The sequence below is a fragment of the Dendrobates tinctorius genome, unplaced genomic scaffold, assembly GCF_039654945.1.
Source record: "Dendrobates tinctorius isolate UK_male_01 unplaced genomic scaffold, ASM3965494v1 ptg000430l, whole genome shotgun sequence".
In the NCBI taxonomy this organism is placed as follows: Eukaryota; Metazoa; Chordata; class Amphibia; order Anura; family Dendrobatidae; genus Dendrobates; species Dendrobates tinctorius.
Genome location: NW_027362093.1, coordinates 1,262,997 through 1,407,175, shown reverse-complemented (window position 1 = coordinate 1,407,175; position 144,179 = coordinate 1,262,997). Strand labels below are relative to the sequence as shown.

The 144,179-nt window shown below is 45.4% G+C and overlaps 3 pseudogenes; 2 read left to right on the top strand and 1 right to left on the bottom strand.

Moving 5' to 3' along the window:
* Positions 1 to 28,312: 28,312 nt before the first annotated feature.
* Positions 28,313 to 128,105, bottom strand: LOC141076813 (uncharacterized; annotated as a pseudogene).
* Positions 77,200 to 87,008, top strand: LOC141076828 (uncharacterized; annotated as a pseudogene).
* Positions 86,521 to 89,002, top strand: LOC141076829 (uncharacterized; annotated as a pseudogene).
* Positions 128,106 to 144,179: the final 16,074 nt, after the last annotated feature.

The window sequence follows — 144,179 nt, the reverse complement described above, 5'->3', positions numbered from 1 at the left end:
AATGTCCCTCATTCAGTATTTACATAAAGGGTAAGAATGGAGATGAGATTATTATAGCATTACTTGATTATTTAAACTATTTGCATAGTTTTTCCCTCTCTGCTTTAGAAGTCAACAAACTGGCTCCATAACACAATGTATAATTAGCATATCAGCAAACATCACTAGTGATCAAGAATAAGCACACAATAAAAGTCAATATTACTAGCTGACACAAACAAAAGTCTGTTTTCTTGACCAACTAGAAATCAACACTTAACTTTGAAAGTCAACATACAGATTACATAGTAACATAGTTATTAAAGTTGAAGGAAGACTTTAAGTCCATCTAGTTCACCCCATATCCTATCCTAACTTGCCCTAACATGTTGATCCAGAGGAAGACAAAAAAAAACCCATGTGGCAAACAGTAAGCTTCACATTGGGGAAAAAAATTCCTTCCCGACTCCACATACGGCAATCAGACTAGCTCCCTGGATCAACGCAATATTAAGGAAACTAGTGTATATACCCTGTAATATTATACTTTTCAAGAAAGGCATCCAGTCCCTTCTTAAATTTTAGTAGGGAATCACTCATTACAACATCATATGGCAGAGTTCCATAGTCTCACTGCTCTTACAGTAAAGAATCCGCGTCTGTGAGTGTGACGGGGTATTCGACAGAGCGACAAGGGACAACATGCCGAAGGACGATCCAACGAGATTTATTAAGACAGGAAGCATACAACATCCAAATATCCGTAATGTTCTTAGAGTCCATGAGAAGTCCACAATAAGTCCGCACAAGAAAAACAAATCCGGGCACCTCACGATAGTCCTTGTGCCGGATGCGATAACAATAATCCTTGCAATAGTCCACAGGATTCCACACAATCCCACGGATGTCACGAGCTGGCCTCAACTCCGTTCATGACTCCTTCCTTGTCCGCACTCAAATCACACTGATCTTAAAACAAGAATGTATTGTCAGGGCTCCTGGGATCAGCCCATCTGAAGGGGGGTAGAGGTCACACCTACTATTCAATGGTTTGGTCCATCAGAAGATTCTAGAAATGTAAAGGCTCCACTTAGTCTACAGGATGTGTATTGTAGGTTATCTTCTGCTTAGGAAAACAATAGCCAAAATCCCACTACCTGTTGACATAAGCCTAAATTAGATTATGGTCCAGGTACAATCCAAGACATTGCAAAGTATTGGGGGAAGGAGACATGGTTTACTTTTTCACAGTTAGAGTGATCAATGAGTGGAACAGGCTGCCACGAGAAGTTGTGAGTTCTCCTTCAATGGAAGTCTTCAAACAGAGGCTGGACAGACATCTGACTGGGATGATTTAGGGAATCCTGCTTTGAGCAGGGGGTTGGACCAGATGGCCCAGGAGGTCCCTTCCAACTCTACGATTCTATGATTCTATGGTTAATTTACAGCAAATACAACCAGAGAAAATTTAAATGACATATTATACAAAATACAGGACAAGGCAAAACTACAAATCATGACAATCCCTTCCCCTCCCAATTTGTGCACGTACTAGGGACCTCTACAGGTCGCTTGTTAAGTACACACAGGCATGGCTGACCAGACTCAGGGCTCCTCCTGCCTGGACAGTCCATCGGCATTCTGGTGTTGGCTGCCTCTTCTATACTGTATGGTAAAGTTATAGGGCTGCAGAGCCAGGCTCCATCGTAGTATGCGTCCATTGTCCCCAGAGACTCGGTTCAGCCAGGTGAGGGGATTGTGATCAGTAATGACAGTGAATTCTCGTCCATACAGATACGGCCTTAGTTTCCTAAGGGCCCACACTACAGCCAGACATTCTTTTTCAACAGTTGCATAGGCCACTTCTCGGTCCAGCAGTTTCTGGCTAATGTAGGCGATGGGGTGTTAGTCCCCAGCTGCATTCACCTGGCTGAGGACAGCTCCCAGTCCATAAGCAGAGGCATCCGTCTGCACGATGAATCTCCTCTTGTAATCTGGAGCAGCCAGAACAGGGTCGCAGACCAGGGCGTCTTTTAGCCAGTTAAAAGGCTCATCACAGGCTGGAGCCCAGATCACCAGCCGGGGCATCATTTTCTTGGTCAGGTCCGTAAGAGGCTTGGCCACAGTGCTGAAATGAGCAACAAATTTTCGGTAATAACTGGCAGTGCCGAAAAAAGCCATAACTTGTTTCTTAGTTTGGGATACAGGCCAGTCTCTAATAGCCTGGATTTTGGCAGGTTCGGGACGGAGCTTCCCTCCTCCTACTCTATGCCCTAGGTACTGGACTTCACCCATCCCCAATTGGCATTTATCTGGTCGAATGGTTAGGCCGGCTGCAAGAATCAGGTCAAGAATAATGGCTACTTGATTCAGATGTTCCTCCCATGTCTGGTTGAAGATGGCGATATCATCTAAGTAGGCACAAGCAAAGTCACCACATCCCCGGAGGATCTGGTCCACCATTCTCTGGAAGGTTGCCGGGGCATTCTTCATTCCAAAAGGCATGCTTAGAAATTCATACAGACCAAAGAGGGTTATAAAAGCGGACCGTTCTCTCCCTTCCTCCGTGAGAGGGATTTGCCAGTATCCCTTACTGAGATCAAAGGTAGTGACATATCGGGACCCAGCCTGTCGGTCTAGAAGTTTGTCAATACGAGGCATTGGGTAAGGATCGCTGACGGTATGGTCGTTTAGTCGTCGATAGTCCACACAAAATCGAGTACTCCCATCCTTCTTGGGTACTAACACCACAGCAGAGGCCCAAGGGCTATGGGAGGCCTGGATGACCCCAAGCTGTAACATCTCCTCCAGTTCGTGCAGTATGGTGTTTCGAACAGATTCAGGTACCCGGTAAGGAGCCTGTTGTATGGGACGATACCCTGAGTGTCCACATGATGTTGGGTGATGGTGGTTCGACCTGGTTGGGATGAGAAAGCAGCCCATCTCTGTTGAAGCACTCCCAGCATCTGGCTTTTCTGCAAGGAATCCAGGTGATCTCCCAGAGGAACCTGTTCCACAGTGGATGAGGCTCTCGCTGCTTCCACGAGATCAGTTAGGGAGTCCTCATCCTCTTGACCGTCCTCTGAAGCTAGCCGACAGCTTGCTATCATTGGAAGGTTCCGGTCATGGTACTCCTTAATCATATTCACATGGACAGTTCTTTGCCTTAGCCCCTGATCATCTAAAGCAAGCAGATAATTGGTATCATTTAGTTTTCTGAGAACCCGGAAGGGACCCTCCCATGTTGTCTGCAGATTATTCTGCCAGTGAGGAACAATCATTAAGACCTGTTGTCCTTCTACAAACTCCCGATAGCGTGCTTTACAGTCATACCAGGTCTTCTGTCTGGTTTGAGCCATACGCACATGACTCTGGGCTAAACTAGCGAGTTGAGCCAGGGTTTCTCGCAGCTTTAGGACATAAGGGACAACAGGGGCTCCTGTATCTTCAACTTGTCCCTCCAAATATTCTTTTAGCAGGGTTAAGGGTCCTCGGACCTTTCTTCCATAGAGTAGTTCAAAGGGGGAAAACCCGGTGGACTCCTGGGGAACTTCCCGATAGGCAAACAAGAGATGGGGTAGGTACCCCTCCCAGTCTGAATTTCTGTCAGTGAAGGCCCTCAGCATATTCTTCAGAGTGCCACTGAATCGTTCACAAAAGTCCATTTGTTTGGGGATGATACGGGGTCGTTCGGATCGCTCGTACTCCACAGGTGCGCCACAGACACTGGACCAGCTCTGACATAAACTGGGAGCCTTGGTCTGACAAGATCTCACTGGGGAATCCTACTCTGGTGAAAATGGTAACCAGGGCCTCGGCCACCTTGGCTGCAGAAATACTTGACAAGGCCACAGCTTCTGATTATCGAGTGGCATAGTCCACAACAGTGAGAATGTACTGCTTTCCTGATTTACTTGGTTTAACCAGAGGTCCAATGATATTGACAGCCACTCTTTGAAAGGGTTCTTCTATTATAGGGAGCGGTTGCAGGGGTGCCTTTGGGTGATCTCCGGGTCGCCCTCTATGCTGACATATGTCGCAAGTTCGGCAGAAATGCGCTACGGCTTGGGAAATCCCAGGCCAATAGAAAGATTCAGTCAATCGTCTCTCAGTGCGGGTTTTGCCTTGATGGCCAGCAGTAGGAATGTCATGAGCAAGGTGTAATAGGGGAATTATGTATTTCTGAAGAACAATCAGCTGTTGGTTATAAGTCCAGGGCTTATCTAGGGAGTCAGCATTGGTAACTCGATACAGAAGTCCATTTTCTCTGATAATTCTTTCCCCGTTCTCCCCCAACTGCCCTATCTCAGCTCGAGTTCTGAAACTAGCTAGGGTGGGGTCAGTATCTACCTCTTGTCTAAACTGAACTTTATCCCAAGTAACACTCACATTGTCCTCACACGAAGAATCACTCACCGGCTGTGACGGCAGTTCTGTTGGCCTCATTTCCATGGTTGGGTTGTACATGTCCACATTTGCTGCTCTCTCGGCTTGACTTCTGGTTAAAGCACCGACAAAGTGGCAATGAAGATTTCCCACATCATTTCCTAGAAGAACATCTGCAGGGACTGAATTCAGCCCTTCTCCTGGTGAGGGTGTCTGTAGATAATGAACAGGCAAAGGCGCCTGTAGCTGTCCTGCCTCCGAACACCGGGACATTGAAATTGCAGATGCCCAGGCTGCCCACATCTATAACATCTGCGCTCTGGGATTCTTCCTCCACGTCGTAGTCCCGAAGGTGGAGCGGGAGTAATGCGAGGCACAGTCACGCGAAGGTCACCATGAGTTGATGGTCTAGTGGGGTGGTGAATATTGGAGGCCGAAGGACCAGGGGCCGCCAACGTTGGGGGGCTGGTAGTTTTTTTCTCACTGAGTAGTTGCTTTTTCTACTGAGGCTTGATGGTGAGAGCCTCATCAGCTAGAGCTGCAGCTTCCTCCACAGTGGCTGGTCTCCTTTCACGCACCCATTCCCGGATCTCAGCGGGGCACTTGAAGTAAAACTGCTCTTTTAGGATGACTTGGAGGAAGGTCTCCCAAGTTAAGGCCTCCTCTCCCTCCAGCCAGCGATGACATACTTGTTTGAGTCTGTGGGCATACATCTTGAAGGACACTTCCTCATCACAGGCTAAAGTACGGAACTGGGTCCTGTAAGTGTCTGGGGTCACAGCATAATGTTCCAGAATGGTCTGTTTAATCTCCGCATACTCACAGTTCCACCGAGGGTCCATAGCTCTATAGGCTGCGGCAGCTCCACCCTCTAAGAGCCCCACCAGATGTCGGACTCGCTCCCTTTCCGGGACTTCCATTAATCGTCACTGATGCTCAAAGTCTTGGAAGAAGCCCTCAATGTCACCTGAAGCCTCATTAAACAGCTTGAAGTCTTTGTGGGACACACTGGGGAGTTCCCTCATGGTGGGTGCTGGGGTTACAGTCTGACTGGAGCTTCTAGCTGCTTCCACAGCGAGCTGCCTCTCCAGCAATGCCCTCTCTTGAGCTCTATGAATGGCCTCCCTCTTATCTTCTATGGTAGCCTCTTCTCCCAGCAATGCCAACTCCTCCTCGTACCACACAACCCACTGACTTTTTTGGGTATTTACCTCCGGCTGCAGTCTTTCCTCCGTTTGCTGTGGGGATCCTTTCTCAGTGTCATCTTGCAGGCGAACTCCTTCCAAAGCCTCAATCAGCTGCTCCTTGGAGAGTCCCTTGTAGCTGACTCCCAGTTCACAGGCCTTTGTTTGTAGGATCACCGCAGTCCAGTTCTTGCACTCTGCGGTGCTGTTTCCAGATTTTGATGGGCCGTTGTCCTCCATTCCTTCTGCTCTGATCACAGCGCTGCCAACCAGTTTGTGACTGGGTATACGACAGAGCGAGAAGGGACAACAGGCCGAGGGACGATCCAACGAGATTTATTAAGACAGGAAGCATACAACATCCAAATATCCGTAATGTTCTTAAGAGTCCATGAGAAGTCCACAATAAGTCCGCACAAGAAAAACAAATCCGGGCACCTCACGATAGTCCATGTGCCAGATACGATAACAATAATCCTTGCAATAGTCCACAGGATTCCACACAATCCCACGGACGTCACGCGCTGGCCTCAACTCAGTTCATGACTCCTTCCTCGTCCGCACTCAAATCACACTGATCTAAAAACAAGAATGTATTGTCAGGGCTCCTGGGATCAGCCCATCTGAAGGGGGGGTAGGGGTCACACCTACTATTCAATGGTTTGGTCCATCAGAAGATTCTAGAAATGTAAAGGCTCCACTTAGTCTATAGGATGTGTATTGTAGGTTATCATAGAATCATAGAATCATCATAGAATCGTAGAGTTGGAAGGGACCTCCTGTGCCATCTGGTCCAACCCCCTGCTCAAAGCAGGATTCGCTAAATCATCCCAGTCAGATGTCTGTCCAGCCTCTGTTTGAAGACTTCCATTGAAGGAGAACTCACCACTTCTCGTGGCAGCCTGTTCCACTCATTGATCACTCTAACTGTCAAAAAGTTTTTTCTAATATCTAATCTGTGTCTCCTCCCATTCAGTTTCATCCCATTGCTTCTAGTCTTTCCTTGTGCAAATGAGAATAAAGTTGATCCTTCTACAATGTGACAGCCCTTTAGATATTTGTAGACAGCTATTAAGTCTCCTCTCAGTCTTCTCTTTTGAAAACTAAACATTCCCAAATCCTGCAACCTTTCCTCATAAGACAGGGTTTGCAGACCGGTCACCATTCTGGTCGCTCTTTTCTGAACTTGCTCCAGTTTGTTGATGTCTTTTTTAAAATGTGGTGCCCAAAACTGGACACAATATTCCAGATGAGGTCTGACCAAAGAGGAGTAGAGGGAAATAATGACTTCACGTGATCTAGACTGTATGCTTCTGTTAATACATCCTAGAATTGCATTTGCCTTTTTTGCTGCTGCATCACACTGTTGACTCATATTCAGTCTGTGATCTATTAGTATACCCAAGTCTTTTTCACATGTGCTGTCACTTAGCCCTATTCCTCCCATTCTATATATGCTTTTTTCATTTTTATTGCCCAGATGTAGTACTTTGCATTTCTCCCTGTTAAAAACCATTCTGTTAGTTGCTGCCCACTTCTCCAGTTTATTTAAATCTTTTTGAATCCTCTCTCTCTCTTCTCTAGTATTAGCTATCCCTCCTAGCTTTGTGTCATCAGCAAATTTAATCAGTTTACCCTCAATTCCTTCATCTAAATCGTTGATAAAGATGTTGAACAATACAGGGCCCAGGACAGAGCCCTGTGGTCCCCCACTTGAGACATTCTTCCAACTGGATGTGCAGCCATTTACGACCACTCTTTGGGTCCGATCACTAAGCCAGTTATGAATCCACCTAACAGTTGCCTTGTCCATTCCATACTTAGTCATTTTTTCAATAAGGATTGTATGAGAGACTTTGTCAAATGCTTTGCTGAAGTCAAGATATACTATATCTACAGCATTTCCTTGATCCACCCAATCAGTGATACCGTCATAGAAGGAAATTAAGTTAGTCTGACATGACTTATTAGTTACAAACCCATGCTGACTCTGTTTAATCACTTCATTCTTATCCAGGTATTGACATACATGTTGTTTAATAATTTGTTCAAAGATCTTTCCTGGTATATAAGTCAGACTCACCGGCCTATAGTTGCCTGGGTCCACCTTCTTCCCCTTTTTGAAAATAGGAACAACATTTGCTCTTCTCCAGTCTTCTGGCACTTCTCCTGTTCTCCAAGAATTTTCAAAGATTATGGAGAGGAGTTCAAAAATTTCTTCTGCTATCTCCTTCAGTACTCTGGGGTGTAATTCATCTGGACCTGGAGACTTGAATTCATTTAGGTTAGCTAAGTGTTTCCTCACTATCTTTCTGTTTATAGATATCCTGTATTCTTCTATTCCCTTAATAGGTCAGTGAAGAACAGTTGATGTTACATTTCCTTTCTGAGAGAAAACAGATGCAAAATAGAAGTTCAGCCTTCTCAACATCCTGTCTTACCATTTCATCATTTTCATCCTGTAAAAATTCTATAGCATCTTTGACTTTTCTTTTACTTTTGACATATCCCCAAAATCCTTTATTATTGCTTTTGACATCTCTTGCAAGCCTCAATTCATTTTCAGCTTTAGCTAATCTGATTTGTGCCCTGCAGGTTCTGCAGACAGCATTATATTCTTCTTTAGATATGCCTCCCTCTTTCCATTTTATAAACATTTTTTTCTTCCTTTTTAGCATGTGCTTAAGTTCTGTGTTCATCCATCCTGGTTTCCTTAAATGCTTCCTATTCTTCCCTCTTTTCGGAATTGTTAACAACTGTGCTTTGAGAATTTCATTTTTCAAGATTTCCCATCCTTCCTGGACATTTTTGTCTTTAAGGATATCCAGCCATTGGATCCCTCCAATTCTCTTTCTGAATCCCTTAAAATCTGCCTTTCTGAAATCTAACCTTGACGTCTGAGTCTTCACAGGTCTTCCTCCTCTAGTTATCCAAAATTCTAAAATAGCATGGTCGCTACCTCCTAGGGTCCCAGCCACTTTTACCTCCTCAACCATTTCCTCCCTGTTTATAATGATTAGATCCAATGTAGCAGTTCCCCTTGTTTTCTCCCTTACCTTTTGGAAGATAAAGTTGTCAGCAAGAGAGGATAAGAATTTCCTTGACCTGTTAGTTTTGCCTGAGAGAGATTCCCAACAAATGTCTGGATAGTTGAAATCTCCCATGACAACTATGTCATATTTTTTGGAGAACTTGGCCATTTGATGCATAAAGAGTTCATCCATATCTTCAGCTTGCACAGGCGGCCTGTAGTAAATGCCTACAATGGTGTCCTTTCCATTGTTCTGTCCTTGTATTCTTACCCAAACAGTTTCCACAGAACTCCCAGTCTCTGAAGCTTGGATCTCTGTGCAGATATACGCGTTTCTAACATACAATGCGACACCCCCTCCTCGTTTATCAAGTCTGTTTCTTGCAAATAAGTTGTATCCTTCTAGTCTTGTATTCCAATCATGTGTATTATCCCACCAAGTTTCAGTGATTCCAATGACATCATATTTCTTTTCCGGTGTTAGTAGTTCCAATTCTCCTTGTTTGTTGCCCATGCTTTGTGCATTAGTATAGAAACATTTTAGTTTGTGATTGGTTTCTCTTTCTCCAATATTTTTATTAATTAGATTCTTTTGTCTTTGTTCTTCCTTTCCACTTCTAATAGCAGAGTTCTCAATAGCATTTGTCAGGTGTATGGCTTTTTCTGGTCTTTTGCTTCCCTTCCCATGTTGTTCTAGTTTAAAGCTCTCCTTACAAGTGTAGCAAGGCGACTTCCAAATACCTGCTTTCCAGTCTTCATAAGATGCACCCCATCTCTAGCAAGTAGTCCATCGTATAAGTAGTTCAATCCGTGATCCAGAAATCCAAATCATTGCTGACGGCACCATCGACGTAGCCAGTTGTTCACCTGCAGAATCTTATTCCACCTCCTTGTTCCATGGCCATCCACTGGGAGGATGGAAGAGAAGACCACCTGCGCTCCCAGTTCTTTCACTTTCTTGCCTAAGTCTTCAAAGTCTCTGCAGATGGTTTCCAGGTCGTTTCTTGCAGTGTCATTTGTCCCCACATGTAGTAGCAGGAATGGGTAGTCATCTGTAGGTCTGAAGAGTCCTGATATCCTGTCAGACACATCTTTAATTCTTGCACCTGGAAGACAGCACATTTCTCTTGAAGTTATATCTGGTCTGCAGATAGTGGCCTCTGTTCCTCTCAACAGGGAATCCCCCATGACCACCACTCTCCGTTTCTTCTTCACAACATTTTTCTTTCTCCATCCAGGAGGACTCTGAAGGCGTACAAGGTTGCTGTTTGTTGGCAAATTCTTATCCTGATGTATTTCTTCATCGTTTTCCTGCATCTTCTGCTTAGGAAAACAATAGCCAAAATCCCACTAGCTGTTGACATAAGCCTAAATTAGATTATGGTCCAGGTACATCACAAGACATTGCAAAGTATTGGGGGAAGGAGACATGGTTAATTTACAGCGAATACAACCAGAGAAAATTAAAATGACATATTATACAAAATACAGGACAGGACAAAACTACAAATCATGACAGTGAGTATGCTTAAACCTTCTTTCCTCCAGACGTAGAGCATGCCCCCTAGTCCCCGTCACAGGTCTAAGAGTAAAAAGATCAGTAGAAAGGTCTTTGTATTGTCCCTGCATATATTTATACATTGTAATAAGATCACCCCTAAGCCTATTTTCTATTATTCTTCGTCTGCTAAAAATAGTCATCTGGTTAATTAAGATACAATGTGGTAAAAAATAAAAAAATAAATATTTAAGTTCAAATTACCCCCTTTTCGCCCCATTGAAACTAAAACAAAACGCCACATAGGTTTTTTTGGTCACTGCAACATTGCATTAAAATGCAAGAACGGATGATCAAAAGATCGTATCTGCACCAAAATGGTATCATTAAAAACGTCAGCTCGGCACACAAAAAATAAGCCTTCACCCAACCCAAGATCATGAAAAATGGAGATGCGACGGGTATCGGAAAATGGTGCAATTCTTTCATACTTTACCTAATTAAGATGAGTTATTTTTACTGATAAATATTTGTTTTGGGTCATTTATTTTCTGTTTGTATTTGGTTTATTCTATAAAACTCCCATATAATATTCTCACCTAGAATTTATCCTATAAAACTCCCATATAATATTCTCACCTTGAATTTATTCTATAAATCTCCCATATAATATTCTCACCTTGAATTTATTCTACAAAACGCCCATTGTTATAATTTTATACTAAAGTTCTATGAAGCCCGATGATGTGGGTCAGAAATGAAGACAAACAAGGTATATCACAGTTCAAGATGTAAATATCTATTGATAGAGATATGAACTTCCGGATAACAGATGCAAACTGCAATGTTACAGATAAGCAGGCAATAAGACAGTCTTTAGAGTAGGCAGATATAGTAGTACAGACCGAGGGTGCGAGTATGAGTCCAGCAATGCAGGCTCCAGGGCCCTGGGCCTGGAAGGCTCCTAATGGAGGGCAGACCGTAGCCGAGGTGGGTGCAGAGCCGGAGTAAAGCAACAGAGTCCTTTCGTGGTACATAGATCAAAGCGGGTGGGGTATCCCGAAGATTAGAAGAAGCAAGCAGGTTGCAGGTCCTTCCAGCTTGGCAGCAAGGTACAAGATACACAAGCAAGGCATAGTGTGCAGAGTTCCCTTATATATACAGCAGACAGGAAAACAAGGAGTATCAGACAGGAAACAAGATGGCCCCGGAGAAGCCAGCAACTCCATTTTGGTTAAGGGCAGAATCCAACCGAACTAAGGGCAAGAGCAGACACAACAAGTGCACAGTCCCAGTCCTTACATTACTCGCCTCTTTAAAGATGTCCTGTGGATGATCTTATATCTGGTTTATTGGGGTATCTGCTGTGGAACTGTCTGATCAGACGAGAAGCGTGAATATTCTCCAGAGGTTCCCAGGAATTCTCTTCAGACGAATACCCTTGCCATTTTACCAGATACTGGAGTCGTCCCCTATGAATCCATGAATCGATGATCCTCTCCACGATGAATTCCTCCTGCCCGTCAACGAGAATTCGATCAGGAGGAGCAGATGTGCGCCCGGAGAAAGGATTTGCCACTACCGGTTTAAGCAGGGAAACGTGAAAGACGGGCTGTATCTTTAAAGAACTAGGCAACTTGAGTCGACAGGCTACAGAACTCACTATCTTGCTGATTTTGTACGGACCAACATATTTCTGCCCCAGTTTAGATGTTGGGACCTTGAGTTTCAAGTTCTTTGTTGAAAGCCAAACCATGTATCCTACCTTGCATGTGGGTACTGGCTTGCGGAATCTGTCTGCTGCCTTTTTGTATCTCTCCTGTGCTGTGGCCAGCATCTGCTTCAGAACTTCCAGATTCTCCGGTAGAGATGAAATGCGGTCGGCTACTGCAGGCACAGACATGTCCATTGGAAGCCGAGGAAGAATACTGGGATGATATCCCTTATTAGCAAATAATGGAGACATTTTGGTGGATGCACTCTGATTTATTATAGGTGAATTCAGTCAACGGGATCAAACTCACCCAGTCATCTTTCAGGTGACACACATAGCAACGCAGACACTGCTCCAAGGTCTGGTTGGTCCGTTGCGTTTGGCCATTAGACTGCGGGTGGAAAGCAGATGACAAATTTACCTTGATGTCGAGAGCAGAACAAAAATTTTGCCAAAATTTAGAAGAAAATTGAACCCCTTGTCAGATATTACTTCATCCGGGACTATATGTAATCGAAAAATATTTTGTACAATGAGGTCCGCTGTCTGTTTGGCCATCGGTAACCTGGTACTCGGAATGAAATGAGTAGCTTTGGTTTGTCGGTCAACCACTACTAGAATCATGTTCTTTCCTTGGGATGTTGGCAACTCTACAATAAAATCCATTGAGATAGACCCCCAGGGATGAGAAGGAATAGGAAGAGGTTGCAATAGTGCAGTAGGTGAGGAGGGAGGGCCTTTTGATCTGGCACATACCGCACATGATGACATGTACAGTTGAACGTCTTTCCGGAAAGTCAGTCACCAAAAGAAACGAGACACAAACTCCTGAGTTTTCTGGATTCCTCTATGACTGTTGATCTTAGAGTAATGCATTAGTTTTAATACTCTTAATTTTATTGTTTCCGGGACATATAGAAGTTGTCTCTGAAACCAAAGGCCATTCTTCAAGGTTAAATTTACCTGAGTAGGTGGTTGAATCAGCAGTGAATCTGTGGCGTAGGCCTCCTTAATATCCTTTAATAGGTCTTGATTGTGCAGCACACTTGTGAAGTTTCGTTCTCACAGTATGGTCCTTGGAGGTGAAGCCAAGGTTACATCATCCGAATGAATCCTGGACAGAGCGTCGGCTTTCCCATTGTGAGAACCTGGGAACCTGGTCTATAGGAAATAATGAAATCAAACTGATTAAGAAATAGATTCCCCCGAGCTTGTGTGGGTTTTAGACACCTTGCCGACCTCATGAATTCAAGATTTCGGTGATCTGTGAGCACAACAGTCTGTTGAAATGCCCCCTGTAGCAGGTGCCTTCATTCTTTAAGTGCAGTTATAATAGCCAACAAATCTATATTCCCAACATCGTAATTTTTTTCAACAGGTGACAACTTTTGGGAGAGAAAAGCACAGGGGTGTAGAAGATCTTTCTCACCTGTTCTTTGCTAGAGTATGTCCCCTATAGCACAGTCTGAGGCATCCACTTCCACTATGAAGGCCCAATCTGAGTCCGGATACACGAGGATAGGGGCCGAAGTAAATTTAGCCTTCAATTTAGAGAATGCCAGTTGTGCCTGTGGTGACCAAACAAACGGCGTCTTCTTCTCTTGTATCCGGACCAGGGGAAGAGTCTTGAGGAGATCATTTGCATATTCCCAGTGCTTTCTGGGATAAGTGAAGAGTCTCCGCGAGCTCAACGATCACTGGGTTTTGGCCGTTGCAGCTGAAAAGAGGAAATCGGAAAACCAGGGGAAGAGTCTTGAGGAGATCATTTGCATATTTCCAGTGCTTTCTGGGATAAGTGAAGAGTCTCCGCGAGCTCAACGATCACTGGGTTTTGGCCGTTGCAGCTGAAAAGAGGAAATCGGAAAACCAGGGGAAGAGTCTTGAGGAGATCATTTGCATATTCCCAGTGCTTTCTGGGATAAGTGAAGAGTCTCCGCGAGCTCAACGATCACTGGGCTTTGGCCGTTGCAGCTGAGAAGAGGAAATCGGAAAACCACGCGCCTATCGGCGCGCAAATTTTGGCTCATCTTTCATCCTTTTTAAGAAATCTCAATATGGAAGAGGCCAGGAGCTGCATTTCTTGCTACATGTTCACAGACTTACCAGTGGAAAAGCCAAACTTCACATGCCACAAATGCAAGCTTGTGTCCCTGTTGGATGAAAAGTTGCAAAATCTCGAAGAGAGGTTAGCTACATTGAAGATCATTAAGGAAGGTGAAGAGTTCTTGGACAGAGCAGAATTATCTCTTCATGTTACAGAAAGAGAAGAAATTCGAAGTGCACCTGAAGAAACAGGGGAATGGAGACATGTGACCCAGAGAAGCAGGAGGATCAGGAGGCAGTCAGCACCCATACTGCTCAGGAACCAGTACCAGGCTCTCACGCAGGAAAACAATGAAGAAATACACCAGGATAAGACTTTGCCAACAAACAGCAACCTTGTACGCCTTCAGAGTCCTCCTGGATGGAGAAAGAAAAATGTTGTGAAGACGAAGCGGAGAGTGGTGGTCATGGGGGATTCCCTGTTGAGAGGAACAGAGGCCACTATCTGCAGACCAGATATAACTTCAAGAGAAACGTGCTGTCTTCCAGGTGCAAAAATTAAAGATGTGTCTGACAGGATATCAGGACTCTTCAGACCTACAGATGACTACCCATTCCTGCTACTATATGTGGGAACAAATGACACCGCAAGAAATGACCTGGAAACCATCTGCAGAGACTTTGAAGACTTAGGCAAGAAAGTGAAAGAACTGGGAGCGCAGGTGGTCTTCTCTTCCATCCTCCCAGTGGATGGCCATGGAACAAGGAGGTGGAATAAGATTCTGCAGGTGAACAACTGGCTACGTCGATGGTGCCGTCAGCAACGATTTGGATTTCTGGATCACGGAGTGAACTACTTATACGATGGACTACTTGCTAGAGATGGGGTGCACCTTACGAAGACTGGAAAGCAGGTATTTGGAAGTCGCCTTGCTACACTTGTAAGGAGAGCTTTAAACTAGAACAACATGGGAAGGGAAGCAAAAGACCAGAAAAAGCCATACACCTGACAAATGCTATTGAGAACTCTGCTATTAGAAGTGGAAAGGAAGAACAAAGACAAAAGAATCTAATTAATAAAAATATTGGAGAAAGAGAAACCAATCACAAACTAAAATGTTTCTATACTAATGCACAAAGCATGGGCAACAAACAAGGAGAATTGGAACTACTAACACAGGAAAAGAAATATGATGTCATTGGAATCACTGAAACTTGGTGGGACAATACACATGATTGGAATACAAGACTAGAAGGATACAACTTATTTGCAAGAAACAGACTTGATAAACGAGGAGGAGGTGTCGCATTGTATGTTAGAAACGCGTATATCTGCACAGAGATTGAAGCTTCAGAGACTGGGAGTTCTGTAGAAACTGTTTGGGTAAGAATACAAGGACAGAACAATGGAAAGGACACCATTGTAGGCATTTACTACAGGCCGCCTGTGCAAGCTGAAGATATGGATGAACTCTTTATGCATCAAATGGCCAAGTTCTCCAAAAAATATGACATAGTTGTCATGGAAGATTTCAACTATCCAGACATTTGTTGGGAATCTCTCTCAGGCAAAACTAACAGGTCAAGGAAATTCTTATCCTCTCTTGCTGACAACTTTATCTTCCAAAAGGTAGGGGAGAAAACAAGGGGAACTGCTACCTTGGATCTAATCCTTATAAACAGGGAGGAAATGGTTGAGGAGGTAAAAGTGGCTGGGACCCTAGGAGGTAGCGACCATGCTATTTTAGAATTTTGGATAACTAGAGGAGGAAGACCTCTGAAGACTCAGACTTCAAGATTAGATTTCAGAAAGGCAGATTTTAAGGGATTCAGAAAGAGAATTGGAGGGATCCAATGGCTGGATATCCTTAAAGACAAAAATGTCCAGGAAGGATGGGAAATCTTGAAAAATGAAATTCTCAAAGCACAGTTGTTAACAATTCCGAAAAGAGGGAAGAATAGGAAGCATTTAAAGAAACCAGGATGGATGAACACAGAACTTAAGCACATGCTAAAAAGGAAGAAAAAAATGTTTATAAAATGGAAAGAGGGAGGCATATCTAAAGAAGAATATAATGCTGTCTGCAGAACTTGCAGGGCACAAATCAGATTAGCTAAAGCTGAAAATGAATTGAGGCTTGCAAGAGATGTCAAAAGCAATAATAAAGGATTTTGGGGATATGTCAAAAGTAAAAGAAAAGTCAAAGATGCTATAGGATTTTTACAGGATGAAAATGATGAAATGGTAAGACAGGATGTTGAGAAGGCTGAACTTTTAACTTCCTATTTTGCATCTGTTTTCTCTCAGAAAGGAAATGTAACATCAACTGTTCTTCACTGTCCTATTAAGGGAATAGAAGAATCCAGGATATCTATAAACAGAAAGATAGTGAGGAAACACTTAGCTAACCTAAATGAATTCAAGTCTCCAGGTCCAGATGAATTACACCCCAGAGTACTGAAGGAGATAGCAGAAGAAATTTTTGAACCCCTCTCCATAATCTTTGAAAATTCTTGGAGAACAGGAGAAGTGCCAGAAGACCGGAGAAGAGCAAATGTTGTTCCTATCTTCAAAAAGGGGAAGCAGGTGGACCCAGGCAACTATAGGCCGGTGAGTCTGACTTCTATACCAGGAAAGATCTTTGAACAAATTATTAAACAACATGTATGTCAGTACCTGGATAAGAATGGAGTGATTAAGCAGAGTCAACATGGGTTTGTTACTAATAAGTCATGTCAGACTAACTTAATTTCCTTCTATGACGGAATCACTGATTGGGTGGATCAAGGAAATGCTGTAGATATAGTATATCTTGACTTCAGCAAAGCATTTGACAAAGTCTCTCATACAATCCTTATTGAAAAAATGACTAAGTATGGAATGGACAAGGCAACTGCTAGGTGGATTCATAACTGGCTTAGTGATCGGACCCAAAGAGTGGTCGCAAATGGCTGCACATTCAGTTGGAAGAATGTCTCAAGTGGGGTACCACAGGGCTCTGTCCTGGGCCCTGTATTGTTCAACATCTTTATCAACGATTTAGATGAAGGAATTGAGGGTAAACTGATTAAATTTGCTGATGACACAAAGCTAGGAGGGATAGCTAATACTAGAGAAGAGAGAGAGAGGATTCAAAAAGATATAAATAAACTGGAGAAGTGGGCAGCAACTAACAAAATGGTTTTTAACAGGGAGAAATGCAAAGTTCTACATCTGGGCAATAAAAATGAAAAAAGCATATACAGAATGGGAGGAATAGGGCTAAGTGACAGCACATGTGAAAAAGACTTGGGTATACTAATAGATCACAGACTGAATATGAGTCAACAGTGTGATGCAGCAGCAAAAAAGGCAAATTCAATTCTAGGATGTATTAACAGAAGCATACAGTCTAGATCACGTGAAGTCATTATTTCCCTCTACTCCTCTTTGGTCAGACCTCATCTGGAATATTGTGTCCAGTTTTGGGCACCTGTTGTGAGTTCATTTTCCCCTTCATTACTGAGGCCCAAGGAACTCCCTCTTCTGGTAAAGAAAGGTAGTGAGCCTGATTATCAAACACCTGAGGCTGATGATGATGACTGGCTGAGTGGAGTTACTGACTGGATATAAGGCTGCCGACGCACTTCTGCCCTGCGGGTGATTTCTCTGTGGGATCCTTGGAGACCAGTCTGAATTCCTGCTCCTCTAAAGCTAAGTTTGCTGCTCGGCCTTTTGCTTTGGTGCTTTGACTTTGTTTTGCTTTGTTTTTCTGGATTTCTGCCATTCCCTGCTGGGGTGTGCTGAATTCATTTAGCTCTGTCTTCTGAAAATACCTGAGTGCTGATTTAGTTTTGAAGCCTAGCTGCTTCAGGGCCTTTTTCATATCAGCTTGTTGGCTTATGTCTTTGATAGGGTTTTGGCAGATTGCAGACAGCAGCCTTCCTGTCCTTTCCTATCTAGGTAGTTTTGGGCCCCGTCTTTGCTCAGTCTATCTTTCTGTCTGTGTTAGTATTTTCATCTTGCGTCACCGTCATTATATGTTGGGGGCTGCCTATTGCTTTGGGGTCTGCTTTGGGGCAGTTTAGATTTCCCCTTTCTTTCTTTAGGCCTATGTAATTCTCCGGCTGTGATCGAGGGGTCTAGGGCATCGTAGGAACCCCCCACGGCTACTGCTAGTTGTATGGATAGGTTCAGGGGTCTGCAATCTGATAGTTGCCAACTTCTCTGGTTTTCTGGACTTAGCTTGTATTTCTGCTTTTGCCTCCTACGGTGACTCATTCATAACAGGCACCACATTTTAAAAAAGACATCAACAAACTGGAGCAAGTTCAGAAAAGAGCGACCAGAATGGTGACCGGTCTGCAAACCCTGTCTTATGAGGAAAGGTTGCAGGATTTGGGAATGTTTAGTTTGCAAAAGAGAAGACTGAGAGGAGACTTAATAGCTGTCTACAAATATCTCAAGGGCTGTCACATTGTAGAAGGATCAACTTTATTCTCATTTGCACAAGGAAAGACTAGAAGCAATGGGATGAAACTGAATGGGAGGAGACACAGATTAGATATTAGAAAAAACTTTTTGACGGTTAGAGTGATCAATGAGTGGAACAGGCTGCCACGCGAAGTGGTGAGTTCTCCTTCAATGGAAGTCTTCAAACAGAGGCTGGACAGACACCTGACTGGGATGATTTAGTGAATCCTGCTTTGAGCAGGGGGTTGGACCAGATGGCCCAGGAGGTCCCTTCCAACTCTACGATTCTATGATTCTGGGTCAATTGAGTAATGGGTGCGATGATGTCTGAAAAGGTTTTAATGAACTGCCTGTAAAAATTGGCGAATCCAATGAATCGTTGAACCTCCTTCACAGACCTGGGAATTGGCCATTCTTAAATGGCTTGCGTCTTGCTCGCATCCATGCTGAGACCCTGAGAAATAACATACCCCAAAAATTGCATTTCCGTTTTGTGAAACTCACATTTCTCCAGTTTGATGTATAACTGATTTTGCCGTAAACGATCCAGAACCACGTGCTGCTGGTGCTCTTCTATATTGCTGGAAAAAATCAAAATGTCATCCAGATAAATCACAACAAAAATATTGAGTATATCCCTAAAAATATCCTTTGCCAGATGTTGGAATGTAGCTGGTGCATTGCGCAGGCCAAAAGACATAACAAGATACTCATAATGTCCATATCATGACCAAAAGGCTGTTTCCCACTCATTCCCGAGATGAATCCATACTAAATTGTAAGCACCACGGAGATCTAATTTTGTGAAGATCTTGGCGTGTCGCACCCTCTCGAGTATTTCAGGAATTAGCGGAAGCGGATAAGAGTTCCTGATCGTAACTTTGTTAAGTTCACGGTAATCGATACATGGTCGAAGAGAACCGTCCTTCTTTTTGACAAAGAAGACTGGAGCACCTGCTGGGGAGGAAGATGGTTGTATAAATCCCTTCGCTAAATTTTCGTCAATATACTCTTTGAGAGCTTTCAATTCTGGCCCAGACAAGGGATAAATATTCCCAAATGGAATCACAGCACCGGGAAGTAGTTCCACAGGGCAATCGCATGGCCGATGTGGTGGCAATTTGTCTGCTTTCTTTTTATCGCGTACATCCGCAAAATCTTGATATTCAATTAGTAATTCTAACTCACCTGTGATGGCTGACCTCAGAAGTTAATTCTCCAGATGGTGTCTGTTTACTTGGAAACTGCAATTCTTTCATCCTCCAATCGATAGTTGGATTTTGCTGTTGTAACCATGGTAACCCTAGAATTATAGGAAAGTGAGGGGAGGAAATTAGCAAAAATGATATTTTTTCAGAATGACCCTCCCCCATACGAATCTTCAGAGGTGTTGTTTGAAAGTCTATTGGTCCGGACACCAACGGGGACCCGTCCATGGTTTCCATTAACACCGGTGAACGTCTCTTCTGCGAGTGTATACCATGTTTTTTAGCGAATGCAATGTCCATGCAATTGCCGCTAGCCCCAGAATCAATCATGGCCTTACTAGTAATCCAACAAGATTGCACCCAGATCTCAATGGGAATAGTATAAAGTGTGTCCTTTCTGACCTCGCCTGAGATCGCCGTAGCAGTACTTATTGGAAATACTACCCCACCCACAGGTGATGATGCTTCTGAACAAGAATCAGAGAAATCTGGGGTCTCGTCCAGCATCATTTCTCTGCAAGTATTTGACTGAGAGCAAACAGAAGATCGGAAAAGTCACATTCGATTACCGCAGCTGCGGACTTGCGATTTTTTTCCGGGACAGACCGAGATGTAGTGACCCGATCTTCTGCAGTAGAAACACAAATTTTCTCTGAAGCGATGTTCCTTGCGTGCGTCGATGTTACTCCTCCGAACCGCATCACTCATAGGTTCAGACTAAGCCGGAGAAGACGGCTTGTTTTAGGTTTCCCTGGAGGAAGATGGGAGGAATATGGGGTTATTATGATTGGCCTCCGCCCACCTCTCTTGCCGACGCTCCGTGAGACAAATATCTATCCGGATACAATGATTTATAAAGTCAGTTAAATTAGGAGGTGATTCACCCCGAGCCAGTTCATCTTTAAGGGTATGTGCACATATAGTTTTTTGTCTCTGCGGATTTTGTAGAGAAAAATCGCAGGAATTCCGCAGGACAAAGTGCTGCGGTTTTTCTGCGGTATATCTGCGGTTTATCTGCGGTTTTACACCTCATAATGGATGAGGTGTAAAACTGCAGCGTTTCTGCACCAAACAATTGACATGCTGCGTTTTGAAAACCGCAGCAAAACCGCGCGGAAAAAAACGCAGCATGTGCACAGCTTTTTTTTATTTCCACAGGAAATAAAGGTACTGTACAACGCAGCAGAATCTGCTGCATTTCTGCAGAGCCAAAAACGCTGCGGAAACGCAGCAGAAACCGCAAAGTGTGCACATACCCTAATAGTAGCAGACAAACCCCTCCTGAACACTGCATATTTTGCTGAGTCACACCATGTAGTGTCCAGCACCCACCTCCGAAATTCCATAGCATATTCCACCACAGGACGCTTTCCTTGACGAAGTGTTAATAATGCAGCTTCTGCCGTGACATTACGGTTGGGATCATCGAACATCTGACACATGGCAGCAATAAAGTCATTTAGAGAATTCAAACATGCATCATTGGTTTCAATCAGCGGATTTGCCCAGGCTAAAGCTTTGCTTGTCAGCAGCATTATCATGGTTAACACCTTGTCCCGTTCAGTTGCGAACTGAGCCGTATGTGCAGAAAAATACAATTGACACTGGTTCAGAAACCCACGGAATTTCTCTCTTTCTCTACCAAACCTGAATGGTGGGAGTTTGGGAAAAACCGGACCTGGAGCTGGAACAGGGGCTGGAACCGCAGCTGCGGCTGTAGTCTCCACATTTGAGAGGCTATAGCCTGGATAGAAGTATCAGCCACATTTACATTGTGATTAGTTTGGGACTAATGCCCCCAGCATGGTCTTAATCGCCTGAAGCTCTCCATGCAGTCCTGTGACAAATGAGCACAGCTTTTTCACCCGTCTCCATTGTATCTGACCCAGTGAGCTCCATCTTTGAGGCTTGTGTATTCTGTTATAATTTTATACTAAAGTTCTATGAAGCCCAACGACGTGGGTCAGAAATGAAGACAAACACGGTATATCACAGTTCAAGATGTAAATATCTATTGGTAGAGATATGAACTTCCGGATAACAGATGCAAACTGCAAAGTTACAGATAAGCAGGCAATAAGACAGTCTTTAGAGTGGGCAGATATAGCAGTACAGACCGAGGGTGCGAGTATGAGTACAGCAATGCAGGCTCCTAATGGAGGGCAGACCGTAGCCGGGGTGGGTGCAGAGCCGGAGTAAAGCAACAGAGCCCTTTCATGGTACGTAGATCAAAACAGGTGGGGTATCCTGAAGACTAGAAGAAGCAAGCAGGTTCCAGGTCCTTCCAGCTTGGCAGCAAGTAAGGTACAAGATACTCAAGCAAGGCATAGTGTGCAAAGTTCCCTTATATATACAGTAGACAGGAAAACAAGGAGTATCAGACAGGAAACAAGATGGCCCCTGTGAAGCCAGCAACTCCATTTTGGTTGAGGGCAGTATCCAACTGAACTAAGGGCAAGAGCAGACACAACAGGTACACAGTCCCAGTCCTTACACCCATATAATATTCTAACCTTGAATTTATCCTATAAAACTCCCATATAATATTCTCACCTTGAATTTATTCTATAAAACTCCCATATAATATTCTCACCTTGAATTTATTCTATAAAACTCCCATATAATATTCTCACCTTGAATTTATTCTATAAAACTCCCATATAATATTCTCACCTTGAATTTATCCTATAAAACTCCCATATAATATTCTCACCTTGAATTTATCCTATAAAACTCCCATATAATATTCTCACCTTGAATTTATCCTATAAAACTCCCATATAATATTCTCACCTTGAATTTATCCTATAAAACTCCCATATAATATTCTCACCTTGAATTTATCCTATAAAACTCCCATACAATATTCCATCCTTGAATTTATCCTATAAAACTCCCATATAATATTCTCACCTTGAATTTATCCTATAAAACTCCCATATAATATTCTCACCTTGAATTTATCCTATAAAACTCCCATATAATATTCTCACCTTGAATTTATCCTATAAATCTCCCATATAATATTCTCACCTTGAATTTATCCTATAAAACTCCCATATAATATTCTCACCTTGAATTTATCCTATAAAACTCCCATATAATATTCTCACCTTGAATTTATCCTATAAAACTCCCATATAATATTCTCACCTAGAATTTATCCTATAAATCTCCCATATAATATTCTCACCTTGAATTTATCCTATAAAACTCCCATATAATATTCTCACCTTGAATTTATCCTATAAAACTCCCATATAATATTCTCACCTTGAATTTATCCTATAAAACTCCCATATAATATTCTCACCTTGAATTTATCCTATAAAACTCCCATATAATATTCTCACCTTGAATTTATCCTATAAAACTCCCATATAATATTCTCACCTTGAATTTATCCTATAAAACTCCCATATAATATTCTCACCTTGAATTTATCCTATAAAACTCCCATATAATATTCTCACCTTGAATTTATCCTATAAAACTCCCATATAATATTCTCACCTTGAATTTATCCTATAAATCTCCCATATAATATTCTCACCTTGAATTTATCCTATAAAACTCCCATATAATATTCTCACCTTGAATTTATCCTATAAAACTCCCATATAATATTCTCACCTTGAATTTATCCTATAAAACTCCCATATAATATTCTCACCTAGAATTTATCCTATAAATCTCCCATATAATATTCTCACCTTGAATTTATCCTATAAAACTCCCATATAATATTCTCACCTTGAATTTATCCTATAAAACTCCCATATAATATTCTCACCTTGAATTTATCCTATAAAACTCCCATATAATATTCTCACCTTGAATTTATCCTATAAAACTCCCATATAATATTCTCACCTTGAATTTATCCTATAAAACTCACATATAATATTCTCACCTTGAATTTATCCTATAAAACTCCCATATAATATTCTCACCTTGAATTTATCCTATAAATCTCCCATATAATATTCTCACCTTGAATTTATCCTATAAAACTCCCATATAATATTCTCACCTTGAATTTATCCTATAAAACTCCCATATAATATTCTCACCTTGAATTTATCCTATAAAACTCCCATATAATATTCTCACCTAGAATTTATCCTATAAATCTCCCATATAATATTCTCACCTTGAATTTATCCTATAAAACTCCCATATAATATTCTCACCTTGAATTTATCCTATAAAACTCCCATATAATATTCTCACCTTGAATTTATCCTATAAAACTCCCATATAATATTCTCACCTTGAATTTATCCTATAAAACTCCCATATAATATTCTCACCTTGAATTTATCCTATAAAACTCCCATATAATATTCTCACCTTGAATTTATCCTATAAAACTCCCATATAATATTCTCACCTTGAATTTATCCTATAAAACTCCCATATAATATTCTCACCTTGAATTTATCCTATAAAACTCCCATATAATATTCTCACCTTGAATTTATCCTATAAATCTCCCATATAATATTCTCACCTTGAATTTATCCTATAAAACTCCCATATAATATTCTCACCTTGAATTTATCCTATAAAACTCCCATATAATATTCTCACCTTGAATTTATCCTATAAAACTCCCATATAATATTCTCACCTAGAATTTATCCTATAAATCTCCCATATAATATTCTCACCTTGAATTTATCCTATAAAACTCCCATATAATATTCTCACCTTGAATTTATCCTATAAAACTCCCATATAATATTCTCACCTTGAATTTATCCTATAAAACTCCCATATAATATTCTCACCTTGAATTTATCCTATAAAACTCCCATATAATATTCTCACCTTGAATTTATCCTATAAAACTCCCATATAATATTCTCACCTTGAATTTATCCTATAAAACTCCCATATAATATTCTCACCTTGAATTTATCCTATAAAACTCCCATATAATATTCTCACCTTGAATTTATCCTATAAAACTCCCATATAATATTCTCACCTTGAATTTATCCTATAAATCTCCCATATAATATTCTCACCTTGAATTTATCCTATAAAACTCCCATATAATATTCTCACCTTGAATTTATCCTATAAAACTCCCATATAATATTCTCACCTTGAATTTATCCTATAAAACTCCCATATAATATTCCATCCTTGAACGCACGCCGCGTGCATCATGCTTTTGTACAATTTGTGAATAATATATATAGGTTCTCCTCATCTGAGTTATTTTTCATTGTCAACAACATACGATTTTCCTGTCATTCATTTCTCACACTCTCGGTATAATAATGACTTTTCCCTGTGTGGGATTTTTGATAAAAAGGTTGACAACTAGTTGGACAACCCCTTCTCATTCCTCATGTTTGGTCCTGTTAAAATAAAAACACTTACACAAACCTCCCATGCTGGCTCCGTTTCAGTGGTGTCGGCACTTGTGTTCTTCTGTCTCTTTTGAGGTTGTTACATCATGTGAGCCCTGTGCCCAATCAGCGCTGACGTCACTGTCCCCACCTTTGGACAAATCAAGCATCATGAGGCCGTCAGAGAGCAGCCGCAGCCCTGGCTTCATGTTGATGTCCAATACATCCGAAGGCAGGAACAGTGAAGCTGCCGGTGATTGGGTTCAGGGATCGTGTGATGTGAGAACCTCACATAAGCCCCGGGACAGTGAGTCTCAACACCACTGAAGTGGAGCCGGCACGCCAGCGGAGTATGAGTGTTTTTATGTTAATGAGGCCAAACATGAGGAATGAGTTCACTGAGAAAAACAAATATATATATATATATACCGTATTTTTTGGACTATAAGACACACCTAGGCTTTAGAGCAAGAAATTAGGAAAAAAAATTGAAGCAAAAAATGTAGTCAATTCTGTACTTAATATCCCCTATCCTGGTATGCATGGCCCCCTCATCCCTACCCTGGTATGCATGGCCCCCTCATCACTACCCTGGTATGCATGGCCCCCTCATCCCTACCCTGGTATGCATGGCCCCCTCATCACTACCCTGGTATGCATGGCCCCCTCATCCCTACCCTGGTATGCATGGCCCCCTCATCCCTACCCTTGTATGCATGGCCCCCTCATCCCTACCCTGGTATGCATGAATCCCTCATCCCTCCCTGTTGTGAATTCACTTTCTGGCCTACCTCTGATTACTAGTGAAGGTAGTGGAGCTGGTTCTCTTTCCGGGCTCCCTCTGGTGGCTACTGGAAGTAATGGAGCTGTACTAATTAACAGAGGCCTGCCACCTGATGATGAGGAGGATGACTGGATATCTGTAATTTCTGACTGGATTTAAGACAGCTGACTCCCTCTATCCCTGCTGGTGACTTTTTCCTGCCTCCTGAGGTCTTAGTTTCCAGCTCAGTCCCTTCATGCTCAGCTAAGTGCTCTTTTGCTATTGTTCACATTTGATTTGGCTTTGTCTATTTTAGGTTTGTGTGGTCAGCCAGCCCCGGTGGGGGCTGTGCTGAATTTCCATCCTTATGTTACTGTTTGTGCCAGTTTGTTTTTGTCCCTTATTAGATTGTCCTCTTTTTGCTCTGCTTTCAGAATATACCAGAGTGCTGATATAGTGGGCGAAGTCTAGTGACTTCAGTATTTTTCTATCAGACGTGTTGTGCATTTTTTGCAGGGTTTTTTGCATGATTGCAGACAGAGTCCTTTCCTGTCCTGTCTAGTTAGTGTGGGCCCCATCGTTTGCTCAGTCTATTTTCCTACCTGCGTTTGTGTTTTCATCTTGTCTCACCGACAATATATGTTTGGGGGCTATCTATTCCTTTGGGGTCTGCTCTGGGACAGTTTAGATTTCCCCTTTCTTGCTTTAGGCTTATTTAGTTCTCCGGCTGTGTCAAGGCGTCTAGTATCATCGTAGGTACGCTCCACGGCTACTGCTAGTTGTGTGGATAGGATCAGGGGGGTCTGCAATCCGCTTAGTTACCAACCTCTCTGGTTTTCTGTGGCTTGGTCTTGCTTTCCTCCTCGGTGACCCAATCACAACACCTACCCTGGTATGCATGGCTCTCTCATCCTTATCCTGGCATGCATGGATCCCTCATCCCTACCCTGGTATGCATGGATCCCTCATCCCTATCCTGGTATGCATGGCCCCCTCATCCCTATCCTGGTATTCATGGATCCCTTATCCCTACCCTGGAATGCATGCCCCCTCATCCCTACCCGTTATGCATGGCTCCCTCATCCCTACCCTGGTATGCGTGACCCCCTAATCTCTATCCTGGTATGCATGGCCCCCTCATCCCTATCCTGGTATGCATGGCTCCTCATCCCTACCCTGGTATGCATGGCCCATCAACCCTATCCTGGTATGCATGGCCCTTGATCCTTATCCTGGTATGCATGGCCCTTCATCCCTATCCTGGCAGGAATTATCACTCTCATCCCTATACTAGTATGCATGGCCCCATCCCTACCTGGTATACAGGGCCCCCATCTTATCCTGGTATGCAGGGCCCCATCCCTATTCTGGTATGATTGACCCCCATCTCAGTCCTGATATGCATGGCGCAATCCTTATAATTGGCCACCACCCCCATCCTGGTATGCATGGCCCCATCAGAAAACATTAAAAAAAAAAAACACAAAATATTACACTTACCTACAGGCGCTCCCTCGCAGCGTCTGCTCCGGTGCCAGCAACTGCTTTATGCTTGTAAGCAGCACATGGCAGGGACGACATGCATTGCTCACAAGCAGAGCACAGCTGCCGGAGTACTCGCTGGGACTGTGCGCACAGAGAGCAGTGAGCATTCATTCCTCTTCAGTAGCGCGCAGTGTCAGCCACTGGCTTCCTGCTGCTACCGGTGGTCACGTGTGCCACTGCTTAAGAGAAATGAATATTCATTGGATTCATTCATTCATCAGAAGACTATTTATTATTGATCAATATTTAAGTGGGACTAGACGAAGAAAACCCTAAAATCATGTATCATGTTAACCGAAACAATCAGAAAACTAGCCACATATTGGCCGATCCCAGACCTCAAACTATATACTGTGTAAGTTTATAAGCCCCTCCAGTGTCAGGAATAGATAGTATGTGACAATACCGTATATACCGCTCAGGGAACACTTACCTTTCAGAGATAATTTCCATATTCATACTAAATAATGGCACAGATCTCCCAGACATTATGACTGCACATATCCCTAGTCTTTATAACGATATTGCACTCATTCCCTGACAGACCGCAGCATGGCCATTAGTTAGAAGCTGCTAATGATCTTTGGAGCAGGTAAGTTTTCCCTGAGTGGTACATATTGGGCCGTCTGAAGACTGAGTTTAGTCTAGGACAATTTGTCTGCACTACTAATTAACAGCTGTTACATTACCAAACTAGGGCAGTCCCTATAGGAGAAAAACACAAGAATTATACTGTATTGTCACATACTATCTATTCCTGACACTGGAGGGGCTTATATACTTATGAAGTATATAGTTTGAGGTCTGGGATCTGCCAATATGTGGCTAGTTTTCTGACTGCTTCGGATAACATGATTTTAGTTTTTTTTGACCAGATTCTCGCTTGAATATAGGTCAATATTAAAGAGTCTCCTGATGAGTCGCCTTTGGTGAGGACGGTGAAACCCGTAGAAATGAGAGGCTTGTAGAGTGAGTGTGTATACGTCACCTCACCCTATATACTGAACTGTGGGGCACATGATTTATTTATTAGTCACCTACTGTCTTACCTTCAGGGGGTGAATTATGGGTATAGTTTTACATTTGGAATTAATAAAGTTTAGTTTTATCCTTTTGTCAGCAAACATGAGGAATGACAAGAGACAACCCATTTAAGAAGATTCAATTTTGGTTTAAACTATTCGAACATTATAAATATAAAAAAAGGCTTCTCCCCTATGTGACATCTCTGATATTTATTAACACTTGATATCCAAGTAAAATATTTCCCACATTAAGAAAATAAAAAAGGCTTCTCCTCTGTGTGACTGCTCTGATGTCTAACAAGAAGCGCTTTCTGGTTAAAACATTTCCCACATTCTGAACAGGAAAAAGGCTTCTCCCCTGTGTGAGTTCTCTGATGTCTAACAAGAGGCGCTTTCTGGTTAAAACATTTCCCACATTCTGAACAGGAAAAAGGCTTCTCCCCTGTGTGAGTTCTCTGGTGATTAACCAAATTTGATTTATGGTTAAAACATTTCCCACATTCTGAACATGAAAAAGGTTTCTTCCCTGTGTGGGTTATTTGGTGTTGCTTAAGAGTCCCTTTACGGTTAAAACATTTCCCACATTCTGAACATGAAAAAGGCTTCTCCCCTGTGTGAGTTCTCTGATGTCTAACAAGAAGCACTTTCTGGTTAAAACATTTCCAACATTCTGAACATGAAAAAGGCTTCTCCCCTGTGTGAGTTCTCTGGTGATTAACCAAATATAATTTCTGGTTAAAACATTTCTCACATTCTGAACATGAAAAAGCCTTCTTCCCTATGTGGGTTATTTGATGTTGCTCAAGAGTCCCTTTATGGTTAAAACATTTCTCACATTCTGAACATGAAAAAGGCTTCTCCCCTGTGTGGGTTCTTTGGTGTTGCTCAAGATTCCCTTTACGGTTAAAACATTTCCCACATTCTGAACATGAAAAAGGCTTCTCCCCTGTGTGGGTTCTTTGGTGTAGCGTAAGATTCCCTTTATGGTAAAAACATTTCCCACATTCTGAACAGGAAAATTCCTCCATTGCTTTAGGAGCAGTTTGTAATTTAATGCCTCTTTTGTGAGTTTGATTTTCCTTAGTAGTCAGTAATGAATCAGAAGATGGGACCTGTTTCATAGGATCAGATGACAGATCTTTGCTGTGAATGGATGATGATATATCTGGAGTAATGGCATTCACTTCAGTTGTATCTTGTAGGATTTCAAGATCATCAGATTTAACAATTGAAGATGTCAGCTGTCCCTCTGATCTCCTGATACAGTCATCTGCTAAGATAAAAAACAATTATTATTTTTTATTAAAATATCCTTGAGTTTTATATTTTTGAACACTTCTACTTAAACTGTCCATAAAAATGGCAAGCTATGTAAAAACTTTAATCATTTACCAAGACAATGACAGTTCACAGTCTAATAGAAAACCTTGTTGGATGAGCCAGTAGTGTGCGGTGTTCAACTGTTTGTTCATTCTGCCTCCCAAATATCGAATAAAAAAGAAACCAATCAATGTTATGTAGGCGAAAATAATACCAATTCTCATCTCACAAAAAACAAGTCCCCACTCAGGTCCATCATCTGTCAATGGAAAAACAGAGGTTCCCACACTATTAGTGGCTCAAAGGCTGCTGAAAAGCAACAAGGTTTCTATAAACCAATCCAGCAAAATCCGCTCTCACTTCGGAGTCTTGCAGTGTGCGCAAACAACATTTAGGATCCCTGTATTTAGCAATATTATAGAGAGAAGAATCCACTTAATTTGCGGTGTCTCCTGGAGCACAATCTGGGCACTATGTGCTGGGTAATAAAATGGCAGATGTGTAATTTTCACTCTCCAACATCCACTGCATGTTAATTTCTGGAAAGTGAATGTGGAGTCAAAATATTCACTCCTCCTACACATGTGGTCTAAGTTGTTGGTACCCCTCGTTTAATGACAGAAAAACCCACAATGGTCACAGAAATAACTTGAATCTGATGAATGTAATAATAAATAAAAAATCTATGAAAATGAAGAAATGAAAGTCAGACATTGCTTTCCAACCAGGCTTCCACAGAATTAAAAAAATATAAACCTCATGAAATAGGCCTGGACAGAAATTATGGTACCCTTAACTTAACCGCTTCATGACTGCCAACGGTAGATAAACGTCGGCGCTAGCAGGGCTTTGTGCAATGCCGACGTTTGTCTATGGTCAGTGGTTTTGTGCTCATCAGGACCCCAACGTACCTTGTAACGAGGGGATTCCGCCGCACAATGCTTCCTGTGACCCCCGACCTCATTGAGACCTGATTGCTTCAGGACCTGATGACGTCAGCGTCACACCAGCCAATGAGACAAGTCACTAGGAAAGTTTGTTGTAGCAGTGAACTTTCCCGGGTGATCTGCCTCATAAAACCGCTGTTTCTCCTCAGATCTCCTGTCAGAGAGAGATTAGAGGAGAAACAGTGTTACAAGTGCTGCTGACAGGTAAGGCTGGTTAGGGTTAGTGCTATAGTTAGGGTCAGTGTAGGGGCTAAAGTTAGAGTTACTGCTAGGCTAAAGTTAGAGTTACTGTTATGCTAAAGTAAGGGTTACTATTAGGGTTAGGGTTGGGGTTAAAGTTAGGGTTACTGTTAGGGTTAATGTAGGGGCTAAAGTTAGGGTTACTGTTAGGCTAAAGTTAGGGTTGCTGTTAGGGTTACTGTTTGGCTAAAGTTAGGGTTACTGTTAGGGTTAGGGTTACTGTTAGGCTAAAGTTAGGGTTGCTGTTAGGGTTACTGTTAGGCTAAAGTTAGGGTTATGGTTACTGTTAGGCTGAAGTTAGGGTTACTGTTAAGCTAAAGTTAGGGTTTATTCTAAAGTTAGGGTTAGGCTAAAGAATTAGGCTTTTCTCAATTGTCTCCCCAATAATTTGGTCACGTCAGTCAGTCACTATACAGTTTTCTTTTTCCGGAAAAAAAATAAAAAGGAATAAAATGGCCCGTCAGTATTATAGTGCAGAGGAGGCTTATGCACTTTTATGTTCTGACAGCGAAGAAAGTGCAGTGTCAGATGGTGATGTGGATGTCGAGGGCTTTAGTAGCAGCGACAGTGATGACTCAGAAATAAGCAATTCATCAGCCAGAATCCACGATCTTATTATGCTAGGTCAAATTTATGGAACCAACTAATATCCTAGAAATGAAAAATTTTTTAGAACTTACATTCCCTATGGGGAAAGCAAGCATTCGGTCCTATCGCCCTGTTCAAGCCACCCCTATGTTTTCTGCTGTTCTTCCTAGGACCCGTTATGAAATGCTCATGAGATTTTGGCATTTTAATGACAATAGTCAATGCCTGCCCAGAGATGCCCCAGAACATGACAGACTATTCAAAATCAGACCCATCATCACAGACATGACAGAAAAGTTCTTGTTCTTAAAGCTCTACACCCCAACAGAAAACATTTCCATTGATGAGTCCCTTGTAAAATTCAAAGGAAGACTGCACCTCAAGCAATTTATTCCTTCTAAGAGGGCAAGGTTCAGAATAAAGCTCTATAAAATGTGCGAGAGTTCAACTGGATACACATCAGCTTTTCACATTTATGAGGGGAAAGAGAGCCAACTAAACCCACCAGGAGGCCCTACTTATCTGGGAACATCTAGAAAAATCATTTGGGAGCTAATAACTCCATTTTTACAAAAAGGCTACAATCTGTATGTTGACAACTACTACACCAGCATACCTCTATTTAAAAGTCTGGTTGAACATAACATAGGGGCTTGTGGGACCATTTGCAAAAACCGTCAGGGGTTTCCACAATCATTGGCCAACAAAAAGTTCCGAAAGGGGCAGTCAGGGACTTTACGTAATGGAGAGCTGCTTGTCCTTAAGTATAAGGATAAAAAAGATATTTTTATCCTGCGCTCGATCCACACAGATGCCACAAGGGCCACTGCAGACCAACAGGGATCCACTACTCCAAAACCTGTGTCTGTCATTGACTACAACAAATATATGGGGGTGTGGACCTTGCAGATCAGGTTCTACAGCCATACCAGGTGTAACGGGGTCTACCAAGCTGGAGTACCTCTTTCAGTACCACCCCGTGTTTTCAGAGGTCCGCTCTGCGTTGGCTGGAGTCTGAATGAATGGCGCTGGCTGGAATTCCTCTGAGTGCATGGGCGCATATAAAAGATCACTGCTTCTCCATATATTTCCAGTCTGACAACACTTTACTCACAGGACACAGAATATATCACACAGATACAGAGGGCCGGCCAATAGACAAGCGTCAGGCCAGACATGCATTACAAAAGCCGCAGGTGGCCGGAGCCTGCGGATATTTACTGTGTAAATTACAAAGGTGGGGGGAGGGCGGACACTGCTGATACATTAGGGACATGCATCTCACATGGAACCTATTATATATACATATAACTGCACAACATATTCTGGGTGCTGAGTGGTTCTGTAACACCAGTTATCAAGAAAATCATATATCTGGTATAAAAAGTTAGTAATTTAGTTGTTTCAGGTGGCCAAGTATAATTCTTTTGTCTTATACAAAAAAGCAGGAAATGCAGATACTTTCCTTGATTATCAGGAAAAGGTCACTGAAAATCTTCTTTGAAAATTTTGTCCCCGCCAATCCTTTAGAATCTGAAGTTGTCAGAAGACTCACTGAGCGACATTTTATTGCACTCATCCCAGTAACTGAAACAAGAAAGAACCCCCAGAGAAGATGTCGTGTATGTTCCTAGAGAGGAATGAGGCATGATCCCCGCTATTATTACCCACAATGCCCATCACTGCCAGCCTTATGCCTCCATGACGGCTTTACAATCTTCCACACAGAACCACGTTTTTGAACTGTTTTGACAATCAAGCATTTGGATTGTTTAGTGACAGACACATTTGAGTAGAGCTGACTTAACAATTTCCGGGGGTAGGTGGGGGGAGGTCTCCAGAGACACAAGCTGGGCACAATATATTGGGCACTACAATGACATTTTTGCAATTTTTGCTTGAAACTTCCACTACGAGTTTCTGGAAATCATCCATATAGTGAAAATGGTCACTATATCCATAGACGAATTCACAGAGTGGTGTCATTACGAAAATGGGGTCACTTGAGGGAGGATTCTGTTGTTCTGGCACTTAGCAGCTCTCCAAAGTGCCATAACGGCAGAATCCCTCCTGAAGTGACCCCAATTTTGGAAATGACACCCCTCTGCGAATTCATCTATGGGTGTAGTGACCATTTACCTATCTACCTATTTTCCAATGTAAAATCTGGAGATAAAACATTTTAGTGGTAAAAATATAATTGTTTTTTCTTCACTGCCCAATGGTATAATTTTCTATGGAACAGCAGTGGTGTCAGTATGCTCACTGCACTAGAGTTCGTTCAGGGAAGTATTTGGTAAAATGCAGTCACTTTTGGGGGCTTATGCTGTTCTGGCACCTCAGGGGCTCTGACAATGTAACATGTCACCCACAAACAATTCCAGCATTCCAGCAAAATCTGCACTTCAATATAGCGCTCCTTCTCTTCCGAGCTCTGCCATGCGCATAAACAGTGGTTTACCCCCACATATGGGGTGTCAGAATACTCAGGACAAATTGCACAACAACTTTTGGAGTCCAATTTCTCCTGTTACCCTTTGGAAAAAAAAAATGGAGGGCGAAAAGATCTTTTTTTTTTTTTTGGGAAAAAATATGATTTTTTGTTTTCACGTTTCTACGTAATTAACTTCTGTGAAGCACTTGGGGGTTCAAAAAGCCCACTACACATCTAGATAAGTTGGGGGTCTAGTCTCCAAAATGTGGTCACTTATTGGGGGTTTCCACTGTTTAGGCACATCAGGGGCTCTCCAAACGCAACATTGCATCTGCTAATTATTACAGCATATTTTACATTCAAAAAATCAAATGGCGCGCCTTCCCTTCCGAGCCCTGCCATGCACCCTAACAGTAGTTATCCCCACATATGGGGTATCGGCATGCTCAGGAGAAATTGCAAAACAAAATGTATAGTCCATTTTCTCCTGTTACCCTAGCGAAAGTAAAAAAAATTAGGTCTAAATGAAAATTTTTGTGAAAGAAACACCAAGGTTACTTACCGGTAGCCGGTTTTTCCGGAGCCCATGACGGCACACATGAGAGAGGGGATCCGCCCAGTCAGGACAGGAACCCTACTGAAGATAAAAGGGCGGTACCTCTCCCTCGCTTCAGTTGGTTTACAGAGCATGAGAGGCCCCCCGGGTTAGTACACATGGTAAAACTATCACCACATTATATCTAACTAAAAAAACACCCAAACTATAGTGCACACCAAAGGAGTGAAAAGGGGGGAATATACAGGTGCCGTCATGGGCTCCGGAAAAACCGGCTACCGGTAAGTAACCTTGGTGTTTTCCCGTCTCCCATGACGGCACACATGAGACTTTTGTAGAATAAGACACCTTAGGGAGGGACCACCGCTTGCAGCACCCTTCTACCAAAGGTTAGGTCAGTAGAGGAAGTCAGATCAAGTCGGTAGTGCTTAAAAAAGGTGGAAGGTGAGGACCAAGTAGCGGCTTTACAAATTTGTTCAATTGATACCTCAGCCTTCTCTGCCCAGGAGGTAGCCACGGCTCTGGTGGAGTGAGCCTTGATGCCTTCTGGAACCGGAGCGCCACTTGCGGAGTAGGATAACATAATGGCCTCCCTGATCCATCTGGCAATGGTACTCTTAGCTACCCCGTGCCCTTTTCTACTACCCTGAAAGGCTACAGAAAGGGACTGATCTTTCCTCCACTGACTAGTTACTGACATATATTGTAATATGGCTCTTCTTACATCTAATGTATGGAACTTTTGCTCCCCAGGGTTTCTAGGATTGTTACAGAACGCTGGCAAGGAGATCTCCTGAGTCCTATGAAACTTTTGGACTACCTTGGGGAGATAGGCCGGGTCTGGTCTTAGAACCACTCGGTCCTCCAAGATCTGTGTATATGGAGGACATATAGACAGAGCTTGAAGGTCGCTGACTCTTCGGGCTGATGTTAAGGCTACCAGTACCAGTACGTTCTATCGTAGATTTGGGATGTTATAGGTTTCCTACTTTTCAACAGGGTGGAGACTAACCCTGGAGAGAATCCCTGGCGACTCAGTAGCACCCTCTCAAATTCCAGGCTGCTAGATGGAAGCCCTTCACCTGAGAGTGGACCACTGGTCCCTGGGAGAGCAGGTCTGGAATCTCCGGTAGTATCCATGGATCTGTCACTGACATGAGCTTCAGAAGGGAGAACCAAGGCCTTCTCGGCCAAAACGGAGCTATAAGAATTATTCTCGCTCGATCCTCCCTGATTTTCCTGACCACTACTGGGATCATTGTTATCGGGGGAAATGCATAGGCCAGGATGAACTTCCAGGGTATTTGTAGGGCATCTACTGCAAAGGGGTTTTCCCTTGGGTTTAGTGAGAACTTCCTGACCTTCCGGTTGTGTGCGGTAGCGAACAGGTCTATTTCTGGTTTGCCCCAGGCCTGAACTATTTGTTGGAAGACTTGGGGGTTTAGGGACCATTCCCCTTGTCTTAGGTGCCTGCGACTCAGGAAGTCTGCCTGTATATTTTCCGCCCCCTTTATGTGCAGTGCTGTGATGGATAACAGATGTTGTTCTGCTAGCTGGAAGAGTAGATCTGATATTTGCATGAGGCCCCGAGATCTCATTCCCCCTGGTGATTGATGTAGGCTACTACTGCTTGATTGTCCGTCATGACCCGGGTGTGGCGGCCCCGAAGTAAGGGAAGGGAATGTTTCACGGCTTTTTCCACTGCCCATAGTTCTTTTACATTTGAACCATGATCCCTTTCTAGCGAGGACCAGGTCCCCTGTATTGAGTGGGATCTCAGGTGTGCTCCCCATCCTGTGGCACTCGCGTCTGTTGTAATGATGTCCTCGACTGTTTTTTGCCACAGGACACCGGCTGTTAGATTCTTTTCTACAGTCCACCAGAGCAGGGAATCTCTTACAGCCACTGAGAGACATAGTTTGCCTTCTAAATGCCCTTTTAATTGTTTCTGTGCTGACAGAACTTCCCACTGTAGTTGCCTTAAGTGGTACTGCGCCCATGCTACTGCGGGTATGCATGATGTCAACGAGCCTAAAAGGGACATTGCGTTCCTCAGTGTCATATTTGGCCTTTGTATTGCTGTGCGAACTAGGCCCTTTATCTTGGTCACTTTGCTCTCTGGTAGGAAGCAGCGTTGTTGCTCGGAGTCCAATATCAACCCTAGGAAGGATTGCTCTTTTACTGGGGTTATCCTTGACTTGGGGATGTTTACTATCCATCCTAATCCTACTAGAATTGCTATCACTTCCTTCACTTGATGTGTGCAGTGGGACTCCGACCTCCCTATTACCAGAAAGTTGTCTAGGTATGGGACGATCACTATGTCCCTGGAAGGCAGAAAAGACATTACTTCGGCCATTACTTTAGTGAATGTCCCTGGACATAGAGCACTTTAGTGAATGTCCCTGGACATAGGACATAGGTATGGGACGATCACTATGTCCCTGGAAGGCAGAAAAGACATTACTTCGGCCATTACTTTAGTGAATGTCCCTGGACATAGAGCACTTTAGTGAATGTCCCTGGACATAGAGCACTACGCTCAAATATTTTTGATACTCCCGAAGAATTGGGATGTGATAGTAGGCATCTTTTAAGTCTATCACTGCCATGAGGCAATGCTGGAACGGGATCTTTGTGGCCGTGTTGATTGACTCCATTTTGAAGGAGCAATTGTCTACCCACTGATTGAGTCTCCTCAGGTTGACAATGGTTCTCCAAGAGCCGTCTGTTTTTTGTATTAAGAAGAGGGGGGAGTAGAACCCCCTTCCTTCTTCTTGCACTGGGACTTCCTGTAGGACTTGTTTTTTCACTAGTCCCAAGACTTCAGTCTCCAGGGCCAGCTGTTGCTCTTGGGCTTTCCTTCTGCGTGTCATTATGAAGGTATGCCTGGGCGGACGGATGAATTTTATTTTTAAGCCATCCTTGATTATATTTAGGACCCATGTACTGGGGGAGATATTTGCCCAGGCGGAAAGAAAGAGAGAAAGCCTTCTCCCTACCTCCGGCCCAACGTCATTGGGTAGATTTTTTTGGAGGAAGTGGAGGGCCCTTTAAACATATAGCCTGATCCTCTTCTTTCTTTAAAGTCCCAGCTTTTTCTATCTCCCGGGGGACGACCCCTGTTAAATCTCCTCCTCCGAAAGGGCTGCTTTTTATGTTCTCCTGGAAATCGGGGAAAGCTTTTCTTCCTATCCCCCGCATGTTCCAAAATCTCTTCTAGTTTTTTCCCAAAGAGGAATTGGCCATCGCATGGAATGGAACATAACCTATGCTTTGATGGCAAATCTCCCGGACACCCTTTAAGCCACATGGCTCGTCTTGCCGCGTTTGACAGGCTTGCTGCTCTAGCTGTTAATCTTGTGGAGTCTGCAGAGGAATCTGCTAGGAAAGCCGCTGCTCCGTGCACCAGTGTCAAATTAGACAGAATTTCGTCCCTAGGAACTCTATCCTTGATCTGGTCCTCTATTTGTTGCAGCCAGACCATGAGGGCACGAGCGGTACAGGTACCAGCTATCGCTGGTTTCAATCCACCTGCTGAAGCTTCCCAGATGTGCTTCAGGAAACCGTCTGCTTTTTTGTCATGCGGGTCTTTCAACACGCCAGAGTCCTCTAATGGTAGGGATACCTTTTTTGAGGATCTGGCTATGGCCCCATCAATTTTTGGGACTTTTTCCCAGGCTTCTGAATCCTTCTGCTCAAAAGGATACCTCCTCTTTGATGCGGAAGGTAAGCCCCCTGACCTCTCCGTTTTTTTCCATTCCCTGTCAATTAGTGCTTTTATTTTATCATTTACAGGGAAGGTACGTTTTCGTTTTTTCTTCAGTCCTCCAAACATTACATCCTCTAATGATTTGGGAGCTTTTTCCTTTTTAAGTAGTAGCCCTAATCGCTCTGACCAGTTTTTCCACATCCTCTGTTGGGAAACATGGACGGCCGCCTAGATCGCTGTCCGAGGAGGATTCTGAGGACTGAGTAGAGGAAGAGGAGGTGGAGGGGGACAAGGATCTTTCCCGCCCCTTCTGCCTTGGCGAGGCCTCTGAATCGGAGCTTCTTCTACGATTTCTTTTATCTTTCTTTTTAAGGGCTGCCTTTAAGGAACCTTTCACCTCCTGTTGAATTAACTGTTTAAGGCTAGTCACCAAATCAGGGGTCTCCTCCTGTATAGTTTTATTTATACAGTCAGCGCAGAGGTCTTTCTGCCACTGATCTGCCAGCGGGTGTTTACATAGGGCGCATTCTCTATTTTTGGTTTTGCTGCTGGCCTTCCTCGACCCCTAGTGATCAAACAGAGAAAATGGAACCCCGTTACCATAAGGGTGACAATCACGTAGATCACTCACCACCGCTGTCAATTAGGGGTACCGATCTCGGAGGCTCCTCACATGCACTCGTGACGTTTCTCCTGGACGTCTGAGTCATGCCGATTGCGTTTATGACTGCCGCTCCCACCACTTGAGCGACTGCTCCTGGTATGTTGGCGGCTCGGCCTGGCATCTGGCGAGAGGTCTTGCTGCTGCTGACGCTGCTGCTGACGCTGCTCGTCTTGCCCCACTTCCATCATGAAGCCTTGGGCATGAGTGCGTCTTCTGTGGTCATCCCCCTTTTGTAAGGGGGATCCACTGCACTCTCCGCCTCCTCCGGTTATCCCACAGCCCCTCCCCCCGCCATGCCGCCGGGATCTCCTTTCGCCGGCCGGCGTTATTTTCTATGGGCGCCGCCATCTTGGATTGCCGGCGCCGCCTCCCGACGTCACGCAGGCACGCCCCCTCCCAGCGTGCCCTGCGTGTGACGTCAGGGGAGCGCGATCCCTGACGCTCCTGGATGCGGCAGAGGGGGAGAGGGTCGGCGCGGCTCCACGGCAGAGCCCCAGGACCCCAGGCCGTGCTGCTTCTGCACCCGCTCGGATGCTGAGCCCCCTGGGGACCCGCGGACTGTGCTTCCCTCCCCCGACGCATGGCGCCCAGGACCCTGCCTGTTCTTCCATGCCGGCACAAGAGAGGGGCAGGTACGTGTTCCTTCAGTACACGGGTCCCTGTCAGGACAGGAAACCCAACTGAAGCGAGGGAGAGGTACCGCCCTTTTATCTTCAGTAGGGTTCCTGTCCTGACTGGGCGGATCCCCTCTCTCATGTGTGCCGTCATGGGAGACAGGAAAAAGTAAATGTTTATTTTTTTCCTTCCACATTCCATTCATTCCTGTGAAACACCTGAAGGGTTAATAAACTTTTTGAATGTGGTTTTGAGCACCTTGAGGGGTGCAACTTTTAGAATGGTGTCACTTTTGGGTATTTTCTGTCATATTGACCCCTCAAATTCACTTCAAATGTGAAGTGGTCCATAAAAAATGGCTTTGTGAATTTTGTAAAAATGAGAAATCGCTGGTCAACTTTTAACCCTTATATCTTCCTACCAAAAAAAATTCTGTTTCCAAAACAATCTCAGAATCACCAAGATACGTTGAAACCTTTTAGAGTTATGATCTCATAAAGTGACACTGGTCAGAATTGAAAAAATTGGACCGGTCACGAAGGCAAAAACAGGCTCTGGCGCGAAATGTTTAATATTTTGTTGCACAACCTTTTGAGGCAATCACTGCAATCAAACAATTCCTGTAACTGTCAATGAGACTTCTGCACCTCTCGACAGGTATTTTGGCCCACTCCTCAAGAGCAACTGCTCCAGTTGTCTCGTGTTTGAAGGTTGCCTTTTCCAGACGACACGTTTCAGCTCTTTCCAAAGTTGCTCAATAGGATTTAGGTCAGGGCTCATAGAAGGCCACTTCAGAATAGTCCAATGTTTTCCTCTTATCCATTCTTGGGTGTTTTTAGCTGTGTGCTTTTTGTCTTTATCCTGTTACAAGACCCATGACCTGCGACTGAGACCAAGCTTTCTGACACTGGGCAGCACATTTCTCTCTAGAATCCCTTGAGAGTCTTCAGATTTCATTGTACCCTGCACAGATTCTAGAAACCCTGCGCCAGACGCAGCAAAGCAGCCCCAGAGCATAACAGTGCCTCCTGCATGTTTCACAGTAGGGACAGTGTTCTTTACTTGACATGCTGAGCTGATGTGCCTTGCCAAAAAGTTCCATTTTTGTCTCATCTGTCCATAGGACATTCTCCCAGAAGCTTTGTGGTTTGTCAACATGTAGTTTGGCATAATCCATAAATTGGCTTATGACATTTCGCTGACCCCTCATTGACCTGCCCCTATTATTACATAATGCATATAATAGCACTGATATTATTGTTGATAATGCCTATAATATTGTGGCTATAGTGAGGCTTAGAAAAAAAATTACATCCAGCAAATTGTCACCGGCGATGGCGGCGCCTGCGCAGTAGCATATATAAAAAAACAAAAAACAAATCTGAACTGAGAAAAGTAAGTTAATGTGTATGCACAATGTAAGTGCATATTAACACATGACCATTAACCAGAGAAAACGAAAAGCAAAAAACACAAATATCCTGCACTAAAAGTAAAAAATATACTGCAAATAATACATAAAGGTAATAATAATGAGGGTATTTAGTAAACATAATTTTGATCAAAATAATGTACAAGCCATCCCGCCACGTCACGGCAACCCTTGTGGGACAGTCCCTACTCTAGTATTCAGTATTTGTGCATTCAGTGCATATATGGGTGTGACCGCCCTCTTTCTGAGCTGGGAAAGCCATCCAGTCTGGCCTAAGCTGTTACTAGTGGTTCAGCCGCTCGACCCTTATTCACATTCACGTCACTTGGCAAGTGAAAAGGTTTTAAATACTAGAGTAGGGACTGTCCCACAAGGGTTGCCGTGACGTGGCGGGATGGCTTGTACATTATTTTGATCAAAATTATGTTTACTAAATACCCTCATTATTACCTTTATGTATTATTTGCAGTATATTTTTTACTTTTAGTTCAGGATATTTGTGTTTTTTGCTTTCAGTAGCGTCTATAAGTAAGAGATAGATGCTACTGGACAGACGCCGCCGGTGACATTTTGCTGGATGTAATTTTTTTTCTAAGCCTCACAATAGCCACAATATTATAGGCATTATCACCAATAATATCAATGCTATTATATGCATTATGTAATAATGGGGGCAGGTCAGTGAGGGGTCAGCGACCTGTCATAAGCCAATACAGATGAATATGTAATCAGAGCACCACATAAAGCCCCGCCCACAGCCCCGCCCCAGAGCACAAGAATCTCTTTAACTGAAAACTACAAATAAAGATTAACCCCTTAAGGACCAAGCCATTTTGTAGGTTGATGACAGGCCTTAATTTTGAAATCGGACCACTGTCACTTTATGTGGCTATAACTCTGGAACGCTTCAACAGATCCCACTGATTCTGACAATGTTTTTTTCGGGACATTTTGTACTTCATGTTAGTGGTAAAATTTATTCGATATAATGCGTTTATTTATGAAAATGTCACAAAGGAGGAAGAAAAAGACCGGGTTTTTTTCAATGTATCCACGCTGACCACACAAGGACAGAAAAATTCTTCATAGCTGTATTGTGCTGACGCGTTTCGTGGCAGATCTGCCACTTCCTCAGGGCCAAAGAATTACAGTATCTGGTTACAGCAGCAGTTTTAAACAAAATCTTCATGACATCACAATTACATGCAAAAAGACATCACTTCCTGTGGAAACGCCCTGAGGAAGTGGCAGATCTGCCACGAAACGCGTCAGCACAATAAAGCTATGAAGAATTTTTCTGTCCTTGTGTGGTCAGCGCGGATACATTGAAAAACTCGGTCTTTTTCTTCCTCCTTTGTGACATTGGTATCTACAGGAGTCTGCAGCGACCACTGGTTCCTTTCACATTCTGCAAGGGGTTGTGACTGTTCACAACCTGTAACGGTGAGTGCACTAACCATGTATTGTCACCCAAAAAATTACTTTTATCGCCCTATGGGCGCTTTCTTTCCTTAATTTTTTATTTATGAAATTAAAAATAATGGAGATTTGTCAAAAATTTTGAAAATTTTGCAATTCCTAAAACATTTCATTTTTATGCCCTTAAATCAGAGAGTGATGTCACACAAAATAGTTAATAAATAACATTTCCCACATGTCTACTTTACATCAGCACAATTTTGGAAACATAATTTCTTTTTGTTAGGAAGTTATAAGGGTTAAAAGTTGACCAGCGATTTCTCATTTTTCTAACAAAATTTACAAACCCATTTTTTTAGGGGCCACCTCAAATTTGAAGTGAGTTTGAGGGGTCTATATGGCAGAAAATACCCAAAAGTGACACCATTCTAAAATCTGCACCCCTCAACGTGCTCAAAACCACATTCAAGAAATTTATTAACCCTTCAGGTGTTTCACAATAATTGAAGCAACGTGGAAGGAAAAAATGAACATTTAACTCTTTTTCCCAAAGATTTTAATTCAAACACAATTTTTTTTTATTTTGTCAAGGGCATCAAGAGAAAATGAACCACAATATGTGTTGTGTAATTTCTCCTGAGTATATCAATATCCCATGTGTGGAGGAAGACCAATCTTTAGGCGCACGGCAGAAGGGAAGGAGCATCATTTGGGGTTTTGAATGTCAAATTGGCTGGAATCGAGAGGGGATGCCATGTCACGCGTGGAGAGCCCCTGATGTACCTCAACAGTGGAAACTCCCCTTAATTGACCCCATTTTGGAAACTAGACCCCCCAAAGAACTTATCTAGATGTGTGGTGAGCACTTTGAACCCCCAAGGGCTTCACAGAAGTTTATAACAAAGAGCCTTAAAATTAAAAAATCATATTTTTTCCAAAAGAAAAATCTTTTCACCCCCAATTTTTATTTTCCTAACTGTAACAGGACCCCAAAAGTTATTGAGCGATTTGTCCTGAGTACGCTGATACCTGATATGTGGGGGTAAACCACTGTTTGGGCGCATGACAGAGCTCAGAAGGGAAGGAGCACCATTTGACTTTTTCAATGCAAAATTGGCTGGAATTCAGATCGGACGCCATGTTGCGTTTGGAAAGCCCCTGATGTGCCCAAACAGTGGAAACCCCCCACAAGTGACCCCATTTTAGAAACTAGACCCCCCAAAGAGCTTATCTAGATGTGTGGTGACACTGGTGAGCACTTTGAACCCCCAAGGGCTTCACAGAAGTTTATAACGTAACATTAAAAATCATATTTTTTTTAACACAAAAATGATCTTTTTGCCCCTAAATTTTTATTTTCCCAAGGTTAACAGGGGAAATAGAATCCCAAAAGTTATTGTGCAATTAGTCCTGAGTACGCTGATACTCCATATGTGGGGTAAACCACTGTGATCGCCTTACTGCGATCTTTGGGAGGCAGAATGAACAAATCCACAAATGGTGAAGAATTGGCTGTATTTTCACGCCGTTCCTCATCCTTTTTCATGTTTAACTTCTGTCACTCACTAAGAGACGCTTTTTTGTAAATAGTTTTTGAATCACTGTATTTTGAGGGTTATAATTTTCCCATATTTTGGCCCACAGAGTTATGTGAGGGCTTGCTTTTTGCGGGGCGACGGTTTTATTGGTACCATTTTCGGGCACATGATGTTTTTTGATCGCTTTCTATTCTGATTTATGTATTAGGGGATTTTTTTTAAATTATTTTATTATTTTTTTTAAAAAATTTTTTTTACCTTGTCCCTTTATGGGACTTTCACTTTTTTTTTAATTTGGCTGCAGGTATAATACATTGTACTGCTCCAGCATTGCAATGTATTATACCTATGGAGAAAGCTTCTGAGACCATGCTGTGAGTCATCACGGCAGAGATCGGGCCCTGCGATTACATCGTGGGGCTGCCGACCTGAAGGCAGAGGGAGCCCCCGACACGGATGCTGCTCCTGGCAGTTAGTGCAGGAAGCTCAGCCACCGGCAGTGCTGAGCTCCTGCACTGACTGGGTGGTAGATGTTAAAATTTCAGCATCTTCTGCCTGATCAAGCTGTGATTGGTCAGTCAGACTGACTGACCAATCACAGCGTTCTGGGTGCGGGGACTTACGGCATGGTTCCCTGCACCTCTGCCCATGCTTGTCAGCTGTCTGTTTTTACATGCAGTGACAGTTTAAATGCAGGACGGACACAGTCTGCCATGGTGTGGGAACTGACATCCTGCCATGATGGACTGTGTGCATCCTTGGACGTTAAGGGGTTAAACAACAGTAAACCCGAGTGGCCCTCATTTATGGTGGACCATTGGAGCTACTATGGATCCTGACCAGAAGATTAGAGAAAATAATATTGCTCCCCATTTCTGGAGAGATTGTGCAGTAATCTGAATTCCTTAGGATTGAAGACAATGTAATTTATGACGTGGAGAGAATCCATGACACCAGGGCTGGAGCCAACACATCTCCTGCAGGCGGGAATAAATGTATATTACAGCCCTCAGCCACGCACAGCTTAGAGATCTATCATGGCACAGGTGGAATGTTTGTCCTGGAGATTATCACAATCCTCCTTGAAGTTAGTTGATTTTAATACAACTTTGAAAAGTCAGGATAAAGGGAAACTCTGCTGTTATTGGACAGAAATTCACACTTGGCCTCACAGCACATTTACTGTTGTCGATCATAAAAGGGAAGTTTGGCCAGAAAGACTGGACCTGGTCTTGTAGGGACCATGAGACATTCAGCAGCACAGAAGGGAGAGAAGATTCATCCGATAAGATCTCAGGGATCTAGGAAGCCACCAGCATCATTACCCTCCGCTTTCTCTTACAGGCCCAGCATAAGATTTTTCTACAAGTGATTTTCTATCTTGTCAGCACATTCTACGTACGCTGTCATTTGGCTTTATAGTTACAGATCTGGGCAGGTGACGGTCAGCGTCTCCTAATGTGAAGGAGAGAATGGCTAATGAAATCAATTATTAAACCTTATACAAGTCAGTTCAGATATGGTGTACCAAGATGGCGTCTGTGTCTTCAGACAACACCCTGGAAGGAATCCTTGGAATGCAGAAGCTGAGATACTGGATACCATATATGGAAGTGAAGCTGAAATGGACCTATCATAGACTGACACTGGCTACTCAGAAGATGGTGTGACACCCATTTCCTGTCTCTTTGTCTTGAGAATAAACTTTAGTTGTGTGCAAGCCTTTACTGAGAAAGGAGTAGACATCTAACTCTGTACTCAGTGTGACTCTTTAAGCGCGCACTCAGCCTATATTGGGTCAGGTACAAGCAATCATATAGATCTCGCTTTAAGGGATCAACCTCACACTAATCCCAGGAGGTAGGTGGATCCTCCAGGTCATAAGTTCTATTGAAAAGGGCTTTCAATCTTTCAATACGCAAAGTCATTTGAACAGTTTTGGGTGGAGGAGAATGTTGTGGTCTAGAGGCAAAATGGTGATCATGGTAATATGGCCCGACAGTTATGAATGAGTCACCGTAGGAGGCAAAAACAGAAATACTAGCTAAGTCCAGAAACCGAGAGAAGTTGGCAGCTATCGGATTGCAGACCCCTGAACCTATCAACAACAACTAGCAGTAGCCGTGGGGGGTTCCTACGGTGCCCTAGACCCCTCGATCACAGCCGGAGAACTAAATAGCCTAAAGACAGAAAGGGAAATCTAAACTGCCCCAGAGCAGACCCCCAAGCAATAGGCAGCCCCCAACATATAATGAAGGTGAAGCAAGATGAAAAAACACTAACACAGATAGAAAGATAGGCTGAGTAAATGATGGGGCCCAAGCTAACTAAATAGGACAGGATAGAAAAGCTGCTGTCTGCAATCCGCAAAAACCCTATAAAAACAAGAGCCAACAGACTGATAGGGAAAAAAGCCCTGAAGACGCTAGGCTTCAAAAAGACTATATCAGTACTCAGGTATTTTCTGAAGACAGAGCAAAAAGACAAAAAGGAATTCAGCTCACCCCAGCAGGGAATGGCAGAAATCCAGAAAAACAAGGCAAAACAAAACCAAAACACAAAAGCAAAAAGCAGAGCAGAAAACTTAGCTTTTGAGGAGCAGGAATCAGACTGGTCTCCTAGAATCCCTCAGAGAAATCACAGCAAGGCAGAAGGGAGTCGGCTGCCTTATATCCAGTCAGCAATTCCTGTCACCCAGTCATCATCTACCTGCTCAGGTGCTTGGTAATCAGCCTCACTACCTTCCTTCACCAGAAGAGGGAGTTCATCAGACCTCAATGGTGAAGGGGAAAATGAACTCACAACACCCGACTACACCACCGATAAAGCAGCCACAGCCGGTGACTGAGAGGAATCTGTGACGTCTCTGCATTTAGTGGTTACTACTCACCTGGGTAGTCATATGTGGGAATCTCCTCTTTACACCACTCATCACCCCTCACATATGTCTCTGTAGTATTAATATGGGTCAGATCTTCAACCTGAAACAAATATTGTAAAAGTCACCGACAGATGGAGAAGTCCCATCTATGATCAGCTCTAATCCTGCCATCTCCACCGTTCTCATTACACAAGAATAAAACATATAATACTGGTGGATAAAACAAGACTGAGCACAAGACCTTCACAGCCGTCTACACATCATAGGGGAGATCTCCTGACACCTTCTCTCCATCTACCTGATGATCCTGAGGAACACTGGGATCTTCTTGGTTACAGTCCTGTGGAAGAAGAGGACGGGGACATCTCTCTGGTGTTGTCCTCTTACTGGATAGATCTGGAGGAAACACATACAGGGACTGAATTCATTCTCTACATACAGATAATTATAGGCCGTGTGTATTTAGTCCTGTCTATTACCTGGAGATGTGAGGGGCTGGGGAACCTCCATTATGACGTTCTTGTACTGATCTCTGTGTCCTTCTAAATACTCCCACTCCTCCATGGAGAAATAGACAGCGACATCCTGACACCTTATAGGAACCTGACACATACAATGATACGTCATCCACTCGTTCTCTTCATAGTGTTACTGTATAATGTCCCAGCATTCCCAGCAGTGTCACCTCTCCAGCCAGCAGCTCAATCATCTTGTAGGTGAGTTTTAGGATCTTCTGGTCATTGATGTCCTCATGGATCAGGGGGTGAGGTGGAGCCCCCGTGATTGGGCTCAGGGGTCTTCCACATCCCTCAGACACAGGGTCCTGACAGCGATCACTAGAAGTCTTCTTCACCACTGTGTAATCCTGGTTATGGAGAGACACATTAATAAATCTCACTACAGACATTTCCAGAGTCCTCACCTCTCCAGTTCTGTCCATCTGTTATTCCCATAGATGAGAATGATGTAATTTGAGGTCATCAGAATCTCTCACCTCTCCAGTGAGACGGAAGAGGATCTCTAGAGTCAGATGTAATATCCTCTCCGCCATCTTGTCTCTGTCCATATCCATCCTTGATGGGTAAATCAGGAAAATTCTCTTCTGTAGAAGATCTTCACTGAGAGGAGCCGATATTGTAGAGACCTGAATGAGAAGAAGATGATCCGATGTAACATCATAAGAATCCGGTGTAATAATACAATTACTGGAGATAATAAGGGAAACATATGAGGAGATTTATTATCTTACAGGGTTTAGTTTTCTTCCCTGACATCTACTAATAAAACCTATATATTTAGGCCACAGACAACAAGCAGTTTCCTCCTCGGAGTCGGCAGCTGAACACGTTCCTCATAGACTCATCTTCCATAACGCTAATTCTCGTCTCATTACCGACACTGGAATCGGCATTAGCAATACTGCAGGAGATATTCATTACACGCGACATGAGAAATAACTCCTTCATGATGAGGACGACATCTTTATCCTCTACTGCGGCTCTAGAGACAGATTTGGCCAGAGTCGGTCACTGACTCCATCCCCACCGGCCGTCTATATGAAGGTTTCCCGTCTTCCCCGCACTGGAATCTTCTCTCACGTTAGATCTCAGCTCTGAGTCACACACAGAAGTTTGAGGCTTTTAGAAAAGATTTTTTGTTTCGACAAACACAACGGACAGAAATGATCTGATCCCAAAGTCTCCATGTACAGTGATTTATGGGGTTTATTTCTGGCCTTAGGCTTTCCTATATTACAAGAAAAACTCCAGAAAAAGCCGATATTAAAATGTTTCTAAAGAAAATTGGCTCCAACAATTCTTGTAAGAAGAAAAAAATATGTAAAAAGCAGAAGACACATTTTATAATTGTTAACATGTTAAACATTTATTAAAAAGAAATTAATCTTTTTGTACCCCAGAACATAGATGTACACCGCAGGGACGGCACAGATGAGGCTTCTCCACAAACCCTGACAGTTTAACCCCTTGCTGCTGTGGAAAGCAAGCATGACATCTAAGAAGGTGTGACAGAGTTCGGCTGAATGCCCCCCGCCTCCAAGTACTCGATAGTATGGGGCGGCCTAGTTACTACGATACTTACATGCCTAATAATAGGGTCTGGGCTGCAATGTATGAAGGTCTATTAGGCCGGGCCAGAGGCAGCGTCCAATAAACATAGTGTTTGACGAGTGTGACCAACTTTTTACTATTGAGGCTGCCTATGCTGCATCAATAGTAAAAGATAGAATGTAAAAAATAATAATAAAAAAAAATATTGTTATTCTCACCTTCCCGCCTCTCTTCACGCTCCCGGTTCCAGTAATCCTTTGCGACAATTACCGAGATGATGTCCGTTCTCGCGGGATCGCGACGTCTCACGGTCATTCGTGATGACTTCGCGCGAATGACCGCGAGACTTCGCGATCCCGCGAGAACGGACGTCATCGCTCGCAAAGTATTACTGGGAACGGGAGCGTGGAGAGAGGAGGGAAGGCTGCGCGGGACGTCGGAAGGTGAGAATAACAATATTTTTTATTTTAAATTCTATTTTTTACAGGGATATGGTACCCAGAGCCCGGAGGACAGTCTCCTCTCCTCCGGACCGTGGGTACCATCCCCAAATGTTCTGCTTACTTTTCGCATGGTGTGCACAGCCACATGTGGAAAGTAAGCAGAACAATGCATTCCTATGGGTGCGGGATCGCCGCGATTCCACAAAATTAATGAGCATGCTGCGGTTTTTACCGCGAAGCGATTCCGCCGCGATAAAAACCGCAGCATTAGCACAGCATTGCGGAATCCCATAGGAATGCATGGGATGCTTATTTTTCGTGGCAAAATCGTGCGGGTAAAACCGCCGCGGAAACACGAAAAAACCGCCACGTGTGAACTCAGCCTAAAAGTGGAAAAAATATCACAGTTTCAGCAATAAGAAATATCCATCACTAAAAGGAAAGCAGAGTCACTGCACAATGTTAGTTACGTCACGTCCATAACTACTTTATTATACGCTATTATCCTGTACACAGTGGAGTAGATAGAAATCACAGATCCCACAGCAATAGCTGGAATTGGACCCTCCAACGTAAAGAAAAAAAAAATCTATCTATATACACGGTTAAAAAAAATAAAGGGAACACTTAAACAACAGAATATAACTCCAAGTAAATCAAACTTCTGTGAAATCAAACTGTCCACTTATTTGAATGTTGTTTGTGCTTTCATACTCGTGGAAACATGAGACGGACTCTACAACCCACACAAGTGGCTCAGGTAGTGCAGCTCATCCAGGATGGCACATCAATGCGAGGTGTGGCAAGAAGGTTTGCTGTGTCTGTCAGCGTAGTGTCCAGAGGCTGGAGGCGCTACCAGGAGACAGGCCAGTACACCAGGAAATATGGAGGGGGCCTTATGAGGGCCAGTACACTAGGAGATGTGGAGGGGGTCGTATGAAGGCATCAGCCTAGCAGCAGGACCGCTACCTCCACCTTTATGCAAGGAGGAACAGGAGAAGCACTGCCAGAGACCTGCAAAATAACCTCCAGCAGGCCACAAATGTGCATGTGTCTGCACAAACGGTAAGAAACCGACTCCATGAGGATGGCCTGAGGTCACGACATCTACAGATGGGGTTGTGCTCACAGCCCAACACCGTACAGGACACTTGGCATTTGCCACAGAACACCAGGATTGGCAAATTCACCACTGGCGCCCTGTGCTCTTCACAGATGGAAGCAGGTTCACACTGAGCACATGTGACAGCCGTGACAGAGTCTGGAGACGCCGTGGAGAGCGATCTGCTGCCTGCAACATCCTTCAGCATGACCGGTTTGGCAGTGGGTCAGTAATGGTGTGGGGTGGCATTTCTTTGGAGGTCACACGATGTTGGGCTGTGAGCACAACCCCCATGGAGACACAATTGTGCCTTTACCTGGAGATAAATTCCCAGTGGGGGCAATTTCCAAAATGCAATAACTTAAGTGGGGAATTCAGCTCTTTTCGCACTTAACGGATCTGTATATGGAGTCTACAAACTACAGTGGGGAAATAAGGATTTATTACGCTGCCAATTTTGGGGTAAAGTCACATTTTTGTAAGGAAAAAAAGTAAAATTGTCATTTTTTCCTTCCACATTGCTTATATTCCCGTCACAGTATCCGAATTCAGATATTGTCCTGTCAGAAAGGAGAAAACAGGGAGCAAAAGGGTTAATAGGACTCACGGGAGGAACCGGCCCAGAAAGCAGAAGATCCAGGAGTGTCCGCCACATATATGACTGCTCTGTGTGCACAGGACCTGTGATGAGGTCACAGGAGGGGAGGAGTCAGGGGTCACATGATCAGGGGCCTCAGTGTGTGCAGGACTCAGTGTGCTGGAGCGCTCCCGATAATCAGCTGCGTGTGTCGCGCTGTGTGATAGTCACAGCACCTGCATGGAGGGCGACACATGCAGCTGATTATCGGGAGCGCTCCAGGGATCCGGGGTCCCGATGCAGCTATTCGGTAAGCGATATTAGCCAATAACAACTTCTCCGACGATATTCGCTCATCTCTAGTAATAACAGCTCAAAGAAATTCACCAAACTTTTCATTAAGCTTAATAGCGAGACCCTATTAAATATTGAGCACCAGCGGGATGAAGCATTGACAGCGGCATGTAAAAGTGTGGGCCCCCCGGGTCAAAATGACTGTTATTGTGAGCAGTAGTAAGATGAAGATGAAATGATCTCTAAAAGGCCGAACCTCTAAGATCACACATGGCCTTTGTATTTTCGGCAAAAATAATAATAAATAATAAAACATTATATATATATGACTTTTTTACAATTTCATAATTGCAAAAAGGAGAAAGGGCGATGCAAAACTTTGGGCACCTTTAGAGATTTGTGCACTGAGATAATTTTGATCAAGATTTCACACCTTAATTAGCTTTTTAGGGTTATGGTGAGATCACATGGTGACCAGGAGCTACAGTCTGAGGAAAGGGCTAAAAAGCCTTCACTAGTCCCCTGTACAGCTGTATAATGAGGCCCAGGCTTTATAGTGAAGGGACAGGAGTGAGGGCCTGTTCCCAGGAGCTACAGTCTGAGGAAAGGGCTAAAAAGCCTTCAATAGACCCCTGTACAGCTGTATAATGAGGTCCAGGCTTTATAGTGAAGGGACAGGAGTGAGGGCCTGTTCTCAGGAGCTACAGTCTGAGGAAAGGGCTAAAAAGCCTTCACTAGACCCCTGTACAGCTGTATAATGAGGCCCAGGCTTTATAGTGAAGGGACAGGAGTGAGGGTCTGTGCCCAGGAGCTACAGTCTGGGGAAAGGGCTAAAAAGCCTTCACTAGACCCCTGTACAGCTGTATAATGAGGCCCAGACTTTATAGTGAAGGGACTGGAGTGAGGGCCTGTGTCCAGGAGCTAAAGTCTGAGGAGAGGGCTAAAAAGCCTTCACTAGACCCCTGTACAGCTGTATAATGAGGCCCAGGCTTTATAGTGAAGGGACAGGAGGGAGAAAAGTGGGGAAAGGAGCCAGAAGAGTCGGACTGCCCATCACTAACCTGCAGAGCCGCACTCCACATATATGGCTGCTCTGTGCACAGGACCTGTGATGAGGTCACAGGAGGGGAGGAGTCAGGGGTCACATGATCTCCGGAGTGCAGACCTCCATGGAGGCTTCTCCTCAGTCAGTGACATTCCCGCCATTATTTGCCCCTCACTACTGGCACAATTACCCCGCGCCGCCTTCTCTACACAGTGTTATGTGTGGAATGTAACGTGTGGTTTCCCTGGAGGGAAATAGACCCCACACATGAGGGAATTCTCACCGGTTACCGGCCGTCTACTATATGGCGGCATATGATTGTGCTATCGACTCCACACCAGGAGCTAAAATGCCCAAATCTCTAATGTAACCGCTATAAGAGAAGATATAACAAATTTCCCCTAAACTCACACAGCGGAGGAGGCCTCACTTGGAGCAATGTGACTCGCGCACAGAAAATCTATTCCCGGTTCTGTGATAAGTTATCGGCCGACAGGAAGAAGAAAGGTCTGAATTACAGCCCAGACTGGAGGAGAAACTGCAGGAGTGAGAATTGGCCAATCAGCGCTCTTCACCCCTATACTTATCTACACAAATACAAGATAGGAAATGACAATTAGACGCCATTCTCACCACCAGAACGGAGAGGCGCTAACTTGGAGTAAAGCCGCGTTTTATCACCATGCCAATAAGCCTAATAAGATGCCGCTCGTAAGCTCAGAATGAGAGAGTCACTGCATATAATCTCCTCTATAAAAGACCCTAAGGGTCAGACCTCAGCCCACCCCGATGTCATGTATAGCACTTATAATGAATACTCCCAGAGTTTGTATTCGCCCCCACAATCACCCCCCTCACTACTGGAGTCATTCCTTCACACACTACATCTACCTAACCTGACTGAGTCCGCGGCACAACAACTCCATTTACACATCTCTGAGGAGGAAATAGTTTCAACAACCAAAAAACTAAAAAGAGGAAAGTCCCCGGGGCCGGATGGTCTTACAGCAATATATTATAAAAAATGCAGCGATGTGCTGACACCACCTATAAAAACCTCTGTAATTCACTACTAAATGGCTCACAGCTGCCCCCTGAGCTCTACGTGGCGCATGTAACCGTAATCCCTAATCCTAAGAAAGATCATCTCACCACAAATTATAGACCTATATCCCTCTTATACATTGACTTCAAAATCTTTACATCCATTGTGACTAACAGGACCAATAAAATCCTCCCTCACCTCATCCATCGGGGTCAGGTTGGTTTTATACCAGCGCGACAGGCCCCAGATAATATTAGGAGAGCGTTAAATATTATTCATACAACTAACCTACAGCGAAAGCGACTTCTCCTGCTTGCATTAGATACTGAGAGGGCTTTCGATTCGGTGTCCTGGACGTATCTTTTTACGGTTCTATCGGAAGTCGGATTCTCCCCTAAACTTATAAAGTGCCTCCAATTGTTATATGACAGCCCTATCGATTATGTAAAACTCCCGTCACCACATCCCCCTCCAATTAATATTCAGAGGGTACCAGGCAGGGCCATCCTCTATCTCCAGATCTTTTTGCACTTGCAATGGAACCCATTGTGGAAGCAATAAGGAGAGATCAGAATATCCTGGGCCCTGAGAATATGGGAGACCAATATAAAGTCAGCCTCTTTGCGGATGATCTCCTGCTAACATTAATAAGTCCCCACACTACACTCCCTCACGTGTTTTCCCTCCTTCACGAATTTGAGAAGATCTCAGGGTTAAAGATTAACATTGATAAATCCGAAGCATTATTTGTAAATTTTCCTAAGAGCAAACTAATATAGCCTCCCATTTTGGGTTTATAGACAAAGAACATTATCTAACATATCTGGGTTTTAACTTAACAGCCAACAGGTCACCTCTGCTTAGGTGTCACGCGGGGCTTAGGTCAACTAAGGCTGAAATACCCGGGGCTCCTGTGGTGTCCCTTTAACTAGGGGAAACCCTGTCTGACCCTCAACCCAGGGTTTTTGCTAATGGTGCAAATGCCTGAGCCTCCAACCTTTCCTTATCTCCTGCTCAGCCCTAAGCTTAACCCTCCACCCTCCACCCAGTGAGGAGACAAACCACCAAAGCCCCACACAATAATGACAGACAGGGAGAACTTAAACTGCACCGCGCCGCATACACACAGGACTATACAGTAATGTGAACAGGGCACAACAAAACACAAATATGGGAAGGCGAAAAGGTAACAACGGATCATACGCCACCAGATACGAATCTCTCTCTCTCCAACACCTCCATTCCAGACCGGAACCACTTGGTATGAAACACAAGCTATAATCGGCGACGCCCATAGGCCAGCATGACTATTTAAAGACCGTGGGCGTGACCAAACATCCAACCTGATCTCCAGCTAGATTAACCCCCGATAGCCTGAGAAAATCAAGCCGGCGCCACTGAGGCTATAGTGGACGGAGGTGGAACTACCTCTGCCTGCCGGACGCTGTGGTGTGAATAGCGTCCGACATGACAAGTGGACGGAGGTGAAACTACCTCTGCCTGCCGGATGCTGTGGTGTGAATAGTGTCCGACATGACAGTACCCCGTCTTCTACGAGGGACCCCAGGGCCCTCAAGACTCATAGGACCCGGCTTGTCCGGATGATGACGGTGAAAAGAACCGACCAGCCGATCCGCATGTATGTCCGAGGCTGGTACCCAAGACCTCTCCTCCGGACCATACCCCCGCCAGTGTACCAAATACTGAAGAGTATGGCGCACTACTCGAGAGTCCACTACCTTGGAGACCTCAAACTCTAAATCGCCATCCACCATGACCGGAGGTGGCATCGGCGTCGTGTCCACAGAGCCTACCACCTTTTTCAATAAAGCCCTGTGAAACACGCTGTGTATCTTGTATACCGCAGGAAGTTCCAACCGATAAGCAACTGGGTTAATGATGGCAGCAATCTTAAAAGGCCCAATAAACCTTGGACCCAATTTTAAAGATGGAATTTTGAGTTTTATGTTTTTAGTCGCTAACCACACCCATTCACCCACACACAGGTCCGGACCTGGCACGCGTCTACTGTCAGCCACCCGTTTGTACCTCGCACTCATGCTCAACAATCGCTGTTTCACCCTCCTCCAGACCGATGATAATTGAGCTCCTAGCTGGTCCTCCTCCGGGACGCCCCCCGAGTCACCCTGACGTAAGGTACAAAATTGAGGATGTTGACTGTAAACACAAAAGAACGGAGACTCTCCCGATGACTCTTGGCGGTGATTATTTAACGCGAACTCGGCCAGAGGAAGGAAAGTAGACCACTCCTCTTGGTTGTCGGACACAAAGCATCGTAAATACTACTCCAGATTTTGGTTCATGCCCTCAGTTTGACCATTTGACTGTGGATGAAACGCCGATGAATGTGACAACTTGATCCCCAAACTTGAGCAAAAAGCTTTCCAAAACCTCGCCACAAATTGAGTTCCCCTATCAGATACTATGTCCGACGGAACTCCGTGGAGTCTGACCACCTCCTGCACAAACACCTGAGCCAACGTCTTTGCATTGGGCAAGGAAGGCAACGACACAAAATGCGCCATCTTTGAAAATCGGTCAACCACCACCAGGATGACTGTGTTCCCCGCCGAGGCTGGCAAGTCAGTGATAAAATCCATGGAGATTTCTGTCCATGGCCTATTAGGTACCCCCAGAGGCTGTAGCGTGCCAGCAGGACGGGCTCGGGGCGACTTGGCCCTAGTGCTTGTGATGCAAGCTGCCACGTACGAGACCACGTCCTGCCGGATTTTGGGCCACCAGAAACGACGCGATACCAGATCTAAGGTGCCCTTAACCCCTGGATGACCAGCCAGTACTGAGTCATGGTGTTCCCTCAACACCTTAAGACGAAGATGAAGGGGTACAAATGATTTGTTGGCGGGAAGTCCTGGCGGTACCTCCTCTTGGGCCTCGGCAATCTCCGCCTCTACCTCAGTCGTGAGAGCCGAGACCACTACACCTTCCTGGAGGATGGGTACCGGCTCTTCCCGAGGTTCTCCCCCCGGAAAACACCTGGACAAGGCATCCGCCTTGGTGTTTTTAGCCCCGGGACGGTAAGTCACCAGAAAATTGAAACGTGTAAAAAACAATGCCCAGCGAGCCTACCTAGGAGACAGACGCTTGGCCGACTCCAGATAGAGCAGGTTCTTATGGTCGGTGATGACTGTGACCTGGTGAGCCGCCCCCTCCAAGAAGTGTCGCCATTCCTCAAAAGCCAATTTGATGGCCAACAACTCCCTGTTGCCGATATCATAATTCCGTTCGACCGGCGACAGCTTCTTGGAGAAGTAGGCGCATGGATGCATATCGCTCAAGGACAAGCCCTGTGACAGTACTGCCCCCACTCCCACCTCAGACGCATCAACCTCCACCACAAAAGGTTTAGACACGTCCGGTTGCACCAGAATGGGGGCTGAAGCAAAACTGTTCTTCAGACGCTCAAATGCACGTATCGCCACCTCAGACCAGCTAGCCAGATCGGTACCTTTTTTTGTCATGTCCGTGAGCGGTTTGGCTATAGTAGAAAAGTGTTTTATAAATTTCTTATAATAATTAGCAAACCCAAGGAACCGCTGGAGCGCTTTCAGATTATCAGGCCTTTCCCATTGCAGCACCGCTTGCACCTTCGCGGTGTCCATTTTAAACCCTGCGGCGGACACAATATATCCCAAAAAAGGCAACTCCTGAACAAAAAATAAGCATTTTTCCAGCTTAGCATAGAGCTTATTCTCCCGGAGCAACTGTAACACCTGCCTGACATGCTCTAAATGAGTGTCCCGGTCGCTTGAATAAATGAGGATATCATCCAGGTATACAATCACAAATCTCCCCAGGACATGAGCAAATACATCATCAATAAAATGTTGGAAAACAGCAGGCGCGGTTGTCAACCCAAATGGCATAACCAGGCTCTCAAAATGACCCTCAGGAGTGTTAAACGCCGTCTTCCACTCATCCCCCTGACGGACCCTTATGAGGTTATACTCCCCCCTGAGGTCAAGCTTGGAAAACCACTTCGCCCCCGCCACCTGGTTGAACAAATCAGGGTTCAAAGGCATCGGGTAGGGATCACGGATCGTAATCTGGTTTAACTCCCGGAAATCCAGACCCGGGCGTAACCCCCCATCTTTCTTCTTAATGAAGAAAAACCCCGCTGCTACAGGCGAGGACGAAGGCCGGATGTGTCCTTTGCTCAGACTCTCCGCGATGTAGTCTTTCAGAGCTTGTCTCTCTGGACCCGAAATATTAAACATCCTGGCCTTAGGTAATTTGGCCCCGGGTTTTAACCTAATCACACAGTCATAGGCTCGATGTGGAGGCAGTTCTGAGCAACTCTTCTCAGAGAATACATCCGCGAAATCCTGCAAAGCCTCCGGAAGGCTGGGCGTCACGGCGGACACACATGTGGCCAAGCAATTGTCCTGGCAGAAACCACTCCATTGGACTATGTCCTGAGTTTTCCAATCAATCACCGGGTTGTGCCTGGACAACCATGGAAAACCCAGGACCATTTGTGCTGGGAGATTACGGAGGACCCTACATGTAACCCACTCAGAATGTAGGACCCCAATGTGGAGTTTCACCTCAGCCACAAACTCCATAATCTCCCCTTGTGGGAGGAGAGCGGCATTAATGGTAACCACCTGAATGGGATGAGGGAGTTTTTCGGTCTTAAACCCGGCAGTGCGTGCAAACTCCTCATCTATGAGATTGGTGGCGGAACCGCTATCCACAAACACTGATATTGGTAGCTCTCTGCCCGCGATAATAATCTTGGCAGGGAGCATACATTGAGATACCATCATGGAGGATATGCATACGCTCAGTTGGGCCTCCTCCATACCCTCTGAGCCTAACAGTTTTCCGCCGGTGTGACCTTCTTCGGTAGCACAGGACAAGCGTTAACATAATGATTCCTTTTACCACAGTAAAAACATGCTCCGGGCTTCCTGAACCCAGGAACGCGACGCTTAACCTGTGACACCCCCACAATTTGCATAGGTTCAGTGGGCTCACCTGCAGCAACCACACTTGCACCTCTGCTTTCCCCCAGGGGTAGCGTCTCCTGTGCCCCCTGACGCAAACGGCGATCAATACGTATAACCAAACTCATGGCAGACTCTAACGATGCAGGAGTCTCATACATCAGGAGTGCCTGTTTAACGTTCCCTGATACCCCATGAATAAACTGACTCCGCAGCGCTGGGTCGTTCCACTGTGTGTCTACTGCCCAACGGCGAAATTCCGAACAGTAGTCCTCCGCCAAGCGCTCCCCCTGGCGGAGGGCGCGGATTTTAGATTCCGCTAGAACCAATCTGTCAGGATCATCATAAATGAGCCCGAGTGCAGAAAAAACATTATCGACAGAATGAAATGTAGCAGAGTCAGCTGGTAAGGAAAACGCCCATGCTTGGGGGTCCCCACTCAGTAATGATAACACCAGACCCACCCGCTGAGCCTCATTACCTGAGGAGATAGGGCGCATGCGGTAGTATAACTTGCAGGCCTCCCGAAATATGACAAATTTGCTGCGTTCCCCTGAGAATCGTTCTGGCAGCGGGATCTTCGGCTCTGCACCGATACCTGCAGATGCCGTTTGCACCTTCGATACTACCAGGCCCTGCTGCTGAACTGCCCCTTTCAACTCGGAGACCTGTAAGGACAGCGCCGCCAACTGGCGGGTTATGGAATCCATGGGATCCATGGACTCCTGAAAAATGTAGGCCGATTATAATGTCACGCGAGGCTTAGGTCAACTAAGGCTGAAATACCCGGGGCCTCTGTGGTGTCCCTTTAACTAGGGGAAACCCTGTCTGACCCTCAACCCAGGGTTTTTGCTAATGGTGCAAATGCCTGAGCCTCCAACCTTTCCTTATCTCCTGCTCAGCCCTAAGCTTAACCCTCCACCCTCCACCCAGTGAGGAGACAAACCACCAAAGCCCCACACAATGACAGACAGGGAGAACTTAAACTGCACCGCGCCACATACACACAGGACTATACAGTAATATGAACAGGGCACAACAAAACACAAATATGGGAAGGCGAAAAGGTAACAACGGATCATACGCCACCAGATACGAATCTCTCTCTCTCCAACACCTCCACTCCAGACCGGAACCACTTGGTATGAAACACAAGCTATAATCGGTGACGCCCATAGGCCAGCACGACTATTTAAAGACCATGGGCGTGACCAAACATCCAACCTGATCTCCAGCTAGATTAACCCCCGATAGCCTGAGAAAATCAAGCCGGCGCCACTGAGGCTATAGTGGACGGAGGTGGAACTACCTCTGCCTGCCGGACGCTGTGGTGTGAATAGCGTCCGACATGACAAGTGGACGGAGGTGAAACTACCTCTGCCTGCCGGACGCTGTGGTGTGAATAGCGTCCGATATGACATTAGGTGGAATTACACTCCACTGATCCAAAACTTCCAGAGGGACATGGATAGATGGGCTTCCTTAAAGTTATCCTGGCCCGGCAGAATATATGCATTAAAAATGGTGTCACTGCCTCGCTTCTTCTATTTAGGTCCCTCCCAATTATGGTATCAGCCAGAACGTTCACTCATTTACACTCTATGATGTCTAAGTTTCTTTGGCTCGGAAAACAACCCAAAAACTTATGTTCCGTCACAGAAAAAAAGGGGGTTTATCCCTCCCTAATTTTACACTTTATTACAAGTCGGCACAGATTGCTCCATTAATAAGTGCGTGTTCATATCCCAATAGTCCGAGATGGGTTATTCTGGAATCATTTCTCTCCAAACCATTCTCTTTATCAGGCCTAATGTGGACCACAGACTGACTTCCACGGGGGTTAATGAATGTGGCTCCTTTTACAGTCCACTCGTTGCTTCTTTGGAGGAAAGTTTAAATATAACTTACAATCAAGCCCTTCTCCCCTGACAGCTATATTACAAAACCCCATGTTCCCACCAGGCCTTGAGCCTCAAATTTTTTCTTGGTGGAAGCTGAAAGGTATTCATATACTTAAACATTTGTGATCCCCATTTAATATCTTACTTGACAGATATGAATTTGTTCAAAAATTTGAACCTCCAGTTAGGGAGGTAATGCGATTGAACCAGATCTTCCACTTTGCAAAGCAGATCCTCCCGAGCGGTACTACTCTCAGGGCAACGAGTTTTGAAAAATAATGTCTAAATGACCCTTTGGGCAGGGGAACGATCTCATTGATCTACTATGCTAGAAATTCTCCACAAAATGATAAAAAATTTGAAGTATATGTTACAGTGGGAGGAGGATTTGGAGTTTGAACAGTCAATTGATGAATGGTATCGTAACTGTGACACCATATCAAGAGGTAGTCACCAGACTTCCCTTGTTGAGACTTCCTTAAAACTATTGTACAGAGTCTATTATGTACCGGAAAAAATTCACAACATTTTTCCTAAAATCTCGGGAGACTATTTTAAGGGCTGTGGAATATCTGGTGACATGAAACATATTTGGTGGTCTTGTACGGTGGTTTCTGGGCTTTGGGAGAAGGTGAAGTGTCTGATAGCACAGATGTATGGTGGACCGGTTGATCTGGAACCTTTTACTCTTTTACTGGGAACCAGGACTTCCCGGCTTCCAGAAAGCTTTCAGAAGCTACTAAACTACTTATGTATGGCCACTAAAATCCACATTGCGGCAAAGTGGAAGTCGCCCTCACTGTCAATATCTATGGTGAAAGAGAAGATGAACGACATTATGTTATTCTCATTTGTGGCCCCAGCGTTTCTTGTAGAATAAATCCCTTTCTCACACAGTCCTGTAGTAATGACTTTGTTCTCACGTTTTGTAGGAGGGTTCGTCTGACTCCATCTTATGTTATTAGTATAAGTGTGAGAGATGAGAGACCGACGACCGCAGTTTTACCGTGTGTGTCCGGTGTCAATTCTACAGTGTGAGAGATGCGGGGTCTGTGACCGAAGCTGGGGGTATACGGGTGTATACAGCATACGCAGAGGGGTCTGTGACCGAAGCTGGGGGTATACGGGTGTATACAGCATACACAGGGATCTGCGACCAAAGCTGGGAGTATACGAGTGTATACAGCATACATAGGGGTCTGCGACCAAAGCTGGGGGTATACAGGTGTATACAGAGTACACAGGGATCTGCGACCGAAGCTGGGGGTATACGGGTGTATACAGCATACACAGAGGGGTCCGTGACCGAAGCTGGGGGTATACGGGTGTATACAGCATACATAGGGGTCTGCGACCAATGCTGGGGGTATACGGGTGTATACAGAGTACACAGGGGACTGCGACCAAACCTGGGGGTATACGGGTGTATACAGTGTACTGGCCTACTACCGCTTCATTGATGATATTTTAATCATCTGGACGGAGTCTGAGCAACAGCTAAAGACGTTCCACGAACAGTTTCCATCCAAAACACATAAAGAACTCTATTATCTATAGCCAAGCCATCAGATACAATCGTATATGTTCCAACCCCATGGATAGAGACAAACACCTTGGTCGCCTCAAAAAGACCTTTTTGAATCAGGGTTACCATCCAAGAACAATTGAAAACCAAATTACAAGAGCCACCAGAATGTCAAGGAATCACTTGCTACATTACAAAGCTAAAGAAGAAAATAACCGAGTGCCTCTAGTGGTCACCTACAACCCAAATCTGGAGGTGCTAAGGGGAGCTGCACGGAAATTGCAACCTTTACTACAAAAAGATGCCCGATTAAAATCCATTGTTCCAGACCCCCCACTGCTGTGTTTTAGGCAGCCCCCAAATTTAAGAAGCATCATTGTCAGAAGCTCCCTGTCCTCTCCAACAGCTGCAGGAACCTTTCCTTGCAACCAGAAAAAATGTAAAACCTGTCCATTTATAATGACCACGGACAAGATAAAGATCCCCACCTCACATCAGGACTACAAGATCCCAGGTACTCTCAACTGCATTACATCTAATGTGGTGTACTTAATTATTTGTCCTAAATGTCCAACTGGGGGTCTGTATGTGGGGAAGACAGAGCAAAAGCTTAGAACAAGGATGAATGCTCATCGTCACACAATAAGAGAAAAAAGAATGGATCTACCTGTGGCAAAACATTTCTGTATCCCTGATCACAGCAGCGTGGATATGAAATTACTGGTATTGAGAGGTAACTTCAATTCTCAGAGAGAGAGACGAGTTTGGGAGTACAAATTTATGACGACCTTTGACACTCTCAGTGCTGGAATGAATGTGTCGCATGGATTTATGTCTTTTTACATCAATTAAGGAATTTCCTTTTAAAACCTTGTGGGGGCATCACAACACAGAACTAGACCCCAATCAGAGGACCATAAAACATCCGGACTCCTTATCTATGAACTGGTCCAATGTTTATATTTATGTTTCTCCCTCTCCCATATTGATAGTTCTGCTTCACGTCACTTGTCTTATCTATTGCATTTTTTCTAGGCCGTACTGTGCATAAATATGTGACTTCAGATTTTGTATTAGTCTAGCCTGATGAAGAGACCTGAGTAGTCTCGAAAGCTTGCAACGTGTTACCATCATTTCGGTTAGCCATTAAAAGGTATCAACTACTGAGGACTCTCAATCCTGAATATTTTTCTACAATGTACACAGGGATCTGTTACCAAAGCTGGGGATATACGGGTGTATACAGCATACACAGGGGGGTCTGTGACCAAAGCTGGGGATATACAGGTGTATACAGTGTACACAGGGGTCTGCGACCAAACCTGGGGGTATACGGGTGTATACAGCATACACAGGGGTCTGCGACCAAAGCTGGGGATATAGGGGTGTATACAGTGAACACGGGGCTGTGACCAAATCTAGGGGTATACGGTGTATACAGCGTACACAGAGGGGTCTGTGACCGAAGCTGGGGGTATATGGGTGTGTACAGCGTACACAGAGTGGTCTGCGACCGAAGCTGGGGGTATACGGGTGTATACAGCATACACACAGGTTCTGAGACTGAAGCTGGTGGTATACAGGTGTATACAGTGTGAGAGACGCGGGGTCTGTGACTGAAGCTGGGGGTATACAGGTGAATACAGTATACACAGGGGTCTGCGACTGAAGCTGGGGGTATATGGGTGTATACAGTGTACACAGGGGTCTGCGACCAAAACTGGGGATAAACAGGTGTATACAGTGAACACGGGTCTGTGACCGAAGCTGGGGGTATACGGGTGTACACAGCATACACGGAGGGGTCTGTGACCGAAGCTGGGGGTATACGGGTGCACACAGTGTACACAGAATGGTCTGCGACCGAAGCTGGGGGTATACGGGTGTATACAGCATACACAGGGGTCTGCGACCAAAGCTGGGGGTATACAGGTGTATACAGAGCACACAGGGATCTGAGATTGAAGCTGGGGTATACAGGTGTATATAGTGTGAGAGACGCGGGGTCTGTGACTGAAGCTAGGTGTATACAGTATACACAGGGGTCTGCGACTGAAGCTGGGGGTATATGGGTGTATACAGTGTGCACAGGGGTCTGCAACCGAAGCTGGGGGTATACGGGTGTATAAAGAGCACACTGAGGGGTCTGCGACTGAAGCTGGGGGTATACGGGTGTATACAGCGTACACAGGGGTCTGCGCCCGAAGATGGGGGTAAACGGGTATATACAGCGTACACTGTGGGGTCTGAGACCGAAGCTGGGGGTATACAGCGTACACAGAGGGGTCTGTGACTGAAGATGGGGGTATACAGAGTACACAGAGGGGTCCACACAAACACGGCTTCGCTCCGTACACCTCATACACACACAGCTCCACTCCCTACACCTCGTACACACATGGCTCCACTCCGTACACCTCGTACACACACGGCTCCACTCTGTACAGCTCGTACACACACGGCTCTGCTCCGTACACCTCGTACACACACGGCTCTGCTCCGTACACCTCGTACACACACGGCTCCGCTCCGTACACCTCGTACACACGGCTCCACTCCGTACACCTCGTACACACACGGCTCCGCTCCGTACACCTCGTACACACACGGCTCCGCTCCGTACACATCGTACACACACGGCTCCGCTCCATACACCTCGTACACACAGGGCTCCCCTCCGTACACCTCGTACACACACGGCTCCGCTCCGTACACCTCGTACACACACGGCTCCGCTCCGTACACCTCGTACACACACGGCTCCGCTCCGTACACCTCGTACACACACGGCTCTGGTCCGTACACCTCGTACACACGGCTCCGCTCCGTACACCTCGTACACACACGGCTCCTCTCCGTACACCTCGTACACACACGGCTCCACTCCGTACACCTCATACACACACGGCTCCACTCCGTACACCTCATACACACACGGCTCCACTCCGTACACCTCATACACACGGCTCCGCTCCGTACACCTCGTACACACACGGCTCCGCTCCGTACACCTCGTACACACACGGCTCCGCTCCGTACACCTCGTACACACACAACCCTGCTCCGTACACATCGTACATGGGTCGCCCTCCAAGGGCTGTGGGGTTACTCGGTACCGGGCCGGTGTCAAGGCGGGAATGTGTCACAGCAGCGGTGACCCGGTCCGTGGCCCTGGGCGCCCAATGTCAATGGCGGTGGTGTAGTTAATGGGAGAATAGTTTGTGACGCCGCCCATGGTGTTTGGCAAGTATGGTGTTAGGCCAACGCTGCATACAGATCCGCTGGGACTGATGGTGTGGTGCAACAGAGATGGTATAGCTCCCCACAGGTGGAGCTGTAGTCCCAGGGCAGTGTAGGTGCAATGGATGAGGAGAGGCGCAGGATGGGGTAGATGTTGTTACCCAGGTGTAGCGGTGCTGGAATAACTGGAGGACACAGGGTGTGCGGTTCCAAGGCTTTACTCACTGTTTGCAGTTCACACACACGCCTGCCTCTGTACTGTGTTCTCCGGGTCAGGGCTCCAGCCAACCTCCAGGCCAGATAGGATTCTCCCTTCCACACTCCACCAATATGTACCTTCACTGAACGACTCCTCCAATGCGCCTTTAGGTGCGAAGCACTTCAGTACCTAGTTATCCTGGAATGCCTCTCACTAGGTGTTCCTAGTCTTTACTTGTATGACAGACAGCTGTAGCCTGCTTTGGGGACTCCTCACTGCGTCCCGGCTCTCTATTCAGTTGCTGTTGTGTCCCAAGTCTATGAGGGGAGCAAGGCGTTAGCGGCTCACTACTCCTCCGGTGTCTGTTGCCAGACATAAAGATCCAATCAACCTCGAGGACCGGGCCCCGGCCTTTACGCTCTTTGAACTGGAAGGGTTCTCTCTCTTTCTCAACCTGCTTCCCACCGTCCTTCTATTCTCCTTTGTTCCGATCTGTTCTATCTCTCTTATGGAAGGTTAGGTTATCAAACCCTGTCTTATGAGGAAAGGTTGCAGGATTTGGGAATGTTTAGTTTGCAAAAGAGAAGACTGAGAGGAGACTTAATAGCTGTCTACAAATATCTAAAGGGCTGTCACATTGTAGAAGGATCAACTTTATTCTCATTTGCACAAGGAAAGACTAGAAGCAATGGGATGAAACTGAATGGGAGGAGACACAGATTAGATATTAGAAAAAACTTTTTGACAGTTAGAGTGATCAATGAGTGGAACAGGCTGCCACGAGAAGTGGTGAGTTCTCCTTCAATGGAAGTCTTCAAACAGAGGCTGGACAGATATCTGACTGGGATGATTTAGCGAATCCTGCTTTGAGCAGGGGGTTGGACCAGATGGCCCAGGAGGTCCCTTCCAACTCTACGATTCTATGATTCTATGATCAATCTTATCAGTCTCTTTCTCTGGTCTTTCTCATGCCAGCAGCCCAGATCACTGGGACCTGCTGCAGCACGTCCCTCAGACACCCATCTTCTCTCTTCTCTCTCCGCTAACCAACTAACTGTCTCTCTGTCTGTTAACTTTCACTCTTCCCCTTCTTTTATAGCTAACTCCACCCGCCTCCCCAGCACCTCTCGTGTTACGAAGCCAGGGACCACAAAAGGCAACCTATGAACTTTCCAGCATAAAGCATGGATGGGTCCCTGCTGAACTATCCTGTGTGTGGGGTGCAGGTGTGGAGTGTGGTCAGGAGTTCCCACCATACGTGGATGGTGGGGCACTACACCTTAGGAGGTGCAGTACCTCTGTGGCGACTGAAGCCTCAGGGGCGCCACATACACACACGGCTCCACGCCGTACACCTCGTACACACGGCTCCGCTCCGTACACCTCGTACACACAGGGCTCCGCTCCGTACACCTCGTACACACACGGCTCCGCTCCGTACACCTCGTACACACGGCTCCGCTCCGTACACCTCGTACACACACGGCTCCGCTCCGTACACCTCGTACACACATGGCTCCGCTCCGTACACCTCGTACACACGGCTCCGCTCCGTACACCTCGTACACACATGGCTCCGCTCCGTACACCTCGTACACACATGGCTCCGCTCCGTACACCTTGTACACACACAGCTCCGCTACATCCACCCTGTAAACCCCTCCTGACCCCACACAGAAACTTCCCCTCATCCAGCACCATGACAACCAGCACAGCAGAGGCCTGCACACACTGAGGCCCCTGATCATGTGACCCCTGACTCCTCCCCTCCTGTGACCTCATGACAGGTCCTGTGCTCACAGAGCAGCTGTAGAAATCTCCGGCCTCGGGGGTCTCACCAGACTTCGCTCTTTTCTTGCAGGGGCCGCAGTGGATTTCATCCTGGACCCATAGAGCTGAATAGAGGAGCGATGTTCCTTCACTCTGATGGGAATTGATGGTGACGTTGATGAGTCTATGAGGAACGTGTTCAGCTGCCGACTCCGAGGAGGAAACTGCTTGTTGTCTGTGGCCTAAATATATAGGTTTTATTAGTAGATGTCAGGGAAGAAAACTAAACCCTGTAAGATAATAAATCTCCTCATATGTTTCCCTTATTATCTCCAGTAATTGTATTATTACACCGGATTCTTATGATGTTACATCGGATCATCTTCTTCTCATTCAGGTCTCTACAATATCGGAGCCTCTCAGTGAAGATCTTCTACAGAAGAGAATTTTCCTGATTTACCCATCAAGGATGGATATGGACAGAGACAAGATGGCGGAGAGGATGTTACACCTCACCCTAGAGATCCTCTTCCGTCTCACTGGAGAGGTGAGAGATTCTGATGATGTCACATTACATCATTCTTATCTATGGGAATAACAGATGGACAGAACTGGAGAGGTGAGGACTCTGGGAATGTCTGTAGTGAGATTTATTAATGTGTCTCTCCATTACCAGGATTTCACAGTGGTGAAGAAGACCTCTAGTGATCGCTGTCAGGACCCTGTGTCTGAGGGATGGGGAAGACCCCTGAGCCCAATTACGGGGCCTCCACCTCACCCCCTGATCCATGAGGACATCAATGACCAGAAGATCCTAGAACTCACCTACAAGATGATTGAGCTGCTGACTGGAGAGGTGACACTGCTGGGAATGCTGGGACATTATACAGTAACACTATGAAGGGATCGGGGGGATGACGGTATCATTGTATGTGTCAGGTTCCTATAAGGTGTCAGGATGTCGCTGTCTATTTCTCCATGGAGGAGTGGGAGTATTTAGAAGGACACAGAGATCTGTACAAGAACGTCATAATGGAGGTTCCCCTGCCCCTCACATCACCAGGTAATAGACAGGACTAAATACACACGGCCTATAATTATCTGTATGTAGAGAATGAATTCAGTCCCTGTATGTGTTTCCTCCAGATCTATCCAGTAAGAGGACAACACCAGAGAGATGTCCCCGTCCTCTTCTTCCACAGGTCTGTAACCAAGAAGATCCCAGTGCTCCTCAGGATCATCAGGTAGATGGAGAGAAGGTGTCAGGAGATCTCCCCTATGATGTGTAGACGGCTGTGAAGGTCTTGTGCTCAGTCTTGTTTTATCCCCCAGTATTATATGTTTTATACTTGTGTAATGAGAACGGTGGAGATGGCAGGATTAGAGCTGATCATAGATGGGACTTCTCCATCTGTCGGTGACTTTTACAATATTTGTTTCAGGGTGAAGATCTGACCCATATTAATACTACAGAGACATATGTGAGAGGTGATGAGCGGTGTAAAGAGGAGATTCCCACATATGACTACCCAGGTGAGTAGTAACCACTGAATGCAGAGAAGTCACAGATTCCTCTCAGTCACCGGCTGTGGCTGCTTTATCGGTGGTGTAGTCCGGCCGTATTACCATGATCACCATTTTGCCTCTAGACCACAACATTCTCCTCCACCCAAAACTGTTCAAATGACTTTGGGCATTGAAAGCCCTTTTCTATAGAACTTACAACCTGGTAGATCCACCTACTCCCTGGAAGTCAAATGACAGCGTACGTAGAATGTGCTGACAAGATAGAAAATCACTTGAAGAAAAATCTTATGCTGGGCCTGTAAGAGAAAGCGGAGGGTAATGGTGCTGTTGGCTTCCTAGATCCCTGAGATCTTATCGGATGAATCTTCTCTCCCTTCTGTGCTGCTGAATGTCTCATGGTCCCTACAAGACCAGGTCCAGTCTTTCTGGCCAATCTTCCCTTTTATGAGCGACACCAGTAAATGTGCAGTGAGGCCAAGTGTGAATTTCTGTCCAATAACAGCAGAGTTTCCCTTTATCCTGACTTTTCAATTTGTATTAAAACCAACTAACTTCAAGGAGGATTGTGATAATCTCCAGGACAAACATTCCACCTGTGCCATGATAGATCTCTAAGCTGTGCGTGGCTGATGGCTGTAATATACATTTATTCCTGCCTGCAGGAGATGTGTTGGCTCCAGCCCTGGTGTCATGGATTCACTCCATGTCATAAATTACATTGTTATTGATCCTAAGGAATTCAGATTACTGCACGGTCTCTCCTGAAATGGGGGCGCTAATACTTTCTCTACTTTTCTAGTCAGGACTCACAGTGACTCCAATGATCCACCATAAATCTTTATTTTTTTTTTATTTATTTTTTTTTTATATAGCGCTAACATATTCCGCAGCGCTTTACAGTTTGCACACATTATCATCACTGTCCCCAATGGGGCTCACAATCTAAATTCCCTATTAGTATGTCTTTAGAATGTGGGAGGAAACCGGAGTACCCGGAGGAAACCCACGCAAACACGGGGAAGAACATACAAACTCCTTGCAGATGTTGGGCCCTGGGATTTGAACCCAGGGCCCCAGCGCTGCAAGGCTGCAGCGCTAACCACTGAGCCACCGTGCCGCCACAATGAGGGCAACCCTGTTTTAGTGATGGAGTTCTCCCTTCATATTTACGTTGTTGTTGGGGATGTTACATAGAGTAATAAATTATGTCTTTTTTACCTGTTCATTCTGTATGATGACAGAGGTATAGTATTGAGGCGCACACAGTCTAATAGGGGAGGTGCTGGTGTAGCAGACTGATAAGTCCCAAATAAAAGAGAGTCAAGGGTTCACCGCTCATATAATTTATAATGCAGAATTTCATTTATTACTGTCCAAAAAAAGCTGCTCTTACAAATGAGCGGGTCTTACCTTTTATGTTACTTATTCTTTTGTACGTACTTACAGTTTTGTCTGTTTCGTTGTATTTACATTTCATTCTTTTCTTTTAGTGATTCAGTGAGTAAGACCCGGGAGGGGCGAAATGTCTGATGTAGCTGTTGTCCCTTTTTACAACCTTGGTTACTATGTTTATGACTACCGCTCATTTGTAAGACCAGTATTTTGGACTGTAATAAATGAAATTCTGCATTATACATCTTATGAGTGTGCACTGAACCCTTGACTCTCTATTCTGTATGATATGTTGATTGTGGCGGGATCGGCCGGCCTCACTTATGTGAGTCTGTAACTCCCTGATAGTCTTGAAAAAAATCTCTCCATTGCCGCTTCCAAATGTCTGAGATCTAAATTTAAGGTGAACCTGTCAGCAGGATTGTGCTCAGTAACCTCCAGACACTGTCAGGTCGGCGCCGTTATACTGATTACAGTGATACCTGGTGATGAAATCTGTCTTGTGGTTGTTGTTTAATCTTTATTTGTAATTAGCTGAAGACCCTGGTGCTGCCCGGGCACAGTAACTAACTGTGGTTAGTTATAGCAAATTATAATTATCCTCCATCCCATAGTCCCGTGCCCATATACCCATCATACATATCCTCCATCCCATAGTCGAGTGCCCATATACCCATCACACATCTTCCATCCCATAGTCCCGTGCCCATATACCCATCATACACATCCTTGATCCCATAGTCGAGTGCCCATATACCCATCACACATCCTCCATCCCATAGTCCCATGCCAATATACCCATCATACATATTCGCCATCCCATAGTCGAGTGCCCATATACCCATCATACATATCCTCCATCCCATAGTCCCATGCCCATATACCCATCATACATATTCTCCATCCCATAGTCCCATGCCCATATACTCATCACACATCCTCCATCGCATAGTCCCGTGCCCATATACCCATCATACACATCCTTCATCCCATAGTCGAGTGCCCATATACCCATCACACATCCTCCATCCCATAGTCCCATGCCAATATACCCATCATACATATTCGCCATCCCATAGTCGAGTGCCCATATACCCATCATACATATCCACCATCCCATAGTCCCATGCCCATATACCCATCACACATCCTCCATCCCATAGTTCCATGCCCATATACCCATCATACATATCCTCCATCCCATAGCCGAGTGCCCATATACCCATCACACATCCTCCATCCCATAGTCCCATGCCCGTATACGCATCATACATATCCTCCATCCCATAGTCGAATGCCCATATACCCATCACACATCCTCCATCCCATAGTCCCATGCCCATATACCCATCATACATATTCGCCATCCCATAGTCGAGTGCCCATATACCCATCATACATATCTGCCATCCCATAGGCCCGTGCCCATATACCCATCATACATATCCTCCATCCCATAGTCGAGTGCCCATATACCCATCACACATCCTCCATCCCATAGTCCCATGCCCATATACCCATCATACATATCCTCCATCCCATAGTCCCATGCCCATATACCCATCATACATATCCTCCATCCCATAGTCCCGTGCCCATATACCCATCATACATATTCGCCATGCCCTAGTCGAGTGCCCATATACCCATCACACATCCTTCATCTCATAGTCCCATGCCCATATACCCATCATACATATCCTCCATCCCATGCCCGTGCCCATATACCTGTCATACATATCCGCCATCTCATAGTCCCGTGCCATATATCCGTCATACATATCCTCCATCCCATAGTCCCGTGCCCATATACCCATCATACATATCCGCCATCTCAGTCCCGTGCCCATATACCCATCATACATATCTGCCATCCCATAGTCCAGTGCCCATATACCCATATTCCCAATCATACATATCCGCCATCCCATAGTCCCGCGCCCATATACCCATCACACATCCTCCATCCCATAGTCCCGTGCCCATATACCCATCACACATCCTTCATCTCATAGTCCCATGCCCATATACCCATCATACATATCCTCCATCCCATAGTCCCTTGCCCATATACCCGTCATACATATCCTCCATCCCATAGTTCAGTGCCCATATACCCATCACACATCCTCCATCCCATAGTCCCTTGCCCATATACCCGTCATACATATCCTCCATCCCATAGTCCAGTGCCCATATACCCATCACACATCCTCCATCCCATAGTCAACTATTATGACATCATAATGAGTGGCGGCGGGGCTTGCAACCTATGATGACATCAGCGTTGCCATGGCAACCATTGTGACATCATAATGAGGGGCGGGGCTTGATACGCACACACTGCTTTCCCAGTATGCAAATAGGGGCATTATGACATCATAATGAGGGGCGGGGCTTGACGCGCACACACTTTTTCCCCCAGTATGTAGATAGGGGCAAAATTGTTTGGTGAACTGGAACGCGCGGGATTAAAATTTCACCTCACAACATAGCCTAGGACGCTCTCGGGGTCCAGACGTGTGACTGTGCCAAATTTTGTGGCTGTAGCTGCGACGGTGCGGATGCCTATCCCGGACATACACACATACCACACACACACACACACTTTGAGCTTTATATATTAGATTAACAGTGAACGAGATTCTCATGCTCTGGCGAGGGGCTGTGGGCGGGGCTGTGGGCGGGGCTTTATGTGGTGCTCTGATTACATATTCCTCTGTATTGGCTTATGACAGGTCGCTGACCCCTCACTGACCTGCCCCCATTATTACATAATGCATATAATAGCATTGATATTATTGGTGATAATGCCTATAATATTGTGGCTATTGTGAGGCTTAGAGAAAAAATTACATCCAGCAAAATGTCACCAGTGGCCCCTGTCCAGTAGCCTCTATCTCTTACTTATTATACAGTGGGGAAAAAAAGTATTTAGTCAGTCAGCAATAGTGCAAGTTCCACCACTTAGGCCGGTTTCACACTAGCGCATTTTCAACGCGCGCACGGCCGGGGGTAGCTCCGCCCCCGATCCGGCTCTCTGCCCGGCGTGCCCGCCCCTTCCTTGTAGCGCCAAACTTTTCGGATTTTGGCGCGCACGGCGCACCGTCAAAAGTGCGCAGCGCAGGTCAAAGCGCAACTAGCGCACGGCCTGCGCACGATCGGCGCACCCTATGCTAAAGATAGGGTGCGCCGATCGCAGGCGCCGCTGTCCGCTAGGAGGCGGCGCTACAAGGAAGGGGCGGGCACGCCGGGCAGAGAGCCGGATCGGGGGCGGAGCTACCCCCGGCCGTGCGCGCGTTGAAAATGCGCTAGTGTGAAACCGGCCTTAAAAAGATGAGAGGCGTCTGTAATTTACATCATAGGTAGACCTCAATTATGGGAGACAAACTGAGAAAAAAAAATCCAGAAAATCACATTGTCTGTTTTTTTTCATTTTATTTGCATATTATTGTGGAAAATAAGTATTTGGTCAGAAACAAAATTTCATCTCAATACTTTGTGATATATCCTTTGTTGGCAATGACAGAGGTCAAACGTTTTCTGTAAGTCTTCACAAGGTTGCCACACACTGTTGTTGGTATGTTGGCCCATTCCTCCATGCAGATCTCCTCTAGAGCAGTGATGTTTTTGGCTTTTTGCTTGGCAACACGGACTTTCAACTCCCTCCAAAGGTTTTCTATAGGGTTGAGATCTGGAGACTGGCTAGGCCACTCCAGGACCTTGAAATGCTTCTTACGAAGCCACTCCTTCGTTGCCCTGGCGGTGTGCTTTGGATCATTGTCATGTTGAAAGACCCAGCCACGTTTCATCTTCAATGCCCTTGCTGATGGAAGGAGGTTTGCACTCAAAATCTCACGATACATGGCCCCATTCATTCTTTCATGTACCCGGATCAGTCGTCCTGGCCCCTTTGCAGAGAAACAGCCCCAAAGCATGATGTTTCCACCACCATGCTTTACAGTAGGTATGGTGTTTGATGGATGCAACTCAGTATTCTTTTTCCTCCAAACACGACAAGTTGTGTTTCTACCAAACAGTTCCAGTTTGGTTTCATCAGACCATAGGACATTCTCCCAAAACTCCTCTGGATCATCCAAATGCTCTCTAGCAAACTTCAGACGGGCCCGGACATGTACAGGCTTAAGCAGTGGGACACGTCTGGCACTGCAGGATCTGAGTCCATGGTGGCGTAGTGTGTTACTTATGGTAGGCCTTGTTACATTGGTCCCAGCTCTCTGCAGTTCATTCACTAGGTCCCCCCGCGTGGTTCTGGGATTTTTGCTCACCGTTCTTGTGATCATTCTGACCCCACGGGGTGGGATTTTGCGTGGAGCACCAGATCGAGGGAGATTATCAGTGGTCTTGTATGTCTTTCATTTTCTAATTATTGCTCCCACAGTTGATTTCTTCACTCCAAGCTGGTTGGCTATTGCAGATTCAGTCTTCCCAGCCTGGTGCAGGGCTACAATTTTGTTTCTGGTGTCCTTTGACAGCTCTTTGGTCTTCTCCATAGTGGAGTTTGGAGTCAGACTGTTTGAGGGTGTGCACAGGTGTCTTTTTATACTGATAACAAGTTTAAACAGGTGCCATTACTACAGGTAATGAGTGGAGGAAAGAGGAGACTCTTAAAGAAGAAGTTACAGGTCTGTGAGAGCCAGAAATCTTGATTGCTTGTTTCTGACCAAATACTTATTTTTCACCATAATATGCAAATAAAAGGAAAAAAAAACAGACAATGTGATTTTCTGGATTTTTTTTTCTCAGTTTGTCTCCCATAGTTGAGGTCTAACTATGATGTAAATTACAGATGCCTCTCAACTTTTTAAGTGGTGGAACTTGCACTATTGCTGACTGACTAAATACTTTTTTTCCCCACTGTAGGTGCTACTGCGCAGGCACCGCCACCACTGGTGACGTTTTGCTGGCTGTAATCTTTTTCTAACCCTCACAATAGTCATCTATAGATTATCAAAAATAAGGAAGCGAGAGCGAAACGTGCGTCGGGGCCTTGGCGTGGCGCACAGGCATCTTTGAACATGGGTAAGAGGGTTTGGTTCAATCTCATGTGAGCATTGGCTTTCATATTTTGTTACTTTTTTTCTCTCCACAATACATGTGTCTATGGTAATATAATACGGAACGATACTCTATCACTTTGGCAATATGTGGTGTGCATACGTATTCCTATATTTGCCAGTGTTTATCTGCTGAATGTACATTTGCGGTTTGATTGTCTTTCTAAATGCCTCTTTTCATGTTCATGTGTGATTAAGGGAGCTTCGCACATGTAATACTCCTCTTAGGTTACTATCACATCGTGTTGCTCTCTGTCTTAATTACCTCATGCCTGTGTGGCCGCACCATGGTTGTGTTGCTGTCCGCCTGATTTTATTAGTTTTTGTACATAAGGTGTGGAGCATTTTATATGTATATTTATATGCCCTGTTTTGGTGGATTTAAATAAAGGCTTTGTCATACTTTTTTTGATAAGCAGGGATAAGATGGAATTTATGACTTTACTTATACACACACCTTCTTTTGACTCTATTCTAGCGATCTAAGCTCCCAAAGGTTCATTATTGCTTTTCATGATTAATGGAGAGTATCTCTAATCAAGAAATATGATTGTTATATCTACCTTTGATTCTAGCTATGTTTTCATCACTATTATAATGGGGGGCAGGTCAGTGAGGGGTCAGCGACCTGTCATAAGCCAATACAGATGAATATGTAATCAGAGCACCACATAAAGCCCCGCCCACAGCCCCACCCCCAGCCCCGCCCCAGAGCACGAGAATCTCATTAACTGAAAACTACAAATACAGATTATACAACAACCACAAGACGGATTTCATCACCAGGTATCATTGTAATCAGTATACCTGACAGTGTCTGTAGGTTACTGAGCACAAGCCTGCTGACAGGTTCCCTTTAAGACATCTCAGCTCTGCACTATTATACACAGTTCTCTATAAATGTGTAATATTTCTTCATGAAACTCATCTGATAGAAAATATTGGAGCTTACGATAGTTTAAATTGTGAGGTCACCGAGCCCCATACTCTAATTACCCCAGAGAGGTTTCACCACTAGCTGCTCATTTATTACTGATGGAGACTGTGGAGTTTGATCATTTCAGTAGATGTTATTGTCTATAGTCACAGTGTTTGATTACAGTAGTGTCCAAAATCCTCTGATTTAACCTCTTCCTGCAGCCAGTTTTGTGGTCCTAATCAGACCCCATTATTAATATCTGACGTGTGTCACTTTATGTGGTGATAAATTATTCTCAGAGGATAATAGGAAACAAATGGATCTTACAAATTATTTTCCAGCTTCGCACTATACCCTACATACAATTGTACACTACTGTCTGGGCACATGGCAGTGTTCAGGAGGGAAGGAGCGCCATTTAGCTATTTGAATGCAGATCTAGCTGGAATAGTTTGCAGACACAATGTATTGGGAGCACTGTTCATGGTCACCTGGCAGCTCAAAAGATGTCCACCATGACCATGCTTGGCTCTATCTTCTCTGCTTTCCATATCCCAAGGATTGCCTTGCTCATCGCCCTATAACACCATTACATGGATCTGGACTTACACTGGGACCCCTAGGCTTGGACCATGGTGTTACCTGCTATTCTGTGGTGTTAGATGGCAAGAGGAATAGTCAGGTAGCTGGGTCAGAACCAGAAGGACAGAATACAGAATCAGAAGACACAAGAGTAGTCAGTAAACGGGCCACGGTCACAACAGGAAACAAATACACAAGCCGCAAGCTGAGCACAGAGGACTGAACCAGAGGAGACAGCGCTGTATCTGGCAGATTCCGGCCATGTGCTTTGCGCTTTAGTAGGGTGTGGTACTTTCCAATTGGCTGAAGTAGGGAGCAGATTACTCCAGCTGGACAGCAGGAACAGATCCCAGATGAGATTGGACACACCATATGCAGAATCCCTAATATAACTAAATGCCAGAAAACCAGAATAGTCGAAATCCTCATAAAGTGATTCCATTTTATAAATTAATTCACTGAGGGTTATAATCCTTAGGAGGAGTGAATATTTTGACTCCACCACCACTTTCAGGAAATTAACACGCAGTGGATGTTGGAGAGTGAAAATTACACATTTGCCATTTTCTTACCCAGCACATAGTGCCCAGATTGTGCTCCAGGAGACACACACCAAAAATTAAGTGGATTCTTCTCACTATAATATTGCTAAATACAGGGATCCTAAATGTTGTTTGCGCACACTGCAAGACTCCGAAGTGAGAGCGGATTTTGCTGGATCGGTTTATGGAAACCTTGTTGCTTTTCAACAGCCTTTGAGCCACTAATAGTGCGGGAACCTCTGTTTCTCCATTGACAGATGATGGCCCTGAGTGGGGACTTGTTTTTTGTGAGATAAGAATTGGTATTATTTTCGCCTACATAACATTGATTGGTTTCTTTTTATTCAATATTTGGGAGGCAGAATGAACAGACAGTTGAACACCGCACACTACTGGTTCATCCAACAAGGTTTTCTTTTAGACTGTGAACTGTCATTGTCTTGGTAAATAAAGATTTTTACATAGCTTGCCATTTTTATCTACAGTTTAAGTAGAAACATTCAAAAATATAAAACTCAAGGATATTTTATTAAAATAATTGTTTTTTATCTTAGCAGAGGACTGTATCAGGAGATCAGAGGGACAGATGACATCTTTAACTTTTAAATCTGATGATCTTGAGATCCTACAAGATACAACTGAAGTGAATGCCATTACTCCAGATATATCATCATCCATTCACAGCAAAGATCTGTCATCTGATCCTATGAAACAGGTCCCATCTTCTGATTCATTACCGACTACTAAGGAAAATCAAAGTCACAAAAGAGGCAATAAAAAACAAACTGCTCCTAAAGCAAAGAAGTCATTTTCAAGTTCAGAATGTGGGAAATATTTTACACGGAAATCATATTTTGTTAACCACCAGAGAATTCACACAGGGGAGAAGCGTTTTTCATGTTCAGAATGTGGGAAATGTTTTAATCTTAACTCAAAATTGGTTAGGCACCAGAGGAGTCACACTGGGGAGAAGCCTTTTTCCTGTTCAGAATGTGAGAAATGTTTTAATCAGAAATCAGACCTTGTTATACACCAGAGAATTCACACAGGGGAGAAGCCTTTTTCTTGTTCAGAATGTGGGAAATGTTTTAATATTAACAAACATTTGATAAGGCACCGGAGAATTCACACAGGGGAGAAGCCTTTTTCCTGTTCAGAATGTGGGAAATGTTTTAAACAAAAATCATATTTTGTTACTCACCAGAGAACTCACACCGGGGAGAAGCCTTTTTCCTGTTCAGAATGTGGGAAATATTTTAAACAAAAATCCTGTTTTGTTACTCACCAGAGAATTCACACAGGGGAGAAGCCTTTTTCCTGTTCAGAATGTGGGAAATGTTTTAAACAAAAATCACATTTTGTTACTCACCAGAGAACTCACACAGGGGAGAAGCCTTTTTCCTGTTCAGAATGTGGGAAATGTTTCAGCAAAAAATCAAATTGTGTTATGCACCAGAGAACTCACACAGGGGAGAAACCTTTTTCTTGTTCAGAATGTGGGAAATGTTTTAATCTTAACTCAAATTTGGTTAGGCACGAGAGATCTCACACAGGGGAGAAGCCTTTTTCCTGTTCAGAATGTGGGAAATGTTTTAATCTTAACTCAAGTTTGGTTAGGCATCAGAGAACTCACACAGGGAAGAAACCTTTTTCCTGTTCTGAATGTGGGAAATGTTTTAACCTTAACTCAAATTTGGTTAGGCACCAGAGAACCCACACAGAGAAGAAGCCTTTTTCCTGTTCAGAATGTGGGAAATAGGGAAAGAGCATCTTGTTAGACATCAGAGCAGTCACACAGAGGAGAAGCCTTTTTCATTTTCTTAATGTGGGAAATATTTTACTTGGAAATCATCTGTTAATAAACATTAGAGACTTCACATAGGGGAGAAGCCTTTTTTTGCTCAGAATGTTGGAATCATTTTAACCAAAATTGGATCTTCTTAAAGGGGTTGTCTCTTGTCATTCCTCATGTTTGCTGACAAAAGGATAAAGCTGAAGTTTATTACTTCCAAATGTAAATCTATACCCATAATTCACCCTCTGAAGGTTAGTCAGAAGGTGACTAATAGAAAAAACATATACCCCACAGTTCAGTATATAGGGTGAGGTGACGTATACACACTCACTCTCCAAGCCTCTAATTTCTACGGGTTTCATCATCCTCACCAATGATGGCTCATCAGGAGACCATTTAATATTGACTTATATTCAAGCGAGACTAGACAAAAAACTAAAATCATGTATCATGTTATCCGAAACAGTCAGAAAACTAGCCACATATTGGCAGATCCCAGACCTCAGACTATATACTGTGTAAGTTTATAAGCCCCTCCAGTGTCAGGAATAGATAGTATGTGAAAATACAGTTTTATTCTTGTGATTTTTCTCCTATAGGGACCGACCTAGTTTGGTATTGTAACAGCTGTTAATTAGTAATGCAGACAAATTGGAAATTATCTCTGAAGGTTAAGTGTTCCCTGAGCAGTATATACTGTATTTTCACATACTATCTATGTGATAGATACCTGGCCGACCTCTTCGTGAGGTCTAAGGTCCATTACCATTCTATAGGCCTGCTCAAATTTTACCAAAAAAGAGAATGGATCATCGGAAATATTTGTTTGTAAATTCCCTAAAATATCAACTGTAGGCATGTCTTTGGGTCGCCCTCGCACACCCAGGGCAGCGGTGTACTCGGTACCGGGCCGGTGTCAGGTGGGAATGTGTCACAGCAGCGGTGACCCGGTCCGTGGCCCTGGGCGCCCAATATCAATGGCGGTGATGTAGTTAATGGTAGAATAGTTCGTGACGCCACCCGTGGTGTTTGGCAAGTAAGGTGTTGAGCCAACGCTGCATACAGATCCGCTGGGACTGATGGTGTGGTGCAGCAGAGATGGTATAGCTCCCCACAGGTGGAGCTGTAGTCCCAGGGCAGTGTAGGTGCAATGGATGAGGAGAGGCACAGAATGGTATAGATGTTGTTACTCAGGTGTAGCGGTGCTGGAATAACTGGAGGACACCAGAGTATGCGGTTCCAAAGCTTTACTCACTGTTTGTAGTTCACACAACTGCCTGCCTCCGTACTGTGTTCTCCAGGTCAGGGCTCCAGCCAACCTCCAGGCAGGATAGGATTCTCCCTTCCACACTCCGCCAATATGTACCTTCACTGAACGACTCCTCCAATGCGCTTTTAGGTGCGAAGCACTTCAGTACTTAGTTACCCTGGAATACCTCTCTCTAGGTGTTCCTAGTCTTTACTTGTATGACATACAGCTGTAGCCTGCTTCGGGGACTCCTCACTGCGGCCCGGCTCTCTGTTGTGTCCCAAGTCTATGATGTGAGCAAGGCGTTAGCGGCTCACTACTCCTCCGGTGTCTGTTGCCGGACATAAAGTTCCAATCCACCTCGGGGACCGGGCCCCGGCCTTTGCGCTCTCTGGACTGGAAGGGTTCTCTGTCTTTCTTCAACCAGCTTCCCACCGTCCTTCTATTCTCCTTCGTTCCGATCTGTTCTATCTCTCTTATGGAAGGTTAGGTTATCAATCTTATCAGTCTCTTTCTCTGGTCTTTCTCGTGCCAGCAGCCCAGATCACTGGGACCTGCTGCAGCACGTCCCTCAGACACCCATCTTCTCTCTTCTCCTCTAACCAACTGCTCACTAACCCTCACTCTTCCCACTCTTTTGTATCATCTCACTCCACCCGCCTCCCAGCACATCTCGTGTTACGAAGCAGGGTTCCACGAGGGGTGCTCTGCTAACCCCCAGCCTGAAGCTGTTAGGTGGCCCCACTGAACTATCCTGTGTGTGGAATGCAGGTGTGGAGTGTGGTCAGGAGCTCCCACATTACCTGGATGGTGGGGCACTACACCTTAGGAGAAGGTGCAGTACCTCTGTGGCGACTGAAGCCTCACGGGAGCCACATACCCCCCCAGGTAAGCACAGCATGTCCGCGGGCTGCAAGACAACAAAAGGTACAATACAGGAACACACAAAAAATTTTAAATGCTGTTTAACAATACTTATCTAATCTTCCTAATGTAGGAGGCACATTTCTTAAACGTTACAAACAGGCTAACTTCCTATCTTAGTATCAAAAATTTACTTAAGTGCAATTCTTAATTCAAAGTGCTATACTCAACACATTTTCTTTATTACATTTGCTATCAATTATTCTCTTTTTCTCTTTCTCTACTGGACGCAAGACACTGACCATCTACGCTTGGCCTGTCACCTGTCACTTTCAATTCTTCAGTCTTTATTCAATTCTCACAGTCTATCTCAAAACCTTTCTAACTCTATAAAAGACATTTACTTTTCATAAGACACAACATTATCAAATACGTTATCATAAAACATTCAAAATTCTTGCAAAGTGCTGAACACTGCTCCCAGCCGGGATTTCTTGCAGTGTCCCTTGACGTAGACATCGTTTTTCGAAAAGTGTCCATTCAAAAACATCATCTTCGCAAAGAGTCTTTATATGTAAAACCAAGAGAGAGCACCCAAAGGGGTGCAAACTACAAGAAAGTTTTGGATCACACAGTGTTCATGATCTCCACAGTTCCATTTGTAGAAAAACACTGCCAATCAAAAGCAGGCAACAAAAGTGCTGCCGTAAAAACATGATAGCAAACAAGGCACAACTGGTGCAAAGAAAACCCTCCTGGGTAAAGAGATTTGGTAAATTATTTTAACGGCTACCAGATACCAAGTAGTCATTAGCAATCCGCAGGTACTCCTCTTCCCACGGTGTCAAGCCAGAGATCTTTGGTTTGGGTCGCCGAACTGGAGGTGATGCAATAGAAACCTTGTTCTTGGAAACAGGTACCTGAGCAGTCTGTGGGGTACCGGTGGATGGAGCATTGATTGGTCTTGATGGCAGGTACCTCTCAATGAACTCTGCAGGGATACATTGTACATTCAGGGCGTACCATCCCCTGAATCCCTCATGCAGGGTAAAGGTCACATATTCCCCAGGCTGCAGGTCTCCATCTGGATGCCCTCTCCTCAGATGAGGCTCCACATCCCGCCGGTTAAAGAACAGATCACCAATGCGCTTGGGGTCCGCGATGAATCCAAAACCCCTCAACTTATTCACATTCAGCACCTGCCCCCAAGCACCTGCCCCTAACCAGCTGCATCCTGGGAACCGTAATGCCCAGCACGGGTCCTCTCTTTTCTCTTCAGATCCGGGCCCATTACAGCCAATCTCCTCTGCTCCCTCTCCCGGTACTCATCTGCCAGCTTTTTAATGGTGGCTCGACCATAGGCCTCATTCTGCTCCGCCCGGGACCTGCTTTGGCCTACTGGGGCCTGCGGTGCCACTGTTGGGGGTTCCGGTATCTCCTCCCGGGGACTGGCTTCCCGGTCCCAGACCAGGTCTAACACAACCTGGCCGGCCGTTGCAACGGTGGGGCAACCCCGGGTCTTCTCAGGGGAAGGGACATCGGACATACCTGAGGTCTCCCGGCGGTGCGGCCTCGGCTCCGGTGCAGTTGATGAAGGAGCAGTTGCGGGTTCTGGATCCGCAGGGGTCTCTGGGGACCGGTGCAGCCGCGCCAGGTCCAGGCGGGAGCTCTGCTTCCACTCCCGGCTCCTCCGGTAACTTCTCCGGGCCGGTGGTGCTCAACTGCACGGTCAAAGTAGATGTGTAGGTCAGCGCCGCCCGGGGACAGTCCAGTGCGGTAGCCACGGGTACCGATGGAGAGGGTGGTACCGCTGGTGTAGGCCCCACCGGGGCGCGCTCTCAGCTTCTCCAGCGCTTCTCTTCGTAGCTGCAGACGGGTAGTCATTTCAGCGATTTCATCTTCTAATTGCTGGCGGTTCATTCAGGAGTTCGGGTTGGAGCCGTCAGCCATGGCACCAGGGGTTTGCACTTGCCAGCGCTCCACAGGCCTCCTTCCCTCACTCTCCAAAATGGCGTTCTGGTGTTCTTCTCCTTGCTCCGCCCTTCTGCTCGCCACTGGCTTCCTCTGCCCCTCCTTCCGGGGGCGGCGTCTTCTTCCAGCGCCTCCATACCAAGCCAGTATACGAACCCCTTGAGGGTGGGCCATGCATCTGTCACATAGTAATTCAGGCAGGGACGGCCCAATACTCTTCGCGGTCTTTTCTTAGGACCTCCCATCTCTTCACGCCCTTCTCCGCGCCAGCGGCCATTTCTAATGTCCATTTTACAGTCTATTAAATTTGGTCTTCTGCACATTTTCAAAAGTTGTAAATCCAAGGCACACAGAACCCGATGGCATCGGGTCTCGTCATCCTGTTCGTGACACCAAAATTGGGTCGCCCTCGCACACCCAGGGCAGCGGGGTACTCGGTACCGGGTCAGTGTCAGGCGGGAATGTGTCACAGCAGCGGTGACCCGGTCCGTGGCCCTGGGCGCCCAATATCAATGGCGGTGATGTAGTTAATGGTAGAATAGTTCGTGACGCCACCCATGGTGTTTGGCAAGTAAGGTGTTGAGCCAACGCTGCATGCAGATCCGCTGGGACTGATGGTGTGGTGCAGCAGAGATGGTATAGCTCTCCACAGGTGGAGCTGTAGTCCCAGGGCAGTGTAGGTGCAATGGATGAGGAGAGGCGCAGAATGGTATAGATGTTGTTACTCAGGTGTAGCGGTGCTGGAATAACTGGAGGACACCAGAGTATGCAGTTCCAAAGCTTTACTCACTGTTTGTAGTTCACACAACTGCCTGCCTCCATACTGTGTTCTCCAGGTCAGGGCTCCAGCCAACCTCCAGGCAGGATAGGATTCTCCCTTCCACACTCCGCCAATATGTACCTTCACTGAACGACTCCTCCAATGCGCCTTTAGGTGCGAAGCACTCCAGTACTTAGTTACCCTGGAATGCCTCTCTCTAGGTGTTCCTAGTCTTTACTTGTATGACATACAGCTGTAGCCTGCTTCGGGGACTCCTCACTGCATCCCAGCTCTCTATTCAGTTGCTGTTGTGTCCCAAGTCTATGATGGGAGCAAGGCGTTAGCGGCTCACTACTCCTCCTGTGTCTGTTGCCGGACATAAAGATCCAATCAACCTCGGGGACCGGGCCCCGGCCTTTGCGCTCTCTGGACTGGAAGGGTTCTCTGTCTTTCTTCAACCAGCTTCCCACTGTCCTTCTATTCTCCTTCGTTCCGATCTGTTCTATCTCTCTTATGGAAGGTTAGGTTATCAATCTTATCAGTCTCTTTCTCTGGTCTTTCTCGTGCCAGCAGCACAGATCACTGGGACCTGCTGCAGCACGTCCCTGAGATACCCATCTTCTCTCCTCTAACCAACTGTTCACTAACTCACTCCTCCCACTCTTTTGTATCATCTCACTCCACCCGCCTTCCAGTACATCTCGTGTTACGAAGCAGGGTTCCACAAGGGGTGTTCTGCTAACCCCCAGCCTGAAGCTGTTAGGTGGCCCCACTGAACTATCCTGTGTGTGGAATGCAGGTGTGGAGTGTGGTTGTGGAATGCAGGTGTGGAGTGTGGTCAGGAGCTCCCACCTTACCTGGATGATGGGGCACTACACCTTAGGAGAAGGTGCAGTACCTCTGTGGCGACTGAAGCCTCACGGGCGCCACATCTCCGGTTGTAAACAATACCAATTGTCTAAGTCTGTCTTCTTTTGTACTATGTGTCATTTCATGATCATCATTTAATCTGGGTGCAGTCGGTAATCTTTTTCCCATATGTGAAGGTAGCCATACTTTGAATATCTTATTTTTTTGTTCATCATTAAGATTGATTTTTTCTGTGTTTGATTCAAAAATGTCCGCATTATAAAAGGCGTCCATCTTATCGTTGTAATTTGGAATGTCTTTTACAATTTTCATTAACTGATCGTGTATTTTCAGATTAATGCGTGCTGCTCTGTCATGTAATTTTTTCCGTTGTATGTCATCTGCCTGTAAATCCTCTACTGTGACATCTGGATCTTGTGTGTTTGGTACAAATGATGAGGCAGCAGCACTGTCCTCCTGTTTACCTGTTGATCTTGTGTTAGCAGAAACCTTTTTTATATCTTGTCGCAATTTGGACAATAACTCTGTCCGAGTATCAATCTGATCTTCCAATTGTTCAATATGTTCTGACAATATCAAACAATTTGAACAATCGAAGTAATCTCCGCCAGACTCCTGTGTGTCACCTGGTGTGTCAGTGTGATTAATTTCCTGTGTGACAGTATAAGTTTTATGTTTCAGTTTTCTTAAAGACTAAATTATTGTACACTCGGACCATGTGCATGACATTTTGAAGCTTTCTTTGTAACTTTTTACTGAGAAAAACCTCTTATCAATTTTAACATTTTCTGCTTCACATTGATTATACAAACTAGACCATAATTGTGCATCTGTATGACTATGAACATACTTAAACTCTATGTTACTTTTCTTAGAATAATTATGTATAAAATCCATTTTCTCACCTATGGAGCGTCTTTTCCTCTCCTGGGTTGATCCTTTGTCTCCTGGGTTGATCCTGGATGGTCCTTTGTCTTTACTGAAATCCTTAGACCTCCATCTGGATGGGACGCATGCAGCTCTTTATGGTTGGAGATCCTTACACGTAGTCTGTAGATTCAGTCTGATCTTTGTGACGTGAAATGGTGGAATTCCTGAGGAGGCTTTGTACAACAGGTGTGTTTTCGTGTACAAATAATGATGGAATGCCAGCCTAAATTAGCACAAAAGGTCAACCTGGCCTGAGCTCGCCAAAATGAAGAAAAATATCTCTTTCTTGCTTTTCAAGTAAGAGCACGGTGAGGATAAAAAGGAAAAGCGATGTTGAATTGTGGATAAAATAAATCTTGTTTAATTGTTCATTCAACAAGTGATTACAAAAATGAGGAAAAGTGAGTACATGACGTAATAAATATTGAAGGAAAAAACAAGCATTCAACTGTTCTTACATATGGCCTTGAGTTGAGCAGCTGTGGTCCGTGTGTTCGAGAGTCTCCAGCTTATGGGAGATCTCCTGAACAAGAGTTAGGCTGGCTTTTATACTATTTTGACCCATAGACTTGCATTAGTGTCTGTCCTATAACCACATATGGTGATTTGCCGCTATATTCGTAGCCTTTTCCATATTAGAAGAACTTTAGTTATTTTAACACTTTGCATATAGTTATTACCTTAGCCTAAGAAACTTAAACCTATGGAGAACCATTCATTATAAATAGTCACATACTGACAGTTCTGACAAGTGACCTATAGGTTTGACAAGCAGGGAACAGATGTATCAGCCAAAATCCTCAGAATAGCTCTCTCATCCACTGACCAGAGTTTCTGCTAGCTAGTTAGACTCTGCATATGTGAATTAATCTGTATTTTTTATTATAGAAATACTGATATGTTACAACATAGCATTGATTGGTTTCTTTTAATTCAATATTTGGGAGGTAGAATGAACAAACAGTTGAACACCGCACACTACTGGTTCATCCAACAAGGTTTTCTATTAGACTGTGAACTGTCATTGTCTTGGTAAATAATTAGTTTTTTACATAGCTTGCCATTTTTATGGACAGTTTAAGTAGAAATGTTCAAAAATATAAAACTCAAAGATATTTTATTAAAAAATAATTGTTTTTATTATCTTAGCAGATGACTGTAACAGGAGATCACAGGGACAGCTGATATCTTCAATTTTTAAATCTGATGATCTTGAGATCCTACAAGATACAACTGAAGTGATTGCCATTACTCCAGATATATCATCCATTCACAGCAAAGATCTGTCATCTAATCCTATGAATCAGGTCCCATCTTCTGATTCATTACCGACTACTAAGTAAAATCAAAGTCACAAAAGAGGCAATAAAAAAACAAACTGCTCCTAAAGCAAAGAAGTCATTCTCATGTTCAGAATGTGGCAAGTATTTTACATGGAAATCACATTTTGTTTATCACCAAAGAACTCTCACAGGGGAGAAGCCTTTTTCATGTTCAGAATGTGGGAAATGCTTTTAAAAAAAATCAGATAGTGTTAGGCACCATAGAACTCACACAGGAGAGAAGCCTTTTTCATGTTTAGAATGTGGGAAATGTTTTACACAGAAATCAAATTTTGTTACCCACCAGAGAATTCACACAGGGGACAAGCCTTTTTCATGTTCAGAATGTGGGAAATATTTTAACAATAAATCAGTTTGTGTTAAGCACCAGAGAACTCACACATGGGAGAAACCTTTTTCCTGTTCAGAATGTGGGAAATGTTTTATCAATAAATCAGAATGTGTTAGTCACCAGAGAATCCACACAGGGGAGAAGCCTTTTTCCTGTTCAGAATGTGGAAAATGTTTTGCACATATGGGTCGCCCTCCCAGGGCTGTGGGGTACTCGGTACCGGGCCGGTATCAGGGGGACGTGTCACAGCAGCGGTGACCCAGACCGTGGACCTGGGCGCCCAAGCAATGGCGGAAGATGTTGTGAATGGTGGAATGTAGTTAGATGAATAGTTCGTGACGCCACCTGTGGTGTTCGGCAAGGGAGGTGTTAAGCCGATGCTGCAGACAGATCCTCTGAGACAGATGGTGTGGTGCAGCAGTGATGGTATAGTCCTCCACAGGCAGGGCTGTTGTCCCAGGGCAGTGTAGATGTGGAGACACTTAGATGGTGTAGTGTTTGGCGCAGGGGATGTAGCAGTGCCAGGCGGACGGACGCAGGAAGGAATGGAGGACACCAGGGCATGTAGTTCCAAAGCTTTACTCACAGTCTGTAGTGCCCGCTTCTGTGCTGTGTCCTCCGGGTCAGGGACTCAGTCAACCTCCAGGCAAGATGGAAAGCTCCCTTCCACACTCTGCCAACTTATGTGCCTTTTCTGAACGTCTCCTCTATAGCGCCTTTAAGTGTGAAGATCTCCTTGTACTGAGTTACACTGGAGTTCCTCCTGACAGATGTTCCCAAGAACTCTACTTGTACGGCAGACAGCTGTAGCCTGCTTTGGGGACTCTCTACTCCTGAGTCCCGGCTCTCTATCCGTGTTGCTGTTGTGCCCCCAAGTCTTAGATGGGAGTGCATTTACAGCCCACTACTCCACCGGTGTCTGCTGCAGAACCATTAGCATTCATACAACCTCGGGGACCGGGCCCCGGCCTTGCGCTTAGAACGTCTAGGCAGGGTCCTTCCTCTAACCCACGTCTTCTGTGTTCCCTTTTAATCCTACGTTCCGTACTTGTCTTTCCCTTCTATGGAAGCTCAGGCTTCGGTTCAATGTCCGGTTCAATGTCCTTCTTCTTTCCTTTCCTTTCCCGTGCCAGCTGGCTCAGGTCACTGAGGCAGCTGCAGCACTCCTTCCTCCATCCCTTCTTCCAGGGATCCCCACTCCTCTACGAGTGGCCTCTCAACCTCCTGTCAGACTGAACCCCGACTGAACCTCAATCCTGGAACTGTTCCGTTCTTTTATATCTAGTCTAAATTCCACCCACCTCCCAGCACATCTAGTGTTCCAAGCAGGGAACCACCAAAGGTGCTCTGCTACTCTCTAAGCAAAGAGCCGCAATGTGGTTATGCTGAACTACTCTATTGTGTGGGATGTGAGTGTGGAGCGTGGTCAGGAGCTCCCAACTTACCAGGATGGTGGGGCACCACAGCTTAGGAGAACGTGCAGTACCTCTGTGGCGACTGAGCCTCAGGGGCACCACACATAAATCACAGTTTGTTATCCACCAAAGAACCCACACAGGAGAGAAGCCTTTTTCATGTTCAGAATGTGGGAAATGTTTTAACAATAAATCAGTTTGTGTTAAGCACCAGAGAATCCACACAGGGGAGAAATCTTTTTCCTGCTCATAATGTGGGAAATGTTTTAACAATAAATCAGATTGTGTTAAGCACCAGAGAATCCACACAGGGGAGAAACCTTTTTCCTGTTCAGAATGTGGGAAATGTTTTAACAATAAATCAGATTGTGTTAAGCACCAGAGAAACCACACAGGAGAGAAGCCTTTTTCATGTTTAGAATGTGGGAAATGTTTTAGAAGGAAATCAAATTGTGTTCAACACCAGAGAACTCACACAGGGGAGAAGCCTTTTTCCTGTTAATGTGGGAAATATTTTAACCAGAAAGCGCTTCTTGATCTCCATCAGAGCTGTCACACACTTTTTCATTTTCTTAAAGTGGGACATTTTTTACTTGGAAATCAACTGTTAATAAACATCAGAGATGTCACATAGGGGAGAAGCCTTTTATATGTTCATAATGTTGGAATAGTTTTAACCAAAATTGAACCTTCTTAAATGGGTTGTCTCTTGTCATTCCTCATGTTTGCTGACGAAAGGATAAAACTAAACCTTATTAATTGCAAATGTAAATCTATACCCATAATTCACCCCCTGAAGGTTAGTCAACAAGTGACTAATAGACAATGCATTGAAGCTGATGTTCCTCTCTTCTCTTCTTCACACAGGTATTTCATTCCATCATCCATGTATGCTGTCTGACAAGTGTGAACTGCATCATATAGTGCCAGATATATTTTTATGGTATTTCATTCCATCATCCATGTATGCTGTCTGACAAGTGTGAACTGCATCATATAGTGCCAGATATATTTTTATGGTATTTCATTCCATCATCCATGTATGCTGTCTGACAAGTGTGAACTGCATCATATAGTGCCAGATATATTTTTATGGTATTTCATTCCATCATCCATGTATGCTGTCTGACAAGTGTGAACTGCATCATATAGTGCCAGATATATTTTTATGGTATTTCATTCCATCACTCCTGTGGTATTTCATTCCATCATCCATGTATGCTGTCTGACAAGTGTGAACTGCATCATATAGTGCCAGATATATTTTTATGGTATTTCATTCCATCATCCATGTATGCTGTCTGACAAGTGTGAACTGCATCATATAGTGCCAGATATATTTTTATGGTATTTCATTCCATCACTCCTGTGGTGGGTCTTTATTTTTTATCTATTTGGTTTCTGCTTTGAAGTGTAGAAAGGTGTTTTTTTTTTCTCCCTTTCTCAGTTTGATGGCCTTGTCCAGCGTTAGTTATTTACCCTGCATAGTAATGCCTGCTCTGGCCTTGTGCTAATTGGTTAATTACTGATTGTGGCCTTTTGGTGGCTCAAGCTAGCAGACATTTCATTTCATATATATTTAGCTCTGGCTGGGATAGCACGCGTGCGGGCTTACGCGTGCAACAGATTAAGTGCAACAGGATAAAGTGTTTTGCAGTTAGACAATGCAGTTGGGCAGGAGACAGGTAAGGTGCATAAGTTTTTCATGCATGCTTGCTTCTTGGTCAGTCGTACTAAATATGCATTGATCATATTAACCTGCTGCTTATTTGTCTTCACTTCTGCTTTTTAACAACTCGCCTGCCCTTTTACACATTCTGTGCACTCTCTGCATATCCACCCCTCCCTTTTCCCCTCTCCCATGTTTAACTCTGAGGCTCTATTGACATTTCTTACCCACACCAAACCATCCAAAGCCTCCATGCAGCACTCAAAACGTTCATACAAATCATCCCACCACCTGCTTTTTCTGTTTTTTCTCCTTTTAATAGTTGCAGGTGACATCTCCCCCAACCCTGGGCCTCCCTCCACCAGCATACATTACTCTCCTCCAGCTGCATATAGAAACCCTGCTAATCTTATTAACATTCAGTGCATGCCTTCTCCTCTCACTTTCCAAAGTGCTCTCTGGAATGCACGGTCTGTGTGTAACAAACTGACTTACATTCACGATCTTTTTCTCTCTAATTCCCTTAACCTTCTGGCTATTACAGAAACCTGGATCCAGCATTCAGACACCACCGCTGCTGCCTCTCTCTCGTTTGGTGGGCTGAAATTTTCACATACCCCCAGACCTGAGAACAGACAGGGTGGAGGTGTTGGTTTGCTGCTTTCATCACAATGTGCTTTCCAGGTCATCCCCCCGGTTCCATCACTTACATTTCCTTCCTTTGAAGTCCACGCCGTCAGACTCTTTAAGCCCTTCTCCTTACGAGTGGCGGTCGTTTATCGCCCTCCAGGCTCCTCCCGCCAGTTTCTAGACCACTTCACCACCTGGCTTACTCACTTTCTGTCCTGTGACATCCCCACCCTCATCATGGGAGACTTTAACATCCCCATCAATGATCCGCTCTCCCAGTCTGCCTCTCATCTTCTTTCTCTAACTTCTTCATTCGGCCTCTCACAGTTTACTAATTCTCCTACACATGAGGACGGGAATACTCTGGACCTGGTTTTCTCCCGTCCCGGCTCGCTGCACAACTTTACTAATTCACCTCTCCCGCTCTCGGACCACAACCTTCTTTCCTTCTCTGTCAAGAATTGTCTCCTCACCCGGGACACCCCCACTTACCACACTTATCGGAATACACGTACCATTAATACCCAACAGCTTAGGGACAATCTCCACACATCTTTAGCCCCCATCTCCACCCTCTCCTGTCCAGACATAGCATTGTCACACTTCAATAATACACTGAAGAATGCCCTAGATGAAGCAGCACCTTCTATACGCAGAAAAACCCGACACAGACAAAGGCAGCCCTGGCACACAACGCAAACACGCTCTCTTCAGCGATGCTCGAGGTGTGCAGAGCGGCAGTGGAGAAAATCTCTCTTAGCAGAAGACTTCATCCACTATAAGTTCATGCTCAAAACCTATAACTCTGCCCTTCATCTGGCCAAACAATCCTACTTCACCACCCTCATCACCTCACTATCCAACAACCCAAGACGACTTTTTGAAACCTTAAACTCCCTCCTGAAACCTAAAGTACAGGCCCCCATCACCAACCTCAGCGGTGAGGATCTGGCCACTTATTTCCTAGAAAAAATCAACCACATCCATCAGGATATCTCAGCCCAATCTCCTCAGTGCCTGGATCCCCTTCCCTGCCGCACCTCAAGCTCACTAGACATCTTTGAGCCTGTTTCAGAAGAAGAAGTTTCCAAGCTCCTCGCTTCTGCTCGGCCTACAACCTGCAACAGTGACCCTATTCCTTCACAGCTCCTGCAGTCTCTCTCACCAGTGGTCACCACTCACCTGACTAAAATATTTAACCTCTCTCTTTCTTCAGGTATATTTCCCTCCTCATTTAAACATGCCATCATAACCCCTTTACTTAAAAAGCCATCCCTGGACCAGAACTGCACTGCTAACTACAGACCTGTCTCTAACCTTCCCTTCATCTCTAAACTCCTGGAACGCCTGGTCCACTCCCGTCTAATCCGCTATCTCTCAGATAACTCTCTTCTTGACCCCTTACAATCTGGTTTCCGCTCGTTACACTCTACTGAAACTGCCCTCACTAAAGTCTCTAATGATTTAATAACAGCTAAATCGAAAGGTCATTGCTCCCTGCTGATTCTCCTGGATCTCTCTGCCGCATTTGACACTGTGGATCACCAGCTCCTCCTCACTATGCTCCGCTCTATAGGCCTCAAGGACACAGCCCTCTCCTGGTTCTCCTCCTACCTCTCTGACCGCTCCTTCACTGTATCTTTTTCCGGCTCCTCTTCCTCTTCTCGTCCCCTTACTATCGGGGTCCCGCAGGGCTCAGTCCTAGGCCCCCTCCTCTTCTCTTTATACACTGCCCCTATTGGACAGACAATCAGCAGATTTGGGTTCCAGTATCATCTCTATGCTGATGACACCCAATTATACACTTCTTCCCCTGACATCACCCCTACCCTAATTCAAAATACCAAGGATTGTCTGTCTGCTGTCTCTAGCATCATGTCCTCCCTCTATCTGAAACTAAATCTCTCTAAAACTGAACTTCTTGTGTTTCTCCCCTCTACTAACCTCACTCTACCTAACATCGAAATAACCCTGGAGGGTTCAACCATAACTCCCAAGCAGCATGCCCGCTGTCTTGGGGTCATATTCGACACTGAACTTTCCTTTACTCCGTACATCCGATCACTCAGTCGCTCTTGTCACCTGCATCTTAAAAACATCTCCAGAATCCGACCTTTTCTCACCTTTGAAACTGCTAAGACTCTTACTGTCGCTCTTATTCATTCTCGTCTGGACTACTGCAACTCTCTTCTGATCGGTCTCCCTCTTACCAAACTTTCTCCTCTCCAATCCATCTTGAATGCGGCAGCCAGGGTCATATTTCTGTCCAGCCGCTTCACCGATGCCTCCATCTTATGCCAGTCATTACACTGGCTACCTATTCGCTACAGGGTCCAGTATAAACTCATCTCTCTCACCCATAAAGCTCTCCACTGTTCTGCACCGCCTTATATCTCCTCTCTCATCTCTGTCTATCGCCCTACACGTGCCCTCCGTTCTACAAATGACCTAAGACTAACATCCCCCGTAATCCGAACCTCGCACCTCCGTCTCCAAGACTTCTCTCGTGCTGCTCCAGCTCTCTGGAATGCACTTCCCCAGACGATCAGACTGATACCTAGCCCTGACCTATTCAAGCGCGCTTTGAAAACCCATCTCTTCAAACAAGCCTACCACATCAACTACTCAGCAAGCTAACTTTGCCCTGTTCCCTACTTCCAAATATTATTCTGAATCTGCACCCTACTATTCATCTGTCTCCACACCCTTCATGCACATAACTGCACTTGATACTTGTCTATTGCACTTAAACACACGGGCTGATGACCGGATCATGCAGCTTTATATGAAAATCCCTATTATAATTGCCAGACCTGAATTAACAAGCATTTCTCACCTACTGTGTCCCCCCATTTCCTTGTAGATTGTAAGCTTGCGAGCAGGGACCTCACTCCTAATGTCATTGTTTGAATTGTCTTAACTTGTATTGAATTTATTGTCTGTACATGTCCCCGCTTAATTGTAAAGTGCTGCGGAATATGTTGGCGCTATATAAATAAAAATTATTATTATTATTATTATTATTATAGAAAAAAACATATACCCCACGTCTCAGTATATAGGGTGAGGTGACGTATACACATTCACTCTCCAAGCCTCTCATTTCTACGGGTTTCATCGTTCTCACCAAAGACGACTCATCAAGAGACTATTTAATATTGGCATATACTCAAGTGACACTAAACAAAAAAAAACTAAAATCATGTATTGTTATCAGAAACAGTCAGAAAACTAGCCACATATTGGCAGATCCCAGACCTCAAACTATATGCTTCTGAAGTTTATAAGCCACTCCAGTGTCAGGAATAGATAGTATGAATTTGAATTTACCAAATGGCTGCAATGAAACAATTTAAAAATTTTAAAGGGGTCTGAATACTTTCCATACCCGCTGTATCAGTAAAAATAACTCATCCTTATAAGGTAAAGTATAAAAGAATTGCGCCATTTTCCGATACCCGTCGCGTCTCCATTTTTCAGGATCTTGGGTTGGGTGAAGGCTTATTTTTGTGTGCCGAGCTGACGTTTTTAATGGAGACCATTTTGGTACAGATACGATCTTTTGGCCATCCGTTATTGTATTTTAATGCAATGTTGCGGCGACCAAAAAAAGTAAATTCTGGTGTTTTGACATTTTTTCTCGTTACGCCATTTAGCGATCGGGTTAATTATTTTTTATATTGATTGGGCATTTCTGAATGCGTCTATAATAAATATGTGTATGTTTGTTTTTTTATTGTTTTATTGTGAAAGGGGGGTGATTAGAACTTTTATTTTTTTTAATATTTTTAAAAACTTTTTTTTTTTTTTACTTTTGGCATTGTGAAAACATACAGCATTGTATCTTAATTAACCAGATGACTATTTTTTAGAAAATGAAGAATAATAGAATGTTATCTGTATGTTGGCTTTAAATTTAAGTCTTGATTTCTAGTTGGTCAATAACACAGACTTTTGTTTGTGTAAGCCGGTAATAGTGACTTTTATTGCGTGCTTATCCTTGATCACTGGTGATGTTTGCTGATATGCTAATTATGCCTTGTGTTACTGAGCCAGTTTGTTGAATTCTAAAGCCCCTGTCACACTTAGTGACGCACCAGCAATCCCGACAATGATATGACCTTGTCAGGATCGCTGTTGTGTCGCTACATGATCGCTGGTGAACTGCCAAACACCAAACAGGCAGATCTCACCAGCGATCAGGACCAGTGACGATGCGGGTAACAAGCGCGCGCGTCACTTAGTTACCCGCTGTCTACCTTGGATACCAGCTCCAGCTCACTGATCGATGGTCTCCCGCTGCCACACACAGCGATGCATGCTTGCCAGCCGGAGACCAACGATCAAAAAAAGTCCAGGGCATTCAAGCATGATCAGCGATACCCGGCGGGGGGGGGCGGTCGCTGATACATGTCACACACAGCGAGATCGCTGATGAGATTGTTGTTGCGTCACAAAACTTGTGACTCAACAGCGATCTCACTAGCGATCTCACTGTGTGTGACGGGGGCTTACAGCAGAAAGGGATAAACTATGCAAATAGTTTAAATAATCAATAATGCTATAATAATCTCATCTCCATTCTTACCATTTATGTAAATACTGAATGAGAGACACTTGTTAAGTCTAAAAATAGGTTAAATGCCTCTGTATAAAGAGACTGTGTGACGGACTCAGCTCCTTCTGAGCCCATTTTTTGAGTGGACCCTCTGGGTCATGGCACCCACCCACCAAGGACGAGCTTACCTTGTGCGAATCCACCCCCTATACAGGGAGTGTCAGGGGCAAGACCAAGGGGGTGAGCCACCACGACTGCTGGAACCAGACGGCCGGCTCAGGGGACACTAAGTGCAAGTGTCTGACTACAAAGATGAGCAGGAAGCAAGACAAGACAAGATGTAGGTGCAAGGTATCTTCATTAGGATAACTCAGGATCACATACAGTGCAAAAACGTGAGAAAGCAAACACGGAAAGGTGCGTGCGTGGGCACGCCAAGGTCCATAGCATGGTACGTGCCAGGTGGCATGCCTAGGCATAGGTAACGGCACGATGGCATCGGACTCCGGACTGCTGGCAACGATCGACATCATCAAGGCATCAGGCTGCGGACATCAGCTCCGGACGTCAGGCCGCAGTCATCCAGCTCATGATCTCTGGCAGCGATCGGCAGGTTCCCGGCATCTGGCAGGCAAACCAGGTTTCAGGCAAGGAGGCACGACAGATATCCAGGCATGATGCGTGTTAGGGAACACGCCGAGGTCTGAGGCTAGATGCGTGTGTAGGGGACACGCCAGGGTTCAAGGCTAGGTGCGTGTGTAGGGGACACGCCAGGGTTCAAGACTAGGTGCGTGTGTAGGGGACACGCCAGGGTTCACAAAACCAGACAGGGTGCGTGTGTGGAGACACGCCAAGGCACGAGACAGAGTGCGTGTGTAGAGACACGCCAAGGCACAAGGTACGAGACAGAGTGCGTGTGTAGAGACACGCCAAGGCACGAGGTACAAGACAGAGTCCTGAGCATGCAAAGGGGCACGCCAGGGTCCAGGCTAGGCAGAGGCCTGCGCGTGCAGAGAGGCACGCCAGGGACAGGGTTCAAGGACCAGGTTAGGACCTGTGCGTGCAAGAGGGCACGACAGGGTACATGGCCAAACCTGTGCGTACTATTATAGAAGCACGGGGAGGTATGCCATGGGCAGGCGAGAGCCTGCGCGTGCTTTAGAGAGCACGCAGAGCACAGTGCGGAAACAGCGTGAAGTGCAAGGGAGCACAGAGGGCACGGCTGGGGCACTGGCTAGCTGATCGGGCTGCGGCACTGACAGACGGGCAAGACTCCAGCGAACCCGGCTGAGGCATGGCAGGTGACACAGCTGTCACTGACCGACAAGCACGGCTGAGGCACAAGCAGGCGGGCACGGCTAGGGCGGGCACGGCTGAGGCACAAACAGGAGGCTAGGAAGGCCAGGTGCATGCAAAGAGCATACGAAGAAAAAGAGCAAGGGAAGACAAGACGAGAAACAAGGCAGGGCTTAGGCAGAGTACAGAACCAGGAATGGAAGCAGATCAGAGCAAGAACAGAGCTAGCAGCGGAGCGTAAGCCGAAGCCCAGAGCCGGGCCAAGGGAGAACCTTGGGACTAGCCTACAAATGTGCAAGAGAGCATAATAGGAAAGAGTCTAGCAGCGGAGTGTAGGCGAAGCCCAGAGCCGGGCCAAGGGAGAACCTTGGGACTAGACATGGAAAAGAGAGGAGGAAGGGTGCGTGTGCCAGGGAGCACAACAGAGCACCATAGGAGAGAGCGAGGCAGAGCAAGCAAAGACCATAGGGAGGAACAAGGCAGAGCAAGGCAAGGTACAAAAGAAGGCATAGCGAAAACAAGCAAGGCAGAGAAACAGAAGGACTACAAGTCCAAGCAGGACAAAGATGAACATGGCACAACAGACAAACATAAGACAAGGCACGGGACAAGAGATGGAGTACGAGCACAGAGCGTGTGCAGAGACGCAAGACAGGGCAGAGTGCAAGTGCACAGAATAGAGGGAGCGCCCCACAGACCAAGCAGCCATGCAGGGACACCACACAATACTCAGGCCCTGAGCATAGGAAGGGGCGGCCTGATATAGGGCATAGCACCTCCTCTTCCAGGTCAGGACCAGGGGAGCACTTCCGGGTTCAGATCCACGGATAACAGAGCACAGTCACATGATCAGAGTTCCAGACATGACAAGACGACTGCAGATCCAGTGCTGAAACCTAGACAGGTCACATGATCAGAGTTCCAGACATGACGAGATGATTGCCGAACCAGACAGTGCAGGATCCAGGCAGGAACACATGATCAGGAATCCTAGACAAGACGAGAAGATCACAGAAGGCAGAGCAGAAACGCAGGCATCCTGCAGCTCAGACATGAGGTGAGTGTGCACACTGCTCTAGTGAACATGCAGGACAGCAGACAAGATATGCACATGCACATCGCTCCAGGAGTTCTTAAGACAAAACAGACATGGCAGACATGACAAACATGGCGGACATGACAGACTGAGAGAGAGATACAACCAGAGAGATTCTGCCAAGACATCTATACATCCAAAGTAAAAGAGACAGGACAGCAGCCACAACATCATCACAAGGGACACGGATCTATCATTCTATAGGAAACAACCTAGGGGTTTTCAGCCTTGGTTGGAAGAATACAGATATGCTCCATTGACCATCGCTGAGCCATGGACATGTTTGGAGAAGTCAGGTTGGGATTACCTCCTCTCTGTGTGTGTGCCACAGGTGGAGTAGTCGACCCTGGAAGATGAAGCCAGGTTGTGATCCTCAGATCAACTGACCTTGTATGGACTGTCATCTTCCAACACTTGTCATTACCTCCTCTCTGTATGTGTTCCACAGCTGGGGTAGTGATCCTGGAAGGTCTGATGTCACAGCAGCTATTATCCCGGCGGGTCAGTAGAAGCGTGAGAGTTTGTATTGTGCCCCATCTTGTGTACTGTGCTGGGACTGTTCTATGTGTTATCTGCCTGGTTTGTAGTTCAATAAAGCATTGACCACACTGTTTAACCCTCACCCTGTGTTGTCTGAGTAGTGTTTTGAACATGTTAAAAGGAGAGGGGCAGTTTGGCTGGACGATCCCTGGTCCATGTGGTTTTGTCTAGCGGGCGGTGCTTATAGCATTCCGGCAGTGACAAACATAGAGGTCTGCTAGAGACCTCTGGTTGTCATGCCAACCCATCGGTGACCCATGATCATGTGATGGAGTCACCGATGGGCGGGATTTCCGGCAATCTTGCTGGAAGTGTGCATTAACTGCCGCTGTCAGAGGCTGTTAGGGGCAAATGGCAGCTGTTCAAAACAGCTGACGTGCTGGAAAATATGTGGGCTTACCGCCGTAGCCCACATCAAAGGGAGGAAGTACATTTACGCCCGATGTCGGAAAGGGGATTGTTTTTACAGAGACAGAATTAGTAATCAATCATGTATATGTACAAATAATTACAAAAATACAGCTTCTGATGTTAAATAGTATAGAGGTAAGACAAGTCCTGCGATAGCACTGCTCCTACTCCAACCTCAGAGGCATCAATCTCTACAACAAAGGGGCAGTCTAGATCAGGCTGAATCAATAGCGGGTTAGAAGCAAAACATTCTTTTAAAACAGAAAATGCCTGAAGTGCCTCAGGCTTCCAATTAACCACATCCGCCCCTTTCCGGGTCAAATCCGTGAGTTGTTTAGTGATCTCCGAAAAACCTTTAATAAATTTGTGATAATAGTTGGTGAACACTAAGAATCACTGCAGCACTTTAAGAGACGTGGGTTGTACCCATTCCTTAATGAGTTGGATCTTGGCAGGATCCATGCGAACCCTTTAGCTGAGACAATATACCCCAGAAACTGTACCTCCTCAGCCATAAAAACGCATTTCTCTAGTTTGGCGAATAGAGAATGTTCTCTAAGTCTCTGGAGAACAGAACAAACATGTTGGACGTGCATTATAAGGTCAGCAGAGTAGATCAGGATGTCATCCAAACAAATGACTACATATACTCCACAGATGTCTCTGAAGATATCGTTCACAAAATTCTGAAACACAGCAGGTGCGTTACTGAGCCCGAACGGCATTTTGTGGTACTCAAAGTGGCCAAGGGGTGTGTTAAATGCGGTCTTCCACTCATCTCCCTTTCTTATACGGACAAGATTATATGCTCCACGGAGGTCAAGCTTAGTAAACCAATGGGCTCCCAACAGCTGATTAAAAAGATCAGGGATGAGTGGAAGCGGATACTGTTTTTTTACAGTGATTGCGTTTAACTCACGGTAATCAATGCAAGGTCTGAGGCCACCATCTTTCTTTTCCACAAAAAAGAACTCAGCTCCAACAGGTGAGGTGGACGGTCTAATAAACCCCTTATGTAAACTGTCTGCTATGTAGTCTTTCATGGCCTGATGCTCTGGACCAGAGAGATTAAATATTCTCCCCTTTGGGAGACGAGAATCTGGTATCAAGTCTATGGGGCAATCATACTCTCTGTGAGGGGGTAATTTCTCTGATTCCACTATGGAAAAAACATCCCCATAATCTCTAAATGCATACGGTACAAAGAGAGGTTTGATTTCAACTTGGTTCACCGATAGCGATATACAGTTGTCCTGACACTGTGGGCTCCAGCGCACAATATCACCCAGGTGCCAGTCTATGACCGGATTATGTGTACGCAACCATGGCATACCCAAAATAACTGCGGTGATAAATTATCAATCACAAAAAATGACACATGTTCAGTATGTAGTGTCTCCACTGACATTGCAATTTCTGCAGCAACAAACTATACTCCACCCTGGACAATAGATGTGCCATTAATCGCAGTGGTTTTAATAGGGGCATTAAGCCTCAGCAGTGGTACACCAAGCTTCTTTGCCACCAAGAAATCCATGAAGTTTCCCTCAGAACCACTATCCACATAAGCCTCCAAACACAGAGACTTTTTAAGGTATGACAGAGAGATGGGTAAAAAAAACTTTAGCAGCATCTGCCAGCAGTACTTGGGCCCCTGGGCAGGCATGACCAGAGCTGCCCAGGGGCTGACGTCCCGGGAGTGAAGACTTCTGACATCAAGCGTTTTCCCTGAAGTCTCCAGACTGCAGCATGCTTGTGTAGGAGAATGGGAGTGTTCCTCCAGGCTGTGGAAAGAAGCAGGTAACAGGTGCTTTTACCCAAAAAATCAGCTCAGCCAGCGAGGCAGGAGAGGGAAAAAAAAAGTTCAGAGATAATGCTTTTATATATACGCTGGATATATAAAAACGATTTTGGGCCAGATATAATGTGACGACCGTCTGGTGCGAGTCTGGACTGCAATTGAGACAGCACCCCGAGCAACCCAGAGACCCTTTACCCCTATACAGGGATCTGGAATTACAGCAGAGCCCAGGAGGTAGCTGTCTGTATAAGAGCAGCAGACCAGAGCAGGACGGTCACCAGAAAGGGATAAATTAATGGAACCGAAGTAGTAGTCAGGAGTCCAGGTCTAAACCAGGCGGGCGGCAGAGGTACAAAATCAGCAGGCAGTATCAGAGTCAAAATCCAGGCTAAGGTCAGAGTCAGCAATAGCAAATAACACACTAGTACACTGGGGAAACCAAGACTATATCTGGTGGTCTGCAAGACAGGCCCCAAGGTATTTGAAGGATCAGGCTATCCCTCACAGGCTCACAGTCTCATGACGTCACTTGGACCGCCCCCAGGACCAGGCCAGATGGTGATGCACAAACCCCTTCATGACTGACAGGAGCGGAGCCTGTGCCCACCAGATGCCTGCGCAGGAGCCCCTTCTCTGTCACCACCACCCACGGGCGAACCACGGCGCCTCCTAGTGGTCGAGGCAGGAACAGCCATCCCCGAGTCTGACGGCGACATGACAGTCCGGCGCCTCCCTGTGGCCGAGACCGGAACAGCAGTCCTCGAGTTTGACGGCGACGTGACAGTCCGGTGCCACCCAGTGGCCGAAGCAGGAACAGCAGTCCCTGTGTCTGATGCCGACGTGACAGTCCGGCGCCTCCCAGTGGCCGAGGCAGGAACAGCAGTCCCTGTGTCTGACGGCGATGTGACACAGCCATTGGATTCCTCCAATTCTCTTTCGGAATCCCTTAAAATCTGCCTTTCTGAAATCTAACCTTGACATCTGAGACTTCACAGGTCTTCCTCCTCTAGTTATCCAAAATTCTAATATAGCGTGATCGCTACCTCCTAGGGTCCCAGCCACTTTTACCTCCTCAACCATTTCCTCCCTGTTTATGAGGATTAGATCCAAGGTAGCAGTTCCCCTTGTTTTCTCCCCTACCTTTTGGAAGATAAAGTTGTCATCAAGAGAGGATAAGAATTTCCTTGACCTGTTAGTTTTGCCTGAGAGAGATTCCCAACAAATGTCTGGATAGTTGAAATCTCCCATGACAACTATGTCATATTTTTTGGAGAACTTGACCATTTGATGCATAAAGAGTTCATCCATATCTTCAGCTTGCACAGGTGGCCTGTAGCAAATGCCTACAATGGTGTCCTTTCCATTGTTCTGTCCTTGTATTCTTACCCAAACAATTTCCACAGAACTCCCAGTCTCTGAAGCTTGGATCTCTGTGCAGATATACGCGTTTCTAACATACAATGCGACACCTCCTCCTCAAGTGTGTTTCTAACAAATAAGTTATATCCTTCTAGCCATGTATTCCTTTCCATATGTCTTGGAGATCGCAGTCATACAGCTGAAGAGTTGTGGACAGTTCTCCAGGCTCAGTTTGATCAATGGCTGTCTCCGCTGAACCTGCATGCAGGGAAGGCCAAGTCCGATAACAGTGCAAACCTGGTGGCGGCCCTACTGCAAGGCAAGCTCACACACGTGCCTTTCATGGCTCATGTCCTCATCCGGGTGGTACAGTGTTTTCTCAGCCACTATTTTGTCCTGGGTGAGCTGCTCCAGAAAGCACGTAAGCTGTGTGCTCATTTCTGCCATTCGCATCCCTCTCCTCATCGACTTGCATTGATACACGGTGGAATTCCACTCTGCACATGTTGCAGTGACTGTGGCAGCAGCAACAAGCCCTGACGCAGTATGTCATGTCGTATAGCCTGGGCCAACGCAGTACGCATGTCACATTTACAGGGTGCACACAGATTAAGGACCTCTGCACCCTTCTGCACTGTTTTGAAATATCTACTGAGATGGTTATCACTGATGGTGCCATCATCAGCATCACTTTTCCGGTCATCTATATGCTGGAGAAGACTTTGAATAGCCTGCGGGAAGAGATGGTGGTCCTAGAAGAAGAGGAGGAAAGGAGGAAGCAGAGGATGTAGAAGGGATGTAGAAGGGATAATATTGTCTCTAAGTTCAAGACTGTCGCCACACAGGTGGGTGTCAAGGGAGGGTGGATTACTGTGATCGAGGGGGGTGGTGATAGACAAGCTGCTATCTAAAGTACAAGATCTGAGGAACAAATGGAAGAGAAAGAGGTGATGGGCGAGCAACTGTCAGATGAAGAGGATAATACTCCCCTCTCTGTTATTTGTGGTTGGCGGGATGGGATGGAGGAAACGAGCCTCATTGTTACCCAGCCACCAACACAGCATGGGCTTGGACCTCATGGTAGAGCCCGACATATGAGCGCCTTCTTGCTGCACTATCTGCAACATGATCCCCGTATAGTCATGATTAGGAATAACGCTGACTACTGGGTTGCCACTTTATTAGATCCACGTTATAAAACCAAATTTTGCCAGATGATTCCCGCCCTAGAAAGGGAACTGTGAATGCTGGAGTATTGAAACACGCTTTTATACAACCTTACGAGAGCTTTTCCCCAAGACATCACTGAAGCACATCGTTCGCATCGCAGCTGTAGACTTCCAACCTCCGGACCATCAATTCTTCAACGCCAAAACATTAGCAGCAGCAGCAGTGGTGGAAGTAGAAGAAGCAATTTCTCTGAGTCCTTAGACACTTTTTTAGGCCAACGCATGACGTGAGTTACTTGCTTACGTATTTTGGCCAAAATATTTACTAAGACCTCTCATATTTTTATATGTGTTTTTTGCATTTTATTTTTCAGGGTGCAGTTGGGCCCATTCGGTCTTGTAAACTGTGGTGTCTGTTCACATGGGATGCATTTGGATAGCACTGGGCAGCCTGCCTGATCTAATAGTATGGGTGTAACTAATAGGCTGTTGGCCTGGATGCTGTGCATTCCCATTGTGTGAACAGCGGAGCATACAAGTCTTCATTGTGCATTAATATACCAAGCAACCGCCCCTCCATACACTGGTAGGTTGTGAGCGGTTGTCTCATCTGTATTCTTGCACCTGTGTTGCCGCCATCCTAACTATATGGGCCCACTCACCCTGATAGTGCGTTTGTTTGGAGGTCTGGGCAGGTAAGCATCTCTGCCTTTTTGCTGTGTTTTTGAACATTTGACATTTGCCTGAATGTTTACATCTACACTTGATTTACGCAAATTATATTTTCTTGTCTTAACTCTATACTATTTAACATTAGAATCTGTGTATTTTTGTAATTATTTGTATGTACACATGATTGATTACCACTTCTGTCTCTGTAAAAACAATCCCCTTTAACCCCTTTCTGACTTGGGTGTAACTGTATGAGGATGTCGGACTCCCTCCTTTTGATGTGGGCCCCGGCGCTGAGCCTACATCTTTTCTGGCACATGATGGGCCAGAAATCCCGCACATCAGTGACCCTGTCACGTGATCGCGGGTCACCGATGGGCTTGCATGACAACCAGAGGTCTCCAGAAGACCTCTATGGTTGTCACTGCTGGATCCTATAAGCGCTGTCCAGTGGTCAGCGCTCATAGCAAGTGAGCAACTCTGCTACACGCAGGTGATCTGATCATTGCCTGTATGTAGCAGAGCCGATCGGATTATAGCAGCTTCTAGCCTCCCATTGAGACTATTGAAGCATGCCTGTGAAGACATGGGGTGGTCAGCCGGCACCCCGATCCGCTGGCCGAAACCACATGGATGAGGGATCATCCCACTGAATGCTCGCTCTCCCTTTAACATGGGCATAACACTACTCAGACAACACACAGTGAGGGTAAAACAGTGTGGGCAATGCTTTATTGAACCACAAAATAGGCAGATAACACATAGAACAGTCCCGGCAAAACACCCAACAGAGTGCACATTACAGAGTCTCACCCTTCCGCTGATTCGCTCACAGGATCGCTAACCCACCTGTGGCACGCACAGAGAGGAGGTAACGACAAGTGTAGGAAGATGACAATCCATTCAGTCCATACAAGGTAAAAGGCCAGTTGATTCGAGGATCACAACCTGGCTTCTCCAAACGTATCCATGGTTCAGTGATGGTCAATGGAGCAGATCTGTATTCCTCCAACTGAGGCTGAAAACCCCTAGGTTGTTTCCTATAGAATAATAGATCCATGTCCCTCGTGATGTAAAAACTATATGAAGTATATAGTTTGAAGTCTGGGATCTGCCAATATGTGACTAGTTTTCTGTTTCGGATAACATGATACATGATTTTAGTTTGTTTTTTGTCTAGTCTCGCTTGAATATACACTCACTGGCCACTTTATTAGGTACACCATGCTAGTAAGGGGTTGGACCCCCTTTTGCCTTCAGAACTGCCTCAATTCTTCATGGCAGAGATTCAACAAGGTGCTGGAAGCATTCCTCAGAGATTTTGGACCATATTGACATGATGGCATCACACAGTTGGCGCAGATTTGTCGGCTGCACATCCCTGATGCGAATCTCCCGTTCCACCACATCCCAAAGATGCTCTATTGGATTGAGATCTGGTGACTGAGGAGGCCATTTGAGTACAGTAAACTCATTGTCATGTTCAAGAAACCAATCTGAGATGATTCGAGCTTTATGACATGGCGCATTATCCTGCTGAAAGTAGCCATCAGATGTTGGGTACATTGTGGTCATAAAGGGATGGACATGGTCAGCAACAATACTCAGGTAGGCTGTGGCGTTGCAACGATGCTCAATTGGTACCAAGGGGCCCAAAGAGTGCCCAGAAAAAATTCCCCACACCATGACACCACCACCACCAGCCTGAACCGTTGATACAAGGCAGGATGGATCCATGCTTTCATGTTGTTTACGCCAAATTCTGACCCTACCATCCGAATGTCGCAGCAGAAATCGAGACTCATCAGACCAGGCAACGTTTTTCCAATCTTCTACTGTCCAATTTCGATGAGCTTGTGCAAATTGTAGCCTCAGTTTCCTGTTCTTAGCTGAGAGGAGTGGTACCCAGTGTGGTCTTCTGCTGCTGTAGCCCATCTGCCTCAAAGTTCGACGCACTGTGCGTTCAGAGATGCTCTTCTGCCTACCTTGGTTGTAACGGGTGGCAATTTGAGTCACTGTTGCCTTTCTATCAGCTTGAACCAGTCTGCCCATTCTCCTCTGACCTCTGGCATCAACATGGCATTTCCGGCCACAGAACTGCCGCTCACTGGATTTTTTTTCTTTTTCGGACCATTCTCTGTAAACACTAGAGATGGTTGTGCGTGAAAATCCCAGTAGATCAGCAGTTTCTGAAATTCTCAGACCAGCCCTTCTGGCACCAACAATCATGCCACGTTCAAAGGCACTCAAATCACCTTTCTTCCCCATACTGATGCTCGGTTTGAACTGCAGGAGATTGTCTTGACCATGTCTACATGCCTAAATGCACTGAGTTGCCGCCATGTGATTGGCTGATTAGAAATTAAGTCTTAACACACAGTTGGACAGGTGTACCTAATAAAGTGGTCAGTGAGTGTAGATCAATATTAAATAGTCTCCTGATGAGTCGCCTTTGGTGAGGACGATGAAACCCTTAGAAATGAGAGGCTTGGAGAGTGTGCATACATCATCTCACCCTATATACTGAGATGTGGGGTATATGTTTTTTCTATTAGTCACCTACTGACTAACCTTCAGGGGGTGAATTACGGGTATAGTTTTATATTTGGAATTAATAAAGTTTAGTTTTATCCTTTTGTCAGCAAACATGAGGAATGAAAAGAGACAACCCATTTAAGAAGATTTAATTTTGGTTAAAACTATTCCAACATTATGAACATAAAAAAGGCTTCTCCCCTATGTGATGTCTATGATGTTTATTAACAGCTGATTTCCAAGTAAAATATTTCCCACATTAAGAAAATGAAAAAGACTTCTCCCCTGTGTAACTGCTCTGATGTCTAACAAGAAGCGCTTTCCGGTTAAAATATTTCCCACATTCTGAACAGGAAAAAGGCTTCTCCCCTGTGTGAGTTCCCTGGTGAGGTGGCTCAGTGGATAGCACTGCAGCCTTGCAGTGCTGTAGTCCTGGGTTCAACTCCCACCAAGGACAACATCTGCAAGGAGTTTGTATGTTCTCCCCGTGTTTGCGTGGGTTTCCTCATACATTCCAAAGACATACTGATAGGGAATTTACATTGTTATCCCCATTGGGGACAGCGATGATAATGTGTGCAAACTGTAAAGTGCTGCGGAATATGTTAGAGCTATATAAAAAGAAAGATTAGTAGTAGTAAGATTCCATTTCTAGTTAAAACATTTCCCATATTATGTACAGGAAAAAGGCTTCCCCCCTGTGTGGGATCTCAGATGGTGATCAAGATTTATTTTCCATTTAACATGAAAGAGGCTTCTCCCCGTGTGAGTTATTTGGTGTGGAACAAGACTCCCTTTCTGGTTAAAACATTTCCCACATTCTGAACATGAAAAAGGCTTCTCCCCTGGTGAATTCTCTGGTGCTTAACACAATTTGATTTGTTGTTAAAACATTTCCCACATTCTGAACAGGAAAAAGGCTTCTGCCCTGTGTGAGTTATTTGGTGGATAACACAATCTGATTTCAGTGCAAAACATTTCCCACATTCTGAACATGAAAAAGGCTTCTCCCCTGTGTGAGTTCTCTGGTGAGTAACACAATGTGATTTCTGTGTAAAACATTTCCCACATTCTGAACAGGAAAAAGGCTTCTCCCCTGTGTGAGTTCTATGGTGATTAACCAAATCTGATTTCTGTTTAAAACATTTCCCACATTCTGAACAGGAAAAAGGCTTCTCCCCTGTGTGAGTTCTCTGGTGAGTAACAAAATGTGATTTCTCGTTAAAACATTTCCCACATTCTGAACATGAAAAACGCTTCTCCCCTGTGTGAGTTCTCTGGTGCCTAACAAGAAACGATTTCCGTTTAAAACATTTCCCACATTCTGAACAGGAAAAAGGCTTCTCCCCTGTGTGAGTTCTCTGGTGAGTAACACAATGTGATTTCTGTGTAAAACATTTCCCACATTCTGAACAGGAAAAAGGCTTCTCCCCTGTGTGAGTTCTATGGTGATTAACCAAATCTGATTTCTGTTTAAAACAATTCCCACATTCTGAACAGGAAAAAGGCTTCTCCCCTGTGTGAGTTCTCTGGTGCCTAACAAGAAACGATTTCCGTTTAAAACATTTCCCACATTCTGAACAGGAAAAAGGCTTCTCCCCTGTGTGAGTTCTCTGGTGAGTAACACAATGTGATTTCTGTGTAAAACATTTCCCACATTCTGAACAGGAAAAAGGCTTCTCCCCTGTGTGAGTTCTATGGTGATTAACCAAATCTGATTTCTGTTTAAAACAATTCCCACATTCTGAACAGGAAAAAGGCTTCCCCCCTGTGTGGGATCTCAGATGGTGATCAAGATTTATTTTCCATTTAACATGAAAGAGGCTTCTCCCCGTGTGAGTTATTTGGTGTGGAACAAGACTCCCTTTCTGGTTAAAACATTTCCCACATTCTGAACATGAAAAAGGCTTCTCCCCTGGTGAATTCTCTGGTGCTTAACACAATTTGATTTGTTGTTAAAACATTTCCCACATTCTGAACAGGAAAAAGGCTTCTGCCCTGTGTGAGTTATTTGGTGGATAACACAATCTGATTTCAGTGCAAAACATTTCCCACATTCTGAACATGAAAAAGGCTTCTCCCCTGTGTGAGTTCTCTGGTGAGTAACACAATGTGATTTCTGTGTAAAACATTTCCCACATTCTGAACAGGAAAAAGGCTTCTCCCCTGTGTGAGTTCTATGGTGATTAACCAAATCTGATTTCTGTTTAAAACATTTCCCACATTCTGAACAGGAAAAAGGCTTCTCCCCTGTGTGAGTTCTCTGGTGAGTAACAAAATGTGATTTCTCATTAAAACATTTCCCACATTCTGAACATGAAAAACGCTTCTCCCCTGTGTGAGTTCTCTGGTGCCTAACAAGAAACGATTTCCGTTTAAAACATTTCCCACATTCTGAACAGGAAAAAGGCTTCTCCCCTGTGTGAGTTCTCTGGTGAGTAACACAATGTGATTTCTGTGTAAAACATTTCCCACATTCTGAACAGGAAAAAGGCTTCTCCCCTGTGTGAGTTCTATGGTGATTAACCAAATCTGATTTCTGTTTAAAACAATTCCCACATTCTGAACAGGAAAAAGGCTTCTCCCCTGTGTGAGTTCTCTGGTGTGTAACAAAATGAGATTTCTTGTTAAAACATTTCCTACATTCTGAACATGAGAATGACTTCTTTGCTTTAGGAGCAGTTTGTTTTTTATTGCCTCTTTTGTGACTTTGATTTCCCTTAGTAGTCAGTAATGAATCAGAAGATGGGACCTGTTTCATAGGATCAGATGACAGATCTTTGCTGTGAATGGATGATGATATATCTGGAGTAACAGCAATCACTTCAGTTGTATCTTGTAGGATCTCAAGATCATCAGATTTAAAAATTGAAGATGTCAGCTGTCCCTCTGATCTCCTGGTACGGTCATCTGCTAAGATAAAAAAAATTATTATTTATTAATAAAATATCCTTGAGTTTTAAAACTAATTTTAATTAGTGGCGCGTTTTTACCTTACTGAAAACCGCAGCAAAAATTAGGGTCTATACCAACAAGACCAAAATTGGAATAATGGGAAATAATTATAATTTTGCGCTGGTTCCAGATATGCTCTAAGCGACTTGTCTCTATAATATGTTCAAATATTATTAAAACAATGTAAGCAAGAGGGGTTAAATTACCTTATTTCCACAGTATAGGGTGTCGATCGTATAGAGGCGCTGCAATACTCAAATTTTTGAGTGGAAAATATCCATAAACGAGATATGGCACACGATCTAGAAAAGCGGTGCCTTGAAAAATGTATATATGATTGAGTATGATTGCAGCACTATCCTAGCAATATATCGTAGCAATATAAGCAGGGACTGATTTAGGTCATTAGGAGCAGTAGAGGTAAATTACCTTGTTTCCACAATGTGGATCACTAATCATATGAAGATGCTGCAGTGCTCATGTCCTTAAATAGAAATATAAAATATATCACAGGATAAAGGAGGGAACTACTATCATAAAAGCATATAATTAGGCACAATTGCAGCACTGTTCCGATGAAATATCTAAAGACTGAGTGGTATATTCCATTGCAACCTGTGAGCGTTGAGGATGGAATTACCTTAATGCCACAGTTTAGATGCTGTCCATATACCGATGCTGCAGCGCTCGAGTCCTTAAATCATGAATATCCTAGATAAACTGATGCACAGGCTAAAGGGAAAAAAAAGCCGGTGCTGTGAGCCAAATGTCAGTATAGTTGCAGCGCTGTCCCGGCCGGTGACAGACGCTGGGGATTGGCGTCCTGTGGTGCTGTAGAAGGCGCGTATGCACGCGTGTGTTCAGCCACAGGACCTGCAGGACCTGCGTGACGTCTTCAGTCACGTGACTCTTTTGCAATCATGTGATGCACACTCTTCCACAACGATGTGCGTTTAGGATCATTTCCTACGCGTTTGGTAAACATTACCGCTTTCCTTCATCAGGGGTGGTCCTAATATCATGGAGGAGTGTTTATATAGCAGTGATGATTTATTCAAATGCAAATAACTCAATTTAATTATTTAATCCCCTGGGTTTTAATGTATCTAACTCGAAGATCCACCTACTCTCTGCTTGTGACATTTTTTTAATAAAATCTCCATTTCACCAGTGTTGTTTAATTACTTGGATCCCTATTACATCTATTCCACTTTTGGAGCCTTCATGTACTTTAGCAAAATGTTTTCAGAGAGGGTGATCATCATATTTTTTCTTGATGTAAAGAAATCTTTAATTTGGTAACATTTATCCCCTTTCTTTATCTCCGTCGGTAAAACTTTAGAATTGAAGAAAAAAACGGAGATAAAGAAAGGGGATGAATGTTACCAAATTAAAGATTTCATTACATGCTCATCAAAGGGGGCCTGTATTCTATTAGATGTCCTTGAAACAAATTTTATGTGGGCAGAAGAAAGAGACCCATGAACGTGAGAATTAATGAGCACCTGCGTAACATCAAGAAATATGATGATCCACAAACGGAATATTGGTTCTATTGCTACGATATATTGCTAGGATAGTGCTGCAGTCATACTCATACATACAGTTATGGCCAAAAGTATTGACACCCCTGCAATTCTGTCAGATAATACTCAGTTTCTTCCTGAAAATTATTGCAATCACAAATTCTTTGGTATTATTATCTTCATTTAATTTGTCTTAAATGAAAAAAACACAAAAGAGAATGAAGCAAAAAGCAAAACATTGATCATTTCACACAAAACTCCAAAAATGGGCCAGACAAAAGTATTGGCACCCTCAGCCTAATACTTGGTTGCACAACCTGCAGCCAAATTTCTGCGACCAACCGCTTCCGGTAACCATCAATGAGTTTCTTACAATGCTCTGCTGGAATTTTAGACCATTCTTCTTTAGCAAACTGCTCCAGGTCCCTGATATTTGAAGGGTGCCTTCTCCAAACTGCCATTTTGAGATCTCTCCACAGGTGTTCTATGGGATTCAGGTCTGGACTCATTGCTGGCCACCTTAGAAGTCTCCAGTGCTTTTTCTCAAACCATTTTCTAGTGCTTTTTGAAGTGTGTTTTGCGTCATTGTCCTGCTGGAAGACCGATGACCTCTGAGTGAGACCCAGCTTTCTCACACTGGGCCCTACATTATGCTGCAAAATTTGTTGGTAGTCTTCAGACTTCATATGCCATGCACACGGTCAAGCAGTCCAGTGCCAGAGGCAGCATAGCAACCCCAAAACATCAGGGAACCTTCGCCATGTTTGACTGTAGGGACTGTGTTCTTTTCCTTGAATGCCTCTTTTTTTCTCCTGTAAACTCTATGTTGATGCCTTTGCCCAAAAAGCTCTACTTTTGTCTTATCTGACCAAAGAACATTCTTCCAAAACGTTTTAGGCTTTTTCAGGTAAGTTTTGGCAAACTCCAGCCTGGCTTTTTTATGTCTCGGGGTAAGAAGTGGGGTCTTCCTGGGTCTCCTACCATACAGTCCCTTTTCATTCAGACGCCAACGGATAGTACAGGTTGACACTGTTGTACCCTCGGACTGCAGGGCAGCTTGAACTTGTTTGGATGTTAGTCGAGGCTCTTTATCCAACATCCGCACAATCTTGTGATGAAATCTCTTGTCAAGTTTTCTTTTCCGTCCACATCTAGGGAGGTTAGCCACAGTGCCATGGGCTTTAAACTTCTTGATGACACTGCTCACGGTAGACACAGGAACATTCAGGTCTTTGGAGATGGACTTGTAGCCTTGAGATTGCTCATGCTTCCTCACAATTTGGTTTCTCAAGTCCTCAGACAGTTCTTTGGTCTTCTTTCTTTTCTCCATGCTCAATGTGGTACACACAAGGACACAGGACAGAGGTTGAGTCAACTTTAATCCATGTCAACTGGCTGCAAGTGTGATTTAGTTATTGCCAACACCTGTTAGGTGCCACATGTAAGTTACAGGTGCTGTTAATTACACAAATTAGAGAAGCATCACATGATTTTTCGAACAGTGCCAATACTTTTGTCCACCCTCTTTTTTATGCTTGGTGTGGAATTATATCCAATTTGGCTTTAGGACAATTCTTTTTGTGTTTTTTCATTTAAGACAAATTAAATGAAGATAATAATACCAAAGAATTTGCATTTGCAATCATTTTCAGGAAGAAACTGAGTATTATCTGACAGAATTGCAGGGGTGTCAATACTTTTGGCCATAACTGTATAGACATTTTTCAAGGCACCGCTTTTCTAGATCGTGTGCCATATCTCGTCTATGGATATTTTCCACTCAAGAATTTGAGTATTGCAGCACCTCTATACGATCGACACCCTACACTGTGGGAAGGTAATTTAACCCCTCTTGCTTATATTGTTAATATTACTTGATCATATTATAGAGACAAGACGCTTAGAGCATATCTGCAACCAGCGCAAAATTATAATTATTTCCCAGCCTTGAGTTTTATATTTTTGAACATTTCTACTTAAACTGTCCATAAAAATGGCAAGCTATGTAAAAAACTTTAAATATTTACCAAGACAATGACAGTTCACAGTCTAATAGAAAACCTTGTTGGATGAGCCAGTAGTGTGTGGTGTTCAACTGTTTGTTCATTCTGCCTCCCAAATATCGAATAAAAAGAAACCAATCAATGTTATGTAGGCGAAAATAATACCAATTCTCATCTCACAAAATTACAAGTCCCCACTCAGGTCCATCATCTGTCAATGGAGAAACAGAGGTTCCCACACTATTAGTGGCTCAAAGGCTGCTGAAAAGCAACAAGGTTCCATAAACCAATCCAGCAAAATCCGCTCTCACTTCGGAGTCTTGCAGTGTGCGCAAACAACATTTAGGATCCCTGTATTTATCAATATTATAGTGAGAAGAACCCACTTAATTGGCGGTGTCTCCGGGAGAACAATCTGGGCACTATGTGCTGGGTAAGAAAATGTCAAATGTTTAATTTTCAGTCCAACATCCACTGTGTGTTAATTTCCGGAAAGTGGCTGTGGAGTCAGATTATTCACTCCTCCTACACACGTGGTCAATGTTGGTGCCCCTCGTTTAATGACAGAAAAGCCCACAATGGTCACAGAAATAACTTGAATCTGACAAAGTAATAATAAATCAAAAATCTATGAAAATTAGAAAATCAGACATTGCTTTTCAGCCATGCTTACACAGAATTAAAAAAAATAATAAAACTCATGAAATGGGCCTGGACAGAAATGACAGTTACCTTAAGTAAAATATTTTGTTGCACAACCTTTTGAGGCAATCACTGCAATCAAACGATTCCTGTAACTGTCAATGAGACTTCTGCACCTCTCGACAAGTATTTTGGCCCACTCTTCAAGAGCAAACTGCTCCAGTTCTCGTGTTTGAAAGTTGCCTTTTCCAGACGGCATGTTTCAGCTCTTTCCAAAGACGCTCAATAGGATTTAGGTCAGGGATCATAGAAGGCCACTTCAGAATAGTCCAATGTTTTCCTCTTAGCCATTCTTGGGTGATTTAAACTGTGTGTTTTGTGTCATTATCCTTTTGCAAGACCCATGACCTGCGACCGAGACCAAGCTTTCTGACACTGGGCAGCACATTTCTCTCTAGAATCCCTTGATAGTCTTGAGATTTCATTGTACCCTGCAGATTCTAGACACCTTGTGCCAGATGCAGCAAAGCAGCCCCAGAACATAACAGAGCCTCCTCCATGTTTGAGAGTAGGGACAGTGTTCTTTTTGTGATATGCTTTATTTTTCTGTCTGAGAACATAGAACTGATGTTCCTTGCCAAAAAGTTCCATTTTTGTCTCATCTGTCCATAGGACATTCTCCCAGAAGCTTTGTAGCTTGTCAACATGTAGTTTGGCAAATTCCAGTCTGTTTTTTTATGATTTTTTTTCAACAATGGTGTCCTCCTTGGTCATCTCCCATGAAGTCCACTTTGGCTCATACAACGACGGATGGTGTGATCTGACACTGATGTTCCTTGAGCTTGAAGTGTACCTTTAATCTGTTTAGAAGTTTTCTGGGCTCTCTTGTTATCATTCGTATTATCCGTCTCTTTGATTTGTCATCAATTTTCCTCCTGCGGCCACGTCCAGGGAGGTTGGCTACAGTCCCATGGAGCTTACATTTCTGAATAATACGTGCAACTGTAGTCACAGGAACATAAAGCTGCTTGGAGATGGTCTTATAACTTTTATCTGTAACATGTTTGTCTATAATTTTCTTTCTAATCTCCTGAGACAACTCTTTCCTTCGCTTCCTTTGGTCCATGTTGAGTGTGATACACACCATGTCACCACACAGCACAGTGAGTATCTGTAGCCTCCTCTATACAGGCCACTCACTGATTCCAAGACTGTAGACACCTGTGATGCTAATTAGTGGACACATCGCGATTTAACGTGTCCCTTCTGTCACATTATTTTCAGGGGTTCCATCATTTCTGTCCAGGCCTATTTCATGAGTTTTATTTTTTTTTTTTAAATTCTGTGGAAGCATGGTTGAAAAGCAATGTCTGACTTTCATTTGTTCATTTTCATAGATTTTTTTATTTATTATTAATTTTGTCAGATTCAGGGTATGTTTCCACGGTCAGGATGGCATCAGTATTTGCTCAGGATTTGACGCAGGTAAGATCTGCACCAAATCGCACCTGAGGTCACCTGCGTTTTTGATGCATTTTTACATGCGATTTTGATGAGCTTTTTGTAAGCTAAATAAAGATCTATTATTTAACAAAAAAAGATTTGTGATGTCATTTCTGGTCCAACCTCCTTATTAACATTTGTCTAACCCACACTCCATTACAGATAGATGGATAGATTAATAGATGGATACAAATATCTATAGATAAATCTATCTATCTATCTATTGTATAGATATTTCTATCTCAGATAGAAATATCTACAGTATACAGTAGATAGATAGATATTTGTATCCATCTATTAATCTATCCATCCCATATCTATCCATTATCTATCTATCTACTGTATAGATATTTCTATCTCTAGATATATCTATCTATTTATAGATATGTCTACAGATAGCTAAAAAATATCAAAAAATAGATAGATATATCTATAGATAGAAAAAAATCTGTGTTAAGCCAGGGTCACACTTTACGAGAAACTCGCATGAGTCTCGCACCTTAATAACTGGCACTGCCGCTGGCACTCGAACTAGAGCGTGCGACTGCATAGAAATACATGCAGCCTCACACTCCGGTCCCGAGTGCCGGGTATTGAGGTGCGAGACTTGTGCGAGTTTCTTGCAAGTGTGGCCCCGGCTTTAAACGCAATGTTTACTTTAAAAAAAAGTGGAAAAAAAATTGCGTGGGCTCCCGCACTATTTTCAAGTCGAGAGTGGGAAAGCCGACGATCGATATTTATAGCATGGGAAGGGGGTAATACAAATGGATCTTCCCAGGCTATGAATATCAGCCCGCAGCTGTCTGCGTAGCCTTTCCTGGCTATTAAAATAGGGCCCCAAAATAACGTGTGGTCCCCTATAATTAATACCAGAAAGGCTATGCAGACAGCTGTGGGCTGATATTCATAGCCTAGGAAGGGGCCATGGATATTGCCCCCCCCGGCTACAAACTCCAGCCAGCAGCCACCCCTGAAATTGCGCATCTCTAAGATGCGCCAATTCCGGCACTTAGCCCCTCTCTTCCCACTCCCGTGTAGTGGTGGGATATGGGGTAATAAGGGGTGAATGTCACCTTTGTAAGGTGACATTAAGCCCGGTTAATAACGGAGAGGCGTCAATAACACGCCTATCCATTATTAATCCTATAGTATGAAAGGGTTAAAAAAAAAAAATGTAATGTATGACGTGGAGTGAATCCATGACACCAGGGCTGGAGCCAACACATCTCCTGCAGGCGGGAATAAATGTATATTACAGCCATCAGCCACGCACAGCTTAGAGATCTATCAGGGCACAGGTGGAATGTTTGTCCTGGAGATTATCACAATCCTCCCTGAAGTTAGTTGGTTTTAATACAAATTGAAAAGTCAGGATAAAGGGAAACTCTGCTGTTATTGGACAGAAATTCACACTTGGCCTCACTGCACATTTACTGTTGTCGCTCATAAAAGGGAAGTTTGGCCAGAAAGACTGGACCTGGTCTTGTAGGGACCATGAGACATTCAGCAGCACAGAAGGGAGAGAAGATTCATCCGATAAGATCTCAGGGATCTAGGAAGCCAACAGCACCATTACCCTCCGCTTTCTCTTACAGGCCCAGCATAATACTTTTCTATCTTGTCAGCAAGATAACCAGATAAATTATATTTGCAAGCTTTCAGGGCTCAGGCGGCCCCTTCATCAGGCTCAATTACAAATGAATTACTGAGAAGCGATGGAAATATTTAAATAGGAATTACAACAGGACATGAGGTGATGCTACCTAGCAACAGGCCAAGGAAATCAAATTCAGGTTTTCCAAGAATAATGATATCACCGTGCTATTGGTTCTGAGAGTAGTTGAAATATACTTACTCCCGAAAGCGTTGCTGGTGTAGTGGATAGGTCCAAAATTGCTTGGTACGTGGAAAAGAACGGTCCACTGGGGTTGTGGGGTGAACTGGGTAGAGAGTATTGTATATAATTATGGAGGAAGATCAAAGAGCAAAAAAGTAGGCTCTGTGGCTAAGCGTACTTACTGCTTTATAATGCTCCAAGGATTCATGCGTGATGTGCTGCTCTAACTGGAGTCCATGTGGCTATACTGGGTGCTTTGAGAAAATGATGAATGATTTAATGTAAAAATAGAGAAAAGGAAGTCTGAGTATAATACTTTGTGGTTTAGTTTATACTCACTAGTAATTAGGGCTTTGCACTTGTGCTCTATGAGCCAGTAGTGTTTATTTGCTGTATAGTTGATATATACTGGAATTAATCCTCTGGTGATGTTAGCACTGGTTACCCAGGTTGCAAGGCTTGGTGTGGTCTTTTTGCGCGTTTGGTACAGGCCCACTGAAAAATGATATAATTTTAGCACTTTTTTAATGTTGCGCCGCGCTCACCTGGGGGCGGGACCTTGGTGCAATGCAGGGACATACATCGGGGAAACTAAGCAAAAACTACAAACAAGGATGAATCTGCATAGACATACTATTAAAAATGAGCTTGACACACCTGTAGGGATACACTTCTCTAGACCTGGACACAGCTTGGCAGAAGTAAAAGTCCTAATACTGAAAGGTCATTTAATAGTGACAGAGAAAGAAATAGCTGGGAGTTCAAATTTATAAATATGTTTCAGTCTCTAAGAATAGGACTGAATTTGACACCTGGATTCATGACTCATTACATGGACACAGTTCACACCTCCACAAGAAGATCTTCAGATCTCTAATAGAACACTTGGACCTCATCTGCATGTGTAACAAAAACCTTAATTTGATTTCCTTGGCCTGTCTATAGCTAGCATCACCTCATGTCCTGTTGTAATTCCTACTTAAATGTTGCCGTCTCTTCTCAGTAATTCACTTGTAATGAGCCATGATGAAGGGGCCGCCTGAGGCCTGAAAGCTTGCAAATATAATTTGTCTGGTTAGCCAATAAAAGTATCACTCTTTGAATACCTTTCTAATTTTTTTGGGACCCAAGCATTTACATCGATTTTTCTGGCTAACACGGTACCACAATATTATTTTGTATAGTACAATGTGAAGGAGAGAATGGCTAATTCCTGAATGGCTAATTCCTGTCTCTTTGTCTTGAGAAAAAAGTTCAGTTGTGTGCAAGCCTTTGCTGAGAAAACAGTAGACATCTAAGGCCGGAATCACACTACTGTGTGATGCGAGAAACTCGCACGAGTCTCTCGCAGCAACCCCCGGCGCTGCCGCCTGCACTCAGGACCGGAGCTGCCGCTGTATGTATTTTTATGCAGCCGCAGCTCCGGTCCTGAGTGACGGCGGCAGCGCCGGGTGTGGATGCGAGAGACTCGTGTGAGTTTCTTGCATCACACACATTAGTGTGATCCTGGCCCAACTCTGGGTTCGGTGTGACTCTTTAAGCGTGCACTCAGCATATATTGGGTCAGGTACAAGCAATCATATAGATCTCTGTTTAAGGGATCAACCTCACACTAATACCAGGGGGTAGGTGGATCCTCCAGGTGGTAAGATCTATAGAAAAGGGTTTTCAATGCCCAAAAATCATTTGAACAGTTTTGGGTGGAGGAAAATGTTGTGGTCTAGAGGCAAAATGGTGATCATGTTAATACGGCCGGACTACACCACCGATAAAGCAGCCACAGCCGGTGACTGAGAGGAATCTGTGACTTCTCTGCATTCAGTGGTCACTACTCACCTGGGTAGTCATATGTGGGAATCTCATCTTTACACCACTCATCACCCCTCACATATGTCTCTGTAGTATTAATATGGGTCAGATCTTCACCCTGAAACAAATACTGTAAAAGTCACAGACAGATGGAGAAGTCCCATCTATGATCAGCTCTAATCCTGCCATCTCCACCGCTCTCATTACACAAGTATAAAACATATAATACTGGTGGATAAAACAAGACTGAGCACCAGACCTTCACAGCCGTCTACACATCATAGGGGAGATCTCCTGACACCTTCTCTCCATCTACCTGATGATCCTGAGGAGCACTGGGATCTTCTTGGTTACAGTCCTGTGGAAGAAGAGGACGGGGACATCTCTCTGGTGTTGTCCTCTTACTGGATAGATCTGGAGGAAACACATACAGGGACTGAATTCATTCTCTACATACAGATAATTATAGGCCGTGTGTATTTAGTCCTGTCTATTACCTGGAGATGTGAGGGGCTGGGGAACCTCCATTATGACGTTCTTGTACAGATCTCTGTGTCCTTCTAAATACTCCCACTCCTCCATGGAGAAATAGACAGCGACATCCTGACACCTTATAGGAACCTATTAAATAGAAAATGGTAGCACACCAAATATGAAATATGTGAAATACGAATAGCAAAATGGCTTTTGTAATCTAGAAAAACATATGAGATACTTAGCACAAAATTTGGCCAAAAGATGTGAGCCCATTCACCAACGACAAGGTGATCTCAGATTGAATGGGTCCCTATACTGACTGCCTGGTGTGAACTGACCTCTGGCTAGTAACATGATAAAGCCTGTATATATAGGACGATAGGAACCAAAACATGTGATTGAATGCGATTAAAATCACCACTTGATGAAGGGCAGAGTGCTCAGTCAGAAAAACAGTATACAAGTAATAGAAAAACTGACGGCACATCTAGAACTAGTCTGAATAGGTGCATACCAAAAGGTAACTTACATATTAAATAGAAAATGGTAGCACACCAAATATGAAATATGTGAAACCTTATAGGAACCTGACACATACAATGATACCGTCATTCCCCGATCCCTTCATAGTGTTACTGTATAATGTCCCAGCATTCCCAGCAGTGTCACCTCTCCAGTCAGCAGCTCAATCATCTTGTAGATGAGTTCTAGGATCTTCTGGTCATTGATGTCCTCATGGATCAGGGGGTGAGGTGGAGGCCCCGTGATTGGGCTCAGGGGTCTTCCCCATCCCTCAGACACAGGGTCCTGACAGCGATCACTAGAGGTCTTCTTCACCACTGTGTAATCCTGGTTATGGAGAGACACATTAATAAATCTCACTACAGTCATTTCCAGAGTCCTCACCTCTCCATTTCTGTCCATCTGTTATTCCCATAGATAAGAATGATGTAATGTGACGTCATCAGAATCTCTCACCTCTCCAGTGAGACGGAGGAGGATCTCTAGGGTGAGGTGTAACATCCTCTCCGCCATCTTGTCTCTGTCCATATCCATCCTTGATGGGTAAATCAGGAAAACTCTCTTATGTAGAAGATCTTCAGAGAGGATCCGATATTGTAGAGACCTGAATGAGAAGATGATCCGATGTAACATCATAAGAATCCTGTGTAATAATACAATTACTGGAGATAATAAGGGAAACATATGAGATTTATTATCTTACAGGGTTTAGTTTTCTCCCCTGACATCTACTAATAAAACCTATATATTTAGGCCACAGACAACAAGCAGTTTCCTCCTCGGAGTCGGCAGCTGAACACGTTCCTCATAGACTCATCTTCCATAACGCTAATTCTCGTCTCATTACCGACACTGGAATCGGCATTAGCAATACTGCAGGAGAGATTCATTACACGCGACATGAGAAATAACTCCTTCATGATGAGGACGACATCTTCATCTTCTACTGCGGCTCTAGAGACAGATGTGGCCAGAGTCGGTCACTGCCTCCATCCCCACCGGCCGTCTATATGAAGGTTTCCCGTCTTCCCCGCACTGGAATCTTCTATCACGTTAGATCTCAGCTCTGAGTCACACCCAGACGTTTGAGGCTTTTAGAAAAGATTTTTAGTTTCCACAATCACAACGGACAGAAATGATCTGATCCCAAAGTCTCCATGTACAGTGATTTATGGGGATTATTTCTGGCCTTAGACTTTCCTATATTACAAGGAAAACTCCAGAAAAAGCCGATATTAAAATGTTTCTAAAGAAAAATTGGCTCCAACAATTCTTGAAAAAACAAAAAAAAATATGGAAAAAGCAGAAGACACATTTTATAATTTTTAACATGTTAAACATTTATTAAAAAGAAATGAATCTTTTTGTGCCCCAGAACATAGATGTACACCGCAGGGACGGCACAGATGAGACTGCAACAAAAACCCTGAAAAGCAAACATGGCATCTAAGAAGGTGTGACAGAGTTTGGCTGAATGCCCCCCGCCTCCAAGTACTCGATAGTATGGGGCGGCCTAGTTACTCCGATACTTAGGCCTGTTTCACACTTCAGTTTTTGTCCATCAGTCAAGATCCGCCGTTTTGCAAAAAAACGGATCCGCTATTTTGTTTGGCAGATCCGTTCTTTTTCCCATTGAGTTGCATTACCAGCGGATCTTGACGGACGGCCATCCGTTGGATCCGTTTTTTGCGGATCCGCCAAAATTTTGCTGTCCACCGACATGCCCGAACGGAGCATGTAACGTTTTTTCGGGCGGCAGGATCCGCACTTCACACTGCGCATGCCCGAAAAACTTCACTCACGGTGGCATCCGTTCACATCAGTTAGCAACGGATCCGCTTTCCGCCATTTTGGCAGATTTTAACTGACACAAAAAAACTGAAGTGTGAAACAGGCCTTACATGCCTAATAATGGGGTCTGGGCTGCAATGTATGAAGGTCTATTAGGCCGGGCCAGAGGCAGCGTCCAATAAGTTACCTTATAACGCCCCCATACACATTAGGGTAAAGTTCCATGAAAGCACTGATTTCGGGGGATTGGCCGACCATATAATGTATTTGGGGGCCTCCCGACAGATGATGTCAGGGCAGAGTAGGATCTGGCATCCTGAATTTCAGAGGATAATCCGTTTGTTCTTCCTGTAGATAATCCTCCTCTAGAGGAGTCTGGAGGCGACTCTCTCATACAGACCACAGGAAAGCTGGAATATTTGTGTGTATGGGGGAGTCAGGAGAGATCGCCGTCTGCCAAATGACCGTTCAGCCAACTCTGATCTCATGTGTATGGGGCCGTTAGTATTACACTGACAGGCAGTGATGATACACGGCACTACAGTAGTACAGGGCATCACCGGAGCCATCAGAGGCTTGTATGTTGTATGATCGCACTGATTAGAGGGGTTTAAAAAAGGTTTAAAGAGGAAAAAAATATCACAGTTTCAGCAACAAGAAATATCCATCACTATATGGAAAGCAGAGTCACTGCACAATGTTAGTTACATCACGTCCATAACTACTTTATTATACTCTATTATCCTGTACACAGTGGAGTAGATAGAAATCACAGATCCCACAGCAATAGCTGGAATTGGACCCTCCAACGTGAAGAAAAAAAATCTCTCTATTTATCTATCTCTCTATCTATATACATTGTTCAAAAAAATAAAGGGAACACTTAAACAACAGAATATAACTCCAAGTAAATCAAACTTCTGTGAAATCAAACTGTCCACTTAGGAAGCAACACTGATTGACAATCAATTTCACATGCTGTTGTGCAAATGGAATAGACAACAGATGGAAATTATTGGCAATTATCAAGACACACTCAATAAAGGAGTGGTTCTGCAGGTGGGGACCACACACTGCATCTCGGTACCAATGCTTTCTGGCTCATGTTTTGGTCACTTTTGAATGTTGGTTGTGCTTTCATACTCATGGTAACATGAGATGGACTCTAAAACCCACACAAGTGGCTCAGGTAGTGCAGCTCATCCAGGATGGCACATCAATGCGAGCTGTGGCAAGAAGGTTTGCTGTGTCTGTCAGCGTAGTGTCCAGAGGCTGGAGGTGCTACCAGGAGACAGGCCAGTACACCAGGAGCAGGACCACTAACCCAGCAGCAGGACCACTACCTTCACCTTTGTGCAAGGAGGAACAGGAGGAGCACTGCCAGAGACCTGCAAAATGATCTTCAGCAGGCCACAAATGTGCATGTGTCTGCACAAACGGTTAGAAACTGACTCCATGAGGATGGTGTGAGGTCACGACATCCACAGATGGGGGTTGTGCTCACAGCCCAACACCGTACAGGGCGCTTGGCATTTGCCATATAACACCAGGATTGGCAAATTCACCACTGGCGCCCTGTGCTCTTCACAGATGGAAGCAGGTTCACACTGAGCACATGTGACAGACGTGACAGAGTCTGGAGACGCCGTGGAGAGCGATCTGCTGCCTGCAACATCCTTCAGCATGACCGGTTTGGCAGTGGTCAGTAATGGTGCGGGGTGGCATTTCTTTGGAGGCCACACGATGTTGGGCTGTGAGCACAACCCCCATGGAGACACAATTGTGCCTTTACCTGGAGATAAATTCCCAGTGGGGGCAATTTCCAAAACGCAATAACTTAAGTGGGGAATTCAGCTCTTTTCACACTTAAGGGATCTGTATATGGAGTCTACAACCTACAGTGCAGGACTCAGTGTGCTGGAGCGCTCCCGATAATCAGCTGCGTGTGTCGCGCTGTGTGATAGTTACAGCACCTGCATGGAGGGCGACACATGCAGCTGATTATTGGGAGCGCTCCAGGGATCCGGGGTCCCGATGCAGCTATTCGGTAAGCGATATTAACCAATAACAACTTCTCCGACGATATTCGCTCATCTCTAGTAATAACAGCTCAAAGAAATTCACCGAACTTTTCATTAAGTTTAATAGTAAGACCCTATTAAATATTGAGCACCAGCGGGACGAAGCATTGACAGCGGCATGTAAAAGTGTGGGCGCCCCTGGTCAAAATGACGGTTATTGTGAGCATTAGTAAGATGAAGACGAAATGATCTCTAAAAGGCCGAACCTCTAAGATGACACATGGCCTTTGTATTTTAGGCAAAAATAATAATAAAACATATATATATATATATATATATACACATATATATATATATATATATATATATATATATATATACTTCTTTACAATTTCAGAATTGCAAAAAGGAAAAAGGGGCGATGCAAAACTTTGGGCACCCTTGGAGATTTGTGTACTGAGATAATTTTGATCAAGATTTCACACCGTAATTAGCTTGTTAGGGTTATGGTGAGATCACATGGTGACCAGGAGCTACAGTCTGAGGAAAGGGCTAAAAAGCCTTCACTAGTCCCCTGTAAAGCTGTATGAGGCCCAGGCTTTATAGTGAAGGGACAGGAGTGAGGGCCTGTGCCCAGTAGCTACAGTCTGAGGAAAAGGCTAAAAAGTCTTCACTAGACCCCTGTACAGTAGTATAATGAGGCCCAGGCTTTATAGTGAAGAGACAGGAGTGAGGGCCTGATCCCAGGACCTACAGTCTGAGGAAAGGGCTAAAAAGCCTTCTCTAGACCCCTGTACAGCTGTATAATGAGGCCCAAGCTTTATAGTGAAGGGACAGGAGTGAGGGCCTGTGCCCAGCAGCTACAGTCTGAGGAAAGGGCTAAAAAGCCTTCACTAGTCCCCTGTAAAGCTGTATAATGAGGCCCAGGCTTTATAGTGAAGGGACAGGAGTGAGGGCCTGTGCCCAGGAGCTACAGTCTGAGGAAAGGGCTAAAAAGCCTTCACTAGTCCCCTGTAAAGCTGTATAATGAGGCCCAGGCTTTATAGTGAAGGGACAGGAGTGAGGGCCTGATCCCAGGACCTACAGTCTGAGGAAAGGGCTAAAAAGCCTTCTCTAGACCCCTGTACAGCTGTATAATGAGGCCCAGGCTTTATAGTGAAGGGACAGGAGTGAGGGCCTGTGCCCAGGAGCTACAGTCTGAGGAAAGGGCTAAAAAGCCTTCACTAGTCCCCTGTAAAGCTGTATAATGAGGCCCAGGCTTTATAGTGAAGGGACAGGAGTGAGGGCCTGATCCCAGGAGCTACAATCTGAGGAAAGGGCTAAAAAGTCTTCACTAGACCCCTGTACAGCTGTATAATGAGGCCCAGGCTTTATAGTGAAGGGACAGGAGTGAGGGCCTGTGCCCAGGAGCTAAGTCTGAGGAAAGGGCTAAAAAGCCTTCACTAGTCCCCTGTAAAGCTGTATAATGAGGCCCAGGCTTTATAGTGAAGGGACAGGAGTGAGGGCCTGATCCCAGGAGCTACAATCTGAGGAAAGGGCTAAAAAGCCTTCACTAGTCCCCTGTACAGCTGTATAATGATTCCCAGGCTTTATAGTTGTGGCGCCCCTGAGGCTCAGTCGCCACAGAGGTACTGCACCTCCTCTCTCTCTTCATGAGGTGTGGTGCCCCACCACCCAGGTAAGGTGGGAACTCCTTTCCATACTCCAACACCTGCACCCCACACAACAAGGTAGTTCTGCACAACCACAAGCGGCTTTGTACTTAGAGAGTAGCAGAGCACCTTTGGTGGTTCCCTGCTTGGAACACTGGATGTGCTGGGAGGTGGGTGGAGTTAAGATACATAAAAAGAGTGGGAAAGTGTAGGATTACAGAGCAGTCCGAGGTCAGTCAGACAGAAGGTCGGCGGAGTAGGAGGTCACTCTGAGAGGAGTGAGGATCCCTGGAAGAAGGGATGGAGGAAGGAGTGCTGCAGCTGCCTCATTGACCTGAGCCAGCTGGCACGGGAAAGGAAAGGAGGAGAAAGACGTGAACTAAACCCTAAGCTTCCATAAGAGAGAGATTAGTACAGAACGAAGGAGTATAGAGAACAGAGAGGAGAAGTGGGTTGGAAGAGGAACCCTGCCTACAGGTTCTCAGCGCAAGGCTGGGGCCCGGACCCCGAGGTTGTATGGACACTTATGGTACTGCAGCAGACACCGGTGGAGTAGCTGGCTGTAAATGCACTACTCCCATCTAAGACTTGGGGCACAACAGCGACTGTATAGAGAGCCGGGACTCAGGAGAAGGGAGTCCGCGAAGCAGGCTACAGCTGTCTGCCGTACAAGTAGAGTTCTTGGGAACATCAGTCAGGAAGAACTCCAGTGTAACACGGTACTAGGAGATCTTCACACTTTAAGGCGCTATAGAGGAGTCGTTCAGGAAGGTACATGTTGGCGGAGTGCTAGAGAGGAGAGTGCTAACTTGCCCGGGGGGGGGGGGGGGTTGATTGAGTCTCTGACCCGGAGGACATGGTACGGAAGCAGGCACTACAGACTGTGAGAAAAGCTTTGGAACTACATTCCCTTGTGTCCTCCATTCCTTCCTGCGTCCGCCTGCCTGGCACTGCTACATCCCCTGCGCCAGACACTACACCATCTAAGTGTCATCACATCTACACTGCCCTGGGGCTACAGCTTCACCTGTGGGGAGCTATACCATCTAAGCTGCAACACACCACCAGCCCCAGAGGATCTGCATATCCAACGAAAGAAAACGATGATTAAAAGGCTTTTTTTACTAATATAAAGAGAAACTTTATTGTTTAGAACCATAGATAAAATATTACATATCACCAATTAGGGGATTAAGGGGAAGTAAACATACACATATGTATATTGTGATTACACATCTAAAAAGACGCACATAACCAGCACCTGAAGGTGTAACCTATACACCTCCAATTATATGACTATCAAAAATTGACAGTTTTGCTGAAAAATAGTACATCAATCTCAAAGTGGACACTACAATATTATGTCCTCATATCCTACAGCTAATTTAGAAAATTCATATTATAGATGACTATTATATCATGCCTCCACCGCCGAGAAGCTAACCGTTATATATAATGGACGTAATCACTTATAATAATAGATCTTATATGGTGTGGTACCTAAACGTAGCCACTTATCCTGGCTAATCACCCATAATGTTATCTACAATACCGCCAGCAAGTGGCCACTAAACATACCATAGTGATTATCACCGGCAACAGCCGCTATGTACAAAAAATCACATCACACCATAATGGCCATTACCAGCAATGGCCGCTACATATGTAGATTAACGTCCTTACTAAACTAATTATTACCGGCAGTGGTGGTCTGGAGGTGCACAGGTGCCTGGGTAGCGCGTCCGCCCCGACGTGCGTTTCGGACCCGCCTTTTTCAAGGGGCCTAGCCGGTATGTACACCGGTGTCCTTAAATAGTGTACCCGGACGCCGTGAATTCGGCGTTACCGTAAGTCATGTCCGCGGCCCGGAAGTGACGCGCTCTGTCACCGAGGCAACCACAACACCGGTCAGCATCTGCGTCACACAGTGGGAGTGGCCGGGGCGGGCCAACCCCATCATGTAGAGATGCCACATGCGGACAGGGGCAGCGGTGACAAGGGGACAGGCGCGTACAGGGCCGCTGGCACCGACCCATAGCTACACGGAAAACATACAAAGAACACATTTATTGTAATATACACATACTACCAATTATACACAGGATCAGCAACCATCTATAAGGACACTACCATATATATTTTTTCTATAATATATAACAATTATTACACCATCAACAATAATCCTTGCATATCATTATTAGACTAAGGATATATATAATATAAACATCATGATCCTTGCTGACTTCTTCATTTCTTGGCAACAATTATTCACCCACAAGTGGCTAGAATATATATGATGTCCATAGATATATGGTTCACTTTGTCCATCCTTATAGATCCCAACACTAAAGTAATAAAATAAAACATTAAAAGAAAAATTAAAAAAGTGATATCACAAATCATAGGCGATGTTTACCCACAGAGCAGTATTCATAGGAATGGGGCATAACTGATGTTTTCATTGAGTCCAGATGGATGGACTGATCCAATTGTCCATATCCATCTGGACTCAAGTTGGGCCAACTTCTTGGAAATCCCACCCCCACGGATCCCTGTCTCGACCATGTCGATACCCCTCACCCTAAGGAGGCTGCCATCGCAGCCATGGTATCTCCGAAAATGGCGTGAAATGGTCTTTAATGATGTTATATCCTCCGCGGTCGCTGCAGCCTCTATGCCCAAAACATGTTCCCGCACTCTAACCTTTAGCTGTCTAGTAGTCATACCCACGTAGATCATATTACATGGGCAGACAGCATAATATACTACATTTTTACTAGTACCTGTGATATATTTTTTTATTTTAAACTCCCGGGATCCATTTTGGGTAACAAAAACTTCTGTGCGATCAATGTTTGGGCAAGCGACGCAGCGACCACACGGAGTACTACCACAACGACCAGCCATTTGATCTAAGAAGGTGACCATTGGCTCACCCACATAGTGGCTTTGCACCAACTTATCGCGCAAATTCCTTGATCTTCTGGCCGCGACAGCAGCCCTATCCGGCAGGAGACTCGACAAGACCGGATCAGCCTTCAATATATACCAGGATTTATCTAGAATCTTCCGCATACGCGGGAAGTGTGAATGATAATTGGTAACAAACCTCACTTTACCCGATTCTTTCCTTGATTTTGTACCATATAGGAGTGTGTCTCTTAACGAGTATCTGGCCCTATTAAATGCCTTTTTGATCATTCGGTTACTGAAACCTCGTTCAAGCAGCCTTTCCTTTAAATCTTCCGCCTGCCTGAAAAAGTCTTCATTGGTCGAGCACAACCTGCGTAATCGCAGGAATTGTCCGGTGGGAACCGACTGGACCATATGTCCCGGATGGGAAGATGATGCGCGGAGTAACATATTGGTAGCAGTTGGCTTACGGAAGATATCCGTTTGTATCTCACCCCTATGATCTTTCTTCAAGACTATATCTAGGAAATCTATTGATACCGGATCATCTTTATAGGTAATGTAGATATTTAAATCATTATTATTTAAGGATAGCATAAAGGACTCGAGGTCAACCCTAGACCCCTGCCAGATCAACAGTATGTCATCGATGTACCGCGTCCAAGAGAGGACGCGGCACATCGGCATCTGCTGATCTGGCAGGGAGAGGTCTCTCTCCCACAGCCCCAGGAACAGGTTAGCATAAGCAGGGGCAAAAGATGACCCCATAGCTGTTCCCTGGAGCTGTAGGAAGAAAGACTCCTTATGCAACTTTTAAGCGAGCATAATACTAAAATTATTACTCAATTAGATGGATCTATTCAAAATCTTGAAGAAGAACTCAAATCTATTGGTACGGTTGAAAAATTGAAAACCTTTCATAGTAATATGGATAAGACTTTGGAAACTGTTGTAAAGAAGATACAGGCTACACAGTTGAATAAAATTAACCGTGATCGTCGAGATTACGAAAATAATACAGTATATTTATGGAGGAAGTTTCCATTACATGGCCATCAATTAGGTCATACTCCATCTCAAACGTCAGTCTCATCTCTAAGTGACATGTCAGAAAGATCAGGGTCATCTATGACTACTGGATCAGGATTGATGAGACTTAATCAAAGAGAACGCACGTTTCATCCATACAGACGTCATGATCGCTCTCCCGTATCTACTATATATGGTAACAAGGTAATTAACCTTAGTGATCATAAATTTACTGTGATTGATTTGAAGTTATTGGAGAAGGGCCTTTCATTTTCTCCATCTGCATCCTTTGATGCATTTTTGGCAATTAAGGATTTACATCTGTTTGCCCGTTCATTGATTTACAAAAAACATTTTTTTGATGGCAACCTCTCGAATTTATTTCCAACAGAGGAAGAACAAATAGCGTTGCAGACAATGGAGGATCTAGCCACCGAACACAGTGTTCCAGAGGGAGGTAAGGTTCCACCCTCGATACGGCCCAAATCTAAGAGGTTTCCCCTTATATCATCATGTCCCAATGTGGACTTATTTGTACAAATTGTAAGTAAAGAATTTTTAGAAATTCCAAAATATATTCGTGGTGATAACCTTACAAAAGAAGAACGGGGACGTCTGCGTGTCCTTCAAGACTTAAGGGATGTAGTTTTTAAACCAGCGGACAAGGGGAGCAATGTAGTAGTTTGGCCAAAGGTGTTATATGAAAAAGAAGCCTTTCGCCAGTTAGATAATAAAATCTGCTATAAAAAAAACTCACATTTAACCCCTTGTCCGCCTATTCCCTACAACTACATACTATTATTAATAAAGCAAGGGAAGCAGGAAGCATCACTAAGGAGTTGGCTGATGCCCTGATGGTTGTGGAGCCAACTATCCCGACTTTTTATTTACTCCCTAAAGTCCACAAGGACGCGCAGACGCCCCCAGGCCGGCCCATTATATCGGGTAGAGGTAATTACCTGGAGCATGTAAATAGGTGGATAGACTCCAAACTGCAACCGCTAGTGGAGGGGTTGCCATCATTTCTTAAAGATACGGGTGAGCTGTTGAGACGTGTGGATGGCTTGCATTTGGAAGATGACATGATGCTGGTGACAGGAGATGTTGAATCCCTGTACACCAGCATCAGGCATGAGGATGGCATTAGGGCTACAACATTTTTTCTTGGTATGTCCAATTTACCTGTGGAGATTAAAGAGTTGGTGATCGAGTTATTGCGTTTTACTTTGACGCATAACTTTTTCGTTTTTAAGGGGTCTTTCTTCCAACAGCTCCAGGGAACAGCTATGGGGGCATCTTTTGGCCCTGCTTATGCTAACCTGTTCCTGGGGCTGTGGGAGAGAGACCTCTCCCTGCCAGATCAGCAGATGCCGATGTGCCGCGTCCTCTCTTGGACGCGGTACATCGATGACATACTGTTGATCTGGCAGGGGTCTAGGGTTGACCTCGAGTCCTTTATGCTATCCTTAAATAATAATGATTTAAATATCTACATTACCTATAAATATGATCCGGTATCAATAGATTTCCTAGATATAGTCTTGAAGAAAGATCATAGGGGTGAGATACAAACGGATATCTTCCGTAAGCCAACTGCTACCAAAATGTTACTCCACGCATCATCTTCCCATCCGGGACATATGGTCCAGTCGGTTCCCACCGGACAATTCCTGCGATTACGCAGATTGTGCTCGACCAATGAAGACTTTTTCAGGCAGGCGGAAGATTTAAAGGAAAGGCTGCTTGAACGAGGTTTCAGTAACCGAATGATCAAAAAGGCATTTAATAGGGCCAGATACTCGTCAAGAGACACACTCCTATATGGTACAAAATCAAGGAAAGAATCGGGTAAAGTGAGGTTTGTTACCAATTATCATTCACACTTCCCGCGTATGCGGAAGATTCTAGATAAATCCTGGCATATATTGAAGGCTGATCCGGTCTTGTCGAGTCTCCTGCCGGATAGGGCTGCTGTCGCGGCCAGAAGATCAAGGAATTTGCGCGATAAGTTGGTGCAAAGCCACTATGTGGGTGAGCCAATGGTCACCTTCTTAGATCAAATGGCTGGTCGTTGTGGTAGTACTCCGTGTGGTCGCTGCGTCGCTTGCCCAAACATTGATCGCACAGAAGTTTTTGTTACCCAAAATGGATCCCGGGAGTTTAAAATAAAAAAATATATCACATGTACTAGTAAAAATGTAGTATATTATGCTGTCTGCCCATGTAATATGATCTACGTGGGTATGACTACTAGACAGCTAAAGGTTAGAGTGCGGGAACATGTTTTGGGCATAGAGGCTGCAGCGACCGCGGAGGATATAACATCATTAAAGACCATTTCACGCCATTTTCGGAGATACCATGGCTGCGATGGCAGCCTCCTTAGGGTGAGGGGTATCGACATGGTCGAGACAGGGATCCATGGGGGTGGGATTTCCAAGAAGATGGCCCAACTTGAGTCCAGATGGATATGGACAATTGGATCAGTCCATCCATCTGGACTCAATGAAAACATCAGTTATGCCCCATTCCTATGAATACTGCTCTGTGGGTAAACATCGCCTATGATTTGTGATATCACTTTTTTAATTTTTCTTTTAATGTTTTATTTTATTACTTTAGTGTTGGGATCTATAAGGATGGACAAAGTGAACCATATATCTATGGACATCATATTATATATTCTAGCCCCTTGTGGGTGAATAATTGTTGCCAAGAAATGAAGAAGTCAGCAAGGATCATGATGTTTATATTATATATATATCCTTAGTCTAATAATGATATGCAAGGATTATTGTTGATGGTGTAATAATTGTTATATCTTATAGAAAAATATATATGGTAGTGTCCTTATAGATGGTTGCTGATCCTGTGTATAATAGGTAGTATGTGTATATTACAATAAATGTGTTCTTTGTATGTTTTCCGTGTAGCTATGGGTCGGTGCCAGCGGCCCTGTACGCGCCTGTCCCCTTGTCACCGCTGCCCCTGTCCGCATGTGGCGTCTCTACATGATGGGGTTGGCCCGCCCCGGCCACTCCCACTGTGTGACGCCGATGCTGACCGGTGTTGTGGTTGCCTCGGTGACAAAGCGCGTCACTTCCGGGCCGCGGACATGACTTCCGGTAACGCCGATTTCGCGGCGTCCGGGTACACTATTTAAGGACGCCGGTGTACATACCGGCTAGGCCCCTTGAAAAAGGCGGGTCCGAAACGCGCGTCGGGGCGGACGCGCTACCCAGGCACCTGTGCACCTCCAGACCACCACTGCCGGTAATAATTAGTTTAGTAAGGACGTTAATCTACATATGTAGCGGCCATTGCTGGTAATGGCCATTATGGTGTGATGTGATTTTTTGTGCATAGCGGCTGTTGCCGGTGATAATCACTATGGTATGTTTAGTGGCCACTTGCTGGCGGTATTGTAGATAACATTATGGGTGATTAGCCAGGATAAGTGGCTACGTTTAGGTACCACACCATATAAGATCTATTATTATAAGTGATTACGTCCATTATATATAACGGTTAGCTTCTCGGCGGTGGAGGCATGATATAATAGTCATCTATAATATGAATTTTCTAAATTAGCTGTAGGATATGAGGACATAATATTGTAGTGTCCACTTTGAGATTGATGTACTATTTTTCAGCAAAACTGTCAATTTTTGATAGTCATATAATTGGAGGTGTATAGGTTACACCTTCAGGTGCTGGTTATGTGCGTCTTTTTAGATGTGTAATCACAATATACATATGTGTATGTTTACTTCCCCTTAATCCCCTAATTGGTGATATGTAATATTTTATCTAAGGTTCTAAACAATAAAGTTTCTCTTTATATTAGTAAAAAAAGCCTTTTAATCATCGTTTTCTTTCGTTGGATATGTTATATTTGGTGATAGGCATAACTAATCCGAGTGGACACATGGGGACTCAAACTAATTATATATAATGATTGTTACCATGTGTCCTAGTCATACTTGGTATATTTACCAGAGGATCTGCATGCAGCGTCGGCCTAACATCTCACTTGCCGAACACCACAGGCGGCGTCACAAACTATTCTATTTAAACTACATTACAGACTACCATTGATTTGGGCACCCAGGGCCACGGACGAGGTCACCGCCGCTGTGACACATCCCTTTGACACCGGCAAGGTACCGAGTACCCCACAACCCTTGGTGGAGGGCGACCCATAGTGAACGGACAGGAGTGAGGGCCTGTTCCCAGGAGCTGCAGTCTGAGGAAAGGGCTAAAAAGCCTTCACTAGACTCCTGTACAGCTGTATAATGAGGCCCAGGCTTTATAGTGAAGGGACAGGAGTGAGGGCCTGTGCCCAGGAGCTACAGACTGAGGAAAGGGCTACAAAGCCTTCACTAGACCCCTGTACAGCTGTATAATGAGGCCCAGGCTTTATAGTGAAGGGACAGGAGTGAGGGCCTGTGCCCAGGAGCTACAGACTGAGGAAAGGGCTAAAAAGCCTTCACTAGACCCCTGTACAGCTGTATAATGAGGCCCAGGCTTTATAGTGAAGGGACAGGAGTGAGGGCCTGATCCCAGGAGCTACAGTCTGAAGAAAGGGCTAAAAAGCCTTCACTAGACCCCTGTACAGCTCTATAATGAGGCCCAGGCATTACAGTGAAGGGACAGGAGTGAGGGCCTGTGCCCAGGAGCTACAGTCTGAGGAAAGGGCTAAAAAGCCTTCACTAGACCCCTGTACAGCTGTATAATGAGGCCCAGGCTTTACAGTGAAGGGACAGGAGTGAGGGCCTGTGTCCAGGAGCTACAGTCTGAGGAAAGGGCTAAAAAGCTTTCACTACACCCCTGTACAGCTGTATAATGAGGCCAAGGCTATATAGTGAAGGGACAGGAGTGAGGGCCTGTTCCCAGGAGCTACAATCTGAGGAAAGGGCTAAAAAGTCTTCACTAAACCCCTGCACAGCTGTATAATGAGGCCTAGGCTTTATAGTGAAGGGACAGGAGTGAGGGCCTGTTCCCAGGAGCTCCACTCTGAGGAAAGGGCTAAAAAGCCTTCACTAGACCCCTGTACAGCTGTATAATGAGGCCAAGACTATATAGTGAAGGGACAGGAGCGAGGGCCTGTTCACAGGAGCTACAGTCTGAGAAAAGGGCTAAAAAGCCTTCACTAAAACCCTGTACAGCTGTATAATGAGGCCCAGGCTTTATAGTGAAGGGACAGGAGTGAGGGCCTGTTCCCAGGAGCTACAATCTGAGGAAAGGGCTAAAAAGTCTTCACTAAATCCCTGTACAGCTGTATAATGAGGCCTAGGCTTTATAGTGAAGGGACTGGAGTGAGGGCCTGTTCCCAGGACCTCCACTCTGAGGAAAGGGCTAAAAAGCCTTCACTAGACCCCTGTACAGCTGTATAATGAGGCCCAGGCTTTATAGTGAAAGTATAGGAGTGAGGGCCTGTGCCCAGGAGCTACAGTCTGAGGAAAGGGCTAAAAAGCCTTCACTAGTCCCCTGTACAGCTGTATAATGAGGCCCAGGCTTTATAGTGAAGGGACAGGAGTGAGGGCCTGTTCCCAGGAGCTACAGTCTGAGGAAAGGGCTAAAAAGCCTTCACTAGTCCCCTGTACAGCTGTATAATGAGGCCCAGGCTTTATAGTGAAGGGACAGGAGTGAGGGCCTGTGCCCAGGAGCTACAGTCTGAGGAAAGGGCTAAAAAGCCTTCACTAGTCCCCTGTACAGCTGTATAATGATTCCCAGGCTTTATAGTTGTGGCGCCCCTGAGGCTCAGTCGCCACAGAGGTACTGCACCTCCTCTCTCTCTTCATGAGGTGTGGTGCCCCACCACCCAGGTAAGGTGGGAACTCCTTTCCATACTCCAACACCTGCACCCCACACAACAGGGTAGTTCTGCACAACCACAAGCGGCTTTGTACTTAGAGAGTAGCAGAGCACCTTTGGTGGTTCCCTGCTTGGAACACTGGACGTGCTGGGAGGTGGGTGGAGTTAAGATACATAAAAAGAGTGGGAAAGTGTAGGATTACAGAGCAGTCCGAGGTCAGTCAGACAGAAGTTCGGCGGAGTAGGAGGTCACTCTGAGAGGAGTGAGGATCCCTGGAAAAAGGGATGGAGGAAGGAGTGCTGCAGCTGCCTCAGTGACCTGAGCCAGCTGGCACGGGAAAGGAAAGGAGGAGAAAGACGTGAACTAAACCCTAAGCTTCCATAAGAGAGAGATTAGTACAGAACAAAGGAGTATAGAGAACAGAGAGGAGAAGTGGGTTGGAAGAGGAACCCTGCCTACAGGTTCTCAGCGCAAGGCCGGGGCACGGTCCCCGAGGTTGTATGGATACTAATGGTACTGCAGCAGACACCGGTGGAGTAGTTGGCTGTAAATGCACTACTCCTATCTAAGACTTGGGGCACAACAGCAACTGTATAGAGAGCCGGGACACAGGAGAAGGGAGTCCGCGAAGCAGGCTACAGCTGTCTGCCGTACAAGTAGAGTTCTTGGGAACATCAGTCAGGAAGAACTCCAGTGTAACACGGTACTAGGAGATCTTCACACTTTAAGGCGCTATAGAGGAGTCGTTCAGGAAGGTACATGTTGGCGGAGTGCTAGAGAGGAGAGTCCTAACTTGCCCGGGGGAAGGGGGGTTGATTGAGTCTCTGACCCGGAGGACATGGTACGGAAGCAGGCACTACAGACTGTGAGAAAAGCTTTGGAACTACATTCCCTGGTGTCCTCCATTCCTTCCTGCGTCCGCCTGCCTGGCACTGCTACATCCCCTGCGCCAGACACTACACCATCTAAGTGTCATCACATCTACACTGCCCTGGGGCTACAGCTTCACCTGTGGGGAGCTATACCATCTAAGCTGCAACACATCACCAGCCCCAGAGGATCTGCATGCAGCGTCGGCCTAACATCTCACTTGCCGAACACAACAGGCGGCGTCACAAACTATTCTATTTAAACTACATTACAGACTACCATTGATTTGGGCACCCAGGGCCACGGACCAGGTCACCGCCGATGTGACACATCCCTCTGACACCGGCCCGGTACCGAGTACCCCACAGCCCTGGGTGGAGGGAGACCCATAGTGAACGGACAGGAGTGAGGCCCTGTTCCCAGGAGCTACAGTCTGAGGAAAGGGATAAAAAGCCTTCACTAGACCCCTGTACAGCTGTATAATGAGGCCCAGGCTTTATAGTGAAGGGACAGGAGTGAGGGCCTGTTCACAGGAGCTATAATCTGAGGAAAGGGCTAAAAAGTCTTCACTAAACCCCTGTACAGATGTATAATGAGGCCTAGGCTTTATAGTGAAGGGACAGGAGTGAGGGCCTGTTCCCAGGAGCTACAGTCTGAGGAAAGGGCTAAAAAGCCTTCACTAGACCCCTGTACAGCTGTATAATGAGGCCCAGGCTTTATAGTGAAGGGACAGGAGTGAGGGCCTGTTCCCAGGAGCTACAGTCTGAGGAAAGGGCTAAAAAGCCTTCACTAGACCCCTGTCCAGCTGTATAATGAGGTCCAGGCTTTATAGTGAAGGGACAGGAGCGAGGGCCTGTTCCCAGGAGCTACAGTCTGAGGAAAGGGCTAAAAAGCCTTCACTAGACCCCTGTACAGCTGTATAATGAGGCCCAGGCTTTATAGTGAAGGGACAGGAGTGAGGGCCTGTGCCCAGGAGCTACAGTCTGAGAAAAGGGCTAAAAAGCCTTCACTAGACCCCTATACAGCTGTATAATGAGGCCAAGGCTTTATAGTGAAGGAACAGGAGCTACAGTCTGATGAAAGGTCTAAAAAGCCTTCACTAGATCCCTGTACAGCTGTATAATGAGGCCGGGGCTTTATAGTCAAGGGACAGGAGTAAGGGCCTGTGCCCAGGAGCTACAGTCTGATGAAAGGTCTAAAAAGCCTTCACTAGATCCCTGTACAGCTGTATAATGAGGCCCAGGCTTTATAGTGAAGGGACAGGAGTGAGGGCCTGTTCCCAGGAGCTACAGTCTGAGGAAAGGGCTAAAAAGCCTTCACTAGATCCCTGTACAGCTGTATAATGAGGCCCAGGCTTTAAAGTGAAGGGACAGGAGTGAGGGCATGTGCCCAGGAGCTACATTCTGAGGAAAGGGCTAAAAAGCCTTCACTAGACCCCTGTACAGCTGTATAATGAGGCCAAGGCTTTATAGTGAATGGACAGGAGTGAGGGCCTGTGCCCAGGATCTACAGTCTGAGGAAAGGGTTAAAAAGCCTTCACTTGACCCCTGTACAGCTGTATAATGAGGCCCAGGCTTCATAGTGAAGGGACAGGAGCTACAGTCTGAGGAAAGGGCTAAAAAGCCTTCACTAGACCCCTGTACAGCTGTATAATGAGGCCCAGGCTTTATAGTGAAGGGACAGGAGTGAGGGCATGTGCCCAGGAGCTACATTCTGAGGAAAGGGCTAAAAAGCCTTCACTAGACCCCTGTACAGCTGTATAATGAGGCCCAGGCTTCATAGTGAAGGGACAGGCGTGAGGGCTTGTGCCCAGGAGCTACATTCTGAGGAAAGATCTAAAAAGCCTTCACTAGAACCCTGTACAGCTGTATAATGAGGCCAAGGCTTTATAGTGAAGGGACAGGAGTGAGGGCCTGTGCCCAGGATCTACAGTCTGAGGAAAGGGCTAAAAAGCCTTCACTAGACCCCTGTACAGCTGTATAATGAGGCCCAGGCTTTATAGTGAAAGGACAGGAGTGAGGGCCTGTGCCCAGGAGCTACAGTGTGAGGAAAGGGCTAAAAAGTCTTCAGTAGACCCCTGTACAGCTGTATAATGAGGCCAAGGCTTTATAGTGAAGGGACAGGAGTGAGGGCCTGTTCCCAGGAGCTACAGTCTGAGGAAAGGGCTAAAAAGCCTTCACTAGACCCCTGTACAGCTGTATAATGAGGCCCAGGCTTTATAGTGAAGGGACAGGAGTGAGGGCCTGTGCCCAGGAGCTACAGTGTGAGGAAAGGGCTAAAAAGCCTTCACTAGACCCCTGCATAGCTGTATAATGAGGCCCAGGCATTATAGTGAAGGGACAGGAGTGAGGGCCTGTGCCCAGGAGCTACAGTCTGAGGAAAGGGCTAAAAAGCCTTCACTAGACCCCTGTACAGCTGTATAATGAGGCCCAGGCTTTATAGTGAAGGAACAGGAGTGAGGGCCTGTTCCCAGGAGCTACAGTCTGAGGAAAGGGCTAAAAAGCCTTCATTAGACCCCGTACAGCTGTATAATGAGGCCCAGGCTTTATAGTGAAGGGAAGGAGTGAGGGCCTGTGCCTAGGATCTACAGTCTGAGGAAAGGGCTAAAAAGCCTTCACTAGACCCCTGTACAGCTGTATAATGAGGCCCAGGCTTTATAGTGAAGGGACAGGAGGGCCTGTGCCCAGGAGCTACAGTCTGAGGAAAGGGCTAAAAAGCCTTCACTAGACCTCTGTACAGCTGTATAATGAGGCCAAGGCGGCTTTATAGTGAAGGGACAGGAGTGAGGGCCTGTGCCCAGGAGCTACAGACTGAGGAAAGGGCTACAAAGCCTTCACTAGACCCCTGTACAGCTGTATAATGAGGCCCAGGCTTTATAGTGAAGGGACAGGAGTGAGGGCCTGTGCCCAGGAGCTACAGTCTGAGGAAAGGGCTAAAAAGCCTTCACTAGACCCCTGTACAGCTGTATAATGAGGCCCAGGCTTTATAGTGAAGGGAAGGAGTGAGGGCCTGTGCCAAGGATCTACAGTCTGAGGAAAGGGCTAAAAAGCCTTCACTAGACCTCTGTACAGCTGTATAATGAGGCCCAGGCTTTATAGTGAAGGGACAGGAGTGAGGGCCTGTTCCCAGGAGCTACAGTCTGAGGAAAGGGCTAAAAAGCCTTCACTAGACCCCTGTACAGCTGTATAATGAGGCCCAGGCATTATAGTGAAGGGAAAGGAGTGAGGGCCTGTTCCCAGGAGCTACAGTCTGAGGAAAGGGCTAAAAAGCCTTCACTAGACCCTTGTACAGCTGTATAATGAGGCCCAGGCTTTATAGTGAAGGGACAGGAGTGAGGGCCTGTGCCCAGGAGCTACAGTCTGAGGAAAGGGCTAAAAAGCCTTCACTAGACCCCTGTACAGCTGTATAATGAGGCCCAGGCTTTATAGTGAAGGGAAAGGAGTGAGGGCCTGTTCCCAGGAGCTACAGTCTGAGGAAAGGGCTAAAAAGCCTTCACTAGACCCCTGTACAGCTGTATAATGAGGCCCAGGCTTTATAGTGAAGGGACAGGAGTGAGGGCCTGTGCCCAGGAGCTACAGACTGAGGAAAGGGCTAAAATTCCTTCACTAGACCCCTGTACAGCTGTATAATGAGGCCCAGGCTTTATAGTGAAGGGACAGGAGTGAGGGCCTGTGCCCAGGAGCTACAGTCTGAGGAAAGGGCTAAAAAGCCTTCACTAGACCCCTGTACAGCTGTATAATGAGGCCCAGGCTTTATAGTGAAGGGAAAGGAGTGAGGGCCTGTTCCCAGGAGCTACAGTCTGAGGAAAGGGCTAAAAAGCCTTCACTAGACCCCTGTACAGCTGTATAATGAGGCCCAGGCTTTATAGTGAAGGGACAGGAGTGAGGGCCTGTGCCCAGGAGCTACAGACTGAGGAAAGGGCTAAAAAGCCTTCACTAGACCAGTGAAGGGACAGGAGTGAGGGCCTGTGCCCAGGAGCTACAGTCTGAGGAAAGGGCTAAAAAGCCTTCACTAGACCCCTGTACAGCTGTATAATGAGGCCAAGGCTTTATAGTGAAGGGACAGGAGTGAGGGCCTGTGCCCAGGAGCTACAGACTGAGGAAAGGGCTAAAAAGCCTTCACTAGACCCCTGTACAGCTGTATAATGAGGCCCAGGCTTTATAGTGAAGGGACAGGAGTGAGGGCCTGTGCCCAGGAGCTACAGTCTGAGGAAAGGGCTAAAAAGCCTTCACTAGACCCCTGTACAGCTGTATAATGAGGCCCAGGCTTTATAGTGAAGGGACAGGAGTGAGGGCCTGTTCCCAGGAGCTACAGTCTGAGGAAAGGGCTAAAAAGCCTTCACTAGACCCCTGTACAGCTGTATAATGAGGCCCAGGCTTTATAGTGAAGGGAAGGAGTGAGGGCCTGATCCCAGGAGCTACAGTCTGAGGAAAGGGCTAAAAAGCCTTCACTAGACCCCTGTACAGCTGTATAATGAGGCCCAGGCTTTATAGTGAAGGGAAGGAGTGAGGGCCTGTTCCCAGGAGCTACAGTCTGAGGAAAGGGCTAAAAAGCCTTCACTAGACCCCTGTACAGCTGTATAATGAGGCCCAGGCTTTATAGTGAAGGGACAGGAGTGAGGGCCTGTTCCCAGGAGCTGCAGTCTGAGGAAAGGGCTAAAAAGCCTTCACTAGACCCCTGTACAGCTGTATAATGAGGCCCAGGCTTTATAGTGAAGGGAAGGAGTGAGGGCCTGTTCCCAGGAGCTACAGTCTGAGGAAAGGGCTAAAAAGCCTTCACTAGACCCCTGTACAGCTGTATAATGAGGCCCAGGCTTTATAGTGAAGGGAAGGAGTGAGGGCCTGATCCCAGGAGCTACAGTCTGAGGAAAGGGCTAAAAAGCCTTCACTAGACCCCTGTACAGCTGTATAATGAGGCCCAGGCTTTATAGTGAAGGGAAGGAGTGAGGGCCTGTTCCCAGGAGCTACAGTCTGTGGAAAGGGCTAAAAAGCCTTCACTAGACCCCTGTACAGCTGTATAATGAGGCCCAGGCTTTATAGTGAGGGGACAGGAGTGAGGGCCTGTTCCCAGGAGCTACAGTCTGAGGAAAGGGCTAAAAAGCCTTCACTAGACCCCTGTACAGCTGTATAATGAGGCCCAGGCTTTATAGTGAAGGGACAGGAGTGAGGGCCTGTTCCCAGGAGCTGCAGTCTGAGGAAAGGGCTAAAAAGCCTTCACTAGACCCCTGTACAGCTGTATAATGAGGCCCAGGCTTTATAGTGAAGGGACAGGAGTGAGGGCCTGTGCCCAGGAACTACAGTCTGAGGAAAGGGCTAAAAAGCCTTCACTAGACCCCTGTACAGCTGTATAATGAGGCCCAGGCTTTATAGTGAGGGGACAGGAGTGAGGGCCTGTTCCCAGGAGCTAGTCTGAGGAAAGGACTAAAAAGCCTTCACTAGACCCCTGTACAGCTGTATAATGAGGCCCAGGCTTTATAGTGAAGGGACAGGAGTGAGGGCCTGTTCCCAGGAGCTAGTCTGAGGAAAGGACTAAAAAGCCTTCACTAGACCCCTGTACAGCTGTATAATGAGGCCCAGGCTTTATAGTGAGGGGACAGGAGTGAGGGCCTGTTCCCAGGAGCTAGTCTGAGGAAAGGACTAAAAAGCCTTCACTAGACCCCTGTACAGCTGTATAATGAGGCCCAGGCTTTATAGTGAGGGGACAGGAGTGAGGGCCTGTTCCCAGGAGCTACAGTCTGAGGAAAGGGCTAAAAAGCCTTCACTAGACCCCTGTACAGCTGTATAATGAGGCCCAGGCTTTATAGTGAAGGGACAGGAGTGAGGGCCTGTTCCCAGGAGCTGCAGTCTGAGGAAAGGGCTAAAAAGCCTTCACTAGACCCCTGTACAGCTGTATAATGAGGCCCAGGCTTTATAGTGAAGGGACAGGAGTGAGGGCCTGTGCCCAGGAACTACAGTCTGAGGAAAGGGCTAAAAAGCCTTCACTAGACCCCTGTACAGCTGTATAATGAGGCCCAGGCTTTATAGTGAGGGGACAGGAGTGAGGGCCTGTTCCCAGGAGCTAGTCTGAGGAAAGGACTAAAAAGCCTTCACTAGACCCCTGTACAGCTGTATAATGAGGCCCAGGCTTCATAGTGAAGGGACAGGAGGGAGAAAAGTGGGGAAAGGAGCCAGAAGAGCCGGACTGCCCATCACTAACCTGCAGAGCCGCACTCCACATATATGGCTGCTCTGTGCGCACAGGACCTGTGATGAGGTCACAGGAAGGGAGGAGTCAGGGGTCACATGATCAGGGGCCTCAGTGTGTGCAGGCCTCTGCTGTGCTGGTTGTCATGGTGCTGGATGAGGGGAAGTTTGTGTGGGGTCAGGAGGGGTTTACAGGGTGGATGTAGCGGAGCCGTGTGTGTACGAGGTGTACGGAGCGGAGCCCTGTGTGTATGAGGTGTACGGAGCGGAGCCGTGTGTGTCCGAGGTGTACGGAGCGGAGCCGCGTGAGTACGAGGTGTACGGAGCGGAGCCGTGTGTGTACGAGGTGTACGGAGCAGAGCCGCGTGTGTACGAGGTGTACGGAGCGGAGCCGCGTGTGTACGAGGTGTACGGAGCAGAGCCGCGTGTGTACGAGGTGTACGGAGCGGAGCCGTGTGTGTACGAGGTGTACGGAGCGGAGCCGCGTGAGTACGAGGTGTACGGAGCGGAGCCGCGTGCGTACGAGGTGTACGGAGCGGAGCCGCGTGCGTACGAGGTGTACGGAGCGGAGCCGCGTGCGTACGAGGTGTACGGAGCGGAGCCGCGTGCGTACGAGGTGTACGGAGCGGAGCCGCGTGCGTACGAGGTGTACGGAGCGGAGCCGCGTGCGTACGAGGTGTACGGAGCGGAGCCGCGTGCGTACGAGGTGTACGGAGCGGAGCCGCGTGCGTACGAGGTGTACGGAGCGGAGCCGCGTGCGTACGAGGTGTACGGAGCGGAGCCGCGTGCGTACGAGGTGTACGGAGCGGAGCCGCGTGCGTACGAGGTGTACGGAGCGGAGCCCTGTGTGTACGAGGTGTACGGAGCAGAGCCGCGTGTGTACGAGGTGTACGGAGCGGAGCCGCGTGTGTACGAGGTGTACGGAGCGGAGCCGCGTGCGTACGAGGTGTACGGAGCGGAGCCGCGTGCGTACGAGGTGTACTGAGCGGAGCCGCGTGCGTACGAGGTGTACGGAGCAGAGCCGCGTGCGTACGAGGTGTACGGAGCGGAGCCGCGTGCGTACGAGGTGTACGGAGCGGAGCCCTGTGCGTACGAGGTGTACGGAGCGGAGCCCTGTGCGTACGAGGTGTACGGAGCGGAGCCGCGTGTGTACGAGGTGTACGGAGCGGAGCCGCGTGTGTACGAGGTGTACGGAGCGGAGCCGCGTGTGTACGAGGTGTACGGAGCGGAGCCGCGTGCGTACGAGGTGTACGGAGTGGAGCCGTGTGTGTACGAAGTGGAGCCGTGTGTATGAGCTGTACAGAGCGGAGCCCTGTGTGTACGAGGTGTACGGAGCGGAGCCCTGTGTGTACGAGGTGTACGGAGCGGAGCCCTGTGTGTACGAGGTGTACGGAGCGGAGCCCTGTATGTACGAGGTGTACGGAGCGGAGCCCTGTGTGTACGAGGTGTACGGAGCGGAGCCCTGTGTGTACGAGGTGTACGGAGCGGAGCCGCGTGTGTACGAGGTGTACGGAGCGGAGCCCTGTGTGTACGAGGTGTACGGAGCGGAGCCGCGTGTGTACGAGGTGTACGGAGCGGAGCCGCGTGTGTACGAGGTGTACGGCGTGGAGCCGTGTGTATGAGCTGTACAGAGCGGAGCCCTGTGTGTACGAGGTGTACGGAGCGGAGCCCTGTGTGTACGAGGTGTATGGAGCGGAGCCGCGTGTGTAAGAGGTGTACGGAGCGGAGCCGTGTGTGTATGAGGTGTACGGAGCGGAGCACTGTGTGTACGAGGTGAAATGTTTTAGAATCAAATTTTTCTATTTCACAGAGTAAAATGGAGCCACAATTTACACAGAAATGTCTCCTAAACCTGAGGCCAGGAATGACTGCACACGGCCGGGCTCCAATGGGGAGAGTCACTGTTTTGCTTATGGAGCAGTAATTTGGCAGTCCTCCCTTGTGGGGCCAATTGTAAAGCCCCTGATGTTTGTGGACAACATACGACCCCCTAACGTGACCCCATTTCAGACACTGTACCCATCAGGGAAGTCATCTAAGGGTGTAATGGGCATTTTTATCTTACAGGTGTCACTGATTTCTTTACCACTTGGTGTGAAGATAATATTACATGTGTTCCGAGGTGCAGCGCGGTGGTTCAGCTCAGGGACATCTGAGTGGGCTCCTAACCAGGTGTTATGGTGATCTCTCACATGCCCTCTCAGCGCCTCCCTACTCACTATGGTCACTGCAGCTTCTCAGCATGTTGCTTCCATTTAGCCTTGGGGGGATTGGCCAGTCTCTGCAGGAATGTAACCCTGCTGTGTCCTTCACAGATTAGGTTCCCCAGCCTATCCCGTGCAGGCAGGTCCTATATTAGGCAGCTCCACCGTCCGCTCTCTGCTGGATGTTGGTTCCTAGGCAGTTCACTTTGCCTGTTGTACCTCACACTTGTGTCTCTGACCCACCTATCAGCTGAGGTAGTCTTGGGGACTACCCTGGAGTAGTTCCTGGTGTCTACCGGCTGTCCGGCCTATCCTCTCCACCAGTAGCTCTAGTGAAGACCTGGTGGACACCCAGTTACACCTCTCTAGGGTAAGCCTGGCTGAT